A 144,179-nucleotide genomic window follows, 5' to 3' on the forward strand; every position below is an offset into this window, starting at 1 on the left:
AGAAGTGAACTTGGGCAGGTAGCAAGGGCAGCAGCAAATTAAAAAAAAAAAAAAAAAGACAAAAAACAGTTACCCACTTAAGAAAATAACATTCTGTTGATGGACCAACACCCTTTAAATTTTTAGCTATTAACGACTCTTACAGAAACAGGAACTGCCAATAACAAACTTGATTTCCAACATCCCCAAGGTAATAATAATCCACTAATTTGCCTATATCCCCAGCTGGTCCTCTGTAGCAGTTTCTATTTGGTTTTTGAAGCAGAGAAGCCTTATCTTTCTTTAGGAAAAAAAAAAAAAGGGAGGGGGGAGGGGGAGTGGGCAGTGAAGTTAAGCAGTGTGGAGAGAAAACACATGGAAATTTAATGTGAAAGTTTCTTGTTGCAATAAAGCTGTTAGGTTTGGCATGTAGACCGTTATCAGATGGTTTCTTTGACATTACTTGAGCCTTTCAGTAAGTAAGACAAGCCTGAAAGATTAGGTTGTCAACTTCAGCCTGTCATGTTTGTTGGGGGGGGGGGGGGAGAAAAGAAGTTTCCTTGCTTTTCTTTTCCTCCTTTCTTTTCTTTTCCGGTTTTGTTATTGTCCTTCGTTTGTTTGTCTCCTTCTTGGGTTGCATCCTCCTTCACCACCTTTGGAGACTGCGGTCCAGGTAGTTAAGAGAGGAGAGAGGACAGTCCTCAAGTCAACCCCACATTGATCACGAATGTCCTGCTTTTAAAGACAAGTGAGCCAACCAAGCTGGAAGGCTAATCACCCTGAGCAAGTATGAATTTATCTAAAGAGGATTTCATGTGGAACCCCCCGGAGCCAGCCGCCAAACGGATGACTGCACATTTTAAGAAAGTTAGTGGGCCTTCTCCCAATCAACTGTCAGGCCACATAAAAGGTCTGGAACACGCTGACTTAAGCAAACGATATTTAGCCATCTCAGGATACCAGAAGGCCCGAGATTTTGCTTTGTTGGAGCTGACAGGAAATATTGATACGTATCAAGTAACAGTCCTCATGTAAAAAGGAAGATGTGACTCCTTTCGGCTCTATCTCTATTTACAAAACTGTCTTGTGCTTTGGAAAACAGGGTGGGGGCAGGGGAATTGCCAAACTCAGCACTTGGCTTGGGACTTTTCCAGCTTTCCTGGGACTGCGCGATTTAGTGAAAATGGGAACCGAGCTAAATTTGCCTCTGTTTAGAACAACGGAATTTATCGGAATTGGAACGTGCACCCTCTCTGAATGCCCAGCTGACAGGTGGACCCGCAAATGACCCCAGATCTCTTCCTTAAGTTTATTAGCTTAGAAAACCTGCCGTGGATTCTGTCTTGGTGTATTCCTGTTCTGAAGTATCTTGGAAATATCTGGCTATCGAGTCTAAAAAGCAAATGCTCTGAACAGGTCCTGTGAATTGAAGCTCTGTTTTTGTGAAAAATAATGTTCATAATCCTACCGATTCATCACTTGTAGTGTTTTAACCGCATGGGGAAGAAAGTCGTGATGTCTCGTCTTGGCAAAATTTGATTGTGAACCCTGAGCTGTTACCATAGAATAGACGTTGGGTTGGAGGCTTTAATTTAAAAGGAAAACACACGCACACACACACACACACACACACACACACACACACAATTTTATTAGAATACTCTGAACGTTCTCCATCGGTAATGTTGTGCCTGAGGTGATACCCTTGAAGATGCTGGAGGGGGCAGTGTTAATGAAATACCCATTGGCATTAAACAGCATTTCTAGAATCCTGATTGTACTACAAGAAAGGAAGGTGAAATTTGTAACAGCACAATAAACAAGGAGAGCTGCAGAAAAGAACCTGCTTGTTCTGTGAGGAATATCGCTTCCAGTTAAACAAAGAAATTTAGGGTCGTCTGCTTTTCATGAAAATCGCATACATATGGCCTTTGAAATTTGTCACTGAAGATGGTTTTGCTCTAAGGTAAAATTCGCCACTTTATAGCTTTTCAGCTGCAAATCTCTGGCTTTTTTTTTTTTTCTTCTCTCTTTTGGCCTGCAGCCCAATATGAATGTATGATCACTAGCACAATAGTTAAACATCTGAGTCTTTTTGAAGTGCCTTCAATGTTGCAATGATGTGATGGTTGATTGCCTAGCAGTCAGTTTAGAAAAGAACTTTATTCTGCCCCCTAGTGGTAGAGATTAAAGTTTAATGGCTGCTTCATAATACATAAAGCTTTTTATTTTCTTTCCCTCTTTCTCATAGTTTAAGGATATAGTGTAGTGCAGGAAGGACTAATGAGTTTCTTCATAATCAGTAAAGTGTATATTTTAAACAAGGAAACTTCTATAGGGAATGAACCCTTTCACTCACCACAGGATCATTTCATAGACGTTTTATGAGCATTGCCGTGCTTTGCTGAACAATACACACTACTGCTGTAAACAGATATATTCCCACTACCGCATTCCTTCTGGAAAAAATTCTGGGACTCTTAATGGACGTCTTAACCAAGGAGTGTATTGTGTGGCCAAAATTATGTCTCTCTCTCTCTCTCTGTGTGTGTGTGTGTGTGCATATGTGTGTATATATATATATATATATATATATATATATGACCTATATATATATGTGTATATATAGGTCATATATATATATATATGTCCATATATATATGTCATATATATGTGTCATATATATGTCTATATATGTATATATATATATATACACACACACACACTCAAAAAAAGCGTTGCATATTATCAGATATTGTGGGATTTTACCTTTCTTTCAGATGACTATTTTTGTACAACAGGCAATCACAACAGTTCTCACGAATTATAACACTGGTTACTCCACAGGTCACATTCCCTTTGTGTTCAAGTTCACACAGAGAGTCAGGCAGACCCAAGGTAAAGAAAGGAAGGGTTTATGATGTCAAGATTTTTGATATGGGAAACGTTGGTCGCATAGAGTTCTTTGTTTGTTTGTTTGTTTTGTTTTTTTGTTTTCTGAGCTGACAACAAAGTAGAAAGGATTTGTTTGCGTTTTTATCCTGTCCTGGCTTTGTTTTGTCTGTTTGGATTTCATCTTTAATGTAGAGTTCCTATCTTGCGTGCTGGCAGGCATGTGAAATCAAGCCCCCCTGATGTAGGTACCATTCAAGGAGTGTGCATGGAGGTCTTGTGCCAGGGAAAGCTCACGCTGGAGGAAGATGAAGACTAAGGAGGAGGAGGAGGAGGAGGAGGGGTCCGTGGAGAGTGGACGGGCCAGCTGGACCGTGTGTAATGTGTCAGTCAGTTTGCTTCTGTGCCACTATTGTGCCGCTGATGTTGGAATGCAGGGAAGGCGCTAGTTTATTGAAAAAGGAGCCATGTAAATTCCAGCTGTCAACATGTGATCACTCCTTTGGACAAAGAGAGAGGTTTTCTCCTTACCCATATTTGATTTCTAGTCACAGCCACACATTCGCCTGAGCCCTTTTGCCACCAGGCTCTATCTGGCTGGCCCTTGGAAACCCTCTCTCTTTTCAGACAAGTTCTGTAGGTTTAGTACCTGGTTTGTGAAGGTGTCCCGACTGGAAATCAAACGGCGTAAAGTCGTGATTTATTCAGGAAATAATGGTTAGGGCCATGGTGATACCAAATAATCAGCAGTGTTTTGAAAGGAGCATCCTTCCATTGTTTTACTTATTGCCGTGTAATAGGCAAATGCTTTACTCAAAAAAAAAAAAGCCCCCAAACAAAAATTAACAACTAGATTATTATTATTATTATTATTATGACGCCTGTCAAGTGGGTTGTAACCACACCCATTTAATTTCTTTCTTTAAAAACTGCTCTAGGGAACCGCCTGGTCCACACAGGGCCAGAAGCACTCACTTCTTATCTGGCCTTCTTGCTATCTAGCTCCCCACCCTGTCCATGTGGCTTGAAAGAGGCTGCTGACATTTCTGAGATTTGGAGTGCGGTTCTGGGAAGCTCTCTACAAACTGGAAGGGGAGGAGGAAGAGGAGGAGGACAGGGGAAAAAAGAAAAAAAAAAAAAAAGTATTCTCTGAGTAAGACAAACTCCAAAGCAGCTTGAGAGTCATGGGAGTTTAATTAGAGGGAAAAAAATGTTCAGCCCTGTTCACACAGGCAAACATTATTCATATCTAGGAGATCTCAGATGTCAAAAAAAAAATTTTTTTTTAATAATAAGAAGCCTAGAACACTTTGTGTGGTGCCACAGGGTTGTGGCCTTTCTTTCTCCTCATTGCCAAGTTTCATCTCTGGACACAACCCAAAATACCAGTGCCCCTCTGGTGTCACTGATGGGATAGTCCCTACTGACTCTGACCCAAGGCAGCAAATGGAGCTCTGATCACTTCTTCTTGTGATACAGATTACACATGAATGTATGATGTATGTATTTCACTTAAAGTTATTCAACATAGCTCAGTGATTTCCCCGGGGGTACATTATAGAAATATGTGGTGAAATGCACAAATGGAATGGAGAGATTTCTGGGGTGAAGTTTGCCTAGACAAACTATTTGGACCTCAAGAAATCATCATCTTTTTGAACCCTCATTCATTTGCTACCGAGGAAAATCAGCTGCATTTTAGACATGCCTTGGTGGCACGTGTCTATATGGATTTAAAAAAAATTTTTTTAACGTTTATTCATTTTTGAGACAGAGAGAGACAGAGCATGAATGGGGGAAGGTCAGAGAGAGAGAGGGAGACACAGAATCTGAAACAGGCTCCAGGCTCCGAGCTGTCAGCACAGAGCCCGACGCGGGGCTCGAACTCACAGACCGCGAGATCATGACCTGAGCCGAAGTTGGACACCCAACCGACTGAGCCACCCAGGCGCCCCGGATTTTAAAAGATCAGTCATAAAGGGTCGCCTGGTTTCGAAATCATTCATTGGTTTCCAGAACCTCACCCTTACCATAATCCTCATCCACCATTGAATGGTTTCTACTAATAAGAGATGGCTTCCTTAACGTAGAAAGGCCACCAAAAAAGTTACAGAGAACGTTTCCTTCACCTTGACCAGAATAGAGCAGGTAAGTGAGGCCTATCAACATTTTATCTAAAGACAAGACGCTTCACAGGGTTTTTCACCAGCTACATGGGAGCCTGAGGCAAAAGAAAACTCAGCAGTAACAGTCTTGCCTTTTATCTTCATTTTTATTTTTTGTTCATCAGGACTTTTTGCATTAATTTGTTGCTAGTATATCTCATTCAAATATTCTTTCTCCCGATCACTCGGTGTTTGGGGTGCCTCTCTGGCCTCCCCCTATTCCCAGCCCTGCTCACAGAGCAGGGTAGAGATGGCAGCACTCGGGGCGCCTGGGTGGCTCATTCGTGAAGCGTCTGTCCCTGACACTGCCCTGTGGGCTGTGGGTCTCTGCTTCCCATGCACAGAGTAACACACGTCCCTCGACTCTGGAGGCTCATGTTGGACATGGTGGCTGCCAAGAATGCTTCCTGTGGCCTGCTCCAAACTTCTTCCTTGCTAAATCGGCCTAAAGAGACAGGGTGCCAGCGTGGACGGTAACATGTGTTCACAGGGCGTTACGCACAACTGGCTACTGCTCTAAACCCTTGGCTTACTTGACCCGGAAGGAAGGGGACCAAAAAATCACCGTAGAATTTGGGTTTTTTCAGCAGATTATATCCTGCTGGAGATGACCGGAAAAGACAAAGCTATGTGAGAGAGGGAGCAGGAGAAGGAGAGAGAGAGAGAGAGAGAGAGAGAGAGAGAGAAGGACGGAAGGGGAAAGAAGCAAAGGGAGAGAGAGAGAATATACGTCTCTATTTGTACCGTTTAAGCTACAGAGGAGGAAATGCAGAAACCACCTCTCAAGTCAGGAGAATACCCCAACCAGCCGGGGTGTTATAAATTAGAGCCTGTCAGTATTACAATGTATATTAATAGTCACACCTCTTTTTAATGAGTTTGGCATTGGCAGCTGAGAGGAAATACAGGCATCATGGCTCTGCTCATGCAAACCCCGACAAAGGAATCCGTAATAAATCTTCCTAGAACAGCACTCACCATAAATATGTATCACATAAGGCATCTGTTTTACATTCTGCATATAAATCAGCATAGCGCTGAATAGCAATGAATCAGCTTCTCAATGCCTGATTTGATAACAAATCGACTTGGATCTTAGGAGAGAGAATTTACAGCCCTCACCCTCAAGACAGATAGTCAATACTTAAGACGAGTGCCAAGTTAACTTTTCTTCAGCAAGCAAGTTTCCAGAATGAGAGTCTCGGGCTCGGGGGTGGGGGTGGGGGGTGGGAGAGGAGGGGGGACACAGCTGGGCAGTTCCAGGGGGAGGAAAAGCAGCCTCCCTTCTGGGGGGGGGGGCGGGCGGGGGGAGGGTTTGGGGAATTTTCAGTTCCCGGTTTGAAGGACACTCACCGTGTGGCATTTCTCTGCAGGTAAGAATTTTGGTTTCTCTGCTCTGTCCCCTTCCCCGGGTCTCCTGTAGGTATTCATTCTACAGATGTCTGTGGAGACATCTTGGTCATGTCATGGGGGCAAACCCCAACCCATCCCCCCCACCCCCCGGCCGGAGTGGGCTTCCTCCTCGCACACTCCTTTACCTGTTCCAGCCTGGCTGGGGTGACTCCCATGGCTGGGGGAGGAAGCATAGCTCTGACCCCTTTCTTTACAGATCGTTGATAATAACTTCCTGTAAAGACCTTTTATTCCATGCTACAAAATGAGCGAACAGTATTTATGGCGTCTTTCCAGTATCAGAGTGTTGATGGGATCAGGTCACGGGGGGGAAACTTGAATGGCTCTTTATTGTCAGAGCCTTGCCCGATATGGACGTGTCCAGCCACACAGAGTTATGAAATGCCTCAAGACTGTGCAGGCAGAGGGGGCACTCCACCGGAAGTCTTTGCCAAGATAAAGGCAGCTGTTTGGACCCACTTGGGTTGGCAGGGGAGGGAGCAGGTACCATTCGGGCAATTGGCCGTGACGTGGGGAGGACAGATACTCTCTTCCAAAGTTGTGAGGGGCCTGGTTTATTTGTCCCTGTTTCCTTCCACCTTGGTTATTCATCATTTCTCTGTCTTTAGAAGCATCAACCTCGTTTGTGGTAGATTGCAGCCACTTACCATCTTGTGGGATAGGAGTCTTCTCGAATACTGGCCACCTCCTTAGGCTCGAGATATTTTTGTAGGCTCAGCTGTTGCTGCTTTTCTAAATAAACGCACGTTCCGTGGTCCACTTAACAACCCAGAAGTGGGAAATAGATTTCGAGATCTTTTCCAAGACTGCCTTTACTCAGTGCTTTGAGACCTAGTTGGACAAAAAAGAAAAAACTCTTCCCTCATCGTGGTTGGATGGAAAACCAGAAGGCAATTCTGGATTGTCACAGAATCCTATCCTATGTAACCTAACTAATCAGAAAAACTTCTAGCTATGATTTTCCTCCTTCATTCTAGGAGACCGCCTGTTCACCGAGGAGTCAGTCAGCGGTGGTTTCTGAAAATTCAGGATTTCATTGTTCAGAATCTACGACTCCAAGAACAATGACAACAGAAATTACCCTGAAGTATAATCTATTTCGAGGACTGACGCATTTAACTAGTTTTCTCTTCATGGATCAGTTTGGTTGCACGTAAATCCTAGAACAGCGGTTCTCACATAGGGTGGGTTTTGCTCTCCAAGGGACGTTTGGTCTGGAGACATGTTTGGCTATTTTCAATTGTCACAATTTGGCGAGCGGGTGCTAATGGCATCTCGTGTGTAGAAGCCAAGGGTGCTGTTAAATACCTTACAGCCCACAGACAGCCCTCCACCATTTCCCCACCCACCCGTGCACCCAAGAATTATCCAGTTCAAAATATCAAGAGTGCTAAGTTGAGAAGCTCTATGCTACAGAGAGAAGAAGCACAGATTATAGAATCGAAAGCACTTGGATCAGAATTGCAGTCTGTGGTTTCTTCAGTTGTGACCTTGAGTAAGTTACTTAACCTGTCTGATGCTTATCTCCGAAGTGGGGACCGGCCTCCCAGCTTGGCGTCAGAAGTAGATGAAAAAGTGTATGTAAAATATCTGGCCAAAAAGAAGTTCAACAATTAAGTTTCCCTTCCCTTTCCTTAACCGTAGATTACAGTATAGGGTTCCACCTCCAAGTGAGTCCTAGACAAGAAGAAGTTTTTAAGTGCTTATATTTTCCACTGATCTGATCATATCTCAAGGTTCTGTTTGTTGGTTTTTAAGTAGAAGGTTCCAGATAGAGTTTATTGAACTGAAGAGAATGGGTCCTATTGGTTTGAGAGACTGCAGAAAAGCTCTGGGTTGCCATTGAGATCTTTCTGGTCGCAGTTCCAATGGCGTCATAGATTTCGTGTGATAAAAGCAGGACACAGGTAGGCTTGGGAATCGGACAGACATAGATTCAAATTCTACGTCTGCATTTCTTGGCTACGTGACCTTGGGCACAAGATACTCTGATTAAGCCCTCGTTTTACTCGTTGGCAAAATGAGGATGATGATTTTTATTTTTCAGATTTAATTTTGTTTTGTTTTTTGGAAGTTTATTTATTTGAGGGGTAGGAGGGGCAGTGAGAGAGGAGGGAGAATCCCAAGCCGACTCTTGTGCAGCCAGCTAGAAGCCTGAGGCGAGGCTCGATCCCAGGAGCGGTGAGATCATGACCTGAGCCAAAATTAAGAGTCGGACGCCCAACCGACGGAGCCACTCAGGCATCGCTTTGAGATTAAATTTTGGATTCCAAATAATGCAAATAAACAGAGCCAACACAGAGCTTCTCGGTTGCTTCGTTAGAGGGATGAGATGTTGCCCAAAAGGAAGAGAGTGAGGGTAGCTCTAAGGTGGAAAGAGTCTGGGGGGACAGAACAGACCAGGGGAGAGAGCTCACTTTAAACGAACATCCTGTTCACAGAAATCAGCCCTACCCTTTTGAATAAGGTCTTTGAGTACATTGAACTGAAAGGCCTCCTAATATTCAGCGTGTGGTTTTTAAACAGAGGAAGTGGTCAGGTACCACATATTACCAGAAGGGCTCTGTGACAGATTATATTTTCCAAAGATGGCTGTAACCATTTCCCATCCCGGACCACACATAGAGAAACTCTGGAAATTAATTCAAGGTATTTTATTTTAATGTAATTTTTGATAAGCTCATTTGTTTCAAATTACAAATGTAATACAAGCTCATTATAAGAAATCTGAAAAATCCAATAAGAGAATGTAAGATTAAAAAAATCAAGTTAGCACCCGCATTAAAGTATCTCTTGGATGAATTTCCGTTTTCAAGTGCATTTAGCTACATAGTTCGGATGCAAAATTGTAAGTGACCATGATGCTAAGTCTGTGTCTTCACATGCAAAACAAAGTGCAAATTAAGATAATTATTGCAAAAATTTAGGCTCAGAACCTGCTTACCTAGACAATCCCTATAATTAAGGAAAGGTGTTTGGGATAATTGCCTCAATTTACCACTTCAGTTGTTTGAGGCAATGAGGGACCAAGAATTGGCTGGCATAAGTTTTCTTTTCTGATTGTATAAAATGCTTAATCAGACTATTTTCCTCAAAGTATTTTTTTTTTTTTGTTGCTGTTCAATGAAAAGCCTTTAAAAAAAAGATTAAACACACTTTGATTCAATTGTCAGAAGAATCTTCCGGTTTTCAATGCCCAAATTACCAATCAATTCCATCAATTTAGTTAAAAAAAAAAAAATAGGAAAGAAAAGAAAAGAAAACCAAAAAGCAACCAAGCCATTTAACAAACTCAGAACACTTACTTCTAAGTGTAAAATATCTCCGGGAGTGTTTGCAACAAGTGAAATTAAATGTACCCTCCATTAGTGTAGTGAGTTACGCCCTATCAGATTTATAAAAACAAACGGGGGTGAGCCAGTCTTGGACAGAGTTTCCATTTGCCTCAATAGTACGTGCATATCATTGGCTAGTAGGCAAAGAGATGGTCAGGGGAGGGAGTAAAGGGAGGCTACAGTCCAAAAATTTAGATCAGATTGCAGAGATGTTTGTTTTGTTTTTTTTTTTTTTTTTCCAGACGTGTCTTTAATATAAGCTTTCTAGAAGATGTAGGGAAAGTAAATTTTAGGAGTGCTTCTAATCTTAGCCTCTGTGTCGTATATTAAAGGATGTTGAATAAGTTCTCAGGGAGAGCTCATTATCAAGAATCATGAGGAAAATTGACATCACATGAAATAATTATTTTATAGACGATAATTCTGGACTGACTTGTGTCAGCAAAGGATGTATTTATTGGCCTTCCGAGGAATGCGATAAGCTGCCCGTTTATGACTTCCCGCCAGCACCCTGTCCACGCCCTGCCACCTACACTGCCATTGTGGTCTTGCTCAGTTTCTTGTTTGTTTCCTACATTCAAGATGGCCAGCTCGGGAACGGTCTGCCACTGTGAGTATGTTACCCAAAAGGGAAGAAAATGCAATGCAGGGAAGTCTTGCCAAAGGAAGTCTCTGGTTCTAACCGGTTTAGAATTGGTTCATTTCTCTGTCCTCACCCGCGATATCCAACAATGTCACTTTCTACCTGCCCTCCTTTCAAAGATGCTTGTGTGTAAAATCATGATTTCTCCATGCACAGTTGTTGGCCAAGATCTAGCTTATGTTGGGTAGGACACAGAAGCGTTTTGAATGGGAACATTTGCAAGGTTTTTTCAAAGACATATACCGGCTCGAAATGCGGCATCTTGTACCCGACAAAAATGCAACGAAGCCGAATCATCCAGACAACTTCTTTTCTAAAACTTGGGGCGTTTGACGCCAGTTTCGGAAATACATGTGGCCCAGTTTCAAGCATTACTGGGGCGACAGTAGATTTATCTGGTTCTTTTCACAGGAGGTCTAAGTGTCCTGGGAGGTGTGTGTGGTATGTGAATCCGTCCCTGTCCAACAGGGACTCCGGTTTTCCTCAGATCACCTCTCTCGTTCATTCATGTTTCCTGTTACAACAGTAACTGGAGGTGATCACAAAACAGGGTGGGTATTTATTTCCTGGTTTTAGCTGACTAATGACAATCTAAGAGATACTTGCAACTTTCGTGCACTGGTTCAGACAGTGAAATTTTTCTCTCCACTTGGGGCATTCCTTTGTTTCTAAAACCTCTCAAAACTGTATCCTCCACTGGTCCCATACTTAACTAAAAGAAAGAAAACAAACCAGGGCTTTTGTTCAGTAACTTAGGGTCCAGAAGAACTGTTTCACTATTTACTTTTATGAAAAGTGGCAAATATTAAATGATACGGCTTCTTTATGAAGCAAAGCTAAACTCTCTTCCAATTCCTGCCAAGAGTCCTTTGTGAACTAGGGTAGAAACGGGAAGGGAGAGAAGGAAAAAAAAAGTCACCAAAAATAGGCGTTACGTATGAAAATCAGTAGATGACTATAATATCATCTTGAGGGGAGAAAAAGCAATAATAATAATAATGGCAAATCAGAAACGGATAGTACTAAATTTCCCTCCCTTTTCACCCCCTCACAGGATATCCTGTCTAGCTGCAGAAACAAAACATGGAAATGAATCAGGCGATAAAGGATTTGCTCCCATTAAAGATGTTAGTGATTTGGTCCCAAGCAGGGGAAGTTAAACATTAAGATGGATGATGGTTCACAATCTGTGGATGGCCACATACACCCCCGCATACCCCTCCCAACTCCCCGCAGTGGGATGCAAACTTTCTTTTTTTTTTTTTTTTAAATTTTTTTTTTAAACGTTTTTATTTATTTTTGAGACAGAGAGAGACAGAGCATGAACGGGGGAGGGTCACAGAGAGACAGAGACACAGAATCTGAAACAGGCTCCAGGCTCTGAGCTGTCAGCACAGAGCCCGACGCGGGGCTCGAACTCACGGACTGTGAGATCATGACCTGAGCTGAAGTCGGACACTCAACCGACCAAGCCACCCAGGCGCCCCGGGATGCAAACTTTCTTATGTGTGATAAAGAATGTCAAGTTAAAAGCAAAAGCATTTTGTCTAAGTATGATAATAAATCACACCGTAGACTGACCTAAGTATTTATTTTTTTCCAAAATCGATAGTCAATCTCTTCTGACGGCTGCCATAACTGAACTACTTTTATTTTCTCACTACATCTCAGAAAAGTGACATCTAGTCTTTTGTAACTTCTTTGAGGGGACAGGGACGGAGAACGAAAACAATAATTGTGAAATAGTTGCCGAGCCGCAAGAGAAAAGAAGAGAGGCTACTTCACTCGGGAGAGATCCAGAGGCCCTTCAACAATTGTTGTTGTGATATTTTTCATTTTGGAAAGAAGCAAATTGCATTTAGTTATGTTTTCTTTTTTATGTTTATTTATTTTTGAGAGCGAGAGAGAGACAGAACGTGAGCAGGGGAGGGGCAGAGAGCGAGGGAGACACAGAATCCGAAGCGGGCTCCAGGCTGTGAGCCGTCGGCACAGAACCCGAAGTGGGGCTCAAACTCACGAACCCACGAACCGCGAGATGGTGACATGAGCTGAAGTTGGACGCTTACTGAGCCACCCAGGTGCCCCAGATGAAAATTGCATTTACACGGCCTCCTTTTTTCAAACGTTAAAACTGAGTATGTTAATTAGCTTGATGGGGCGATCTCTTCACAATATGGATGTGTATCGAAACATCGAACTGTATGCCTTAAATATATGCAGTTTTTGTCAGTTTTGCGTCAAAAAAGGAAAGTTAAATACAGCATCAGGCAAACGAAGAAAGAGACAGAGAGAAAGAGAAAGAAAGAAAGAAAGAAAGAAAGAAAGAAAGAAAGAAAGAGAGGGAGGGAAGGAGGCAGGGAGGGAGAGAAGAAGGAAGGAAGAAAGGAAAGAAGGAAGGAGGAAGGAAGGAAGGAAGGAAGGAAGGAAGGAAGGAAGGAAGAAAGAAAGGAGAAGGGAAAGAGAAAAGGAAAAGAGAAAAGAAAAGAGAGGAGAGGAGAGGAGAAAAGGGACAAGTAAAAGGTCCCTCACATTTCCAAGGTTCCTATGACCTAGAAATGAACTTGTCCTAAGAATCCGGTTGAAGACATTGATTCGACGTGTTGGAAGGACTTGGGCTTTCAACTTTCCCAGGAAGATAAACTGAGTACTACACATGTTGCTATCATGTTGGGATCAAGATTGAGGATTCTCTGGGATGAGATGTGTAAAGAAGGAGGTGAAGAGAGGTGGATGTCCCGCTAATTGCAGGCAGCCTTCCAAGTTAGAGCTGGTCCAAACTGGCCCGGCCAGCTCCCCTCACGCCCGGGCCCCCGTGGTCAGGCTATGCCCTGCCTGCCACGGACGTCAACCGCCCCTGTGACCCGTTGGCTGCAGCTCAACAGTGAAGCATGCCTGTTCTTTCCTGAGCATTTGGGGAGCCCGCAGGCACTGAGGTACGATATAAACGGAAAACACGAAATCAAAATAAAAGGAAAAGCCTGCCCTTGAAATTCACCGTAAGCCCCCTAGTTCTCCTGCTCAGGCTTCCAGAGCGGGCACTGAGGCAGGCCACCCAAACTGCTGACACCCTCCGTTGACCTCTGCAAAGCAGTCGTGAGCCTGATGACTTTGTTTTTAGGTTTTGGAACCGAACTTTACAGGGATGGGTTCCAATCCTGGGTGGTGCTGAGAAAACTCCGGTCTCACCAGAACTTGGCAAAGACCACCAGACGCGTTTCATGTGAGGGCCTTTTCCCATAATCTGGCCAGAACGCGTTATGAATGTTCTGGGGAGCAAAAAGCAGGTCCCCAGGGCCGAGCAAGGGCCGCGCCCTGCTCCCAGCTAGGAGAGACCACACAGCCGTCCTCTCTCCCCTCTGGGTCTTTATAGTGAGAAAACCACACCGCCCCTCTCGTTCGGAAGCTAGGGGCGAAAGTGGAAAAAGCCAGCGACACAAATTGCATCCTACAGCTGAGAAAGCCTCTCTCTTGGAAAAGCTAGAAAATAAATAAATAAAGGGGGAAATCCAAATGGGATTGCTCTTCAAACACACAAATGATCTTATGTTAACAGTTGGGATTAAACAGCTGTCTCGTGGTTATGTGATCATAACAGATGCTGTGTGCAAACGTTTCCTGCTAGCTTTGTTTTGGTTATTGCTGTTTGTGCAGTTCAATGGGCTGAATTCAGCTTAAGGGATACAGGTTTTTATTATCCTTCTGTGCTGCACGGGCAGCTTCATCATCTCTTTAAGAGGAAAGGAGGCGAGCGTGAGAGATAGATGGAGGGGAAATTGAGGGTGGGCTCTCCGATGTCACATCGGGAATGATGTCACATTGATGAAATTCCAGCACGCTGCTTTATGACCACTTTACCATTAAAGTGGTCCCCAGTTCTATTATGTGGTTGGTTTTGTTTTGTTTCTTCTTCTTCTTTTTTTTTTTTTTTTCCTCGTGGAGGCCGTCCTTGGGTCTAGTGCAGTTTATGCAGCTGGAAAAGAATTTATAGAACATAGAGAAAGGTGTTTGGATGACTAACAGATTACAACGTTGTAACGATCCCTATTTTGTCTCTCTTCTTCCCATGCCCTCCGGTGATAAAATATACAGGCTGACTTTGATTTTTCCTCGAAATTTCCTTTCGTCCCAGGAGGGGGGATCGCCCTGTGTGTGTCAGCCAAGTGACATGGTGAACCGTGACGATTTTTTTGGAAGTTCCAATCTGGAAGCCATTTTGGCCGGAATTACATTACTTGTTTAAACCAAAATATCCTCTTGGCTCAAATGCTTCGGAGAACCGCTGTGATTCATGACGTACTTTGCCAACCAGCAGATTTCACTTTTATTACTTATATTTTCCAATTTTTTTGGGGGGGGGGGATACGATGTAAATGGCAGAAATAATGTTTCTGGGCTCAAAAGGTACCTGGCTATCAGAAGGAGGAGTCAGAGGGATGGATGTGGCCATAGTTAACAGGTGGGGCGAGGCGTCTGCCTGCTCATCCCAGAGACTCCTCAGGACCTTGGTCCTCAACTGTAAAGGACCTCTCTCATCAAGCACCCAGCCACGCATTCACTGACCAGCAGCTCACCTGTGCTTTTTGAAACCCTGGGTGGGGACAGGAGGGAGGGGCTTCCACTGCTTAACACCTTATCTTATGAATCCTACCTTTGACTAGGACATCCTACCACGGCTAAGCCTCTCCCCTCTGACACCTTTACGGAAGGGGAGTCTTTAATACCATACAGATACATTTAAGGAGCCAAACTCAAGTCGCCTCTTATGCTCGCTCAAAAAAAGGGCGGGGTTAACAATTCCTCTCTGGGGTTCAGCAGCTTGCAGAATGAAATCAGGCCTCCGCTGATAAGCTGCCAAAGCGGTCCTATGTCCATAATGTTTCAAATACATTTCAAAGTGACTTCATATGCATTCAGTGCTCGATCCTCTGGACAGCTCCTGGAGATATTTTCCTGATCTTACAGAAAAACAAGTCAAGATCCGTTTTGTAAGAAGAGTACTGGGTCGCGGTTGCCCAAGATGATGCAAGCTGGAAGTTCTGGAGCCTACAGTGGTTCCCGCATCAGGGATCTGGGGCCAGGTAATAGGGAAATTGATGAGGGCATGTGCCCCAGGGACCTCTGCTGCTGTTGTCATTGTCTGTTTCATTGGGGGAATTATGGGGTGGGGGCTGCACTATGTCAGGCTATTTCCATGGCCTCTAAATAGTCGAGGCAAACATCAGCACTCTTATTCCGGCTCTGGGAATTTGAGCCCAGGACTGAATATCAGCTTCCTCTGTGGGATCAAGCCTGTGCCAGCCTCAAGACAAAGGTCCTCCCCAAGGTACACAGACAGACAAGAAGTACACGAAAAGATGCTCCACGTCTCTCAACGTTAGGACAATGCAGATCAAAACTACAGTAGGATGTCACTTCCACCTGTTACGATGGCTACTGAAGAAAAAAAGAAAAAAAAAAGCGTTGACAAGGATTGGGAGCAATCAAGACCCTTGTACATTGTTGGAAGGAATGGAAAATGGCATGGCCGCTGCAATGGCGATCAAGTGGGAGTGACCCAAGGGCCCGTCAGTGGATGGACGGATCAGCAACATGTGGTCTATATACACCGCGAAAATCATTCCGCCTCACTGGGAAGGACGTGTTGTCGTATGCCACAACATCGATGAACTTCGGGGTCCTTTATGCTGAGTGAAGCAAGCCAGTCACAGGAAGGCAAATACCGTGTGATTCCACTTATGTAAAGTATGCAAAGTAGGAAAACCGATGGAGACTGAAAGTGGAACGTTGGTTGCCAGGGCCTGGGGAGGAGGAGATGGGGAATTAGTGTTTAATGGGTACGGAGTTTCATTTGGGGTGATGGGCAAGTTCTGGAAATGGATGGTGGTAGTGGGTGCACAACAATATGAATATACCTAATATCACTGAACTGAACTAGACACTCACAATTTTTATTCTATCTCTATTTTTACCACAATAAAAAGAAATCAGGGATGCCTGGGTGGCTCGTCGGTTGAGGGTCCGACTCTTGATTTCGGCTCAGGTCATAATCCCAGGGTCATAGGATCGAACCCCACGCCAGGCTCCGTGCTAAGGGAGGGACCCTGTTTAAGATTCTCTCTCTCACTCCCTCTGCCCCTTTTCTGCTCATTCTCTCTCTCTCTCTCTCTCTCTCTCTCTCTCTCTCTCTCAAATAAAATAATTAGAAAAGAACAAAGGAATTAGAGCCAACAAACAAGCAAACAGACAAAAGGTCCACTACGGTCACCTGGTACCTGAAAGTTTCAGTCCCTGCAAACTGCTCCCCTTGGAATCTTGTTTTTGCCCTTTTTTCCACGTCTGTTCTGGACATAACACATCATCAGCCTTTCAGCATCACCGTGTATCCAGATACTATAGTGCATGCAGATTAAATATCTATGAGGGAAGTGCAAATCAAGCATCAGAGAGGTTTGATTTATACCCTTTCCCTGATGATTAGAAGTATCTCTAGGATCTTCCTTCTTTTCAGGCTTCATACCAATTAAAATGCAAATCTTTCCAAGAGAGAATGTTTTAAGCATTTTCATCTTTGAATGAATTTCAGGTCCTTTTATCTTCTGCCTCTTTTTTCTAAAATAAAGCTCCCTTTTATTATAAAGGTAATAGAGTAAATGAGTTAATAGCTAATACATATCAACAGCTCTTACAGACTGTCGAGATGGAGACAAACAGCCCAACAGAAGAATGGGCAGGAGCTGCGAGAAGGCGTTGGAGGAACCAGTCCAGACGGCCCCTGCAAAATAAAAAGACGGTCCAAGTCGCTTGGTGGCAGGACAATGAAGATGGCGAAATAGCGAAGTACCATTTTATATTCATCATGCTGACAAAATGGAAAGACAAGCCTGTGTCACCTAGCGATGGCATGAATGTGTGCAAAAGAGTACGCTCACACATGGCCTATAAAAATGTCACGACTGTTTGTGTTTTAGAAGAGCAGTCTGATAGCATCTCTTTAGTTAAAAGTGCATGTGTCTTTCACCCAGCAAGCCCACTGTCAGAAATCCACCCCCTAAAATAAAAGGTGTCCTCCTCTAGGTACTATGTGGATCATCTACAGGGTTGTTAGCTATGGCACTCTTCATAGCCAGAAAGACAGGCAAGAAGGCAGGCAGGAAGGAAAGAAGGAAGGAAGAGAGAGGAAGGAAGGAAGAAAAAGAAAGAGAGAAGAAAGAAAGAAAGAAGAGAGAGAAAGAAAGGAAGAAAGAAGAAGGAAGGAAAGAAGAAAAGAGAAAGAAAGAAAGAAAGAAAGAAAGAAAGAAAGAAAGAAAGAAAAAAGAAGGAAGGAAAGAAGAAAGAAAGAGAAAGAAAGAAGAAAAGAGAAAGAATGAAAGAAAGAAAGAAAGAAAGAAAGAAGGAAGGAAAGAAAGAAGAAAGAAAGAAAGAAAGAAGAAAAGAGAGAGAGAGAAAGAAAAAAAAGAAGGAAGGAAAGAAGAAAGAGAAAGAAAGAAGAAAAGAGAAAGAAAGAAAGAAAGAAAGAAAGAAAGAAGGAAAGAAGAAAGAAAGAAAGAAGAAAAGAGAGAAAGAAAGAAAGAAAAAAGAAGGACGGAAAGAAGAAAGAGAAAGAAAGAAAGAAGAAAAGAGAAAGAAAGAATGAAAGAAAGAACAAAAGAAAGAAAGAAAGAAGAAGGAAGGAGGGAGGGAAGGAAGGAAGGAAGGAAGGAAGGAAGGAAGGAAGGAAGGGAAGGAGGGAGGGAAGGAGGGAAGGAAGGAAGGCAAGAGAAGGAAACAAGACAAAAAAAACCAAGAAAGACTCAAGCTCAGTACCTCCATTGCACGGGCTATAATGGAACCACTAAAAAGAAAAAGAAACAGAGCCATATCAGATGACTCGGAAGGGATTCCATGAAAAATTGCTGAGTAGGAAATCCTTGTGTAGGAAGTAAAGTTCATTTTGGAAAAACAAGTAGTCACATGCAGGCACGTGCATGCACACACACACACACACACACACACCCTCTATACCCACGGATAGGGGATCATAGGATTATATCTGTATAAGAATGTATGTGCTTGAAGACATATGGAAAGATTATTACTGGGTAATTCATATCATTTCCCTGTGGAGAAGTCGGCTGATGTGAGTAGAGAGAGAAGAGAGGGGAGTGAATTCACAAACTGAAGAGAGAAAGAAAAATGACCAAAAATGGACTCTATTTTCTGCATGGCGTGTTTCCTATAGGTGGGTATACATACAAAAAGCAACCTATATGAAACACCACAGCCAAAATTTGGTTTTTAATAACTAAAACCCTGGGGGAAAAAACGAGGCTTCATGAGAGAATAGTACCTGCTACTCTTAGGATTAGTGCGATCCTTTGCCCAATTAAAGAGAAAAATCAGCTCAGGTTATTCAATATGAGTTTTGATGATGCAAAAGAACCCTCATTTGGTGATAGCCTTGGAAATTAAATGATTACCATTTTTTGCTGTTGTGCATATCTCCGGTTCTAGGAAGCAAAGATAGGAGAGGATAGTTCATGGCGCTTCGTCATGTCCTCAAAAGGGGTCATCTGCAACAGGGCTGAAACATCAGGTTATTGTTCGAAGTCACAGTCAAACGCAAGTAACCGAGTTATACCACGCAGCACTCGTTCCCTGGGTCCAGGAAAGAGTCTTCCAGAGGAACAGCTGAAGACAGCAACACAGGACCATACTTGCCTCCGGTGGCAGGATACGCTTCTCAACACATAATCATCCTCTGAACTGGTTTCCTAATTTGTGTTTCCAAAATCAGAATACCATTTGCAAAAGCAGAGATGGGGCTGTGTAATGCCATGAAATTCGCACTCCTGATTTTCTCATTTTGATTCATCTCTCAGTTTGGCCAGGACCTAAGTGTGAATTTGTTTTCCAAAAGCCTGATATATGGATGATCAATTTTCATATTATTTGCAAGTGTACCTATGCAGCCTTTCCCTAGTAGAGGAATATTGGTTAGTAACGATATAGTGAGTCACAGTCTAATCCCCATCGGACCGAGTAGATGTTTTTCTAGTGCATTTGGCATTTTCGGCAGGTAAGTCTGAGGTCAGCCTGTTTGCTATTATTTTACCATTAATTTTTTAAAATTGTATTTTCTTTTTATTCTCCTGTGCTTATATGATATGGATGCGCACAATTTCATTATCCTGCCAGCCTCTTTTTTTTTTTCACTAAAGTTGCTTATATTGCTATGAAACTATTTGATATGCATATCTTAGTCTTTATAATAACTCCGTAAAGCTTTGTTTTGGAATGTTGTTTCTGTTCCAGCTCTGTTTTCTTCCTCCAAGACTCTTATAAATTTCCATTTTACTATCATTACCTACTACATTCTTACTTTATTTTCCGTTGAGTGCTTCAGTGTCTGAAGTTTGTTCCTGCTAGGACTAACGAAGTTTTTGTGTTTTCTTTTCTCAATATGATTTTCTGCCCATTGCTACTATCCATTTTTGCTCTAGTGTAGCAATTCCATAATTTTTTTAATGTTTATTTATTTTGAGAAAGAGAGAGAGAGAGAGAGAGCACGAGTGGGGAAGGGTGAGAGAGAGAGAGAGAGAAAGAGTGAGAGAGAGAGAGAATCCAAAGCAGGCTCCAAGCTGTCAGCACAGAGCCCAATGTAGGGCTCGATCTCAGGAACAGTGAGATCATGATGTGAGCCAAAACCAAAAGTCAGAAACTTAACCGATTGAGCCACCCAGGTGCCCGGGGAAGTTCCCTTCTTGGGCTACTTTGTGTAACTGGTATGTAACATCACAGTTATGATATTATGCAAGGCTCAAGGGCACAAAGTTGGAAATTTCTTCATGAGTTGGCTTAATTTCTCTCACACAGTTTCCATCTCCACGGATGTCAGAATACATGGTATGATTTCCGGGAACACTCCTTAAGACATGTAGTCGTTTCCCGCTGCTGCTGTAATGAATCTAGTGGCTTAAAACAACACGTTGATTATCTTACAGTTTTGGAGGTCAGAAGCCTAATACTGATTGGCTGGGCTGGGTTGCTTCTGGAGGCTCTGGGGAGAAAATCTGTTTCCTTGCTTTCTCCAGCTTCTGGAAACCACCTCCATTCCTTGACTCAGGACCCCACAACACTCTGATCTCATCCCTTTCTGAAGTCTGACCCTTGGGTCTCCCTCTTATAGGGACCCTTTGGATTACATTGGATATCCAGGATAATCTGATCTCAAGAACCTCAGTCACATTTGCAAGGTGCCATTTTGCCATATAAAAAATGCCATTATTTACAAGTTTGTAGATTCAGGATATGGAAATCTTTGGAAACCCGCTGCTCAGTCTGCTGTCGGCAAATTATCCCCATCACTGGAAGTTTACAGATACCCACTAGGCCTTTTTCTTGGAATTGCCCCTTCGAGGTTGCTGGAAACCCATGAGGATGGTTGCCGGGAAGGGAGGATGTATTCTTTTTCATATCTTTTCATAATAAACCGGTAAACAGTAAGCACACTGCTTTCCTGAGTTTTGTGAAGCTCTCTAGTCAATAAATCGAACCCAAGGAGGGGTTCACGGAACCTTTGATTTCTAGCCGGTCAGTGGGAATCATAGGTGATAACCTGGACTTTCAAATGGTACCCAAAGCGGGGGGTGAGGGAGGTAGTCTCCTGGGATGGAGCCCTTCACCTGTGGGATCTCACATCCTCTCCAGGTAGACAGTACCTCAATCAATTCTGATTTAGTTACGTCGTAGGACATACAGCAGGTGTCGCAGAGAATTGCTTGGGGTGGGGAAAACCCTACATAGCTGAGCATGAAAAATGTTTTAATGCAGGGGCCCCTGGGTGGCTCAGTCGCTTAAGCGTCCGACTTCGGCTCAGGTCACGATCTCACGGTTCGTGGGTTCGAGCCCCGCCTCGGGCTCTGTGCTGACAGCTCAGAGCCTGGAGCCTGCTTCGGATTCTGTGTCTCCCTCTCTCTCTCTGCTCCTCCCCCACTCACGCTCTGTCTCTCTCTCTCTCTCAAAAATAAATAAACATTAAAAAATAATGTTTTAATGCAATACCGGGGTGAGACTAAAGGAGGGGCACACTGGAGGAGTGTGAGTTTCCCTACACCCGTCTTCTTGCATGTTACCAGTCAAATCAAAAACTGTTCCTCAGATTTTTTTTTTTTTTCTTTTGGTTCTGGAAATAGACTACATGCTATTTAGTTATCACTTTGGTAGAAAAATATTCTTGGTCCTTCGAGTTACAGTTGGTGCCGTTTCCTCTCCGTACCCGTGCTTAACCCAAGTGTCGGCCGTCCAGACCTAGTGCTAAGTGCAGCCCTCTGAGCACCACTCGGAGTCCACTTGGGAGCTGACCGAAAATCTCTTCTAAGAGCTTCAGCTGGTGTCTGTTTCATGCCCAACTGCCTTACCCCAATTGCCCAATAACCCTGTTTTGGGAGCGTAATTCACTCCAGAAACAGGCTTGTAATCCAAAGCATTTGTGTATCTTGTATTTGAAGAACCATTGGCTCAGTTGTGCCCGCCTGACGTTCGGCGTCAGATACGACTCCTATCGCACGACGTCACTCGTTTACCGGGGTGACACCGATGAGAAGTGTTTGCTTGTCTTGCGGAACGCCCGCAGAACAAGTCACTTGCAATCCGAGGTTTGACCGTATTTAATACCAGTGACACCGTTAGGCAAAAATTAAGAGCTGGTCCTAATCTTACTGCCTGTATGTGGTTTCTCCAACACATAGAGAGACTACAGAACTCCTTTAAAGGACTCCTCTCGTAGGTATCACACCTCCCACAATGCAACTCCCTATGGCCATCCTCCACCTTGGGCTCAGTAGCCCTTCATTACTCGTATTCAACACTTGCGTATCCTTATCGGTTTCTGGAAGATAGAGAATGCCTGTCTATGCTAAAACGTTAAGTATGAATCAGCAAGAAACAGAAGGGAGGAACTGAATTCTGAGAGCCTTAAAAAAATCTGTAGCTGCATATCTTATTGCTAGCGAGCCTAAATGGTGGATCTCATGGGAGGCGGTGGGTGTGGGGGATTCGGAGGGGGAAGGAAAGGAAAAAGAAAGAATGTTTCAACTTACGTTCTGATGGCATTGCATGGGTGACGGATTGCTTTGCCTTTTCTGGCCACCCTTCCAATTAGGGAGACTTGTTCTCAAGTTTGGTACAAGTTGTCTGTCAGTGAGTGTGTGCATTTTTATCTTTTTTTCCATGACTTCACAGGGGTGAGGGCTGCAACACATACGACATTTTAAACCAAAGTTCCTAGACGTTCTCTCCCTTGGAGGAGAAGACCGGAAAGGACTGAAGAGGTAGGGGAGTTGGAAAATGTGGAGGAAGAAACTGTGTATATTAGGAGCTGGCAGGCAGTGAGCATACTTTGTGGGTGCTGAGTCTTAGTCTGTAAAAAAGCGTGATGACAGAACCTCCAAAAGAAAAGGTGCTTTGGGTCCTGCGGGCTCCAAATGTATTCGTAAAGTCTGGTAACATCATTCATTCAATTACAGAACTAACTAAATGAATAACTAACTGAATGAATAAAAGTTATAGAACTTTTTGGGTTTGCTCGCAGCTTTCTGGCCATCAGCCCAGCCCCTCTTTGCTTCGTGGTCGGAATTCTTTTTTCCACAATCGAACTCACCGGCCCCAACAATTCTATTCTCTCCTTCAACTGGATTCTTCCCTAGACCTCTTTTTTCAAGGTCCTCTCTCACTCGCTTTTGGTTCCTGCTGTGACAAATGCTAAGTAAGCACCCGATATTTCCCAAGAATTTCTAGCTGGCTCATCCCTGGACACTTAATGTCCTTCTGGTGGCCCCCGAAAACCTGAGCCCATGGGAAATCATCTTACTGTTACCTTTAATTCTAGAAGCTTCTCTGTTGTTCTTCATTCTTGTGCTTGCCCTGTTTATACAGACAGCTTCCCAGCTAACACCTTGCTACAAGACCCACCCATCAAAAGCTTTTCCAATTACCCTTTCTTTCTTTCTTTTTTTATGTTTATTTTTTTATTTTTGAGAGAGAGAGAGAGAGAGGGAGAATCCCAAGCAGGCTATGAGCTGTCGGCACAGAGCCTGATGCAGGGTTTGATCTCCCAAACCATGAGACCGTGACCTGTGCCAAAATCAAAAGTCGGATGCCCAACCACCACCCAGGGGCCCCTCCAATGACCCTTTCAAAACCCAGTTCATTTGCATTGTTTGAGACCGCTTTGTCTTATTATCTTCCAATATAGAAGGTTTGAGTCAGGGTTATCTATTTATTTGCCACATTCTTCTTAGCGTTTGGCTTCAATTATTGAGTAAAACTGAAAATCTGTTCATTCTGTCCACATGGGAGGAAAATTGCTCAACCCTCCCTCTCCGAGCCTCTTGGCTATCGAGACCCTAGACCCTTCACAGCCTCTGCTCCATTGGCCTCATGTGCCTAATTTGGGCTTCTCGAAGGCCCCAGGTATTTCGCCTGCTTTCCTCAGCCTCTTTTTCTTGGAACTTTTCTTCCCTGAGGAACGGGATACAATCACCACAGCTCTCTCTGCGGACTTGTAGCTTCCAATAGTCAGTTCACAGATTCTCTAATTTTATTTAATGGTTTCATAAAGAGGCAATGCAGTTCTTTACAGAAGTTAACAGCCAGGGCATGCTTGCGGGATGTTTAGAATATCCTTGTTTCAATTAAACAGATACATCGCTCCTTGCAGCAGTGGCTAGTTTCTGCCTATGTCAGGTGGTACAGAACCATTTTGTTTGCTGGGAACTCTTTGTTTCTGGGAGTCAAGTCTCCCTAGCCCGGGCCGGAGGAACAGAGTTTGCTTAATCCTGCCCGCTAGATGATGAATTAAGCTGCTTGGGCTCGAGCCTAAAACAGGATCCCAGGTCTGGCAAGATTCATGCACACTCCTATCTAAGAACTGTTCCTTATTTTGCTTTTCAGGTGCAGTTTCCCCATCATGTGTTCTATACGGAAGACATTCCCTATAGCCTCCAAAGATTCTCCTCCTGAGCTCCAGATAAATGTACAATAACATTCCATAAGTTTTGCAAGGCTCCAAGCCTTTCTGGAGTCAGAGATGGACTGGAAACTACCCTGAGGGAATGTGGGCTCCATCCAACCCAGACTCGTATTTCTAGAATTGGTACAACCAGGAGAAGGGGAGGCCGATTTGGAAGATGATGTCGCCCAGAGCTGATGGGATCCAAAAATGAGAATGTCACTCTTCTCCCATCTTCCACAATCCTCTGAATTGCTCTGGGATCCTTAAGAGAGTTTTGGAAATCAACACGGAGTAAATTATCATTCATTCATTTAACCAATACATTCGCAGCATCCACTCTATGGTAGACATTTGCTGGGTGGGAGGCCCACGCTGACAACAAAGCAGGTAGTTACTGGTGGCAGCCTTAAGAGGAGATGAAGGTAACAAGTTTCTAAATGCTTCGTTAGAAGTAAGAAGGACGGGGGCACCCGGGTGGCCTAGTCAGTGAAGCGTCTGACTCTTCGTTTCAGCTCGGGTCACGATCTTCCGATTCACGACTTGGAACACCGCTTTGGGCTCTGCGCTACCTGTGTGGAGCCCTCTTGGGATTCGCTCCCTCCTCCTCGCTCCCTCTGCCTCTCCCCTGCAGCCTCTCTCTCTAAAAATAAATAAATAAGCTTTAAAAATAATGATAATTATAAGTACTGTACAACATTATATGCAATAGCCCCAAATGAGAACAACCTAAATGACTATCAACTGGCGAATAAGGAGGACAAACTGAGGCATCTCCATACAATGAAATATTATTTGGCAGTCAAAAGGAGTGAGAAGTGCTGACATGTGTTGTAACACTTACGGATGGACCTTGAAAACATGCTAACTGGAAGAAGTTCTGTACAAAAGACCATATTTAATTTAAAAAAAAAATTTTTTTAATATTTATTTATTTTTGAGAGAGAGACAGCATGTGAGCCGGGGAGGGGCAGAGAGAGAGGGAGACACAGAATCCGAAGCAGGCTCCAGGCTCCGAGCTGTCAGCACAGAGCCCGACGCGGGGCTCGAACCCACAAACCACGAGATCATGACCGGAGCCGAAGTCAAACGCTTAACCGACTGAGCCACCCAGGCGCCCCAAAAGACCACATGTTAAACGAACCCATTTATGTGATGTGTCCACATAAGGCAAGTCTATAGACACAGAAAGTACATTAGTAGTTGCTTGGGCCTGTGAATGAGGAGCGACTCTCAAAGGGCATGAAGGAACCGTTCTCGAATTATGGCAATGGTTGTACGCCTCTGTAAGTTTTCTTAAAGTATAAAATATTGAATGCACACTTACAACAGGTGAATTTCATGGTATATAAGGAATACCTCCAGAAAGCTGTTTAAAAAGTCTTGAAGAATTCACTGGACCACTACATCCCAGAAATTATTACTTGAAAAAGAATAATTATTTCTCTAAAGGAATTAAAGAGGGGAGAGCAAGAAAGGATCAGCGTGCATAAGTAAGTGCCTCCTTAAATAAGGTGGCCAGTGAAGGTTTTGCTCAGGAAATAACACTTCACGAGAAATCAGAAGGGTAAGAAAGAGCCAACCACAAGAAGCCCTGATGGAGGAGACTGTGAGTGAGAGGGAGTAGCTCGCACAAAGGTCCTGAGGTGGGGAAAACTTTGGCCTCTCCGAGGAACTGAGGAGAAGCCCCGTGTGAGAAGGAACAACGTTGTGTAGGGCCACAGGATCCATGTTAACTAGTTGAGATTCTATTCTCCGTGTAATATCAATCCATTGCAGAGTTTGGAACAGGGCAATGGCGAAAGTTGGGAAAAGCCGATCAGATGCTGTTCCATAGCCCAGGAGAAAGAGGACGATGTCTTGGATGAGTGTGGCAGAAGGAAGGATGGACAGAAACAGATCCGTGCAGTGTTGATGCTTGAGATGGAACCAACCACAGTTGCTCAGAGATTTGGGTTTTGAAGAGTGAGGTAAAGAGACGAATCAAAGAGGACTCCCATATTTCCAGTTAGAGAATTTACTAAGATGATTTACTAAGATGAGAAAGATTGAGGTAGGAACAGGTTTGGGCAGCAAGAGAATCAGGATTCCTCTTTTGGACACGTTGAGTTAAAAACGCCTCTGAAACCAAAGGAAGAGTGATGGAGAAGGCAAAGGAAATGTAGGTTTGCAAAGGAGACCAAAGGGCAGTGACCCGTGAGGCCAAAGAAAGTATACGAGAGTGTGACATCACAAAATCTTACAAAAAAGACACTTGAGAGGGGCGCCTGGGTGGCTCAGTTGGTTCAGCGTCCAACTGGATTTTTGGCTCAGGTCACGATCTCATGGTTTGTGGGATCGAGCCTGGCATGGGGCTTCGCACAAGCAATTTCTTGTAGGCATGATGATGAGAGAAACACCGGAATCGGTTGAGACCCAAAAGGAGGGAGGCTATGGAGGCTGTATATGTGGATGAATCAAAACACTTGGACCTGGAAGGAAGACGAAGGAGTGGCGGTAGTTTTAGGGAAATGAGGGATCAAGGGAATGCTAGCATATCGGGTAGGGCCCCGTATGATAGAAAACCCTACAACAACTTGCTAGACGTCTATTTTCTCCCCCTTTACGTGAGGCAGTAAGAAGTTCTGGGCTGCCATGGTGGCTCCCCAAACACCAGGGCCCCAGGTCCTGCTACCTTACAGCCATGTCAACAGAAACACGAGAGGGAGTGATAAACAAGCTCAAGTCCTCCCATTTTGAGGATGCTTCCAGGAGGCTGAGCCGCTGCCTCTGCTAACTCGATCCCGTGGCCAAACCCAGGTGCAAGAGAGGCTGGAAACTGTTGTCTCTTCCAAGTGTTTATGGACTTGGCTAAATACGTAGGTTCTTTAATTAAGGGAAAAAAAGGAATGATGGCCATCGGAGATCAACTGTCATCCTTTGCCAGAGCCAGAATTTGAGTTGTGTTTGCGTGTTTGCTTTTTTGTTTGGGTGTTTGTATTGTTTAGCTGGTGAACGGAGCCAGTAAAGGGGCGTTGGCTACAGGAGAGTAATGGACCAAAGTCCACAAAACCCTTGAGAAAGATGAGGAGGTTGGATTCAGAACCTAAGTAAAAGGACTGGCCTTTGAAAACAGAAGGCACCTTTCCTCAGCTGTAATTTTAGTGGAAAAAGGTAACTCAAGGGCAGTCGTAGGTACGTTTCAATACTTGAAACTAGGTCAAAGATGACAGACTCCCAACTGATGACATCTATCTTCCGGGTGACATTTGCAGGGAGGTCAGCTTAGAGTAAACTAGAAGTTTCAGGAGATGGGTGAGGCACAGGATTTTTATTGTCATGGAGATCCAGCATAGTGGGGAAACTGGGAGGAGCTACAGAACAGTGGTAAGAGCCCTTATGAAATTCCTGTTCTGTAGAACAAATCACATGCTACACATATCAACCTTCTATCGCTTCTACCATTTTGGATTCCTCTTCTCCAAACTCTCTCCAAGTTCCCTGGTCCTCTTTCGAAATGTGGAACCAAAGCTGTGTCTCTCCAAGGTTTGACTACAGAGGTCTGACCCTCCCAAGGGCAACTGTGGAAGCTTCATGTTATAAGGCGTCATGAAAAGGAAGATGGGGAAAAATAAAGAGGCAGCTCCACACTCTCGAATGTTCCCAACCTGCAGCAGGTTGGGTGGTCCTTAACAAGGGTTCATTTCCGTTTCCAGTGGCCCTTCTCTCGAAGACATTTTTCCTGGAGACTAGAGTCCTGGGCCAACGTATCTAGATGAAAACAATGCCAGTACATTGTTGAATTTGACATTTATATTTACATTAAGAACCTATTTTTACGGTTGTGGAAGAACCTAATCAATCATTCATTCCGGCAGTGTTCAACGGGAAAAAGTATCCAGATTTCAAAATGTGATGTATGCCCAAGTTGTGATATGGAGACAGTAAGTAAGTTGGAAGGGACAAGGGATAATTCTTGATCCTTAATTTTCTTTTTTTCCTGGCCCTTCCTTGTCTTATTCCAAGACTGGTCTACCATGGTATCTTGGACTTCTTTAGTTTTTCACTCCGAGCATACTCACTATTCCTTATCAATTTCCTGGGAACTGTAAAGAACACCAAAACCTGTTCCTGTTCCGTTTGGTTCTTAAATTCGTTACTGAGATACAATTATATTTCATAATTATTCCTGTAGGAATGCTATCTCACATTTCCGACCTTGTTTTGTATTTGGTTTCCAATTTCCCGACGATGTGCTTAATGTATGGGCATCTGCAAAAGCTGGAAAATAAGTTCTTGGTGTCAGGCTTAGCTTGTCACCACATTGCACCCAACAGATGGTAGAGTGAGGTCCCTGTGCCATAGCTCCATAAGCCCCTCTAGACAGAGTTTCAGCCACAGGGACTAGGGGGTGATCCAGGCCAAGAATGTCCTTTCCTTAAGCTCATAAAAAAGTAAATTGACTACACACACACACACACACACACACACACACACACGTATGTATATGTTCACCTGCATATATATGTGTGTATGTAAAGCACATGTGTAATTTGTATAAATGCTTTTCTATATGTATAAATACATAAGCATGTATTATATATATGCATTTATATATGCTCCCTGATTCACCACGTCATTACAATCTAGAGGCACTACTCTCTTGACTTATGTGTCAATCACCCCCAGAGTGAATAAGAAGTAACAGCAATAAAAACCATTTCTCTAGGGGCTCCTGGGTGGCTCAGTCCATTGAGCGTCCGGCTCCAGCTCAGGTCATGATCTCGCAGTTCGTGAGTTCGAGCCCCGGGTCGGGCTCTGTGCCGACAGCTCAGAGCCTGGAGCCTGTTTCAGATTCTGGGTCTCCCTCTCTCTCTGTCCCTTCCCCGCTCATGCTCTGTCTCTCTCTGTCTCTCAAAAATGAATAAAGGATAAAAAAAAATTTAGAAGGAAAAAAAAACATTTCTCTAAAGGAAAGAAAATGCCTTTCGCCATTTATTCTAAAACTCTTCGTCAATTTATCACCGGACTTGGTCGTCTTAAACTCACCAATATCTTTCCTACTGTACTTTGCAACATATTATGTCCCATACTGATTGCCAGGCTATGTCCCAAATGATCAGGGTAGTTGTGGTGCCTAGTATTTGTCTCCCCAAACCACGCTCCACAGTCTACATGGAACGTGTGAAGAAAAAGATGTCTCTACTCGCCTTTGTCTTTAAGAAAGTGAGTAATTGTCTCTCTCCTTGCCTCTTCCCTCCATGGAGAATTTACTGGCCCCAATTTTTAAAAAAGCTCCTACCACACTCCCATTTTCTGTAAGTGCAATTAGTTGCAGGTACAAAATTTGGAGCAAAGAGGCCCCTTGTGGCCTGTTGTGCCTGCAGTTATCCAACTGTGGCTGCAGTTTTTCAGTGCACAACTGATTGCACCCACAAAAAGAAAGGCTAAACTCTGAAAATGGGTCCCTTTAAGACAGTTGGGGGATTGCAGGCCTCCGGTCGGCAAATTGCAATCTTTTATAGAGACACAGCCATCGCTCCGGCTCGCAGTACAGGTCTGAAATCCAGGTTAGGCATCCCCGGTGATGGAGAGCGCCCTCCCGCCCCCCGCCCCTCTGGAAGGCAGGTGCCCCGAGCCCCTCCCCAGGCTCCACCTCACCCCCAGTTTCACCTTGAGCTACCGGCGGACAGCGCGTGAGTATTCAGCATCCCAGCCTCTATCTCCTGCTTAGTTCACCAGTCACTCTCCAAAAGGGTTTGAAGAGAGAAGCTCGGTCACACTGTCAATATAACACATTTAACCAACTCTAAATTTGCTTTAAAGAGACAGCTACAAAGATTGACTTTTGCAAAGTGACTCACTCCACCATGCAGCAAAAGACGTCCATTTGCTCCCGACTGTTATTAACTGTGTCACTGAGTACATAAGAAAGGGTTTTGAAGGAATTCCAGTGTGAATCCACTAATTCAATAATCCAATAACATAAATTCCAGTAATGGATATTAATACCGTGTTCAAAACACCGCGCTCACAACTTTTATATCTCTTTTTCTCAAACAGACAGAGCATGCATCGCTGAGAGGCTCCTGATAAAATAATAAAACCCGATTCTCATCTCGAAAAAAGAATCATTATAGGAGGATGGTAATTTACTTTATATGACCTTCAATTGATTATTCTGTGGCTGCTACACAAATATCACAGGAGCTATTGATCGTAAAACCTACCAAATAGATCTCTAATAGCTTTTACTGGGCAAAAATAATTACGCTTGCACTGTGGTCAAACACACATAAACCAATGTGGAGGTATTAATGTATGCTATTATTACCCATCTGTCTGCGAGGTATGGAGAAGCCCCTTCATGGGAACACACTATGTCTAAGCCCATGAAAGCTTAATATCCAAGCCAACAATTACAGCCAGTTACACTGAAAAATTGATTACTGTAACTAAAAGCTAGGGCTGGAAAACAGAGGCTGCAGCTTGCTTAATAAAAGTAAAATCATAACAAGAGAAATCCTAATTGAGGAGCTCCTACTGCCGTGGCTACACGGATGCAGAAATTGAATTTCCCTGTGGTGCTGGCAGCAGAGTAACTTTTCAGAGTCAAGAGCTTTCTATCCAGCCCAGATCAAGATCAATGATCAACGCCCGTAAAAGGTCAGGGTGTCTAATCAAAGAACAGATCATCTATCTCTCAAGGAAAAGTGTACAACATAATCCAGAAATGCAGCACGGCTGGCCACGGAGAGCGAGAAAAACGCAGGGAAAGAGAAATTCCAGTTCCACTTTGGTGAACAAGAAGAATGCTCTGCTCATACTAAGTGTGGAGCCGGACTTAGGAAGGCAATCTGAGGTCGCTCAGGTGGGCCTGAAGCCGACCAACCAAACTGGAGCGCAAGGAGGAACTTTCCCCAAGTTCAGGGAAAAAATGTTTTCAGCTTCGAAGTTCCCCCCCGGCAAGCAAAAAGCGCATCCCCTCGCTCTCCACCCTGCCCCAGGCCAGGATTTTAAATAATAATGAAAACATAAATGCAATAATAATAATAATAACAAACCCCGCTATCAAGGTGTTAAAATGAGGGGTGGCAAATTTCTAACACCTGGAATACACAGACCAGAAGGCTAATAAGAGTAAGTGATGCAAGGCCAAAAAAAGGAGACTCGGTCAACTCAGTGTGGACTGTGTGTGTTTGAGTGGGGAGGGGCGGAGGGGGGGGCAGTTGTATCCCACGAAACAGGCCAGGGTAATAGCCCATGAATCCTATCCACGGATCCCATGAAACAGAACAGTATTGGAATGTGCAGCTGGAGGGCTGCGCATTCCAATGACAAGGAAGGTTTTTCTAAAGTACTTCTGTTCAGACCACGCCCCAGGCCAGTAGAACCAGAATGCTGCTCTAGGCGGTGGGAATTAATTAAACACAGAACAAAAACCAAAATAAAAACAAAACAAAACATAAAAAGCCCCAAAGCCCCACAAATCCAGGTGAGTCTCATGCCAAGCCAGGTTTGAGAACCACCAACCCTGAGGATCAGAGACCCTTCTTCGCCAGACAGATGAGAAACCTGGAACTTCACAGGCGCACCCCTCCTCCGGCAGCAGTATGGCTCACGTGTTTGTTTCTCTTCCTTTTTGGCATTATCAGTCCCAGTTGTTAAGGGCAGGAAAGCTGGAGTCACTGATCTCTCTTTCATGATTTATGATTCAGAAGGAAGCCACGGGTGGAGGGGTTGGGGGTGATGCTTACTGCTGTGGTGGCTGTTATTTATTTTTATTTTCATTTTGTAGATACACGCTTTTCCGGAAAACCTTGAAGCCCCTGGTAGGGCTGACCGCCGCTCCCCGCCCCCCAAGGCCTTGCCTGGATGTAACTGACATGTACATAGATACACTCTTGGACCGTGAGGGGGTTGGGGTGGGGATGCTGCTTGTCCTCAGTTGTTCTCAAATTACTGGATAAAGTGCATGTGTTGGATCCTTCGCACCAGAAGGAATAATGGAGTCCGGTTATAAAATCCATACCACGTTAGCAGAACTCGTGGTGGCTGCCTTCTCAGAAGATCCAAGGAACTTAGCCCCGTCCTTTAAGGCAAGGTGATTGCACTAAGATTAGCTCTGCTCCTTTCTTTTTTTTTTTTTTTTTTTTGAATTGTTACAAGCTTTTTTTTTTTTTTTTTTTTTTTTTTGAAACGGCCCTTGAGATCCAGGTTAGGTTCTTGCTTGGAGTAGTTTGTGTAGCCGGTGCACATCAGTTACTAACTAGCACTGTGTTCATGCGGTGCACTTCGGTCTGGGGGCGGCTTGCCGCCTGAAGTCCGCCCGGGGCCATGCTGAATTCAGCCTTGGGCTTGCAAACTCCACCACGGGTCCGTGCTCTCAAAGGCACAGACCGGAGGCAACGAAGTGTTATCACTCCAATGTGTTTCTCCCTTAGTGGTCCCTTCCAAAGGTAAGCGTTCTCACTCTTCCACTCGTTTAGAGACGAAACCCAGTGAGGGCCCGTGTGTCCGCACGCACGGAGGGCAGGCCAATCCAAGGCAGGCGTGTGCAGTCGGGGAGAACGCGTCCCCTCCGCGTTCCTGCAGGCCCCCCGCCCCCTCCCGCCCTGGGCGCCAGCGGCGGGGCCAGGCGCGCGCGCCGTCGCCGTGGGCCGAACGTACCTGCCGGGTTCCGGCCTCGGAGAACGCGGAGGGGTGGGGGTGGGGGGGGGCCGCAAGGGCAAGGCCAGCCGGCGAAGCGCGGCGAGGGGAGCGGCGGGCCGTCCCGCAGGTGCGCCCCACCTGCCGCCCGATTGGCCGCGGCGGCGGCGCCCGGCGGGAGGAGGGCGGATGATGGATGGCCTGTCCGCCGGCCCGGGTCCGAGCAGCCGGGGGCTGGCGAGTGTAAACACGAGCGCGCTCCGCGGCTCCGGGCCCTGGGCGGAGAGAGCGAGAGGCCGGCACAAAAGGACCCGGCTCGGAATGTTTAGATTTTGAAGATTAGTTTCTATTATATCGCTGTGGGGGAAAGGAAGACGCACTCCGGGCAAGCGGAGGGCGCAGAGCCTCGCCTCGTTTAGGGCCGATGTTTGACAAATCGTGTCGCCATCGGAGCAATCCCTGAGCCTCCCCAACAGTTTTCAAGTCCTGTTGGTCATTTGTGTGAATGATGCCCTATCGGTTATCTGAGGGGGGAAAAAAAAATGAAATCAGAGCCGAACAGTTGCATTCTCTTATCTCAGGCAACAGTAAAATCATGGAACATAGATTTCAAGAAACAAAACAAAACAGAAAAAAAATGGGGAGGCGGGGAGACAATGCACTTTAGAGGGTCTGTTCCGGATAAAAATATAAGACAATTGGATATCAGATGCTAAAAAAAAAAAAAACCCGCTTGAGCTCAAAGAGAATATAAAATACGAGAATGTATTCTAGAGATAATTTTGCACTCTAGAATGTGTAAAATTTTCATAATTTGTCTAGCTTTTCCGTCCTTAAAAGTCATGAGCACTTTGAATATGTTTTGTTTATCCTTGCAAAAAGATGACAGCACATTGTGTCAGGCTATGGGATTTAAGAAGTGTCCTTTTAAAAACTCATTAGGTTGAGAGGAGGGATTGAAGCAGACGGAGGGATAACAGGAAAAAATATGTCACGAACCACCATGGAAATGGAGCTGGTCGAGAGAGCTATTGTATCCTCCAGACTCCTCTTTGGCAACAGAAGGACAGGTCCATTCACTTAGCATTTCCTCCCGTACAACCGCAGCACTCTAGCTAATGCCATCTCCTGTCAAGAAGTCAGTCGGTCCTGCCCATGAGCTGATTCTTTACCTCTAGCAAAGCAGTTGAGAGAAAGCAATGGGATTTTATTTTATTTTTTTTTAATATGGGAATGTTATTCAATTTCATTGTGCTTTAGAATAGCCACCATCCCTACTGGCCTAGCAACTACAACCATTAAGAAAATAGAAGCCATGTAGGGGCGCCTGGGTGGCTCAGTCGGTTGAGCGTCCGACTTCGCTCGGGTCACGATCTCACAGTCCGTGAGTTCGAGCCCCGCATCAGGCTCTGTGCTGGCAGCTCAGAGCCTGGAGCCTGCTTCCGATTCTGTGTCTCCCTCTCTCTCTGGCCCTCCCCCCGTTCATGCTCTGTCTCTCTCTGTCTCAAAAATAAATAAAAATGTTTAAAAAAAAAAAAAGAAAATAGAAGCCATGTTGAAAATAGCAATAAGTGAAATTGAATCCTGTCACAGAGGTGTGTTTTATCTCATTGTGGTTGAAGATGAGTCAGGGGGAGAAAGAACCTTGGTCCATGCATTTCCCTGTTAAATGCTGTATTTTCACAGGGTAAGGGTTGAAAAATTTAAGAAACTTAATAATCCCATCACACTAGCACGGACTGCATATCTGCCCCCCCCCCCCCAAGAAAACAGCACACATAAATTAAATTCATTTGTGTTTCTTTCTAGAATTGCTTTTATGTAGGCTTAAATACTTAAAGAAGAACTCATTTGAATCCTGTGGGTTTTTTTTTTCCATATGTTATGTGAAAAGTACTTGTTAATATTAGTAGAAAATAACCATATTAAAAAGTTTTAAGAAGAGCATAATATTTCCTTGAATGTACATATCACTTGATTAACCATTTCCTCGTTGTTGGATACTTAGGTCGCTTCTGGCTTTTGGTAAAGTAAATAATACAGTAAGGAACATCTTAAGGCAACATTTCCATGTTTTAAGTTAATGGATTACTTGCAAATAAACTTTTTAAGTGGAGTAAATATAAATAGGCCATGAATGAACACTTTGATACAATTTTACAATAATTTCCCAATTGCTTTACAAAAAAAAAAAAAAAAGAAAAGAGAAAGTAAAAAGTGGTAGCGTTTAACCCTACGCAGAGGAAAATATTGGATCACATGCTTTACAGTATGCACAGTGTTACCAAGAAGACTAATAAAAAACATGTGGCAATGTGGTGGGTATGATTATTTCTTTGGTTTTTACTTTGATTATTAATGAAGTTACACTTCTGTTCTCTTCCAAACATTGATTTTACTCCCCCCTCTTAAATTTTTAGCTCCCCGTTTATTTAATTACTAAGATACCTCTAGTCAGCATATTAAAATAAAATCTAGCATTTTTACAAATCACCCTTTCGTGGTGCTCATTTTGCCCTAGGGTGGTACCCCCTGGTCAAAATAATCCTAGCAAGAAATGCCTGACAAAACCGGGCTAAGGGGCAGTTTGGGATGATCTACTGAATTTAGGTTACCAGCAGGCTTCCGCTTTCCCTCCGTTGTGACACCTAAAATGATATTATCATCTGTGAAATTACCCCAGGAACTTAAGGTACTTTATGGCGAATCGTATTCTCTCATTAGGAAACTCAGAATCGTGGATCCCTGCACTAGCTTTCGTTCCCGTCTGAAAATGTGTGTTCTTTCCTTAAGCTGTGATGCGGTCGTTTAAAAATGCCTTCGTGCGTCTCGGCACCTTGGCAAGTGCACCAGTGCCCAGTAAATAAAGTGGCAGCCCGTGTCCCTTTTAGCAAAAGCTATATATCTGTTCAGACTTGTAATTTGCTCCGTTTATATCCTTTGCCCTTGAACTCTGGTTATTAACGCAATGTTTCTCCAAATGATGCCATATAACTCTGCTCTGAGCACATTCACGGTGACACCACGCAAACATTCCAAGGGCCAGGGCCAGCTGAGGAAGGAAAGAAATGATGGCTGAATTGTGGGAGTTTCAGTGCGTTCCTCACAATGGAGCGGCTGTAAAACTATCGCTGTTAATATTCAAATCGGTGACAAGGCCAGCGCCAGACTTTTGCTAATATTCTGAGGTCTGATCGCAAAGCAATTTGGCGAAGTAGCTTTGATTAAAAAAGGAACAGCCAGCGCCCTTCTCCCAAGAAATGAACTGAAAGCCCATCAAAGCATTTGAGACAGGTGTCCTAATTATACACCTTCGAGAAATTATTTGTGGGGAGTCTGGGGGTGTGGGTGGCCATCGTTGCTCAGTTAGAAATAGCAGATTGGGTAGGCAGTGGAGCTACTGACCGGATCCCTTTGTGTGAACTGTAATGAAAGACCCCGATTTTTGTTGCTGTTGTCGTTTGTGGTATGTAAGTAGCTTGCCTCCTGTATCTTGTAGAAGAGAATTGGGCACGGACTGCGCCTAATAATTGTTTTCATTTTAAAATAAAAAATGTACTAATTAATATTGCGTGAAATTTTGGGGCGGGAGTAGGGCCAGGCTCCCTCTACGATTGCTGGGAAGGGAATGCACTGATTAACCAAATTAATAATTTAGGTGTGATCACAGAGACTGTGCGAAACCTACTTTGGAAAGGAAATTGTTCTCCCACGTTTCAGAAAAGGACATTTGCGGAGAAGTCCCTTTTCTTTTAAAATGAGGAAGTCTTCCATTTAGAATAATGTGCGGAAGAAACAGCCTGTCCAGGTTAGCCTCTTTTGAAGTGTGGTATTTGTGTCAAAATAATGGTTTTAGGAAGTTTATTTTCCCAAAGCTCTTTATTTTCACAGGCCTTGGTAGATTCACGCTGAAATGACCTCACAAGAAAAAGTCTCTTTATTGGGGGTGGGGGCGGCATTTTACCCTTCAGCAAATTGTTCATAGAAATGAGATTTAATTAGTACACCTCCAAAAATTCTTGGCTGTGCATAATGCAGTTCATGCAAAAAATGTTGATGGGAATGAGAACATAATATACCATCAAATATCAAATTTTATGCTGGAAAATAAGCTTCCACGAAGCCTCTGGGCACAGGTCTTAGTACTCAGTGTGCGCCTTTCGAAAAGACACTTCTTACCCCTCCCATTGACCACGTATTAGCGCACAAAACAGGACTTGAGTACATTTACATGTGTAAATATACACGTGTGAATATCGTCGATAAAAATAAATAAGCCATAGCTTCCCAGGAACACCAAACATACTTGTAAAAGATCATTTTCCCCCATTGCAGTATTATTTCTGGAGGCAAAAGAATTCTCGATTCCAAGTAAGCTATGTTAAGAATACCCTGGAAAGAAGGCTTTGCATGACTATGGAGGGGTCCATTTTCTTATTACTCTCTCTAATCAAAGGTACCTCAATGAAAGGAGGTTTTTCACTTTTATTTATTTATTGAATTAATTTGTTTTCCCTTAACGTTTATTTATTATTGACAGACAGAGAGAGACAGAGCAGGAGCATGGGAGGGGCAGAGAGAGGAGAGACAGAATCTGAAACAGGCTCCAGGCTCTGAGCTGTCAGCACAGAGCCGGAGGCGGGGCTCGAACTCACAAACCTCCAGATCATGACCTGAGCGGAAGTGGGTCGCTCAACCAACTGAGCCACCCAGGCGCCTCAGGAGGTTTTTCTCTTTGAAATAAAGAGACCCTTCTAGTGATCCGTATTTTGAGAATATGGTTTGACTGAGGAAGACAAAAATGCAGGTAAGGGAATTTTCATTTTTTTTTTTTTTTTTTTCGGAGAAGTGTAGAATCTCATGAGTGGACGAGCAGAATCTTGAGACAGACGCCAGACACCTTAGCTACATCACTTATTCCTGAATCCCCGTGGGAGGAATACCTGATGAACGTTGTCTAGTTATTGAATTAAGTGCACAAATACATGCGGCTGAATGTGTATTGTTGCACATCATAGGATTGAAACCTAATGAAGTCACGGGCTTCATGACACGAAGTGATTTTAATGCAAGTAGATCCTGTGGATGGCTTCTTGATCCTCAAACTTCACGATGTTTTGTTTTGTGTATTGAATTCGGGAAGTTACGATTCCATTGCGCTAGTAAAACCAAGTTTAGGGACGCCTGGCTGGCTCCGTCGTGGAGCATGCAACTGTTGATCGTGGCACTGTGAGTTCGAGCCCCACGTTGGGGGTGGAGTTTACTTCCGAAACAATTAAAAAATAAATAAATAAAACCACGATTGAAGAACCTGGCTCCTACGCTTTTCTTCCATTGTCTGGGCTCACTGATTGCTAAAATGCCCATGCGAACTAAAACCATGTACGATGTTAGAAATTTTAGTCGCAAAGGGAAGTTGTATTATGTGGTGCAAAGCATGCGTTTCATTTTTGATGGAATGAGAGCATAGCTTATTAAAAATTCTGAATGGCTTGAACTTTGACTGGTTGTCCACAGACTAAACTTTGGATTTTCTACTTTGTCCTCTTAAATAAAATACATTCATCTATAATGCAGATTCTGTGTGGGAAGGTTACACCAATCACAGTTTCAAACATTAAATTCTGGAAGGTGACGAATATTCACCCTTGACTCTGCCCTTCTTCCCATTTCCCTTTTCCTAAAAGCAAATGTTTCCAACAGGTCTATTGAAGTCTATGAGAATTCACTTCCCTATCCGTAAGTAACATGTCTGTACGGTTACTTTTTAAAAATTTCTTCCTTCTTTTCTTTTTCCTTCTTAGTATTAGTATTATTTTAGTTTGGAAAATTCTCTATTGACTTTCCCTAAAGAAGGTCAAGACTTGTGTCTATCCCTAATACCCATGCCCTCGTTTGCTTACTAGTTACGTTAGAATTTTTAAATTAATATTCAGTGTGCATTATCACCCTAAATGCTATCGAGGGCCACGCTAGGGAGTAAACGTTTCTTGTTTTGCACAATTTCTCTTTCCCCTAGTGTTAATAATTACTTTTTTGTTTTTGGATTTTTTTGTATGTTCTTTCACTTCACTTCCTAGTGATTGCCACTTGTGACATCACCAAATCCTCTCTCAATCTCTGACACTTCTCTTGAGAGATCATATACTTCAGTTACTGTACTACGGCTTTCTTTAAAAATAAATCTTTCCAGGGGACACCTGGCTACCTCAGTGGTGATGTATGTGACTCTTGATCTCGGGATGGTGAGTTTGATCCCCACGTTGGGCGTGGAGCCTACTTAAAAAACTACATAAAGCTGGGGCGCCTGGGTGGCTCAGTCGGTTAAGCGTCCGACTTCAGCTCAGGTCACGATCTCGCGGTCCGTGAGTTCGAGCCCCGCGTCGGGCTCTGGGCTGATGGCTCAGAGCCTGGAGCCTGCTTCCGATTCTGTGTCTCCCTCTCTCTCTGCCCCTCCCCCGTTCATGCTCTGTCTCTCTCTGTCTCAAAAATAAATGTTAAAAAAAAAAATTATAAAAAAACCCCCCAAAAAACTACATAAAGCTAAAAACAATCTTTCCAGGGGTGCCCGGGGGGCTCAGTCTGTTAAGTGTCCAACTTCCGCTCCGGTCATGATCTTGCAGTTGGTAAGTTCGAGCCCCGTGTCGGGCTCTGTGCTCCCAGCCCAGAGCCTGGAGCCTGCTTCGGATTCTGAGTCTCCCACTCCTACTCACTGCCCCTCTCCTACTCACACACTCTCTCTCTTTCTTAAAAATAAACATTAAAGGGGCACCTGGGTGGCTCGGTCGGTTAAGCGTCCGACTTCGGCTCAGGTCATGATCTGACTCAGAGTCAGGTCTGACTCTTGATTTTGGCTCAGGTCATGGTCTCATGGTTCTGAGAGCAAGCCCCAAGGTCAAGATTCTCTCTCTCTCCCTCCCTCTCCCTCTGCCTCTCTCTCACTTGCTGTCTCTCTCCCTCCCTCTCGGGAAACAAAAAATAAGTTAAGAAAAAAGAAAACATTTTCCTTTTGATGTTTATACATATCTGTATGCAAAAGCCTTTTTAAAAATACACAAACAGATGATAATGGGGTTAGCGTCATCTATTAACATGGAAAAGAGCGTCTTCACTCTGACAAGAAGAGCTCAATTATTTTATTTGCAGTTATAAAGTACTTTACAGTTTTTGAACTTTCCGGGTAAGAAATACTAAAGTACCATCATGTATAAGTTTCCACCTTTCCGGAAGGTGGTAACGATGCATACCGCATGTCCCCATGTTTCCGTGAGAGTATTCTTAAGATTAGCAAAATGTTATTTTGCAGGGACGTATCGTTAATTATTTAAGCAATTGATTATTCTGGAAGTTAGTGAAGAATGCGGACTATGGAGTGAAATGGGCAGAATGTACCCTGCAGACCTGAGTTCCGCGTTGGCCAGCAAAGTGAAAGGTACCCCCCATTAAAGAAGATTAATTTCTATTATGATATTATTGAAGGTTGCAAATTGAAATAGGACAGATAGATTATCGAAGGCTTACACTCAACGATGTAAGATTTAATTAAAGTAAGCTATTCCAAATTCTACGTGCCGATGCAAATGCTAATAAACTGCTAGATCTTAAAACACGGTTCCATAAAACCTTAAAGTCAAATCTGCTAGGCATCATCAAAATATTGAGACCACTCTTCTGAATACGTGATCGTCCGCATCGTGTTTGAACAGACATTCTACCTTTACGGTGATTTATTGAATCAACCTCAATGAATTCTAATTAGCAAGAAAACTGGTATATATCTAGGAATGCTTGGTAATATCCACGCTTTCAAGAATTATACACAGTGAAGTAAAAAGCAGAGTGGATATACAATAAGATTTAAAAAATATCACCAAGTTTAATATCATTCTCATAAGCTTGGCAAGTCTAGTGCAATATATTTCCGTCCTGTGAAGGTCAATATAGAATGACAGATTGAAATACTCTACGTGACTTGCAAAAGTCATTTTTGGGCAAGCTGTTTTCCAAGACCCAAATTAAATTAAGGCGTACCTTGCTTGAGACGTTTTTTATTTTAACTGGATTGTGGCCTCGCTTTCAGAGGATATCGCTTTTTATCCCTGGTTGTCAAATAGATACTACCGTTGTGAAAATGAGCTTGATAGCATGTGGCAAATACCGATTACGCGCCGGCCCCGTTTCTGGAAGAAATGATTTTTTTTTTTTTTTTTTTTTTTTTTTATCATTGGAAATAAAATGCCAAGAGTTTTTCCTCATTATTTGCCACTTCTTCCTGAGGCTGTGATTGGAATTGATAGAGGGAGTACATCCTAGCGTTTAGGAACGCAAGATTTGAGGCAGGCACAGTTGGGTTCAAATCCCGTGTCTGCCACTCACTAGAAAGCCACTTAACCTATCTGGGGTAACTGGCTGCTTCACATGTGAGGTGGGGGTAAAAACTGGTGTTCGTCAGAATTCAATAGGGCACGTAGCACAGCGCCTGGTTCAGAGGGAGCACGTCCATCAGTGAGGAGGAGTCCGCGTTGCCGACGTCGATGTTGTCGATGATCCTGCCGTTGGTCCCACATCTGCAAATTTATTCTCTTTTGTTTTTATTGCTTACTTGCCTGTTAACTGGTATTGTGATTTTAGTGCTCCTGGCTTTGTATACTAGTAATGTTAGGGATGAAGATCCTAGATGACATGACGTAGTTTTTAATCACGTCGAACGTTTCCTGCGCCGGAGGGTCTATGGTTTTGCTCATTCTAGGGCCACGTCTCCAAATCTCACCTCCAAGAGCGCTCTCTGGATGAATCTGATTTAGAGAGAAGTCCTTACCTTTTGCCCTTGTTTTCTTCTCTTGCTTCCCTTGTCCTTTATAGGGTTTGTCATCCTTGCTGCCCATGAGAAGCCAATTAGACCCAGGGTACAGATCTGTGTGGCCACCGTGGCCCCTTAGGGCAGTGTCCCTGGTACTGTTACTCTAAGAGTCCTTGTCGTGTGCCCTGTCGTGGCAGGAGTCATAATGAGATCGATGCACTGAATCAGATCGATCAGCCTGCCTATTTCAGCCACACTTCTGGAGGCTGGATCAATGCTGATTAAGCACAAAGCAAAGGGAAATTTTGGCCACATTTTATTAAACACTGTTTTTTTTTTTTTTTTTTTTTTTTTACTTTATCATTTTTCAGAATAAAGGAATGGTTCCTCAGCAATCTCCCAAAGCGACCGGTGGGGTTTCTTGTTTTTAAGATTGCCTTAAGTGCCACCTTGAACTGGTGGACTTGTATTTATCTATTTGGTGTTTTAATCCAGTTACCGTTGGCTGAAACAGGGAACAAAAATACATTCATCACTCAGCATAACCCGTAAAAGGCCTAGAAGAAATGTACATCTTTTTTTCCCCTCTTTTTAAATTTACTTTTTGTTATTTATTTTTGAATGCAGTGAAATGCTTTTTTTTTTTTTTTTAATTTTTTTCAATGTTTATTTCTGAGACAGAGAAAGACAGAGCGCGAACGGGGGACGGGCAGAGAGCAAGGGAGACACAGAATCCAAAGCAGGCGCCAGGCTCCGAGCTGTCAGCACAGAGCCCCACACGGGGCTCGAACCCACACACCGCGAGATCATGACCTGAGCCGAAGTCAGTCGCTCAGCTCAACCGACTGAGCCACCCAGGCGCCCCTGTTTGTTTGCTTGTTTAAAATTTATTTTAAATTCCAGTGTCCCATGGCTTTCAGGCGTAGGATACGGTGGGTCAGCAATTCTATACGTCACTCGGTGCTCGTCATGACGCGTGCCCTCCTTAGTCCCCACCCCCGCCAAATGTACCTCTCGATGCATTTGGGGGCACACGCTTTTGTACATAACCTTGGCAGACATCTCAGTAGTTTCCGCAGGCCCCTCCTCCAAGAAGCAAGAAAAAGTTCCTGTAGACCTTCAAACCTTAAAATTCAGATTGCTGAGGGTGTCTTCAGTAATCTGAACACCTCAAGGGGTGGGGGTGGACGGGACTTGGTAGAGCAGGTCACGTGTCCACACAGTGCAGGCCAATCCCTGCACACCGCTGCAGGAACAGCAGGTTGGAAGGGAAGCTGAAGCAGCCCCAGGGCGATGGTGGGGGCGGGCGTCCCCTCTCAAGTTCTAGACAAGATTTCAAAACAATAGTAATAGTGGATAGTAGTTCAATTACTAGAGTATTATTATTATCATTATTTTAACGACTTGGCTTTTTAGAGCAATTTTAGGTCCACGACAAAATTGGGAGGAAGCGACAGAGATTTCCCATTTACCCCCTCCCTGCTTCCACACATACATAGCCTCTCCCATCATCAGCGTCGCTCACCGAGGGGCACATTTTTTATCGTGGGTGAACCTACACTGACGCATCATCATCTCCCAAAGTCCGGAGTTTACCCTCGGGTTTACTCTTGCTGACGTGCATCGTACCGGTTTAGACAAAGTCATGGGAACATATATCCATCATTATGATGCACAGAGTATCTTCCCTGCCCCCAAAATATTTTAAGCTCTGCCTTTTCATCTCATGTGCCCGCTCTCACCCCTGGCAACCACTGCTCTTTTTATCATCTCCGTAGTTTGCCTTCTGCAGAATGTCGTATGCTTGGAATCGTACAGTAAGTAGCCTTTTGACATTGGCTTCTCTCACTGGGTAATGCGCGTTTGAAATTTCCTTCTAGCATTTCATGGCTTGCCACTGGCTGCATGTGCCAGTTGATGTGTCTACTCATGCCCCGATTGCTTCCGGTTTTGGCAATTATGAGTAAATCTTTCCTAAATATCCATGTACGGCATTTTGTGTCGACATATGTTTTTTCTTTTTTTTTTTAATTTTTTTTTTAAGTTTATTTATTTATTTTGAGAAAGACAGAGACAGCACGAGTGGGGGAAGGGCAGAGAGAGAGAGAGGGAGAGAGAGAGAGAGAGAATCTCAGGCAGGCCCCGAGCTGCCAGCGCAGAGCCCGATGTGGGGCTTGAACTCATGAAACCGTGAGATCGTGACTGGAGCTGAAACCAAGAGTTGGATACTTAACCTACGGAGCCACCCAGGAGCCCCTGGACATAGTTTTCAACTCCTTTGGGCACACGCCCAGGAAAATACCTGTTGGATGATACTTACCAGAGCATGCTGAGTTTTGTGAGAAGCCTGCGATTGTCTTCCAAAGGGGCTGTGCCATTTTGCGTTCCCACGAGCAGTGCGAGAGAGTCCTTGATCGCATTCGCTGTCGTTCCTGTGCCAGATGTTGGTCATTCTAACTGGTGTGCATTGGTATCTTATGGGTGTTTTCATTTGCATTTCCCTGATAACATACAACATAGAAAAAAATTTCCTATGCATTTGCCACCTGCATATCTTCTTTGGTGAGATGTCTGGTGATGACCTTGGCCCAGTTTTTAATTGGGTGGTTTGTCTTAGTATTGAGTTTCAAGAGTTCCTGATATATTTTGGGTAATAGTTCTCCATCAGATGTGTCTTTGCAAACATGTTCTCCGAATCCATGGCTGGTCTTCTAATTCTCTTAATATTGCCTTTTGCAGACCAGAATTGTTTTGTAAGTTTGATTAAGTCCGGCTTATCAGTGATTTCTTTCATGGATCTTATGTTTTGTGGTACCTAAAAGGAAGCACAATGTCCAAGGTCATCTAGATTTTCTCCTGTGTTATCTTCTAGGAGTTTTATGGGTTTTTTTAATATTAAATTTATTATTTTTTAAAATAATAAATCCAAATAATAATCCAAATAAATAATAATCCTATAAATAATCCAAATTAGTTAGCATATAGTGCAACAATGATTTCAGGAGTAGATTCCTTAGTGCCCCGTCCCCATTTAGCCCATCCCCCCTCCCGCAACCTCTCCAGTAACCCTCAGTTTGTTCTCCATATTTATGAGTCTCTTCTGCTTTGTCCCCCTCCCTGTTTTTATATTCTTTTTTGTTTCCCTTCCCTTATGTTCATCTGTTTTGTCTCTTAAAGTCCTCATATGAGTGAAGTCATATGATTTTTGTCTTTCTCTGACTAATTTCACTGAGCATAATACCCTCCAGTTCCATCCATGTAGTTGCAAATGGCAAGATTTCATTCTTTTTGATTGCCGAGTAATACTCCATTGTATATATATACCACATTCATCCATCGATGGACATTTGGGCTCTTTCCATACTTTGGCTATTGTTGATAGCGCTGCTATAGACGTGGGGGTGCACGTGTCCCTTCGAAGCGGCACACCTGTATCCCTTGGATAAATGCCGAGTAGTGCGACTGCAGATCGTTGCGTATATGTGTGTGGGTCTATTTCTGGGCTCTCTGTTTTGTTCTAGTGTCTGTCTATTCTTTTGTCAATACCACACTGTCTGGATTACTGTCACTTTATATTAAGTCTTGACATTGGGTAGTGTCAGTCCTCCCACTGTGTTCTTCTCCTTCAATATTGTCTTAGGTATTTTGGATCTTTTGCCGCTCCGTATAAACTTTACAATCATTTGTCAAAATGCACAAAGTAACTTGCTAGGATTTTGATTGGGATTGCGTTGGATCTATAGATCAAGTTCAAAAGAACTCGATATTTTAATGTTTATTTATTTTGAGACAGAGAGAGACAGAGCATGAACGGGGGAGGGTCAGAGAGAGGGAGACGCAGAATCTGAAGCAGGCACCAGGCTCCGCGCTGTCAGCACAGAGACCGAGGCGGGGCTCGAACTCACAGACTGTGAGGTGATGGATGACCTGAGCCGGAGTTGGATGCTTAACTGACTGAGCCACCCAGGCGCCCCAGTAACTCGATATTTGGACAATATTGAGTCTTCCCATCTATGAACGTGGAAAATCTCTTCATTAATATAATTCGTCTTTGATTGTATTCATCAGTTTTGTAGTTTCCTACAAAAACAAATTTTGTGCAGACATATTTTTCTTAACTTATACCTAAGTGTTTAATTTTGGGGGTGCTAATGTAAATGGTGTTGTATTTTTAACTTCAAATTCCAGTTCATTTTGAGTCCATAGGAAAGCACTTGACTTTTGTATGTTAACCTTGTATCCTGCAACCTTGCTGTGGTTACTTATTCGTTCCGGAAGGTTTTGTGTATGTGTGTGTGCGCGTCAGCTCTTTTCAGATTTTCTACATAGATGATGTGGATCTTCAAAAAGATGACACTTTTATGTTTTCCTTCCTAACCTGTATATGTTTATTTCCTTTTTTCATGCCTTATTTAATTAGCAGGGACTTCTGGATTAAGTTGCAAAGAAATGGTGAGTGGGGACAGCCTTGCCTTGTACCTGACAAAGTAGGAAATATTTTGTTCTTCTCACCATTAAGTATGATGTTAGCTGTAGGTTTTACGCAGATAGTCTTTATCCAGTTGAAAAAGTTACCTCTATTTTTAGTTTACTGAGAGGTTTTTATCTTATCATGAATGAGTGTTGGATTTACCAATGGTTTCTTCTACATGTATAAATATGGTTACGTGATGTTTCTTTTTTACTTTGTGATGTGATTCATAGTCTTTATTTAAAAAATTTTTAAGCTATTCCAGTACTTTTTCTTCCCAATGTTACTGAGATAAATTGACATGTAGCATTGTGTAAATTTAAGATGTACAGAGTGATGAGTATTTATATATATAATAGATATGTCTTGTAGATACGTATATCATCGATATGTATCATATATATCATAGGTATATTATCATAGGTGTATATATGATAGATACATATCATAGATGTATATATCACAGGTATGTATAATAATATATATGATATCTAGATCAGATCTAGATCGTATCTAGAGTAGATCTATAGAATATATATCAAAATGATTACCACCATAAGATTAGCTAACACGCCTACTACCTCACACAATTACAAATTTTGTAGTTTTTGCGTGTGATAAGAACAGTTAAGATTACTCTCCTAGGAACTTTCAAGCTTATAAAACGATATCGTTAACTAGAGTCATCATGCTGTACATTTGATGCCCAGAATTTCTTCATCGTATAATTTAGAAGTTTGACGCTTTGCCTACCATCTCCCCATCTTCCTCTCCCTTTTGATTTTCTATTTCTAGGAGTTCGACCTTTTTTTTTTGTCCCCCCAGATTTCATGTATAAGAGAGATTATACAGAATTTGTCTTTCTCTGTTTGAATTATTTCACTTAGCATAATGCCTTCAGGGTCCACCCATGTCATCACAAATGATAAGATTTCCTTCTTCTTAAAATTTTTTTTAATCTTTATTTTTGAGAGAGAGAGAGAGAGAGAGAGAGAGACAGAGCACCAGCGGGGAGAGCAGAGAGAGAGGGAGACACCGAATCCAAAGCAGGCTCCAGGCTCCGAGCTGTCAGCACAGAGCCTGACCCGGGGCTCGAACTCACGAACTGTGAGATCATCCCCGAGCCGAAGTCGGACGCTTAGCCCATTGAGCCACGCAGGCGCCCCCATTTTCTTCTTCTTTATGACTAATAATCTCTCTCTCTCTCTCTCCCTCCCTCTCTCTCTCACTCTATGTGTATGTGTGTACACGTGTACCACATTTTCTTTATCTGTTCATCTTTTAATGGAGACTTAGGTCGTTTCCATGCCTTGATGATTGTGAAATATGCTGCAACGAACCTGAGGACGCAGATATCTCTTTGAGATAGTGATTCCATTTCCTTCAGATACGTGCGCAAAAGTGGAATTGCTGGGTCATAGGGTGTGTCTATTTTTAATTTTTTGTGGACCCTCCCTGCTGCTTTCCATAGTGGTTGCACCAATGTCCATTCCCCCCAACAGTGCATTAGAATCTCCTTTTGTCCACATCCTCAACCTTGGTTACCTCTTATCTCATCACCATTCTAAAGGCATACGAGGTGATAGCTCGCTGTGGTTTTGATTTGCATTTCCATGACCATTAGTGATATTGAGTATATTCTCACGTATCCATTCACCGTGTCTTCTTTAGAAATATGTCTCTTTGGGGCGCCTGGGTGGCTCAGACGGTTGAGCGTCCGACTTCGGCTCAGGTCACGATCTCGTGGTCTGTGAGTTCGAGCCCCGCCTCGGGCTCTGTGCTGACAGCTCAGAGCCTGGAGCCTGTTTCCAATTATCCGTCTCCCTCTCTGCCCCTGCCCCGCTCACGCTCTGTCTCTCTCTCTCTCTCTGTCAAAAATAAATAAACATTAAAAAAAAAAAAAGAAAAAGAAATATGTCTATTCAAGTCCTCTGCTCATTTTTAAATCATATTTTATTTATTTACTTTTTGCTCTTGAGTTTCATGAGTTCCTTCTATGCTTACGACGTTAGCCCCTCATCTGACATTTGGTTTGCAGATATTTCCCTCCACTCTGTAGGTTGCCTCTTCATTCTGTTGACTGTTTCTTTATTTGTGCAGAAAATGTTAATGTGATGTAGTCCTGTTTATTTTGGTCTTTTTGCTTGCCCTTTTGGTGTCATACCCGCCCCCCCCCCAAAAAAAAATATTGCCAACACCATGCCAAGGAGCTTTTTCCTTATCTTCTAGGAATTTTGTAGTTTCAAGTTTTACATTTAAGCCTTTAATCCTTTTAAAGTCAGTTTTTGTGAGTGGTGTAAAATCGGGGCCCGATATCATTCGTTGCACGTGAATACTGCTTTCCCAAGCTCATTTATTGCAGAAACTATCTTTCGCTCATTGATAGTCTTGGCTCCCTTGTCAAATATTCACCGATCGTGTACTTGGGGGTTTCTTTTGGGACTGTCTGTCCCTTTCCTCTGGCGGCGGTGGTGGTGTATGTGTGTTTCCTGCCAGCAAAGCACTCTGATTTCTATCGCTCAGTAGTAGAGGGGCGCCTTGATGGCTCCGTCAGTTAAGCATCCAACTCTTGATTCCGGCTCAGGCCTCGATGTCGTTGTTCGAGAGGTCGAGCCCAGCAAGGGACTCCGTGCTGACATCGTGGACCCTGCTTGGAATTCTCTCTTTCCCTCTCTCCCTGCCTCGCTCTCTTTCTTTTCCCCCTCTCTTTCTCTCTCTCTCTCAAAATAAATAAATCAACTTAAAAAAAATACTCTTGGTCGGTAGTATAGTTTGAAGTCAGGAAGTGTGATGCCTCTGGCTTTCTCCTTCTTTCTCAAGATTGCTTTGAATATTCGAAAATTTTTTCGGGTCCTCCTTGGTTAGGTTTATTCCAAAACGTCTTATTGCTTTTGATGCTATTGTGAGTGGGATCGTGTTCTTTTTTTCTTTTCTTTTTGGCTATTTCATTTTTAGTGCATAGAAAGGCCACGGATCTTCCCGTGCTGATTTTGTATTTTTCAGCTTGGCTGAATTTGCTTATTGGTTCTAACCATTTTGGTGGCAGGTTCCTTCGGGTTTTCTACATATACGCTCACGTCCTCTGCAAAAAGAGATCATTTGGCTTCTTCCTGTTTGATTTAGATGCTTTTTTTCTTTTGCTCACCTAAGTGCTCTGGCTTGGAATTGTGGTAGTATGTCAAACACATGTAGTGTGAGGGGGCATTCGTGTCTTAGTCCTGATTTTAGCAGAAAAGCTTTCAGCTCTTCATCATTTGAGTATGTTAGTTATGAGCGTGTCCACACAGGCCCTTTATATTTTGAGTTATATTCCTTATATGCTCAATTTGTTGGGAATTTTTATCACGAAAGGACGTTGAATTTTGTCAAATGCCGCTTTCTGCATTTGTTGAGAGAATTGGATAATTTTATGCTTCATTTTATTAATGTGATGCCTCAGATTTATTGATTTGCATATGTTGAACCATCCTTGTATGCCAGGGATCGATCCCACTTGATTATGATGTATGATCCTTGTAACACACTGTTGAATTCAGTTTGCTGGGATTTTGTCTGGAATTTTCACATCTATATTCGTCAGGGATGGTGGCCGCTTGTTTTTTTTCTTGTAATGTCCTTATCTTTGTATCTGGATGATGCTGGCCTTATAAAATGAGTTTGGGAATGTTCCCTCCTCTTCAGTGCTTTGGATTGATGTGAATTCTTCCTTAAATATTTAAATGGTACGGTTCACCAGGAAAACCACCTGATCTTGGGCTTTTCTTTCTGGAAAGTTTTTGATTACTGCTTGACTGTCCTTAAGTCTTTATTGGTCTGCTCAGATTTTCTATTTCTTCATGGTTCAGTTTTGGTAGGCGTGTACTGCTAGGAATTTATCCATTTCTTGAGGTTAGCTCATTTGTTGGCTTCATGTAATTGTTCAGAGTAGCCTCAGAGATCCTTTGTATTTCTGTGGTGTCAGTTGTAATGTCTCCTCCTTCATTTATAATTTTGCTTATTTGAGTCGTCTCTCTCTATCCCTCGCTTTTTGGTTAGTCTAGGCAAAGATTGGTCAATTTTATCTTTTCAAAACGAAATCTTAGTTTCATTGATTTTTTTTTTAGCATCTTTCTAGCCTTGATTTCGTTCGTTTATGTTCTAATCTGTATTATTTTGTTTCTTCTGCTAACCTTGTTTTCCTTTTGCTAACTTCGAGCGTAGTTTGTTCATATTTTCCTAAATCCTTGAGGGGAGAGAGACTCCTAAGCAGGCTCTGCAACATTAGTGCAGAGCCCAGTGTGGGGCTTGAACTCATGAACTGTGAGATCATGACCTGAGCCATGATCAAGAGTTGGACGGTTAACTGACTGCACCACCCAGGTGCCCCCGGTTAATAGTTTATAAATACATTTATTTGGAAAACTAAGGTGTTGACAATCAACTGTCAGCAATCACTATTTTTGTGTTTCTTATGTTGTTAAAAGTCCAAGTCTGAGACCCACTGACTACACATTAATTACCCTTCTGCTAAGTGGTGGGTACCATGTGTGTTTTTTTGTTTGTTTTTTTAATTTTTTTGTAATGTTTATTTATTTTTGAGAGAGAAGAGTGGGGACAGAGAGAGAGGGAGGCACAGAATCTGAAGCAGGCTCCAGGCTCTGAGCTGTCAGCACAGAGCCTGACATGGGGCTCAAACTCACAGACCGTGAGATCATGACCTGAGCTAAAGTCGGACGCTCAATGGACTGAGCCACCCAGGCGCCCCGCCCTCCACCCATGTTGTTGGTTTTTTTTTTTAATTTTTCTTGATTTTTTTTTTTTTTTTTTTGTTTTGACAGAGACAGTGCAAGTAGGGGAGGGGCAGAAAGAGAGAGAGAATCCCACGCAAGCTCCACACTTCCAGCACAGAGCCTGATGTGGGGCACGGACCCATGAACCATTGAGATTGTGATCTGAGCCAAAATCAGGAGTTGACTGAGCCACCTGGGTGTCCCAATGGTGGACGCCATGTTCTGAGCTGAATATATGAGACACCCCCTGAATATAGGGCACAACCCTTGCCCCTGTGGGTCAGCTACGTGAGGGCAAGGTAGTCCGTATTTTTACTTCTCTTTCTTCTCTACACTATGCCTCACACATAGTAGGTGATAAAGATGCATCTTTTGAACGGGTGAACAAATGAGATCGTGTCACATTCGTCTGCTTATCTGGTCACCGTTGGTAATCACTAATCTCATCAACTAAAATTTCTTAAAAATGAAAAGGTGTACTACCAGTGAAACAGTTCCCTGTGTAGGTATATGAGATGGAAAAAAAGGATGGGGAAGGGAACCAACTCATTGATTTGGACAACTCATTTCATATCCTGCACTAAGACGTACTGACTTTGTACCTCTCAAAACGTCACCTTTGAAAGTTGAGACATAGTGGAAACATTTGGGCACTTGCCAGACCTCTTCTCGTCTTCTCTTTCCACTTTCAGTTCAGTAAAACCTCCTTCCCTCAAATCATACACATGCACGCGATGTGTTTTTAAAGAAATTATAGAGACCATGGCAGACACATCGTATTTATTATTTTTGAGCAGGTCAAATAGTTCCGTCTTCTTATTATATAGTGTGGGCAGCCATATACCCTGCTTTTCTACCTTATAAGACCTGGAGCCTTAGTTCAAGTTGCCTGAAGAAACTCCCTCCTTTCAAATTTGGGTAAGGCTGTCTGCACCTAGAAAGCCCTTTACCTGAATTGATGAGAGTAAGAATGGTTACCTAAATATCTGATTAAATAAAGTTGACGGAATATCTTTAGGCCTAAAATGTGCTTTCCTCATTCTCAAATAAACTCCTATTATCTTTAAAGTTTTGCCATATGAAAATGTTTGCTAATGGTTTGAGGCAAAACATTAATATTCAAATGTAAAGTGTTCTTTCCGCATCAATGAGAAGTTCCGTAGAAGAATGGGCAAAACACGAACAGTGAATTCACAGAAGGAAAAAAAAAAGACAATAAATGTATGAAAGACCAAAATAACAATTTATGAGACACTGTGCTTATGAAATACCCGTCACCAAAAGCAAATAGAGAAACTGTTAACCAATTTTCATCCTTCGTGTTGACATCAATGAACAAAATATTAATAAACAGGCCCTGGCAAGGATCCATGCTTATGTATGGTTGATAGGAGTTGGTAGGACGTTTTGTACTCAAATGTAAGTTGGCCCAGCAATCTCGCTTCTAGAAATTTTTTCTGAAAGCTACCATCATGGGTGCCGAAATGTTTATGAATGGGGTATTTTCAAACGAGATTTCTTAGTAACGGTGGAACACTGGAAGTAACCTCAATGTCCACCAAGTAGGTAAGTGATTTTCTAAACCTGGAGTTAGCTGTGCCATAGGATTCCAGGCAGCTTTTATAAATGCCTGGGATGGAAAACTCTCCAAGATATGTCAAGTGGAAAACATTTTAAAAAGCCAACTAGCAGCATCTTGCAGATGGTTATAGGCAAAAAAAGAGCATATACACAGAAACGTGTATGGAAATTTACCAGAGGAGGATACGGAAGGATGTAGGCAAAATTGTAGAAAGTTGGTATTTCCAGGGATGAGAGGACAAAGAGAGAGAATAGGGAGCCTGGGGACAGTGAAAGGAGCCTCCCTCGTATGTGTTATTATGATTGTTTTCATTTTTTTTTTTTTAATGTTTATTTTTGGAGCGAGAGAGAGCGACAGAGACAGAGCATGAGCACGGGAGGGGCAAAGAGAGAGGGAGACACAGAATCCGAAGCAGGCTCCAGGCTCCGAGCCGGCAGCACAGAGCCCAACGCGGGGCTCGAACTCGCAAACCGTGAGATCATGACCTGAGCCAAAGTCGGACGCTCAACCGGCTGAACCACCCAGGCGCCCCTGATTGTTTTAATCTTTTAAAAATACAGTACATTCGAGTGTTTTGTAACTTAAAAATGAAAAAAAAAAAAAACCTGCTTTCAGTTCAATGTAATGAATGCCAGCAAAGAGTTACATTATTTTTTTCCTGAATTATTTGTAGTACTTCTTTGTGTATTCTGGATAGTAATAATGGATTAAATACATTCAATTCTTCTAAACTGGCGCTTTTTCTTAATTTATGGTGTCTTTTTTGTCCAGAAAATATGTTAACTTTGTGTGATCAATAGTCTACTAAGGTTTCTTCCCCTGTACACGTCAAGATTATAAAAATACCATCCAGAAATTTTACTCTAATTTTTTTTTTTTTTATGGTCAAATGCACGGACCTCTTTGGGACACCTAAAATGTTTTTCTTTTCTGTAAAGTAGAGGTTTATCGTGAACTCTTTTCCTAAAGGCTAATTGATCATCTGATTCAAAATTTCTTACATGCTTTTCCTTTCATGCTAATTTAAAATGTCAATTTTAGGGGCGCCTGGGTGGCTCAGTTGGTTAAGCGTCTGACTTCAGCTCAGGTCATCATCTCACAGTTTGGGAGTTGGAGACCTCAGAGCCTGAAGCCTGCTTCAAATTCCGTGCCTCCCTCTCTCTCTGCCCCTCCCCCACTCATGCATGCTCTGTCTCTATTTCAAAAATAAATATTAAAAAAATAAACATAAAATAAAATGTCAATTTTATCATATATAGATTATTAGATACATAGAGGTCTGTTTCTATATTTTCTTTTCCACTGATAATTTTTTCTGTCACTTTGTGAATACCACAGAGTTTTAATTACTGTAAGTTTGCAGTTTGTTTTACGGTCTGATAAAGTTTTCACTAGTGCCCTTGTTTTCCAAACTTTCTTGACTATCTTTACCTATGATTCAGCTTGTGACATGTCACTAAATATCAGACTGTAATTTTTATTTGAATCATCTTTATATTGAATCATCATTTTATATCGAATCATCTTTAACTTACAGATACATTTAGGAAAATTTATATTTTTATAATATTGAGTTTTTAGAACATTTCCACTCACCATTTAATTAGGTATTCTTGTATGTTTTGTGGTTAATTTTGGTTGAATTATTTTGTTCACACAGGCATTGCTTATTTCTGATTACTGTTATTTCTAGGTAAATTATGGTTTTTATTACTGTTATGAAAAACATGTTTTATTGCTATTATAGTCTCTGGTTGATGATTCTTGTCTTATGAAAGCATATTGCTTTTACAATATTGATCTGGTAGTTGGTCAGCATCCTTGAACTGTGTGGTTCTCACTATGAGTTTGTCCATTCTTTTCTTAAAACTTAAAGATAATCACAGTCTGTAAGTTACGACCTTCTCCCCTTTTTCATTTTAACATTTATTTTGTCTTCATAATTTTAATACATTAACCAGAATCTCTAATACAGTGCTAAACTGCCTCAGTGAGAGTCAGCTGCCCTGTCTCTTTTGTGTGTGAGTTTTGATAGGAATGATTCTAACATTCTAGAATTAAGTATGATCTGGACTATACATTTCTGGTAGATCCCATATTTCAGATGGAAACATTTTTTTTTTTCTATTTTAGCTTATGTCTTGTTGTTGTTGTTATTTGCTTGGTTTTTCATTTAAATCAGTAATGCTCTTAGGGAGCCTGGGGGGCTCGGTCTGTTGAGCATCTGACTCTTGAGTTCGGCTCAGGTCATGACCTCATGGTTCGTGGGTTCGAGCCCAGCGTCAGGTTCTACAGTGACAGTGCAGAGCCTGTTGGGGATTCTCTGTCTCTCCCTCTCTCTCTGCCCCTCCTTGATCATGTTCTGTCTCTCAAAATAAAGACATAAACATTAAAAATGTAAATCATTAATGCTGTTTATACAAAGGCATCGTAATGCATTGGTTCAGGGAACAAGTTGGAGAATCCAAATTCTGCATATTCTGTGTAACTGCACCACCTACCTTCCCTGGGCCGCACCTTTTTCTTTATCTGAGAAGAGGGAGAACTCATAGGATCTACTCCACTGGGTTATTTTAAAAATTAAATGAGTTTAAAAATTAAATGAATGTGAAAAAGCTTACCATGGTGCCTGGTACATAGCACTCAACAAGGATTATTATTTATTGTTATTATTACTATTACAGAAATAGTCATTTGATTCTCATTTTTAAAAATATAGCGACTTATATTAAATCATTTTTTTGGTATTGCACTATCTTAACGTTCCTGAGGTATACCTTTTTTGGTCGTGATTCATTCAACCCATTGTTGGATTTCTAGTATTTGCATCCGTTTGTAATACCTATTTGTGTCTCCGGTTTTCCTTATGGATGTGGGAGTGTCTGTGTGCTTATATAGTTTCTATAAAATTTATCTTCAAAAATTTTTTTAACATTTATTTATTATTGAGAGACAGAGAGACCCAGAGCATGAGCAGGGGAGGGGCAGAGAGAGGGGGAGACACCGAATCTGAAGCAGGCTCCAGGCTCTGAGCTGTCAGCACAGAGCCCGTCGCGGGGCTCGAACTCACAAACTGCAAGATCGTGACCTGAGCCAATGTCGATCGCTTAACCAACTGAGCCACCCAGGTGCCCCCGTAAAATTTATCTTCAAAGTCTGGAGTCCATTTTAGGAACAGAGCTCTAACATAGTTCTGTGATTATTGGTGTATTCAGGTTTTTATTTTCTTGATAAAAACTTGATTCTCCATATTTTTCTAGAAAATAATTTTTCTATGATTTCTATATTTCGCATAAAAGAGTACCAAATATTCTCATATGAGTCTTTTCAAATATCCTCCATTCGTATAGAATTTTTTATTTCTTATTTTTAATGCGGTTTCTTTTTTCTCTCAATTTAATTATTTATATTATTGTTTTTATTATTTTTAATGTTTATTCTGTTTTTGAGAGAGAGAGACAGAGCGCGAGCAGGGGAGGGACAGAGAGAGGGAGACACAGAATCCGAAGCAGGCTCCAGGCTCTGAGCTGTCAACACAGGGCCCGACGTGGGACTCTAACCCACGAACTGTGAGATCAAGACCTGAGCTGAAGTCGGAGGCTCAACCGACTGAGCCACCCAGGTGCCCCAATTACTTATTTTTAAATTCTAAGTTAGATCTCCAGAAGTTTGTCTGTGTGTGTGTGTGTGTGTGTGTGTGTGTTGAGACTAGTGTTTGGATATATTCTCATTGATTTCATTTCTTAATGTAATCTAATTTTACTTTTATCATCATTGATTTATTCTTTCTCCTTTCTTTGGATTTAGTTTAAAGCTATCATTTCTAGTTATTGAGCCACATGCTTAGATCATATATGTTGAAAGGTTCCTTTGTTCCATATTTACTCATTTCCTCAATCACTCATGAATGATTGCCGAACATGCATGCAATGAGCATGAATTGAGTTCCCACCAAAGGTATTGAAACTGTTTTTCAAGACATGTGGGAGACACTGGAGGTACTAATTACTCATAAATTGGAAAGGAAGTAGATTTTGAAAAGAAAGAATGAAAGGAAACAATCAAGAAAGCCAGCAAGAAGGGAGTAAAGGAAGGGAAAGAGGAAGGAAGAAAAGAAGGAAGGAAGGAAGGAAGGAAGGAAGGGGAGGAAGGAAGGAAGGAAGGAAGGAAGGAAGGAAGGAAGGGAGTGGAGGAAGGAAGGAAGAGAGGGAGGAAGGAAAGAAGGAAGGGAGGGAGGAAGGAAGGATGGAAGGAAGGGAGGGAGTGGAGGAAGGAAGGAAGGAAGGGAGGGAGTGGAGGAAGGAAGGAAGGAAGGAAGGAAGAGAGGGAGGAAGGGGAGGAAGGAAGGAAGGAAGGGAGTGGAGGAAGGAAGGAAGAAAGGGAGGGAGGAAGGAAGGAAGAAAGGGAGGGAGGGAGTGGAGGAAGGGAGGGAGTGGAGGAAGGAAGGAAGGAAGGAAGGAAGGAAGGGGAGGAAGGAAGGAAGGCAGGGAGTGGAGGAAGGAAGGAAGAAAAGGAAGGAAGGGAGGGAGGAAGGAAGGAAGAAAGGGAGGAAGGAAGGAAGGATGGAAGGAAGGGAGGGAGGGGAGGAAGGAAGGAAGGAAGGAAGGAAGGAAGGAAGGGAGGGAGGGGAGGAAGGAAGGAAGTGGAGGAAGGAAGGAAAGAAGGAAGGGAGGGAGTGGAGGAAGGAAGGAAGAAAGGAAGGAAGGAAGGAGTAAGAAGGAAGACTGGTTAGCGTGAAGTAGAGAAAGACGCGCTAACAATATGCACAAGGTGCTATGAAATGACTCATCTCTAACTGAGGGACAATAATAATTGCTCTCCTTACCTCAGAGGCTCATTACAAGAAACAAGTGAATTAATGTATGAGAAAGCATTTGGGAAACCTGTACAGAGCGATTAAGTACAGTAGGTCGGGGGGGTGGGATAAATCCTAGGTTTCCGCATGCAATCAGGAATGCTGCCATTCTCAGCGTCAGCTTCGTCTCTCATTGTGTCGCATCCTTTTTAACATGTCATCCAGGAAATTCACACTTCATGTGCGCCTAGTGCTTCGCCTGGATTGCTCTTCCTCTGTTGAACGCTGTGCTCTGAAATAATTTCCCCTGTGAAATACCGAATTCTTCCGTGTGTTGCACAACCGCGTAACTCCCTGTTCCCTCAAGGGATTCTCTCCAAGCCACCTCCCGTGTAGGTTGTGCTCAGTCTTCTGTTCCGGGTCGTACCACTAGGGAACACGCTGTGGTCACGCGGTACCATCAGCCCGCGGGGCCACAAGCCTCGCGCGGAGGAGCATCATCTCCTTGCAGGGCCTTTTCCGAATTTGGGTGACGTGTGGTTGGCAACAGGCCCCCATCATTCCACTTCTGACTGCTACGTGCTGAAGGGCGGTCACTTCTCTGCCTGCCTCCGTCCACAAATCTCTCCCCCCTATTAAGACACGTGATTTGATAGATGCTATTTTGGGGACACAGCTTTAGCGAGGTACCGTAGGATAGATTTTAGATAACATATTCAGAGGCCTTACCAATCGCAGTCTCCAAGGTAGCGAAAGACCTTCTTTTTAGCTTGTAATCTGATTTCTTGTGACCTTCTAGGGATATTCGGTTCCTGTGGACCTTCACTGCCTTTGGAGATATCAGTTCCTTGATGTGCTTTGCAATTGTTCTAGGATGCCAATATCAGAAATATAAGGCAGGTATTGTCTGTATAGCCACCGTTCCCTCCCATCTTCTTCAAAAAAGAAACACCTTCTTCTTTGTTTCCCAAGTGTGCGTGGTTCCAGAAGGTGCTGCCAGTCAGATAAATTGCGCCGCTGGCCAAAAGGGTATAACTTCTGATCCAAGCCGAGCCAGTCAGAACACTTCACTTCTCTTGCCAAAACCATTAGTTCAGGAGGGTTAATGGCAGCTGAACGATGGCCTCCCAAATAGGATCACATCTTGGTAGTCAGAACCTGTGTAAATGGCATATTACATAACAAAGGGCAATTTAAGTGCCAGATAGAATGGAGATTGCTGTTCCGCTGACCTTAAAATAGAGAGGAGACTCTGCAAAATCTGGAAAGTCCCAGCGTGATCCCCAAGGTACTTCAATGTGGAAGAGAGAAGCAGAGAGGCCAGAGGGATGAGATATGGGAGCCCAACCCACTACTGCTGGCTTGGGGAGGAAGGAGTTTGGATAGAAGAAGGTCTGTGATCTCCAGAAGCTAAAACAGGCAAAAAATGGATTTTTCCATTAGAGTCTGCAGAAAGGGATTCAACTCTGCCAACGCCTTGAACTTGGCTACCCAACAAGACCCATTTCAGACTCCTGACCTCCTAGACTATAAGGTAGTAATTGTATATTGTTTAAGCCACTGAGTTGGTGGTGATTTGTTATAGCAGCAATGAGAAACTAATACAAGGGTGATCATGCAGATAACCTAGACCAAGAAAGCCCCCTTTTCCCCGCGGATTTTTGAGACCTAGCGAGTGGGTCAAGGACAAGGCCAGGGAGGTGTGCCAGGAGATTGTAGAAGACAGCCAGTTTGCAAGAATGAGCTGAGAAGGGCAGAGATGGAAAGATGGAAAATGCTTCCTCAAATCTCCCTCCCCACGTACGGGCTCTGCAGGACAACGTGGTCCCCTTCCCTATACGCTAGTTTGAACTGGGATGCTCTGTCCCTTGCCGTTTGCCACTTGAATAGACGTGAGGAACACAGGGGCTAAATGTTGATGTAAGAGAGGTTCCTGATGAGGACAGCCTCAGCGATAAAGGGACCAGCTCAGAGAATCTTCAAGCCAAACATCCCCAACCCATGACCACAGTGTTGTTCACAGAGGGAAATACGCGCGAGGCTCCTGATTGCTTTCAAACCTGCCTCCAGTGTTTCAAACCCCATCTCCAGTATTCCCGGAGTAGGTCAACTCTTGGCTCATAAAGAATTGAGCATCTTTGAGACTCACATTTACATATTACAAAAGCATGTGTGATAGGATCACACAGTTACTCCCAAAACACTCCCACGTGCAAAGTGCGTATAGCTATAGATAACAGGTACTAGATCCAGACGTATAAATGTGTTTGATTTTTCTCATGGCTCCTTGCTTTTTTTGCTGCGTGGAAGAGACCAATCTGGTCATCTCAGCATCATGGTTGAATTTGGTCAGTGTCTTCCGACAATATAATATCCTTCAGATAAAATTTCCAGTGGGCCAGAGATACCCCGTCCTTTCTTTTCTCTGAATTAGTGTTATGCACACTTTGTCCTCAAGCCTCAAGGAGAGACTAGGTCTCTGGGTCCTCAAGGAATCCTGGCCTCTCCCACCAAGAGAGAGGATGGTGCTCTGGGCGGCTTCCTGCATCGGTGACACTTGGTGTGAGGGCCACATCCTTGGGTGGCACCCTGAGTCTGTTTGAACTGACGGTCTGCCTCATTCAGCCTGGCCGGGTCCCACTGATGCTCCCCAGTCACCATGGCGTCTCCCACCATGAGAATGGCTCTTCTGAGTCACTGTCGCACCGGCCACCTGGCCCTGGGTCTGAGCTGTGCACCTGATGGCCTCGACTTTGGACTCCTGACACTTTCTGGTCCCAGCGCTCCCCTTGACAAGCTGAGTGTCCCTCATTCAGGGACACCCTACGAAGGGTCTCTGACCTGGGTCCTCTCCAGCTGTAACTGAGGGGAGCTCGGGAAAAGTCAACTATGCCCCCTTTCTCTGCAAGCTCTGAATTGACCCCTTATCGGGTCCCAAACACAGAGTTGGACAAGGGAGCTGTGTCCATGATATGCCCTCATTTTATCAAAGACACTCCCTCTTTTGGCTAAAATTTACAAGAAGGAAGACTGTGAAATCCATGCGCCATGTCCTCTGTTCCCGACCTCTCACCCATCGTTTCCCCTCTTGTCTCTGACGCCATTTCCTCCAGCATCCAGATTCCAGCTTCAGGGCTACCTTATGACCTTCAGAGGGGTGGGGTTGGGACTAACATGAGACCAGTGGAATTTTTAAAGGTTTCGCCAACTCTGCATATGTATGGTGGATTTTCATTCAAAACATTAAAAAAAAAAATTTTTTTTAATGTTTATTTTATTTATTTTTGAGACAGAGAGAGGCCGAGTATGAACGGGGGAGGGGCAGAGAGAGAGGGAGCCAGAGAGTCCCCAGCAGGTGCCACCCGGCCAGCGCGGAGCCCGAACCCATGCAACCGCGAGGTGGTGACCTGAGCCGAAACCAAGAGTTGGATGCTTAATCGGCTGAGCCACCCAGGTGCCCCAAGGCAGTGACGTTTTTAAAAGGGAGCCACACGGGAAGTAGAGAAAGACACTGCCGTTGATGGTTTGCTAAGGGTCCAGAAGTTTGCCGGAGCTTATAAAAGTGAGGCCTCAAACACTCAGTGACTTACCGACAGATAAATAAGCACACAGATAGGGAAGTAACAGTATGGTCCGTGTATCCGCATGGTCTGGGCATCCAGAGATCCCATACCGTGTATTGTTGGCAATTCACAAGGAGCAGAATCTGAAACTCAGGCGGGAAACGTAACAACTCTCAGGTCCACCTTTGTGTGCAGATGTTGGACAGGTGGAAAAGTTCCAACACATTTTCTTTCCTTCTCAAGTTTTTTTTATCTCACACCTTTTTTCCGCTGGGGGGCTGGGGTAGGGAATACGTATATCTAACAGCAATTTGATTATTGACGCAGCAATGAAAGCTGGCGGTTTGGTGATTCTTCGGTGGACGCCTGTGGGTGACCGTCTCCCGGCGTCTTTACGCAGGTCTGAAAGCCACCAAGCAGTTGCCTGATACACGCAGCTGAAGGGGACTCAGCGAGGGGGCAGCCAGTATCCCAGCTTCCAGACATGGTAGAGGGGTGAAGGCATCAGGGGGCTCAGAAAGCCGTGGATCTGGAACCATGCCCCTACCCTGCCAGCTTTGTGACTTTGGGCACGTTATTCACTCCCTGGGCACCTCAGTTTTCGCATCTGGAAAAAGGGGAGGATAATCTCATACTGTCGGGATTAACTGAGATAATATATGTAAATCTTACAGTTGGCAATTTTTATAACGTCCAGCAACTCTGCCGTTTACTACTGGCCTGAGCTGGAAAATTCGTTTTCAACCCTCCATTGGGGTTTATTTACTTATCAGCACATAAAAATTCAGGATGTCCAGTTAAATTTGAATTTCAGATAAAAAACTAATAACTTTGTTAAGATGAAATACGTCCCATGAAATATTTGGGACTAAAATATCTCCTACTAAAAAGGTAGTTGTTGGGGCGCCTGGGTGGCTCTGTCGGTTGGGCATCTGACTTCGGCTCAGGTCGTGATCTCACGGTTCGTGGGTTTGAGCCCCGCGTCAGGCTCTGTGCTGACAGCTCAGAGCCTGGACCCTGCTTTGGATTCTGTGTCTCCTTCTCTCTCTGCCCCTTCCACACTTGTGCTCTGGCTCTGTCTTTCAAAAATAAATAAATGTAAAAAAAAATTTTTTTTAGAAAGGTAGTCATTATTTGAACTTGAAATTTAAATGTTTTATTTTTATTTTTGAGAGGGGAGACACAGCCTGAGCAGGGGAGGGGCAGAGAGAGAGGGAGACAGAGGATGGGAAGCAGGCTCCAGGCTCAAAGCTGTCAGCCCAGAGTCCGATGCGGGGCTCAAACTCACAAACCGTGAGATCACAACCCGAGCGGAAGTCGGATGCTCAACCGACTGAGCCACCCAGGCGCCCCCACTTGAAATTTAACTGGGCATCCTGCGCTGTATCTGACCCCTTGTCTGATGGATGAGCACATTTATGTTTCCCCCATCTTCTACGAGAGCACGATTGTGAGCCTGAGCTAAAAGAAATACACGTGCAAAAGTTGCGTAAAATGCAACGCGCGATTCGCACACAAGGGAACGATCTCATTATGAGCGTGGGGAGTAGACTCCTCTTCCTCTCTTCCAAGCAGACTGAGAAATGCACAGTGAAAGTCAGTGAGAGGTGATACTGTGAGTCACAGACCAGTTAACCCGATCACCTCTTCCGAGGGCCTGGCCAAGAGTCTCTGGGTTACTGGCGACAGACTGCTCTGTCTCATTACTCTGCATGTGTAGATTTCACTGTACTTTTTGTACTTGGGGAGAAGAGGAAGGGGAAGATTGTGAAGGGGACTGCCCGCCTTTATATGGGGAGGGTTATTTCTTTATTAATGAACTTTCTAGACATGCAGTCTGCTTTTTTCCAGCGCATTAAGATTTTCATCAGGTCTTTTCTCCCGGAGTGGCAAATCACGAACATCTTATTTCAGGAACAATCACAGGAGGGGCCATTTTGGTGCCCCCCCCCATATGCCAAAGTTGCATTTCAAGCATAAATACACCTTCAACGGAGAATTACAAGTGAAAAGTCGAGGTAAAACAAACAAACAAACAAAACTCAAGGAGATTTTTCACTCTTACATGGCACGTGCATCCAGGAAACAGAAGTGCTCAAATACTTTCCTTTTCAAAGAAAAGAACATCTTCAAGTATTTTCCATCTCTTCCCACGGCCCAGCACTAGGTATCAGAACAAAATAGGTTCCTGCATAACTCAGGCAATTTCTCATGATACAGTAAATAAGGAGAGAGTGTGAATTTTGCCTCGACAATGCTTGCTTTACCAGCTAATTCTAATTCTGTCTCTTTAGGAAAATGAATAATTCATTGCATTAAAAACTTAGTCAAATCAATTATTTGCTAGAATGTCGTTGACAGAGGGTGCCAGTCATAGCACCGAATTGTTGTTTTTAAATCCGTTTTGCTAGCTTCACGTAGACACTGCCTCCTGGAACCATCAACTTGGCAATTTCCTCCGAGATACAGAGAAATAAATCTCCGGGGACCCTTGGCCTTTGACTCTGGAATGCAGAAGCCTTGGGCGAAGAGAAACATATGCTGGGCACCCGCTCCAACGCGGACAGACACCACGCAAGCCCCACCCCTGCATGAAATTGGTAATTTCCCAACCCAAGGGCCTGATTTTCAGCTGGCAGGGGCCAACCGTCAGGATAAAGCTCTCTGTGCATAGACACTCAAGGCCATCGCGTGTTTATGGACACAAATTGAAGATCAGATCCGGTGATGGAGTCTCCGGCCGCAGCTTGAAACCAGCCCATCAATGTCAGGTTCTGTTAAGTACCTGATTTCAGCACTTTGGAGCAGTTCCGGTGGGTAGAGAGGTTCTGTCAGGGTCAGCGCTTCAGGCCAAGTTCAGACTCTCCCATTTGCCACAAACGAGGACGATGGGAAGTGAGCTGCGAGAGTTTTAGACTAATATTTAGATAATTGCAATTTATCTCATCTTCAGGATCACGCTGATTGAACCTGAGCCGAGTTTGAGCCCGACTGGGTTTACGAGGCCTCTTTCCTCGGAGCTGAGACGTTTGAAGGAAGAAGAAGAGCGAGACCTGGGATTTCCGGCCGACCTTGGAACCAAGAATGACCAATCCCGGTAAACAATAAGAGCGAGTATAAACAATCACGAATATTGCACAGGCCGTATCTCCAGTGCCGAGAAGAAATTAATTTCCTATTTGGGCCCCATTCACATAAATACTTCTAATGATGTATTTAAATCCAGACTCTGTTAGATCCTAAGCTCACACAGTACCTGAGCCGACAGCGGGAGCCTTGCATTTAATTGGTTACTGTAATAAACATATAAAATGTTGTGTTTTTTTTTTTTTTTTTCGTGAGAGGACAGAGCAGTGGCTACATAAAAGGACATCAAATGACACATCCTCCATTTCCCAGCAAATAAAAAAGCCATCAGCTCATAACAAGGCGGTGATAAAAGGTGCTGAGGCCAGTAAGATTAAGACTTTGTAATAAGGTTCAGGAGCCAAAACTGACAGCCATTTTCTTTTATATTTATCATGTCCTCACATTGGGGTGAGAAGCCATGGCTCTGTCCCATTGCTGGCGAGAATTTATAGCAGCTCCATTATTAGGAGATTGCAGTGAAATGGAGTAGAGGTACGGTTTTCTGAGAACGTTACGATAGCCTCCTACATTATACACTTGACAGGTTCGTCAGCTCTTAGTAACAAGCCTTGTAAAGTACTTTAATATCATTAGCACTATTTTCTTAATGTGTCTGCTCTCCTCACAGCCTGAAAATCTCATATATCACAGGCTGGAGGGAGGCATGAACTCCTATCTCCCCTTTTCTGGCTTCTTAAATGCGATTTTATAGTCACACGTAGGGTTGATATTTTAATCAAAATAATGCAGCCATTTTCCTTTATTGATTATCAAGTAAATATGTATAAATATGTAGTTAGGGGTGGGCAACCCTTTTAGAGGATATTGAAAACGCATAATGAATGGCTTTCCGGGGTAATCTTGTCGCCGCCTGCTTCCTTCAGTAATGCTATGGGCCAGGAGTATCTCTTCAGCTCTCCTGGCCCAAAGGTCTGTGGAGTCCACGGCGGGAAAGAGGAACACGGGCCAGAACTGAAATTCTGGAAGCACGTTCCAGGTAGGCAAGGCCTACACCAGATGCCTTTGAAATTTCCGCAGTCCGTGTCTCTGTTTCTGTAAGCTAGCATGAATCGCAATATATTCGGTGGTTCGTGTTGCATTCCCAAAGGGCAAAGTTTTATTTCAAAATACAGAAATCCTGTAAGGTGTTTCTTCCTTTCTTCCTTCCTTTCCTTTCTTGGCTTACGTCCGTTTACCTGCGATGGCTGGTATTAAACCCAGAGACCCCACAGTGCGAATGTTTCGTTAAGTGTTTTAAATTTGAAAAATAAACATGTATTGCTTTGTGAATGTAATAAAATTATAAACTTGGTTTAGAGCTCATGTATAAACAGGACATACATCTTCATAGGGGCTGAGTTTATTCTTAACACGATAAGTAGTCTCATATATGACCTTGATCAAAACATTTGAATGATTGTCAGCAATAGCCTGAAATCCATACTAAAAATAAGGATGGGGACACACACACACACACACACACACACACACACAATATCAAGAGAATCTTACGACATCCAGTAAAATTCAGCCAAATTGTTCTGTGACTTAAAAGCAAGTTAGAGTCAAATGTATTGTTCACTTCAGTACTAGAACTCAGAGCAAAACATCAGCCATGTGTAGGCAGTGGAGACAGTATCAGTGTCAAGTTATCTACTATATGCTGCCCTGGATGTGTATTCAACTCGTTACTGGATGTATGTGCTGATTCCCACCGCCACTCTCTCAAGAGAGAAATCAAAGAGTCTCTCTGTGGAGTGCCTCCTTTTGAATGAAAATCACTGCACCGCGCTCAGGACCCACAACATAGTAGGTAATCAACAAACATTGGTTGGAAGAATGAGTAACTGCGTCTATCCTTTCCTCCATCCTATGTTGGGATTTCTGCTCCTGTTTGCCCGGGGCCATCAAAACCGGGTACCTGCAAGAAACAGACACACATCAGAAGAGAAGAGCCGTAGCGTCTCAATCTGAGATTGAATCCCATCCATGCTTGTCTTCATTAACTTGCACATATGCTTCCGCGTTTACAGCGGACAGTTTGCAGATGATCTCGAGGCGGTTGCACTGTATAAGGACAAGGAAGCACCACTAGGCAGTCCCCAAACTGACTCCAGGCAAATTATTGGAACGTGTCTAAAATACTTAACCGTTCAAAAGGTGTTATTTTGAAAATAAACAACCCAAGAAGAATTGAGACCTTTATCTCTGTCCCCACATATGGTCTTTCTGTTCCTCGGTTGTACAAATATTCCAAGACGTAGTTCACAAAGTGAAACTGTCAGGTTACATTTTGTCAGTTTAATAGCTTTGTTTCAGTCTGTTTAAAAACGCCCTCCTAAATTCTGTCTCCCCTTTTCACTTGGCTAATTTAGGCGCAAAGATGATGGTTCATATTTCAGACCACCTCTCTTCCCACCTGAACAAGAAGACAAGGCAGGGTCAGGCCCATATTTTTGTCTGTTTTATAGTCAATACAATAACTGCTGCTGATAGATTAATTATATAGCAACTACGGCTGATTTTTCTTAGAAAGGAAATGATTAAATCGTGTATTTTTCAGCGGGGTCTGGTCACCACATGAGGACCTAACCTAACCTTTTTCAAGTACTTTATGTCTCTTCACCTGAAGGAAAACCATTAATTTGATGAACGGAGAAACTGTCCTCGGAAAATGCTACCGTTCACACGATCTAGTTAACATAAATACATTTTTAATATCTGTCGATACGTAACTGTTCCTCATCAGTCACATGCCTGGTCATAAAATCATTTAGTCTATTTATTGCGAGAAATCATTAAGAATTAGACTTATCTAAAGTCTGTAAATTTGCCAAGCTTACCACATTTGATCCCATTGAGAAAATATTTTTTGATGAAGTCTTTACGTGTAAAACAGTGGGGTAATTAGTCAAAATCATCGACTGAGGATTTATGGACATTCATGTGTCTAAACAGCTGTTTAACTTCTGAACACTGATGCACTGACATTCAAAGACAACAGTACAATATGTAAAACGAAGAAGAAATTTAGAATCACCTGGCTGGTCTTCCTCAATCAAAATTCAATTCTTTGGGTTTTCCCTTCCTTGGCAAACCCCCTGAGCAGGAGTAGTTGTAATCCTTCTTCCCATCTATGCCCAAACAAGGCATACAGGGAGCAAAGGTGGATTCCTTATCAGTCCTTTGTACATCTCATGGTATAATTTAGCTCCTCACCTCCAACTTTGAGTTTCCAGAATCTGTATGACATTCCAATTGGTCAGAGAGTTTGGGCCGAAAGCCTGGACGAGCATGTTGACTCTGTTTTAGTGTCCCACAGAAAACACCAATGTTGGGTTAATTAGTTAAGAAGATTTCAGTTCAACTCACTACGTTTATTAGACTCTGGGACAAGGATTGTAAAATCAAAATGTCACCTTGATGATCTGTTGTCCCCAGATTGAATCATGTTTCAATGAATATGCTGATTACTTTGATTTGGTGAGGATCTAGGGCAATGGGAGTTCTCATCACGGCTGAATGGGAAATAAATTGAGACGACCATCTTGGACAACAGTTGGACATTATCAGGTAACTTGGTAATGTGTGAATCTTCCAACATCGTAATTTGGCTTCTAGAAGTACACCTGAAGAAATGGTTCTAAAAGTGCCCAACACTGTTCAAAATAGTCTAAAACTGAAATAACCCAGATGTCCATCAACAGTAGAATGAATATATGTGTGTGTGTGTGTGCGTGTATATATATATATATATATATATATATATATATATATATATATATGGCATATTCATACAATGGAAACTATAGGCTGGAAAAAGGGAATAGCTACATGTATGACCATCAATGATCACAAAAACCTAAGGTTGAACAAAAGAAGACAGTGAAAGAGACACACATATGACTCCCATTCCCGTAAAAGTTTTAAAAAAGTAAATCCAAATCTCATACTGATTAGAGATCCATATGAATGTGAAAAAAAGTCTAAAAAAAAAAAAAAAAGGATGGAATTGTTAACACAAAATCCCGGAGAGTAGTATGATGAGTGGGTGGTAGGTATAAGGGTTTGTGTTTTTTTTTTAAAACACCAAGAATTTAAGGTGTACGTACATCATTTATTCATCTTTAGAATATACATTTCGAAATTCAAAAAAAAAATAACAATAGATTTAAAAACTAACAATAGATGAATAGAGAAGCAGTAGAAATGAGTCCAAAGACCCACCTCTGCTCCTTTATCTCATTTCACTTTTAAAAATCTGTCTGATGTTGGGGCGCCTGGATGGCTCAGTTGGTTAAGTGTCCGACTCTTGATCTTGGCTCAGGTCATGATCTCATGGTTCATGGGATTGAGCTCTTGCATTTGGGCTCTGTGCTAATGGAGTGAAATCTGCCTGCTTGAGATTCTCTCTCTCTCTCTCTCTCTCTCTCTCTCCTGTCTGCCCATCCCTAGGTCCCACTCTCTCTTTCTCTCTCAAAACTAAGTAAATAAACATTAAAAAACATACTTCTGACACAATCATGGAGTAGCCTTTGGTGTAGACAAAAATAGCGCCCCCCCCCCCCCCCGCAAATGGTGCATTTTGCTTCTGCAATGTAAGTGTGTTTCTGTAGTCTATCAGATTTAAATCAAATGTAGACAAAGATCATTTAACATACATGGGAATTAGGTGAGATCTCATGTGTTCCATCTAATACTTTTTATATACCTCTGATAGTTAACAATATGTATGAGGATTATGATTTCAAATCAATTATTCAGACGCTGAAGTTAGCCAAATGCAGTCCATTAAAATGACTATTGTTTTATGTTCCTGTCTCCTTTTAAGACCATTTTCAAAGACTAAATCAGGCACTTAAGGCACTATCATTCCATTTTGCCCAGATGTGTTCATGATGTAACTTTACCACTGTGGTGTAGTTTTAGAAGATTTTGATAAATTCTCTTCTTACATTTCAAAGTAGTGGATACCATGTGAATAGTTTTCACCTTTGTCTTATTTTCCAAAAGCAAGCGGAAGAAGGGGGCAGATATCCCGTAATGCTTGCCAAACAACTCAACAAGAACAACAAAAGAAGGCACACAGAGCGAAATGTCATTTTATCCTCTCTCAACAACCCAGTAGGCTTCATATGATTATTAATCGTCCCCTTCTAATAGAGGAGAACAATGATGCCTAGTGAATAGAAGGACTTGCCCAGGGGCGCCTGGGTGACTCAGTTGGTTGAGCCTCAGACTCTTGATTTCTGCTCAGGTCATGATCTCAGGGTCCTGGGTTGCAGCGCCTGCATTGGCCTCCATGCTGAGAGTGGAACCTGCTTAAGATTCTCTCTCTCCCCGTCCCTCTGCCCCTGTCCCCTGCTTGCGCTCTGTGTCTCTCTCTATAATAAAAGAAAAAGGCTTGCCCCAAATAAGTGACGACACTCAGGTATGAACTACGGTGCTTTGTTCTCTCTCCTACTCTGAAAAACCTCCCTCCCTCCCATGTGAATCAGCAAAGAGTTTATTACCGTAATTAGGCACATGTCATGTATGCATACGGGCAAAAGACTATCTTCGCAATGTTCAGTGTAGTTCACGTACATCATTAAATTATTTTGCAAGTTCTCATCATGAGTAGCATTTACTATTGGTAAATTATGTCCACATCAGGCATATAATATTGCCATCTTTTTAAGTTAAAGACATCAAAGAGTTTTTAATAGAAACTGTAAAATATTTCCTTCCAAAACATTTTTTTTCCCCCAGCTCTCTTTTCCTGAGTGAGCCTGACATTTCTAGGAGATGATTGTCATGTGTTTATTTCCATTTCTCAGCGCCCTTCCTGATCACACCAGGCTGGTAATTAGTAAGATAAAAATTGCTATTGGATCATGCAACATTTCAACTGTCATCCTGCTGGATTGGGGGAAAAAGTTACACTGCGCGATGAGAACCCAGCGGTGCGATTGTATTGACTTTTATGTCATGTTTGTTTCAGTTTACCAGTCAAAACGAGTTTCACAGCTCCTCCTGGTCCAGAAGGTTCCGTTTGCTTTATGAAAATGAAGCTGTCTTGTTTTCTGGTTCATAAATCATTGTCAAGCAGAGCTAGATAACAGAAACAAGTTCAGATTCCAGAATGATTATCCTTAGAGATGATGTATTAAATATACAGAATACAACTTGATTTTCATAAGCCATGTTGACTTGGCAGGACGAAGGCTTCAGGGGAAAATTATCTCATAAGAGGAGGTGTGAGAGCCTGCACGATCTAACCAGGTGGGGATGGTGGGGGGGGGGGCGGCAGAAAGTTGAGCATATTCGCATAGAAACACGTGTGTTCTCCCATTTCCACTCCGTTATTTACCTGCTGCTGCTCCTTGAAGCATTTAGGTGCCTCTTTATTTTATGACCAATATAGGAATCCTCTTTAGAAAGGAAGAGGTTTCCTTTTTTCTTGTCCCTTCATTATCTGCCATTTCCCTTTCATCCTCTTTTTGAATATTCTGATATCTTGTGAAGTCCTCTGTCTCTTTATATCATAAGCTCTTCGCCCCTGAAATTAGGTGTGGTTTGAGTTTTACCTCTGGGGTAGCACAGCCTTTCCGCAGGAGGCTTCCTGATGCCTCGCCAGAGCCAAATCAGGGGCCATGGGAGCAAAGTCTGAAGGAAAATCACAGTGGCGTCACAGAGAGTCACAGGGATGTCCTGAGATTACAACAGCCCCTCTGGCAACCGGCAGAATAGGTTTCACGCACATGCCTTGTCCCGAATGTGCTGAGACTGACTTTCCCTCTAAAGGAAGAGGTCAGACGGCCAAGCAAAGCCAAGTGCATTCATCCCACTGCGAAAGAGAGATGTTTCTTCGGTGTGAAAAGTGTTTCGCCTCCCACCTGACTGCTTAGTTCCTACTGGAGTTGCCAATCTCGTTTCAGACATCCCTCCTCAGAAAACCCTCCCATCCTTCCCAGCCACCTCTGCAGTCCTGTTTCTCTGGGTATTCACACTCTTCGCTGTCCCCCCCGCTCTGTCCTTATTGCTGGGATAATCAAGAATTAATTGCGTGATTCGTTTCTGTAACACTGCTCTTACTTGGTAAGATGGAAATTCTGGGGGGCTAGCTGGTCATGTCTGATCACACAGTTGTGGTCAGGCACATGCCACAGAGTATTTTGGCATTAAGGATTTGGAAGCAGAGGGTCGCCTGGGTGCTCAGTTCGTTGATCTCCTGACTCTTGGTTTCGGCTCAGGTCGTGATCTCACGGTTTGTGAGTTCGAGCCTCGTGTCAGGCTCTGTGCTGACAGTGCAGAGCCTGCTTGGGATTCTCTCTCTCCCTCTCTCTCTGCCCCTCCTCCCCCCCCCCAATAAATAAGTAGTTTTTTTTTAACATTTATTTATTTTTGAGAGAGAGAGAGAGACAGAGCACGAGTGGGGAAGGAGCAGAGAGAGAGGGAGACACAGAATCGGAAGCAGGCTCCAGGCTCTGAGCTGTCAGCACGGAACCCGATGTGGGCCTCAAACTCAGGAGCCATGAGATCATGACCTGAGCCGAAGCCAGATGCCCAACCGACTGAGCCATCCAGGCGCCCCTAAATAAGTAAATTTTTAAAAAGTATTTGGAAGCAGAGCATAAAGGAAAAAAGACAGGTAGCTGAAGCCACTCACATTTCTGAGTAAAATTTGGTGTAGCAGGGCATTTGGATGGTGATTCAAGACGTAGTCAGGATTTAATTCTATTTCGGGGGCGCCTGGGTGGCTCAGTTGGTTAAACGTCTGACTTCAGCTCAGGTCATGGTCTTGTGGTTCGTGGGTTCCAGCCCTGCATCAGGCTCTGTGCTGACATCTCAGAGCCTGGAGTCTGCTTCGGATTCTGTGTCTCCCTCTCTCTCTGCCCCTCCCCTGCCTGTGCTCTCTCTCTTTCTCTCTCTCTCTCAAAAATAAACATTAAAAAAAATTAATTCTATTTCAGTTAGGTTTTTGTGCTCAGGCTGGAAGGCAGCCTTCTCCAAAGAGCAAACTAACAGAAAATGTACAGATATTGGCATGTATTTCTGTATTATGAAGACGAGCTTTCTCTGCTTTCCAGGAAAAGTCTTTGATTTTCCTAAGATAAGAGAATCAGCTGGGGAAGGAGAGTAGGTCTGCAAGCAAACCCATAAATACCACAAGTCTCTAGTTTGGGATTCAGGAAGTTGTAATCTGATTTTACCTGGCTTATCTGACTGATTTATTATTTATTTACAAGACTAGCATCTTCACTCATTTATTCAGCAGGAAGGCAAAGTGAGGAATTGGAAAGTTATTTGAAAACTTTGATAAGTACAGTCGGTTAAGCGTCCGACTTTGGCTGGGGTCATGATTTTGTGGGTTCGAGCCCCACATCCGGCTCTGGGCTGACAGCTCAGGGCCTGGAGCTTGCTTCAGATTCTGTGTCTCCCTCCGTTCTCAGCCCCTTCCTCACTCGTGCTCGCTCTCTCTCTCTCAAAAATAAACATTAAAACATTAAAAAAAAAAAAACTTTGATAAATACATGTAACTTCATGGGATCTTCACCTCAGTGTGTATTTTCAGTAACACACTCAGAGACCTCTGTCATGTGGATAATTGTCCCAACTTGTCACTTCACTGTAATTGTAAAAACAAAACAAACAACCCCCCCCCCCCGCCCCCAATAGGACACAACATTTTCTAAGCGAAGGGCAAAGTCTCTATGGAACTTTGGATTTTCTCAGAATACATGAGATTTCTAGGCAGTTGGTTAACTCATACGGACTTTGCAGCTTTTAGAAGCATAGAGACGTTTGTAAATAGAGTCTTGTTTTTATATACAACTATTATAAGAACACTGGGGCTTTGCTCTTTAGGAAGAGAGAGTTTCTGTGGAACAATCAATAGAGAAACCCTGCATGGCTTATTTTCTATTATGTATACCTTACAGGTCATGGAGTCAAGTACTATGGCAGGGTTTCTAAAAGGCTGGTGATTTTTAGGAAAGAACATCAATAACATATGTAGCCGAGCAAGCTAAAATAATTACAATCAAATTTCATGCTTCAGGGCATAAACTGATTTCCTGCAAGGGTCAGGAAGGAATTACGCTGCCTTCACCAATGTGTACTGCATTGGGTAAACGACTCCCCTATTTTTGTTTGGTGTGCCTTCCCCCCCGCCCCGAAACTAATATACTGATCAGTGCTCTTAAGAATGCAGCTCAGCTTACCATACGCCCATCCTTGGTTGCATCATACCTTTTTTGCTTTCTTCCTGGTACCTAAGGACCTTTTCTCTAGCACAGCGCACTGGACGGGGCACAGGTTGGGAAGCGTTGCCTATAAAATGCAAACGCTCCTTCTTGGACACGTTTCTAAAAGTTGAAGGTCTAGAAGGGAGAATCTGGACGGAGAAGAAAGCAAAAATAATGTGATTTGGGATTTTCAGCACACCGTCTTAAAATGCAGCGAGGACCACTTTGTCCCCTTTGAGACCCTCTCAACCCGTCCACTTCTGCTCCCAGCTTTTTATTAATCTTTTTTTTCCCCCCCAGCTAACTTTTGCCACGGAGGGGCGGGGGGGGGGGGCGGGAATCTCCATCGAAACATGAATCTGCTCTTTCTCAGACCTTCGGCATCACGAACAATAGATTCTCACCTTTTGCCACCATTTTGGAGGGGAGGGGGGGTAAGGGGAGGGGAGAGGAGCAAATGGTTATTCTCAGGCGCTCCTTCTACTACAAACTTGGAGCAGAGGCCTTTGAGCTAATTAATTACATTCTGTATATCTGAACCAGCTAGCAGAGCTCCTCGCTGACACTTGGATACATCTGGGCCTGATAACAATTGCAAATACTCAGGGCACACTTTAGGGGAAAAAAAAAAAAAAGGCTTATGTTACAATGTGCAATAGCACGTTTTACAGTCCTCGGATCGGTCAGATAAATAAAACAGCTCGAGTCCAGGGCTTCGTGGGGGGAAACGTACTTGGTAACATTTCACCTGGAGCAGAAAAATTTCCCCACTGACAAGGGAGCAGTTTGACCCGAAGAAAAGGTTCAGTTCCTCCGAGGGACAGTTTTGGAGATTTGGGTCCGACGTGGGGGCGTAGAAGAGAAGTTACAAGAAGCTCCTTCTGCGCATCCATCCGAGGAGCAGGTGTAGACATGAAGAGACTGTGCGTTCCTCGGCCGCGTTCGGGGTAAATACTGAAAAGATCATGTGAGTCCGTTTGGGAGCCGCCTTGGAGGGGGGGCAGGTTTAATGGGTTGAGCACAGGTAGGTGCCTTTCCAAAGTCATCAGTCGTGCTTCGGGGGTGATGCTGGGAGCACGGAAGGAAACACCTCCCAAAGCCAGAGCTTTGCGCACGACAGAAACAATTGTCGGTGTGCACTTGGCAAAGAGCTGGCAGGCAGTCCCTTCTGCTAACACATGCTGTATGTCAGCAGTCAGCCTTCTTCCTCCTGTGGAGAGCTGCGAGGTCATAAAATAGAGGGGTGTCACTGACTTTAATCTGGCAAATTTCCCTGTTCCTCGAGTTTACGTCCTTTTTAAGTGCAGCTTTGACGCGTTAGTATTTAATATTCTTGCCCTTTCCCTTCAGTGTGTGGTTTTGTGGCACGAATCCAGGATGCCCAAGGTCTTCATTTTCTCCATCTCATGCCCCTGCTTTTCCAGAACATTGCTATTTCAAAGTTGCATATAGTACGGGGCCCCCCCCGGGTGGCTCAGTCAGTTACTCGTCTGACTTAGTTCAGGTCATGATCTCGAGGTTCATCAGTTCGAGCCCCGAGTCGGGCTCTGTGCTGACAGCTTGGAGCCTGGAGCCTGCTTCGGATTCTGTGTCTCCCTCTCTGTCTCTGCCCCTCCCCTGCTTGTGTTCTGTCTGTCTGTCTGTCTCTCAAAAATAAATGAATGAATTAAAAGAATAAAAGTTGTATATATTAGCCACAACTTTATTAGAGAGGACAAAAAAAAAAATGTGATCTTCCATTTGTAGAGCACTTTGGACTTTACTCATTAATGCAGTTTTTCTTTTTAATGTGCAAAACAGGACAGAGACGTAGTGAGCCCCCATTTGACAGAGGTAGCAACTGAGGCTCAGATATATGTAGGAAGTTGTTCCAAATTCTCCAGTTCTTAAGCAGAAATGGAGCTCAGTTCCACAACCCATGAGCATCCATAACTAAATACAGTGCTTTTAGCCATTATACTACCACCTTTTGATTGTGTAGTGATTTCCATTCTGAAAGCAACTTTTTTTCCTACATCATCTCCTTTAAGAAATAAATTCAAAGGACACCCGGGTGGCTCAGTCAGTTAAGAGTTGGACTTCAGCTCAGGCCATGAACTCATGGTTGGTGAGTTCAAGCTCCACTTTGGGCTCTGTGCTGACAGCTCGGAACCTGGACCCTGCTTCAGATTCTGTGTCTCCCTCCCTCTCTGTGCCCCTCCCCTGCTTGTATTCTCTCTCTTTCTCTCTCTCTCTCTCTCATGAAAGAAAGAAAGAAAGAAAGGAAAGAGAGAAAAACTCTAATTAAAATAAATAAGCTTTAAAAACAAACAAATGAATAAATACATAAATCCGATATAATCCACCCATTTAAAAATCCCTCTCAATTCAGAGGCACAGGGATGTAACTGAACTTCTTAGCAGAGGTGAAGGAACTAATGGAATGTGAATTTTGGTATTCCTTTTAGACGGTCTCTTGCATATATGGGTATCCCATATACCGAGGAGCACGCGTCACTTTAGTGATGATATGCCCTGTCACCCCGTTTGTTCTCTTAAGGAAGCAAATAAACACGGATTTTCTTGAGGGAAATGAATGGGCCCAGAGACCACGTTTCATGCCTTACTGAATCCCCGACCCACTCGCTTCGAAGGCCATCTGTCCTTGAGACAAAAAGACCACTTTTTGGTAAGTTGTGGGGAGGTTTGGTTTGTTTGTTTTTGGGGCGTGGGGGGGGTGGGCGGGGGTATCCGTGTCTCCGGAAAGCCGGCCCGTGTTCTCAGGGGTTATAAAAATGGGACTCGTTTTTATTGGCAATCCACAGCCGTAGTGCTGAGACAAATACAAATCGGACGGAGTGGATCCTCAAAGGTGAGAACATACAGCTGTTGGGAATTGCGGGAGAATCTGACCAATAAAGGAAGTCACTATTTTTCCAGGCCTAAAGTGAGTTATAGGGCGAGACGGGTGTTGTATATTTATGTAAGGCAGCAACGGGGAGTTTAAACGGCCGTATATTGCCGAAAGAACATCATTCACATTCAGGCTGAGACAAAAGGTGGAAATGAAGTAACATCCTGGCCAGAGAAGGGCTCACGACAGAATAATAACGTTTCAGAGAGGGGGGCCACGGAGGAGGCCGTGGGTAGGCCTCAAAATGAGGAAATGATCAAAATGCCTTGTCAGGCCTTCAAAAAACAGTTACACACGCGCGCGCGCGCACACACGCTCAGGATTAAGGCCTGGCCAAGCGTCCTTGGGAAGGAAGGTCATTTATCTTTCACAGAAACGCGTACACAATTACTTGCAACCTTCATCAGTATAGTCAGCAAGATAGGTTTGCCAAAAGAACTAGAAAAAATATATATCAATACACATATTACAGTTGGGAGTGTGCATTATTATACACTCTAGCCTCACTGCATCAGCGTGGATACTAATTCAGGACAATATTTGAAGGACTAAAGTGGTTCCGGCTGCTCAAGACATTCAAGGGAAGGGGGTTGGGAGGTGGGGGTGGGGGGGGAACTGTCTTATCTCCTGTGTTTATTTATTGTGTCCTTTTGTTTAGAGGAAGTTGCATGGAGAAGAAAGGGATCATGGAATTATACTCCTGTAACGGCAAATGGTGAAAGGGAAACAGACATTCATTCCAGAAAAATAATCAAAAGAGGACGGGGGGTGGGGAGGGAAAAAAAAAAGACTTTTAACGTTCAAAAAATATACATAGCCAGTCTGTGGGACTCTTTGAAAAGGCTGTGCTTCTCTTTGGTAAAAATGGTCTCTAACACCCCCCCCCCCCCCAACGCTAATTAAGATGTCAAAATTTTTAAAGGTGATCACAGTGAATATTGCAGAAGCTTTAGTCATTTTAGCAAAAAAAAACCCCACAAAAAACAAAAAACAAACAAAAGAAAACAACCCACCAGGATATAAAATAAGGATCTCCAGTCACACAGCTTTTGGTTATCACTAACTTAGAATGCTTATTAAAATATGGGATCCTGTGGAAAGGGGATGAAAACAGTCTGTCTTATCCCTGAGGTTTATTTATTTTTGAAACGGATGTAACAGTTATGAAAAACTTACAATTAAAAAGGCTCCATTCAAAATGTGTCTGTGACCGGCCACGGACAAGATTTGAAAGTCTACCTTACTAGGACAAAGCACGATGAGACGTCACAATGATTTTATGCCAGGGACACGTAATTTAAAACCTAAAGCACACATATACAACCTCAAGCATCCTTAAAGTTTTAAGGGCATAGTGGAATCATGACATGGATAGATTTGCTTCCATTTTTTCTTTTCTTTTTCTTTTTTCTCTACCATTTAATAACTGCATGCTAAACTGCCATTAAAACAAAACAAAACAAAAACCAGTGGATCGGAATGATTTAATTTTCTTCTTGGACCCTTTCGAAACAGTATTATTTCTCGCTGTTTCAGTCATGCCTGACGAGTTTGCACATCCAACCCCAATATTATCGGGACATGGTATTTAGCAACCTTTTCAATAGCCAAAGGCAAGGGAGACTAAGAATGGACTCTCAGCCTTCCTCCTCTCCCTATAAAACCAGCAATTTGCAGATGGGAACCGCTCAAAATGCATTTGCAGGTGAACTTCCCAGGCACAGAGCTGAAGCCACAGATTTCTAAGAATGACAACTTCAGCACATCCATGAAATGATCCTACTCGCCAATTTCCTATTTTTCCACAGGGGACATCTCAAGGGCTGGGGTCATGCAAATTCATTCCTGGCTTCTGAAGCATCAGGTAATGGCCAATGCCAGAGGCGGGATTCCAAAACCATTAGCCCAACTGGTCTGATCCTATATGGGAAAACCTGATACTTGGGCCCCGCACCCCATCTCCTGGCCTGCCTGCCTAGTACTAAAAATGCATCAGTGGAGAAAATGCTGAAATAGGTCACTCGCTGAAGCATATCCTAGAAGTGTTTGATGAAAAACAAATGCCATTTCCACAGAGTTTGAGCTCCATTGAGGAAAATAATACCTTAAATACAGATTGTTCAGTCTCCCCTCCTGTGTTTGCTATATATATAATCCACACACACACACACACACACACACGCACACACAGACACGTGTATATGTATAGAAAATCTATCTGTGAGGAATTTCTTGAACCAAGAATCGTTGGTCACACCTGTAGCATTTCATTCTAAGAAGCAATACTGGCAGAGAAAGAAAATTCTTCCTTTCTTTCGTTTTTCCCTTACATGTTTGAGTAAGGAATCATTAGAACAGTTGCTGGCATCCGGCGTCCGTGTGTTGTGGTGTGTTGAAAAAAAACCCTCCCTTTAAACGCAGATTTTAACCTTTCCACCTTGGCCTCTTACATTTTCTTTCCTTTTACTCAAAGCATTTAGGTAAATTAGGATGAGGTCCTTCCATAAAAATGCAAGGGGATCAGTTAAACTTTCATCTCTAATTTATTCATGAAGAAGTGAGGTCTTGCCTGGTCTTGCTGTGCATCATCCTGTCAGAACGACTTTCTCTCTCGTTGAGAAGGGAGATGGAAGGACAGGAAATCAGAGCTTGGGTTTTGCCAGTAATTGCTGCCAGGATAAAAATGCGGGCGCCTTCTTGCTTGGGGATGCGAATGGGGGCAAAAGTTTCAAAACACCAGAACTGGGACCGGAGGAGCGTCTGTATGTGTGGGAGTGTACAAATAAAAGCATGAATTATAAACATAAATATGTAGATATTACGAATGCATCAAATGTAAACACGTGGCTTCTAGAATCCACCTGTAAGACGCCTATCGATTCCATGCCTCTGAACCTATTCAGCATCGTGGCGTAGGCACACCATCGTGTCAACGTACGAGTGGACGCAAAGCATCTACAACAATGGAAAACACGCCCGAATTAAATTTCCCACACCGTACCATTTCCAGCTCTGTTTTGTAGTTACAACTTCCCGCGAGCTTGCTAGTGTAGACTGTCCGCTTTAATGATTCTTGCTCTCATGCATAAAGATGAAGCTCTCTGTTGCCCTGCGTGTGCAGGCAAACACGTGTGTGTGTGGCCCCCACCTTCTTGAACAGGGGCAAGTTCAAAAGATTTACTCCTCTTTTAAGAAGACCCTCGTTTTCTCTTTCAAATTTAACTGCGGTGTAATATGTGTAACGTTCTCTCTTAAAAGTTCCTCATCTTTCTTTTTTCCTTTTTAAATCATTTCCTGTGTTTTTTTTTTTTCTTTTCTTTCTCCACTTCTGAATATATTTCACGTTTGTAGGCTTGTGGGGAAGGAGCTCAGAGTCTTATAATGTGAAAGACCTTATTCTGGTTGATGAATAGGTTCCTCGGTTTTGCCATTCCCACCCCGGTATTCAAAAATTATCATCTTTTATACATGTGCGAAAGGGAGGGGGGTGGGATCTGGCATTAGTTCTTTTAGTCGTCAGGAAATTACAAAATGTACACTTGCAAAGTAAGCAATTTTTGCAGTCGGCCTGCACATCCATCTTTTTAATGAGCCTTGTTTATAACCTGACGCCGTGTTTCTAGTCACCTACCCTGTTTACGTCTTTGGCCCCTTTAATTAAGAGAAGAACCAGTTAAAAGAAAGTAAGAAGAAATATTAATATGATCTGATTAATTCAGCTAGCAGGAGGTTATGGGGTACCAAGGTTATTATAACCTATAAAGGCAATGTGAATAAAGCTGTATTCATTTGTAATTTTATTAGGCGGAGCAAATTAGTGAGTCTGCATAGCAGTGACAAAAGACCCGTTCCTATTTTTCCGTACCCCCTACTGCAAGGGCCAGGTGCCCAAAGTTAGGCTCCATATTAGGCAAATGAGATCTGATACATCTCAGCTGCACATCTAATGAGAACCTCCAGAGCTGGTGCTGTGCTAATTTGGAAAGATTAGCTGGGATGTTTGTGTATGGCTGGTTAAAGTCCAATGAAATAAAAGGAAAGCACAGAGAAAAGGAAGCAAAACCAGCAAAGGGTTAAAGACCTGAAGACAACCGGGGGGGAAGGCCAGAGAGAATTGATCATGGGCAAACTATTAGAAACAAACTATCAGGGGCAGTTTGCGGGGTGACGAGAAAATTCGGTTTTAAGAGAAACAACCACGGAACCAGTCTCTTTCTAATAATAAAACGCAATAAGGTCCACCCGCCGTGGGGTCCCCCTCGCCTTGAACCTTCCCACCCCAGCCCCTCTGACATCAGGAGCCCAGCTTTTGTGCACTCTCGTGGAGTCAAAGAAAACTGCAGGGTTTATTTCCGGGAAGGATGTGGCGAGCCCTGATCAGTTATGGAGTGTTCGAAGGAGAGTAAGACCTTGGATTGCGAGTAACTTGTTCTGCGAGGGTTCCGCAAGAGGATCAGACATTTGTGATGAATTTTAACTTGATAAACGAGCGTTGGCTTGCGATGGCAGTGGGGTACCTGACACCGAACATCACATGATCACGACTGAACCAACAGTTTTTGGAATTCGCTTTGATATACAAGTGCTTTGGATTGCAAGCATGTTTCTGGAAAGAATTACACTCTTAAACCAAGGTTTGATTGTAAAAGTAAGTAGGCATGGTGGGAGTCTTTAATACAAAGATCTCAGTATCCTTCCAGAGAGACATTCTCTTTGGGCTGGTCTGAGAAAAGAGGTTCATTCTTCCAAAATCCTGATTTGTTTGGGCCTCTGATGTATGAATTATAGTTTCCCTCATCTTGCTTTTACCTCATCAGTTTTTCTGAACTCGAATTTCAGAGTCAGTGCCAATCTGGTATTTGTTCTGGCCTGACTTGGCATCTCCCGGTGATGGCTCTAACCCTTACCTGGCCTATGCCTGACTCGCTGTTACGACCTCAACCCTGAGAACTTGGAGGGTTCCCTTCCACCACAGTCCAGAAAAAGGTTTTGATTCAGTTAGGGGTAAACTCTGTTATATCCTGAAAATTAAAATTGATTGTGATAGTTCTTAGTCTGATGCATACCCTAGACATAGACTCCTAAAGGGCTCATCTGAGCTCTTAACCAACTCTGAGTCAGAAAATTCACCTTTTACATGTATATAGTTGTACTTTACTGGAGTATCTCTGGAATACTATCTAAGCTAGCTACATGTTTGCCTCTGAGAAGGTAACTAGGTGCAGAGCGGACAAGGTGGGTTAAGAGAATTTGTTCGTCATTTCGTACCTCCTAAATTGTGAACATGAATATGTTCCCTATTTAAATCGAGATCTTTTCATGATTTTTTCAAAGTACAATCTTTCACCAAAAAAAGAAAAAAAAATTGCCTTTTATAAGAAACAAAACAAGCAAGCAAAGGGAAAAAAAAATAAGAGACAAATCAAGAATCAGACTCCTGATTATGGAGAACAAACCGATGGTTACCTGAGGGGAGGTGGTAGGGAGATGAGTGAAACGAGTTCGGGTTCAGGAGGACGATGAGCGCTGGGCGATGCCTGCAATTACTGAATCACTCTGTTATACAGCTGAAATGAACATAACACTGTATATTAACTAATTAAGATAAAAACTTCAAAAGAGAAAATTAGCCTTTTCCCACTAGTACGGCATCCCATCGAGTGTACTCTTAGGAGAAGGAAAAAATCGTAAGTTGGATAATAGCAACAACAGAGTCCAAATAGATCATTTCAGAAACCCAATGGAGAAACGAAGGACATTCATCTTGAACAGGCATTTCCATGGCCGAAATTATTTGAACGCTTTACACTATGTTCAAAACAAATATAAAATAAGTGAAAAAAATTAAATAATAAGAAGGAAACCCTCCCTGGTTGAGGAGAGAAACGACTTCTCAAGAAAATAAATCTTTTATTGGAAATAAGTGAAAAGACAGAGCATTATATTGGACGTTAAGTGTTCTCTCAACTCCAAGTACAACATAAAGTAGGAGTCCTGAAAATGTGAAAAAAAAAATAATGCAGTGATCTCTCTTCATGCAAAATGCATCTCTAAAGTTTTAAAACTACATATAACGGTTAATGTATACGAATGTGGGAGCAAATCCCACAGTGAACACATTTAAATACCTTCCAAACTCTTTGGGATTTCTCCTCCCGGGCGATACTCTCCTTTTTTTAAAATGGCTTTGGCCTGAAAACAAAAAAATTGCTTTGGCCTGTAAAGCCACTTTTTTGATAGAAAGTGTACGCGAAATTGTTACTATTTACATAACATTTAAATGGCCCCCTGGTTCTCCCCATCATCACTTTGCTTCCACTGGTCAGGTGAGAAATGGTTAAAAACATCTCCGGAACAGCAGAGCTGGTGCATCGCTTAGAAGAAGCCAATACTATCATAGTAGGGACTCAGGGAATATCTATTGAGTCAAATAAGCCAAATAAGTGTTCAAATGCATATCACACACAGCTTGGTAAGGTGACCTGTGGTTTTCAATCAGAATTCATCTTTCTTTCATCACTGATGCCGCTGCACTCACAACGTTTGGTTTATTCTGAGCGACGGGGGTTTAGCGCAGGTCCTCTGGTCAAAATCCCAGTTCTGTCACTACATGCTGTGTGTCTTTGGGCAACTGGCTTAATCTCTCTTTGGCTCCGTCTCCTCGTTTGTACGATGAAGGAAATAATGGTAGCGCTCAGCTCTTGGAGTTACTTCGAGGATTAAATGACTTGATGCCTGTAAATCACTTCGAAAAGTATTTGACATATGGCAGTCCTTGATAAACGTCAGCTAGGGTTACCATCTTACTTTTTATTTTGGGTACAACTTTTATAGCAGTCTCTTCCCAACTTGTGAAGCCCGTTGGAGACGGGCTGGCTTCTTCAGCTCCCTGGTACCTCTGTGCCTAGCACAAAAGCCCTACCTCAAGAGAGGGACGCGAGACATGCTGACATTTTCTACACTGCATGGGGGTAACAGTCATCGAAACGATCCTGCTTAGAACCCGTCTTTCCCTCTCCACTTAGTTCTTCGGTTTTCCCTCTTAGTCTTCTGTTTTCAACAGCCGCAACGGAGCAGCCAATAACTACCAGACAAGACCACGTGGAAGCTTGAGTGTTAAGTGCCATGTATTACAATACCGATAAAATGTTGACTTTATGTTAGTATCTGTGGGTTACAACAGGTTCCATGAACGTTGGTACCCTTACTCTCTCTCTCTCTTTCTAATTTTTTTTTTTCAACGTTTTTTATTTATTTTTGGGACAGAGAGAGACAGAGCATGAACGGGGGAGGGGCAGAGAGAGAGGGAGACACAGAATCGGAAACAGGCTTCGAGCCATCAGCCCAGAGCCTGACGCGGGGCTTGAACTCACAGACCGCGAGATCGTGACCTGGCTGAAGTCGGACGCTTAACCGACTGCGCCACCCAGGCGCCCCCTCTCTCTCTTTCTCAAGAAAAAGATGCCGTTGTTGGTGTGCGAATCCTGGAAGGAGCCAAGATTTGGGAAGATTGTCTCTGCCACCTCCTAAGCTACTCTTCATATCAAGTAACACCCAACTCATGGGATTGGGACACGTTTTGGTGAGACAAAATATGTAAGATACCCAGTACTCCGTAAATGATAACTATTGTTACAATCCTCGTTTGCAGAAAAATCCACCTCAGAGGGTTCCCATAGGCATAAAAGACTTCAAGCAAACATCATTTGGTAATAGTTGCACTCGTCGCTGGTAATAGTGCTTTGATTGGAAGGGTTCTGAGTCGGAGCCCACACTCGGGGGAATGGGTCTGTCATCTGGAAGCAAGTGTGCCTCGTGCCCTGTCCAGGAAGGGTCAGCACTGTCCTATGCTTTTTCCACATAGACGGCAAGGATCTTTCCAAAGATTCCAAGCCCCCTGGATTCTCTCGGAGATCTGATGAAGCCTCTGAACCTGTCTTAGAAAAAATGATTTTAAGTCAGTAATGTAAAATGCACCTTAAAAGGCAGCCGTTAAAGGGGTGCCTGGGTGGCTCAGTTGGTGAAGCATCTGACTTCGGCTCGGGTCACGATCTCACAGTTCGTGAGTTCGAGCCCCACGTCGGGCTCCGTGCTGACAGCTCAGAGCCTGGAGCCTGCTTCGGATTCTGTGTGTGTGTGTCTCTCTCTGCCCCTCCCTCACGCTCTCGCTCTCTCTCTCAAAAAGAAATAAAACATAATAAAAAATTAAAAAATAAAATACAATCATTAAAATGCTGATAAGACCAACTCATAGTATCATAATATCATATGTGCTTCTTTATTAACGTAGTAAATAACAAGAGACAGATCTCATACCTACTGTCCTTTTAAAGATGTATGGAACAAACATGACACTGTGATAGATCTGTGGCATATTTAGTGTAATAGAATTGTATCCATCCCTTGGTGCAAAATCATACGTATTCTTAATACTAATTCATACGTATTCTTAATCCACATTCATAGTGAAAGGGAATGCTGCATTTCAGTTAGAAATTGGTGAAAATCCATCCAATTTTGTCCATCCATTCTCATGGGCCCCTTGCCCTGGAGCCCTAGATGATGAATCACTGTGCTAGAATCCCAACTTAAAACCCTGGCCTGAGACCTAGAAACTTCTTTTCACGTAATCAGCCTGGTATAGACCGTGTTTCTCCAAGACCACCTCCCTGGTCGCCCTCCAGCACATACTCGTCCGTCTAATGACGTTTGTAAGGGCCTTCAGAGATCAAGTCTTAGAAATTTTTGTGGACACGTTGAATTGTTCCTCCCACCTACACAGGCTGATATCATAATTATTATGGTTCTGTTTCTAGTGAGTTGGGAGTATCTTGGTATAAATGTTATGATTTCTGAAAGTCAAGATTGAAGATTGATGCAAGAGAATTCAAACTGAGCTATGACAATATTTTAAGAAATGAAATGCTTTGAGAACAGTCATAAAACAGGAAGTGCCTTAAGACTTGGGAAACTTCAGACTCAGTTGTACAGAGGGAAAAGAGCAAAATAGACTTTGGACAAGCATGTAGACTGGGGGATAGGAATTCAACCTCAGCTTTACAGCTTTTTGACATGGACCCATATTCCTAGATAAAGGTTATAATTCATTCTCCTGGATATGAAACAATTCTTCACATGTTGGATTAAAAGCCCAGAGGGTATATATAGAGCTGGGTGTATTGGGACAGAGTGATGTGTATCTCTAAAAAGGGAAACACAATTTAGATTAGGAACCTATTTTAAAGACAGGATACAGGTTTAATTTTTTTTTTTATGTTTATTCATTTTTGAAAGACAGAGAGACAGAGCACAAACAGGGGTGGGCGGAGAGAGAGGGGGAGGACACAGAATCCGCAGCAGGCTCCAGGCTCTGAGCCATCAGCACAGAGCCCGATGCAGGGCTTGAACTCATGAACTGTGAGATCATGACCTGAGCCGAAGTCGGACACTCGACCGACTGAGCCACCCAGGCACCCTGACAGGATACAGGTTTAAATTGGTGATTTATGTACTTACAAATATTTTGCATGTTATTGACTCCCCATGAAGGTAACAAGTCCAAAGGGATAGTTAAAGTAAAACCTTACTCATCGCTCATATCTTAATGGTGACTGAGAGGGAGAACGCAAGATGAAGTCTCCCAAATCTGACCTTTCAAAGGCAGACACGGTGTGGCTCTTCATTACTTGTTTACATTTGCGATACTAAAAAGATTAATTGATTGTTCAATAAATTATCACTTTGCAGATGGGGTTAGTCTCTTAAACAAACCACCAATCACCTTGTTAACACATAGATATAAATAAATCGCTTTCAATAGAATGAAAATTATCCCCTATGTAGGTGTGGCAATTAGATTATTGATTTCAGGTAAATGTCTAATTAATTATGCAATAGGCTTCATTTCTTCTGTTAATTAAACTCCTGCTCTTTTAAGTCAATAAACTGTAGCCTCAGGAGAAATGAGAAGTTTCCCATTTGAAGAGTCTAGGCACTACCCTCCCCCCCCCCCCCAAGTGGGGCAGAATATGGAACCCTTCCTTTTCCTTCAACACAAAGACCCATATGGGGACGAACTTTTAAGAGTAAATTGTATTTCCAGTTCATTCATTGGCTATTTCTAGAATCCAGATGGAATAGAAATCCGAAAAGAAATACTGAACTTGAAGGGAAGCCACTACCCTGTCTTTTGTGAGATTCTACCTAACAGAAATTAAACTCTCTCTGTCTGATTTGGTTTTACAGAGACCAGCTCTAACCTACCTTTACACAGTCTCCACCCAAGGTTCAACTCCTTCCGAAATCGTGTTATCCTCATTTCAGTGTTGATCATTCACATGATCTAGCCGGGAGAAAAGACTATTTTTAGGATTGTCCTGGGATCAGAGCCTAAATGCAACTCATGTCCTCACCAACATGCCTTGTCCTATTCTTTACCTTGGACCAAAGAGTGATCCATAAACGACTTGTTTTTTCTGTTCTACTTGGGAGTGGACTGGTTGTTTTCTCTTCTCTTTTTGGGTGTGTGAGGGGTGGGCTGAGGGGTGGAAGGTGGGGGCTGTAGCTGCTTTGCCTCATGCCTGGAATCTGAACTTGGCTATCCCTCTCACTCTGATTTCATAACTTGATAAGGCTTCTGACCCTTTGATTGACTCCAAGTTTTGCTTTTCCTACCCTGGCCTCAGTGCCAAAGTCTCACACATGTCCTCTCTTGTAAATCTAATGTTTTGCACATAGTAGAGGCACAATATTAGTCCAGTAAATGAATGGAAGGGTGGGGGCCACATTGTGTATTTGTGAAAAGCCCTGGGTAAATTCAGTTCTGGAGAGTCTCTAGCTTCCAGACAGCAATGAACTGATTCTTTTCTTCTTTTATGCATTGACCTAAGGATAGTCCACAAAATTAAAAATTACAGTGATAGTCATGAATATTTATTGAGTGCTTACTATGTTTCAGACATCATTCTAAGATAAATGGCATCCATTATGTCATTTAATCCTCAAAGAACACTTTCAATACCCACTTTATTATCTTCATTTTACAGAAAGAGAACATGAGGCATAGAACCCAATGTCACAGAGTAAGTGTTGGAATGAGGTTTTAAACTCAGGAAATATGACTACAGATTCTGTGCTTTTAACACCTACCCCGCCACCAGTGATCACTCATAGGCAAAATGAGTGACCAGAACCAAAGGATCAATAGTGTATCAAACCGGTCCTCTTGGCTGCCTGGGTGGCTCAGTCAGTTAAGTGGCCAACTCTTGATCTTGGCTTCGGTCATGACCTCACAGTTCCTGAGTTTGAGCCCCACGTTGTGCTCTGCACTGACAGCCTCCAGCCTGCTTGGAATTCTTTCTCCCTCTCTCTCTCCCCCTACCCTACTCATGCCCTCTCTCATGCTCTCTCCCTCTCTCACGCTCTCTCCCTCTCTCAAAATAAATAAATAAATAAACTTAAATTAAAAAACAAACAAACAAAAAAACAACTGGTCCACTTGACCTGAAAACTTTTTGGCAAGAATGATAGCTCATGTTTAGTAAGACCTTAATTCATTTTATTCATCCCGCAGTGAACATGCAGACCGCCATATTCTCAATGAAATCTCCGTCAAGAAGGGGTTGACATTCTATGATACCGGCCAGGTGCTGAACAGAGGAACACCTCCCACTAATGGTTTTAGCGCTAGAAACGTGGATAACACATAAATAGAAATCATTTTCTCCCGACCAAAATACTTGCCCAGAGCGTAGAAGTAGCTACAGAGGAACTGCACACTATATTTTCATGTGAATGTTGCCCAGTGAGTTTACAGTAAGCCTGGACGTGGTCCTACTGACCACAGAATGACTTTCGCTACTTCTTGAGAACCTGGCTATTTCCTTGTATGGCAAGAGCTATAATTAGCTGAGGACCCCTAAACTGTACTTGTTAAAAATAATCCCCATTCAAGAAACCTGGTAAAAGTTGTGCTGGTGTTTGCATGAAGCCTGTTATACATAATTTTCTGAAGCTGTTTTCAATCATGCAAATGATTTTTTCCTTTGCAATATGCTAATGCAATCTGATTTATTTCAGTTGTAAAAGTTAATTACAATGTGTTTGTGAGTCCCTAAAGATGATGTATTAAATGTTTATAACCGGGATTATTAAAATGTCCTGTCTCGATTACAGAGCTTCTCTTTCAAACACTAGAACTAATTGTAGCCTTAAATCACAACAACCTCACTGTTAAAATTAACACAAGGGCAACATTGCATAATTTTAATTAATTTTAATTTGGCCAAAGCAAATTAATTTTTGTTTTCTAGAAGGACAGCTACACTCTTTTGTAGCCTGCTTCCACTGAGTATGGAGTTCATAAACTTCTTTTCTTCTGAGCATCTTCATTATCTTTGTTTATATTTTGGTTCCGATTTGCATAGCTGCTTCTCCCTGGAGATAGAGGGTGGGAGGGAAAGGAAACCAGAGTGGAATGTATACACTTCTGTGGTCAGGGAGACACATTTTTGTCTGTGAGTTTCATAATCTTCGTGGTCCAAGTCTTTACCAATAATAACATTCAGAACTCAGACTTCTATACTTAGCACCCATTAAAAAGCTGCCAACACCTCTTTCAAAGTTGGCAAAACAGTTTCCTAGCAAGTACCTGCTTAGAAGACATCAGGTCCAGATTCTTTCCTCCTTTTCCTGGTGTCTAACATGTGAATACCCAAACTGATTAGTTCATATGCATAACTAATACTTCCGTTGTTTTATCCACTGTTTTATCAGGGTGTGCTAGACTTAAACAACAGTAACAAACAGGATAAAATTTTATTTATTCCTAAAACTGACTGATCCTTCCCTGGAAAGCTTCACCTCCAGTCTCCATTTCTCTGAATATCATGGTCAGTCTCTGCATTCAGAGGAAAGCTGTTTTAAAATTAGCCACAGCCGCGATAAAAAAAAGAAAAGAAAAAAAAAGAAAAAATCTTGAAAATATATCTTAGAAAGTCAACACAGCCCCCTGAAATCTAATGTTTTTATTTTTATTTTCTTTATTTTTGAAGGAGAGAGAGAGAGTATGAGCGGGGGAGGAACAGAGAGAGAGAGAGAGGGAGACACAGAATTCAAAGCAGGCTCCAGGCTCTAAGCTGTCAGCACAGAGCCCGATGTGGGGCTCGAACTCACGAACTGTGAGATCATGACCTGAGCTGAAGTTGATCGCTTAACTGACTAAGCCACCCAGGGGCCCCCCTGAGATCTAAAAAAAAAAAAAACAAACACACAAAACCAAAAAAATTTGTGACAAGTACTGTGTTAGATTACAGTGCTTTATCTAGCTGACCATAAGTTCTAAATGTTGTAAAGAACTGAATAAATCGTATATTTCAACTCACATGTAGATATTTTGGGATGATGTGCGTTCCTGCTTTTGCCAATCATCTAAAGTTTAACCTGCTTGTCCATATTTATAAGCGTTCCTTATGCACTTGATAAACTAAAATCTTAGAAGCAATCTCAGTTTATGGCCAGAAACCATAATCATAGCCAAAATGATGCGTGAGTTTAAAAAGTAAAGTCTAAGCATATCAAATAATTCTTTGTGCAAGCCAACACGTTGTCTTTAAGAGTAAAAGAGGACACTGCTGATTAATGCATGAGAAAAAATTTGCTTAAGACGGGAATCTCCTGGGAAAAATGGAAGATTTGCTCACCTTCCACACTGGGAAATGACTTTGATGACTTTCTAGTTGTATATTTCGCACATTCCTTCTGTCTGTTCCTTTGTTACAAAGATGGGTCTCTGGCAAGCACATCTTAATAGCATGATTCCATCCTGATTAGAGTTGACTAGATGGATATGGATATTTGATTGCATGAGATCTACGGAACTTTGCCTTAAGTGTAGTCAGGCATGAGATGTTTGGGTTAAACTCTGGATGCGGCTAAATCAGTATTAAGCAAAACTGAGGGATGTGGGCAATTCCTTTTCGGTCCATGTTGTGAATGTATTTATTAGATAATAAAAATGTACATTTGAGCCACAGGTCAGGTCAAAGCATATATATGACAAGTTTCATTTTTTTGACTAAGGGAAATTACCGCTGGGTAAACAGTTAAATGCTGTGTATAGAATTATGAAAGGAAATTTAGAGTTCTTGCCTGGTTAAAAAAAAAAAAAAAAAAAAAAAAAAGAGTGACACGACTCAAGTTACCATAATGGCAACCTACACATAATCAGTACGAAAGGTTTTTGGGTCAAATTCAATGACTTTTAAAACAAATCTAACAGAACACATGTCCTGGATTGAAGAATGCATTTTTTAAAAAATTGTGAATTTGTCAATTAGCAAATTCCATTTTGATCTTGAGTTGAATGTGCACTGATAACAGAGTAAAAGCATATTATTTCTTATAAGTGAATGTTTGCAGAGAACATTAGGGCCTTTTTGAAATTCTTTCTACTCCTAAAATTATATTGGTGAGAGGGAGAAGGGACGAATTGTATTGGTGATCTGAGTAGCTGTATTTATATATGAATGTTTCTTAGGCTTATGTACTCTGTGAGGTCAGGGAAATTATTTTATTCACCTTTGTATCTCCAAGTTCTTAACATAATTCTAGTATTATACTAGAATTATACTAGAAGAATACTTAACATATTCAGTATTGAATGTACTGGTATAAACAGAAACGACCGAGGAGATTTGGTATAGGCTAAAAATAAAATTAGACCAGAACCTCAATATTCACATTCCTACCCTTAAGGCAATCAAATAAATACAAATAAAATAAATCTTAGAGCCTTAACCCACTCCCTAGAAACTCTTGGCTGATAATTGGGGAGGTTTCTCTGATACTCTGAAATGCAAAGAAATTCCATCAATGAGAATTAGTATGAATGAGAGTAACAGAAGACACTCAGGCTCATGATAAAGCCTCGGGAAACAACCTCATCGCCTCCTTTTTTTAATATCTAGATTTTATCATTCGTTCTGGGAATTATGCTGTGGACAGGAAGCATATGTAAAAAGTTATGCTTATAACCTATCAATTTTTTTTTTTTACTGTATTTTATGGTGCAGGTTTTTTTTTTTTTTTAATTTCCTCCTAAAACTACACTTCACAACGTGCATACGATACACGAAGAGGGCATCCATTGTCAAGTGCTGAAAGGATTTGTTCACTAACTTTACAGATCGCACTCCCTGGCATCTGTGTGCCAAATGGTTAATGGTTGCCACTTAGTAAGAAGCCTCAGCCTGTTATTGACGGAGTCTCTTTCGCTCTCTCTAGTGGAAGGACACTGGTAAGAAGAATGAACGTACTTCTTAATGCAGACACCCATGGGCTAGAGAAATAAATCTCACTTTGGCTACATATGCCAATGATGAGACTGCATTCTTCAAGCGCTGTCAGGTTATCGACTTTCATCCCAGGGTTTGTGGAAGACTACAGATTTAGACATGGGGGCTTGTACAGTGACAGAGGAAGGGATCCCGAGACCACAGGCTTCGTCTTATCCCGGAAAAAACTGCTCTATGAGAAGATGTCTCCTTAGAAAGAAATGCATTTTGTTAGATGAGGCAGATAGTTTTCCCGATGGGGTCTGATAATGGCTGCCAAAAATTTATGATCGGGTCTTGAATCTGAAGTGTTAATGCACTGATTAACTGTATACTGCCCAGACGACAGCCACTGGCCAAGACGGCCAGAAATCACGTCTGGTCACATCCTCCACTGGCGTTCTTTTGAGATACGAATAGAAATGGCCACTTCTCATTTAGCCCTTTGAGTGTCCTATAGGCAAATTAAAAATAAATTTTATTGGGGCACCTGGCTGGCTCAGTTGGGAGAGCATACAGCTCTTGATCCTGGGGTCGTGAGTTTGAACCTTAAGTTGGGTGCAGAGATGACTTAAACAGATAAAAACCTTAAAAAGTTAAATAAGTTTTATTAAAAAGCTAATTGTTTTCTCTACATCAACAATGAATAATTGGAATATGAAATATGAAATTCAGTACTATTTACATTAACACCAAAAAGTCAAATGTTTAGGTCCAAATGTAATAAAATATTTACAAGACCTATATGAGGAAAAGTGTGAACCTCAGATGAAATAATGGAGAGGTATTTCATGTTCATGAATGCTAGAAGACTCAATATAGTTAAGATGTCAGTTCTTCCTAGCATAATCTGTAGATTCAGTGCAGTCCAGAGAAAACTCCCAGAAACTTTTTTGGTAAATACCAACAAAGCGATTCTAAAGTTGCTGTAGAGAGGCAAAGACCCCAGAATATCCGACACAGTATTAAAGGAGAAGGGGCGCCTGGGTGGTTCAGTCAGTTGAGTGTTCCACTCTTGATTTCAGCTCAGGTCATGATCCCAGGGTCAGGGGATCGAACCCTGCATTGATTGGGCTCCATGCCCAGCATGGAGCCTGCTTGAGATTCCCTCTCTCTCTCTCTCTCTCTCCCATATATATATATATATATATATATATATATACACACACACATATATACATATACACATATATATACATATATGTATTCTCCATATATGTGTGTGTGTATGTATATATATGGAGAAGAATACATATATGTACATATATTTATATGTATATACATATATATGTGTGTATATACATATATATATGTACACACACATATACACACACACACACACACATATATATATATATATATATATATATATATATGGAGAAGAATATTTGGAAGACTGACACTATCTGACTTTAGGGCTTAGTATAAATTAAGACAGTATGGCACATATATATATATATACATATATATACATATATATGTACATATATGTATTCTTCTCCATATATATGTGTATATATATATATATATGGAGAAGAATACATATATGTACATATATTTATATGTATATACATACATATATATGTGTGTGTATGTACATATATTTATATGTATATACATATATATGTGTGTGTATGTACATATATTTATGTGTGTGTATATACACACACACATATACACATGTATGTATATACATATGTGTGTATACACACACATATACACACATATACACACACATATATATGGAGAAGAATATTTGGACGACTGACACTATCTGACTTTAGGACCTACTATAAATTAAGACAGTATGGCATTAAAAAAAAGAATAGAAACCTAGTTCAGTGGAACAGAATGGAGAGCCCAGAAACAGACCCAGATAAATATACTCAACTGATCTTTGACAAAGAGGCAATAGTAATTCAATGGAGAAAAGGGTCATTGTTTCAGCAAGTGAAACTGGAACAACATTCACATTCAAAAAAAGGAAAGAAAAGAAAATGAAAATGAAACACGACGCACACCTTACATCTTTCCGCCCAATCAACTCATAATGGATCCCATACCTAAATGTAAAATGCAAAGCTATAGAACTCCTAAAGGACAACACAGGAGAGAACCTATGTCTGACTCTGACTTGACGATGAGTTTTTGGATACAACACCAAAAGAATAAGGCATGAAAGAAAAATTGTTAAGTTCTACTTCATTGAAATTAAAAACTTGGGCTCTGCGAAAGACACTCTTAAGTAAACGGAAAGACAAACCACAGACTGAGAGAAAATCTTTGCAAAACTCTTCTCTGATAAAAGACTGGTAACAAAATAGACAAAAAGCCTTCAAAATTCAGCAATAAGAAACTAAGGAACTCAATCTTAGAATTGGGCAAAAGAGCTGAACAGATACCCATCAAAGAAGATAATACAAATGGTAAATAAACATAAGAACAGATGATCCGTGTCATATGTCATAAGGGGGTTTCCCAATTAAAAATAATAAGATACTGTTGTTTCCTATTAAAATGAATAAAATCCAAAATACTGACCACACTGAATGATGTAAGGATGTAGAACAACAAAAATCTTCATTCATTGCCGGTTATGATACAAAACGATACAACCACTTTGGAAGGCTGCATGGTAGTTTCTTACAAAATGAAGCCTCCTTTTACCACATAATCCTGCACATGCTCCTTGGTGTGCGTACGCGTGATGTGAAGACGTAGGTCCACACGAACCTCTGCACATGCATGCTTAAATGAGATTTATTCGTAACTGACAAAACTTGGGAGCAACCAAGATGTCCTTCAGTACGGGAATGGACGAATGAACTGTAGTATATCCATAAAATGCGGTATTATTTGATTGTTAAAAGAAACGAGCTATCGAGTCACGCGAAAAGGCACGAACTAAGATTGCAAGTATGTTGCTAAGTGAAGGGAGCCAAGCTGGAAAGGCTGCACGCTGTACGATTCCAGTGCGTATGAAATAGACAAAACTGGAGACAGTGGCCTGAAGTTCAGGGGGAGCTGGGGGTGGGTGGTTAGGTGGAGAAGAGAGAATGTTCAGGTCACTGAAAATAACTTTGTATGATAATAAGAATACGGATCTGTGTCATTATGCATTTGTCAAAGCCATGAAACGGAAGACACAAAGGGCAAACCTTCAAGTGTGGACTTTAGTTACTATTGTATGAATATTAATTAATGTAATGCATTACACTAATATAAGAGGTGAATAAAAGAGGAAGCTGGGCCAGGGGTGGGGTGGGGTCGGGGGAAGAGCTTTGTGGCAATTCTCTGCGGTGTCTCCTCAGTTTTTCAGTAATAATATAAATAGTAATATATTAATTTCCAACAAATAAAAATCATAATAAATAAATGTCATCTGCTGTTTATAAGAGCTCTTCCTGGGGCGCCTGGGTGGCTCAGTCGGTTGAGCGTCTGACTTCAGCTCAGGTCACGATCTCACGGTTCGTGAGTTCGAGCCCCGCGTCAGGCTCTGGGCTGATGGCTCGGAGCCTGGAGCCTGCTTCAGATTCTGTGTCTCCCTCTCTCTCTGCCCCTCCCATGCTCGTGCTCTGTCTTCTCTGTCTCAAAAATAAGTAAACATTAAAAAAAAATTATGAGCTTTTCCTAACATGGTGTAGAGACAGTTCCTTCGTCTGCCCAAACGAAGCCCTGTCTATTTGGTGTTATTGCAGAATAAGCTTAAAATCAAGGACTATCAAATTGGAAGCACCTTTTGAATTTGGGGCTCGGAGAAGGTTCTAGTGTTTGTAGCTTCGATGGAGTCCGCTTTTGGTGGACTTGAACTTAGATTACATTATCACCAAACATTGAGTGTGCTTTAAAAAAAAATTTTTTAACGTTTATTTACTTTTGAGACACAGAGCAGGATCCGTGGAGGGGCAGAGAGAGAGGGGGACGCAGAATCCGAAGCAGGCTGCCGGCTCTGAGCTGTCAGCACAGAGCCCCACGCGGGGCTCAAACCCGCGAACCATGAGATCTTGACTCATGAGGTCGCGACCCAAGCGGAGGTCAGAGGCTTCACCCACTGAACCACCCAGGTGCCCCACCCCCCCCGAGCATGCTTTAAATAGGACACCTAACACTTGGGGTTTGGCAGTGACGGTGATGTGCATTTATCAACCTCTTCTGATGCCTTTACTAAATCTCCTAGGTGGGCTTACTTTTCCTGTGTGTTTTCATAAAACGTAACACATACAGTTTAGCAGAGCATATATGGTTATTTATGCACACATCCTCCTCTTGAGGCCTTGGACCAGGGCATTTCTTTCTTCTTTTTTTTTTTTTTTTTTTTAATTTGAATCCTCAACCTGACATTTAGGGAATGTTTGTATTTGTGCAACCCGAACAAATTACCACAATTTAGAAGCTGAAAACAACAAAATGTGATACTTCAAGGGGCACCTGGGTGGCTCAGTTCGTTAACTATCCAACTGCGGCTCAGGTCACCATCTCACGGTTTGTGAGTTCGAGCCCCACATGGAGCTCTGTGCTTGGAATTCTGTGTCTCCTTCTCTCTCTACCCCGCCCCTGCTTGCCCTCTCTGTCTCTCAAAAAATTAAAAAAAATTAAAGTAATATGCATTTTTATGGAGAAAAAAATGAAAAAAAACCCGCATACCAAAAACCTACCCATATCTTACGACCTAGTGAAATGTTGACGTATTTTCTTCTGGACTTTTATTTATAATTGTTTTTATATAAATATACTTACATAGTTTCCATTTCAGATCTAGACTTACACACTTTTAAATCATGCTTTTCTTTTCCACCCAACATTATACTATTAATATCCTATTAGCTGTATGCTATTAACCCTGATGTAGATCTCTATCTCATGACCACAAGGTCAGGACCTGAGCTGATATCCAGAGTTGGACGCTCAACCGACTGAGCCACCAGGTACCCCGTTTTTTTTAAAAAGATACTTAACATTTGATTTGAGACTTTTGAGAATACTTCATTTAAACATTACCCTAGATGGGGGCATTTAGGTGGCATTCATTTAAAAGAGCATCATTGCGATCATCATCTTTGCACGTAACGGATTTATTTTCTAATTGTTTTATTTAGAAAACCTTCATAAAAGTGAAATTTCTGTGCCAAAGAAATCCTCGATGAGAACATAAAATATATTTAAATATATAAATCTTTTTTTATATATAGTTCTATATTTTACCAAGGTAAAGGAACTGAAATCAAGTGAATAACTTGGAAACTCGTTACAATAATGTTGACAGACGAATGGCAATACGTTGAATTTAAAGAGCTTTAAAGTCAATCAGAAAATAAACTGTTTATCCAAAGGAAAAACAGGTAAGGCACATAAACAGATGTCCTATGGAAGGCATACAGTCAATAAACATGAAACAGTGCTTAATATGATAGCCAAATCAAAAATGAATTTCCTACTTTACTTCCATCACGTTATGAATATGAAATAATCTAACATGACAGAATGTGGTGCAATCAGCAGGCTTACTGTAAGTACATTGCTGGTGGTAATTTAAGTGGGCACAGCTTTTTGGGAAAAGAACTTAATAATATTCTTTAAAATGCCCTGTATTTGATGGGATATACCTATAAAAATAATGTAATAAGAACATAAAAGAAAACAGAGTATCTCAGTAGTTATGTAATGGTGCTATGCAGCTGAAAGTTTTCTAAGTACATAAATCACTTGTATTTACTGCCAAATGTGGTGTATTCCTCATAGAAGCCAGGAAACAATCCTGACCTTTCTTTAGGTAGATAATGAGAATTATATAAGACCCTGCCCCTGGAATCGGTTGAGCTGCGAGGTTGAGCACAGAGACTACAAACTACTACGTTGGGACAGAATTTCCGATCCAGCTGTGGGAAGTTTGGGTCTGGCTACCAAGTTAGAGGAAATAGCCCACAAATGACTGACTTCATTTCTGATACCAGCTACACGCTTAGGGATGTCCCCACTGTATTGGCAATTCGTAAAAGACCCACCAAGCTCACTAAAAGCCGTTGTCCTACAGATGCAATGGATGACAGGAAAAGATACCTTGAAAGCATCCAAGGAAGGAGATGCACAGGACAGAATCTGGTAATGTCGCAAACATAAAACTCACATTATCCTCAGGATACATTACCCTTTCTACAACACTATGTGCTATGTATATGTGTATGTATATACACACGTATATGTGTATATATATGTGTGTGTGTATATAATGTGTATATATGTGTATATGTGTATATATAATATATATTAAATATATAATTGTGTAATATATAATATATTATATATATTATATATAATAGTCAACCTGAAAAGCCACAACATGTGGTATATATCATTGGTTTTTTTTCCTTTTATCCTCTCTAGGATCCTAATAGAGCTTCAAAACACATGAAGCAAAAACTAATAGTCCTGAATGGAGAAATAGGGAAATCCAAAATTACTCTTAAAGACTTCCATATTCCTCACCAGTAATCTGTAGAAGTAGGAGATAATCTTTGTGACTTTATGTCGGGCAAAGCATTCTTGGGAAGCAAAAAATCAGGAAACAAACAAGAAAATATTGATGCGTTGTACTTCAAAATTAGAAGCATTCGCTTTTACAAAGACACTGTTACTGACATGAAAGATAGGTAACATTCCAGGATAAGATACTTACAACACAAATCTGCTACATAACCAGTATTCAAAATTTATAATGAATGCTCACAATAAAAAAAAAAAAAAGGTTCACAGTAAGAAAACAATCCAGTACAAAAATGAGTAAGTGATTTAAGCAAATGCTTTTATGAAATCAGAAATAACGATAAGCACAAGAAAAGCTGTTCAAAGTCATTAGTCATTAAGAAAATACAAATTAAATCCACAATGAGATACTGCTTCACGTGGCTTACAGTGGTTAAGAAAATGATGATGCTAAGTACTGGCACGAATGTGGGACAATTGGAATGCCAGCCTTGTTGGTGAGAAGGAAAAAAGAAATCAGCCGCTTTGGAAGACCCTTGGGCATCTTCCAAGACCGTATGACCCAGGAATCCCCCCGCCTAGATTTTCACTGAGGGGAAACTAAAACATATCCACACAAATGGCCGTGCGTGAATGTTTATAACATTTTAATTATAATCGCTCAAAATTGACACAGTTCATTTATGGGTGAATGAATAAACAAATTCTGGTACATGCGCAGAACGTAATGCGAGTCAGTAATCGTTAATGAGGAATAAACTAGCTGATACATTTAACAAGGCGGCTGCATCTCCAAAACATTATATTAAGCGAGGGTCAATGTCTACCAACAGACACCCTAGTCATATTTATTCATCATGGCAAAAAAACAACACAAAACAAAGGAAGGAGCCTAACTGTCTGTCAAGAAGAGAAAGGATAACAAATTATGCTATACACACATGAGAGAAGATAACCTGGCAATAAAACTATTGATAATGTTAAGTAAATTATGTTAAATGGAAGAAGCTAGAAACAAAAGTGTACAAACTAGATGATTCCATTTATTTATTTATTTTAATATTTATTTTTGAGAGAGAGAGCAGGGGAGGTACAGAGAGAGAGAGAGAGAGGGACAGAGGATCTGAAGCAGGCTCCACGCTGAGAGCAGAGAGCCCGATATGGGGCTCGAACTCACAAACTGTGAGATCATGACCTGAGCCGAAGTCGGACGCTCGACCGTCTGAGCCACCCAGGTGCCCCTGTGGTTCCATTTAGATGAAACTCAAGCACCAGCAAAATGAAACAGGGTGACAGATGTTAGGATAGCGGGAGTTTGTGCTTGAGAAAGGGTCTGAGAGTCATTTCCAGAGTGATGAAGTCTGTCTGTATCTTGAACTAGGAGGAAGTTACAAATGTAGGTCTAGGTGAAACATTCAGTGAGCTGTACAATAAAGCTTTGTTCATTTTACTCAATAAAAATTATGTCTCACATAAAGTTAGGTGCAGAGCACCTTGGTGAAATTGATGTTTCTAGAACGGGGACAGGAAAAACACAGCTGAGCCTTGGAGCCTCCTGTAGTGCCAGAAAATAAGGAAATGCTTAATAAGCGAAAGGATGGGACTGGGAAATGTCACAGGGACACAAAAGCCGACCTGGAAGAGTCCCCAACGGCTGAAACTGAAGCAATTTGTTGTACTAAAACATGCAATACAACATCTGTTATATGTAGAATTTTAATTATTACTCAGTATATTTTTTCTAATTGCCATTTCGTTTTTACCCGTGGATTAGTTAGAATTCTATTTCTTGGTTTCAAACACATGGAGGTCTCAATTTTTGTTGTTCTTCTTCACTCCCAGTTTAATAACATTATATTCAGAGATTATATTCCATGATTTCAATTTTTTTAAAATCCCGTTGACGCTTGCTTTGCGATGCACTATATGGACAATCTTTGTCAAAATTTTGACAAAGCTTTCAATAATGTTAAGTCAGACTTTTATATTCTTATGGTACTTTTGGTTGCCTACTTCCGTTATCAGTGACTGAGAGATTTAATAAATTCACTCGCTATGATTCTGGATTTTTCTACTTCTCATTGTGATTCTGACAACTTGAGACTATTATATGATCCCACTTAACTGGCACTTTTATTATTATGGATTGTCCTTCTCAATCTGTTAATACTCCTATAAAGTGTACTTTTTTCTGATATTAACATAGCATGATAGTTTTCTTGTAGTTAGTGTTTGCACGGTACATCTTTCTTCTATTCTTTGGTTTTAAATATTCTGTTCTGACAATTTAGATGTCTCTTGTACACAGCACAGAAATTGATTTTGAGGATTTTTTTTGAGTGGTCCAATAGTCTTTTTATTTTAATCAAATAACTTAATCAATTTACATTTAATATAACTTGTGATATATTGAGATTAAACGTATCATTTTACTAATTCCATTTCTCTACTCTGTGTCTTTATCTTGGTTAGTTATTTTTTATTAATCCAACTTTTCTTTCTCTAAGCTTGGACATTGTGTCTTTTACTTTTTTTGATAGTTGCCATAGAAATCACACTATTAGTTGGTTTTACCTTCCTACAGCGTAAGTACACAAATTTTGTTATATTTTAATAATTTATACTTTAAAATCAAAAAAATATTATTATTGTTAAATATGCACTATAATGATCTTTATTTGCTCACCATCTCATCATCTTGCTACTGCTTTTTGTTTCTTTCTGCATTACTGAGAACCCATCTGCAATCTTTTTTTTTTTTTTTTTTTGCCACATAACGACTACCTATCCTACTTACTTACTACTTACTTAGTTAGTACTATACTACTTATCCTGTACATATTATCCCACTACACTAATATTAGAGTAAATAAGATAGTAATTCTATGCTATATTATCTCTCCTGAATATTGAAAATTCACATCCGTTATTTCCTCAATTAGTTTTGTGACCTATTCTCTTTTTTTTTTTTATCTTTTTGAGATGTTAGCCCACACATTTTACAACTTTGTTACTGTATCCTATAAATACCTCGCTCTCTCATTTGACAATGTTTTCTTTCTCCATGCTAAATTCTGTATATGTCCTTCTAAAGTAGTATCCGGTGCCCTAATTCTCTTTTTAGCTGTGTCCAGTCTCCTGTGAAACCAATCAAGTTATTAATCTAATTTATATTTTTTGTTTGGTTCTTTTTATAACGTTCAGCTCTTTGCCTAACTTTTTCGTTATGTCTTTTATCTCCGTGAACATAATAAATAGTTATTTTAAGCTGTATGCTTCATAACGCCAATACCTGGAACACTTGTAACATGTTTTTATTGCCAATTTTGTTTGTTTGGTTGGTTGGTTTCTTTGCTACCTCATATTGTATTGTTTCTTTACGTGTCTGCTAATTTTCCATCATACACTGGATATTTGATAGAGTTTGGGTTCTCAACCCAGATTAATCCATTTGAAGAGTCCCCTTCCCCTGGACATTACACTTAATTATTCACGGATGAAACATAACCTAAGCAGAACTAACCATAATCTTTCCCAAAAACTTGTTTGTTGGTTTTTCCCCAAATATATTAAGGAAAACCTCCCATTTTTCTAATGATGTGCTTAGTAGAGTGGACTTCTATGCCATGGTTCTTGAGACCACCTTTTTGCCACACCAAGAGACTCTATCTGAGCAATAAGGCAAACATAGTTAATTAAGGTCATGAAATTAAGAAAGTGATGCATTCCTGATTAGTAAACAGTAGCTTGAGAGCCACATCTGTATTAACTATTTACAGTTCCTATTTGCATGGCTCAATAAATCTCCTTTTTAGTTTAGATACTTTTAAATTGGACTTTTTGTCATTTTCAACTAAGAATTTCTTGTTAATCTGGTGAATTAGTTCAGGCATAAGAGTAGTTTTGGTGGTTGTACAAAGAGCTGAGGAAGTTTGATTCAGGGCCGGTAGGTAAGGTAGAGAGCTGGTAATACTAGAAAAGATGATGAAATTCTAAACGAACGAGAATGGAAATGAAAATACGAAAGGGGTATGGATTGGAGAGATATAACCTAGTAAGAATAGTGGGATGAAATGTTGGACATGAAAAATTCCTAGTAATGTTTTCTCTATTACAACAGCTCTGTAAGCGAAGGACCGCACGTTCTTAATACTTTTATGTACTCACTTGAAATTAGACCGTGTACAAATACTAGTACATATCACCTTGGTTTGCAAGCATAATTCGTTCCAGAAAGATGTTTGTCATCCAAAGCCCTTGTATAGCAAAACGAATGTCAGGAACCATTGGCTCAGTGGTGATCATGTGTCCTTTGGCCTCACGAATGACTTGTATTACAAGACATCACTCGTTTATCGAGTTAAAATTTGTTAGAAATGTTTGCTTGTCTCACGGAACACTAGCAGAACAAGTTACTTGCAACCCAAGGCTTTACTGGTGTCTTAATTCAAAATATTTAATGTCGAGATGGATTCCTTGCTTTAGCAGTTTGAGTTTTCCCTTTTACACGTCGCTTTACCTGGGTAGTGAAATCGGCACATTGGCCGCTAAACGGAGACGTTTTCGACCTCAATCCCGGTGGATGTGACAATTCCATTTAACTTAATCTTTGCAAGCGATGGTATAAATATAATTTGTATTGTTCTACAGAAACTACTTCAGTTAAAAAAAAATATGCAATCAGTCGCCTTCCTCTCCAGCTTAAGGTACGTGTGACCAGGGAGACCTTTCCAAAATAAGGTTGTAATAGTACTTAGATAGTAGATAAGGGCTATTCTGACCGAACTGGAATATATGGAAGGAGGAGGTGATAGACATCTTGCAGGAGCCTAACGTGTCTAGATAAACATTTCTGGGCAAGATGATTTTAAAACACGTATCTGCTTTCCTGTGTTTCTTCTCTTCGCTACTATTGTTGAACCCCACTCTAAAATTGGAATTTGTGGCAGAGTTGTGACTTGCTCTCCATAAAGGGTTATCAAGGCCATAATACACAGTTTTCCTCTTTCCAGAGCCTTAATTGTACTAGTAATCTCACAATTTACTTTGAATTGTGAGAAATAAGGGTGGGAAGCGTAACAATCGGAGAGCAGTTGGGTTGTGAAACATGGAATTGTTATGTCATAACTGCAACATTTCTCATCGGAAAATCTCTTTCATGGCTATGGGAACAAATAAAGATTGCCTAGAAAAGTCAGAAGGAATGAGAAACTTCTCCCCTCATTCTCACATTTTTGCCGAATAGAAGCAGCAAAGAACTCCCATGTCAGGATGAATCACCCGACTGGAATTCACACACAGCACAAGATGAGGGGGCTACCAAATGCCCGATGCAAATGTTAGTTACAGCACATTTCCTAAAAGGCAACTTCGAGTCACCCCCATCCCGCTTACTCTTCCCAATCCCTGGTTTGTGTCTTGTCACCTATACCATAAACAAAGCGGTAGCATTTGTAGAGATAAATAGAGAGGTGCGTGGGGACAGAGCCAGGGAACTTGTCGGGGAAAGAAAAGGCGGAGAAAGCCTGCGCGCTTGAAGCCAAAAATGAAAAACTTAAAACAATCATGCACACGGAGATGTGGGAAGATTCCTCAAATCTTGTTACAGAGAGTGAAGTTCCAACGTAATTCTATCAACACTGATACTGAGAGAGCTCCAGAGTCATATGGCTGATTCTTCTATGTGTTTCATCAATGGTGGTGCTATCTAGGCTGGAGGGAAAATCTGAAAGTTACATCTGGCAAGAATATAGCAAATCCCCAGGAGGTCTGTATTAAGGTACCCATTTAACTAGCAGGTGTCTCCGTATTTACATTCAGTTAGCACTTAACTCCGAGTGTTTTACGCTCAGAGAACTGTGCATGTAGATTCCATTACATATTATAAGTTGTCGACTGCTTGGTAATTGTTTCATTTTTAGACATTGTTTTTTTCTTATTACAAATGTGATAAATGTATATAGCTTTAAAAGTTAGTAAAGGCAAACTCACACACACACACACACACACACACACAGGAAAATTAGAGGATTGCACTGATAATATCGTTCATTGTTTTTCTTTTTTTTAAATCAATCTGTTTGTGACTTAAAAAAAAATGAAGATAACTATTGCAATGTCCATACTCCATGTATGTTAAGCAGAGCTTTGGGGAAGGAATTGCCAAATACAGTAATGAATGTGAATCCAGCTCTAAAAGGAGGTGGGGAGGCAAATGAGGATTCATCTTCAAAAAAAAAAGTTCTCTGCTAAATGGGGGACATTGGGTAAAAAGATTACAAGAATGCAGAAAGAATTTTGGCCTTAGGTAATTAGATGATTTAACTCTCACGACTGTTTTAATACATCCAGGCTTTCCTTTTATCTGAATCTATTTTTTTGTCTTGCATGTTTAGAGCTCTGTAGTTGAGGCTGGGTCTTAGAAGCCTCTGATTATACCACTTACAGCCTACATTGTATGTGGGGAAAAAAGGGATTTGAAAAATAACCCAAATAATGCTATGCAAGTGGTAGGGTTTTGCTGAATTTTGGAGCACACTGGGGACTTGGTAGGAGTTTAAGCTGGAAAGGTGGACACCAGTGTTTATATCAAGGTGGGGGCTTCGAATGTATGGCATCACATTGATGTTGATGAAGAGCTCTTGAAGGAATTCAAGCAGAGGAGTAACATGAATGTGCTTGTTGTTTTAAAAGAGTATCTTGATGGGTGCCTGGGTGGCTCAGTCGGTTGAACATCCGACTTCAGCTCAGGTCGTGATCACACAGTTCGTGAGTTCGAGCCCACCATTGGGGCTGTCGGCCCAAAGCCCGCTTTGGATCATCTGTCTCCCTCTCTCTGCCCCTCCCCTGCTCACGTGTTCTCTCTCTCTCTCTCAAAAATAAATAAAACATTTAAAAAATTAAAAAATTAAAGATAAATAAATAAAAGCATACCTTGAGTGCCAAGGGAATAATGCATAGAAGAATGGACCCGGTCAAGGGACATTAGTTGTAACGGTCCAGACCTCTACTCCTCCAACATACACAACACACACATCGAAGGTGTGAACCTGCATGACACAATGGTAGTAGGAGGCAAGGTAAGAGGCAGACTGGAGAGAAATGTAATAGTAGAAATAATAGGACTTGGTAACCATTGGAAGACGGAGAAGAAGATTGAGAGAAAAATCTCAGCAAACAACAAGACCCGGTTTCTTATCCGAAAACAGTGATGCAAAGCTTTCAGACCAAGTAGCCACGGGGAGAGATTTTGTGGTAAAAAGATATGATGAGTTGAGCTTTGGATAAGATTTTGGGGTACTTACGGGACATCTGGGGGGCAGTAAGTGGTTTTTGAATATAGAATTGGATTTCTGGACAGTTATTTAATAATAGCTACTACTTACTTGATGTGTAGTATGTTCCAGAAATTTCTAAGTGCTTTACAGATTTTAACTCACTTAATTTTTGAAACAAACAAATTACATGTTTAAAATGATTAAAAAGTAAAATAGAGAAGTGACTTCCCTATGGTTGCATGGCTCTGAAGGAGTTGAGCCGTAACGTAAATACAATAATTTGACGCCTGAGTCTGCATTCTTAGTTACTACACTATAGATGCTAAAAGAAAGGGAAAAAATGTCATCAGCATGATGACTCCAAGGAGTTGAAACTCTGGTAGAATATAAAGTAGACATTAGTAGAGAAGGGGAGGAGAAAGGGAGGGGGAAGGGGAAGAAGAAGAAAGGAGAAGAAGGAGGAGGGGGTGAGCAGAATCAACAGATTTTTTTTAATGAGAATAAAAATGATGAGGAATCTAAGAAGCAGAAGGAGAAAGAAGAATCAGGAAAGAGTCAGGAGGCTAAACAAAGAGGTGCCCTGTCATGGTAGCCTAGGAGAAGAAGTGGGTGGTGGTTTGAGAACCTGTGAGCGGTCAAAAAAGAATTGAAAAGTACTCTGTACTTTGCCTTCAGAAGTCTTGGGTGACTTGGTCAGAGCAGTTTCAGGGTAGTGATGTGATAACTTGGCTTGATTTAGTGGGTCATGGACTGAAGAACAGAGCAAAGGTTGACTTCTTTTCTAAGAGGTCAGAGTACGAAGGGGAAGAGAATGCGTAATTATTTCTTTAAGGTATCATAGGGTAAAATAAGGTTTTATTTACATTATGTTTTAAAGTATAGCCATAACATTAGTACATGTCTATGTTGGAAAGAAAAGACCCAACAAAGAGAAAAAAAAAATGTTTAGGGTAAAGGAGAGGGCCAAGATCATTGATGGCATGAGTTTTCGAAAAAGATCCGAAAACATAGACTCCAACGTGAAAATGGAAGATGAGCTTTGGACAGAGGTAGAAGTTCCTCTTTCTTCGGGGTGAAAATGAAAGGAATGGGTTTTGTAGGTATAAGAACAGGCGGTTAAAGAGTTCAAGGCTGAAGTCTCCTATTTTCCCCCAAGAGTACCAGATGAGATCATTTGCTACAAGAAAGTCAAGAACAAGGCCACACGTGTGGCACACCTAAAACTTTGGAATAACTGCTATCAAGAAGAGAGAGAGAACTCAGTACACCTATATCTCCCCTTGAATGGTCCAAAATCTAGTTGGGTTTAAAAGTCACAAGTCTGGAGTCAGACACAACGGTCCATAAGTGATTCACTGACTTAGATACGTTGGGCGGGTATTGTGGGGAGACAAGGTGATGAATTTGTTACTGAAGAAATACACCTCATTAGTCAGGCTACGTAGGAGAGCAAGAAACGAAATTTGGGACAGACGAGAAGAAATTAAGAAATTGAGGTGCGGAGGGCCATGGTATTGTGTGAAGATTTAATGGAAGCCGGAGAGATCTAGAAAGCTATAAGAACCAGAGTTCGTGGTCAGAGAATGAGATAGTTAAGGTTTAACGGGTAGCACGGTTTCTGATAGCGAAAAAGTCAAAGTTAAGGTCATCCTAGAGTATTGATGGACTAGAGGTAAGAGCTGTTGGAGTTGACACCCAGAGCTCCGAGTAAGGTTGCTGGCTGCCCATTCACGTGGCCATTGCAGGTTCCTAGGGTAAAGAGAAGGTGAGGGATGGAAAATGTGTGAGTCAGAGTTATCTGTGAATAAGGAGAGACGGGCTGCTGGTCCATTTAGCTCGATCCCCAAGAAGAGAGAGCTTTGGGTTCCTATAAATACCGACATCCATACGAATCGAGCCAGGGTTACGCAGCCCTGTGAATGTGGAGTCTGGCCAGCTAGCTCTGTCTACACGATGGTACCCCAATAGCCTGGCTAATGACTGTGGCCCTCTCCATGTGTCATTTAAGAATCGGCTCAGGTATAACCTAATCTCCAGCTGTGGTGTACTGGTCAGGAGGCTGGGGGGTCTGGAGTCGCCCTGCGCCAGCTCAAATAATGCACACTCTCATTACGTGATACCTGACCCAGGACGGCTAATTCAACCTGTGTGGAGCTCCGTTTTCTCGTCTGTGAAATGGAAACAGTATTAGCGATTTCTATTTCATTTCAGAGAGTTTTGAAGATGAAATGGGCCAGTTGATACAAAGCGCACAGATCAGCTCTGGATTTGCCGTCAGTACACAATCCTTTTCAGCTATTGTTACTTAAAAGCCTTCTTCACAATCTACACCGTTCACATGTCCCTTCTAGCCTCTTGTCGCGTTGTGCACCTATTGTTTGTGTGAACCTGTCTCTCTTTTAAGCTGAGAGCTCACTTTGGCACCTGGGCTGCTCATCCTGAAAAACCTCACTACCTGCTGCCTCGGACGCTTAATAGCAGTCTGTTGAATAGATTAATGAACAAATGAGAGCTCTTTTTTTGTTTGTTTGTTTTTTCAGTGCTCGAATGAACGACATCATAATAACGGACGACGGCGACTCTTAGCCCTCCGTCCACCTCTTCACGTAGCGTCCGTATTTTCTAAGCCTTATTTTGAAGGAGGTTTAATTTCTACAGAACAGTACCAAGCAGGTATTCTGGAAACCTTTGTTTTTTTTTAATTTATCTTTAAATCCTTAGATTTACAAACATTAGACTCGGCTATGGCTCCCCATTTTATGGCTTTACTACTTTGCCATCAAAAAATAGATTCAGGGGCTCTGCCGGTCTTCCTCCGCTGCAGAACAATGGCCACAAAATCGTGGAGGATGCAATAAAGCATTTATTTCTTTTGTGTCTGCAGTTCCGCTGAGGGTCGGTTTGGGGTCAGCTGGGCTGTTCTGCTTCAGGCAGCGGATCCAGTTGGGCTACGCTTCCTGCCTTGTTATGGCTCGGGCTCTGTTCTGCTCCATATATAATTCTTCTGGGGCCCGGGTGGAAGGGGCAGAAACTCTTCTTATGGTCCATGGCAGAAAGGCAGGCAGGCAGGCAAGCCCAACGACACACATTTCAACCCCCCCCCCCCCCGCTTGTGTTAAGCCTGCTTACCTGCAAAGGAGTCTTGTGGCCATTAGAAATCACCCAAGGTTAAATGCCCTGGACCTGTCAATCCTCAAAGCCCCATCCAGCTCTGAAGCACCAGGTTCTATTCTGGTCTCCTTAACAGACGCTCAACCCAACATTCCATTCCTCAAATGTCCTGGTGAGTCCAGCGATCAAAATAAATCCTGCTTGCGAGGCCTGGTATTAATGTGCAAGTAACGCTTACAACAGATCAAATAGAATTTCCTTAGCTCTGCCAGCGTGCTTTCTGGATTAAAGAAACAGAAATCTGAGCAGCTTAGACGTTCACTGATAAGGAAGTGGTACACAGTGGGGAGGAGAATGGATCTTGCACCCCAAAATTCCCGGCTGTAACACTTAGCCTTCTGTGTCCCTGGGCAGGTACCATCCGATAAGGCAAGGCGTTTAACATTTTCGAGTTTCCCCATCTTGGAAGTCAGGGATGAGCCATATCAAATGCCTTGTGAGTGCAAGTCTGAATTAAAAATACACACAAACACATTTATTTGCAAATAAAATGATTATGAATGCCAACTAAAATTGTTGTTGTTACCATATAGAAATAATAACAGCTTTTATAGAGGATCCTGTGAAATGTTTCTATGTATCACAGCGAAAAAGGATTCTGGCATAGAGCAGGTGCACAAAAAGAATGGCTTCCTTCCTACAACTTTCCCTTTAAATACACAACTGGAAAACTGAAGCAGATGTGCCCTGACTGAAAGCTACATGTTTTTCTCCTAATTATTCAGGGAAAAGGAAACTCCCTATTTATGTATGTATGCCTTCCCAAGTGCAAACTGGCAAAAACATATTCGCCAATAGTAAAAATATGTTTTGTTTTGTTTTTTTCACTTTAAAAGGCAAAAGACCTACAACTGGACTTCTTCCCTCTGGGGAGATGAATTTTGATGATGTCCATCCCCATTTTCCAGAAATGGGAAGATTCCTGGGGCAGCAGCCCGGTCGGGCCTCGGGTTTTGTAAATGGGCTCTGGGGAATGAGTGGGTTACTGAGAAGCAGAATTACCCTCTAACCCAGGGGACATGTTAGAGCAGGGCCTTCTGGCTTCTTTTGAATGGAGACATCCTAATGGCACCAGACTGATAATTTTTCCCTCAGCTCCTTCAGAGTTGCCGTTCGGAGGCCTGTCTATTGTTTTGAAGCAAGTGAATAAAAAGTAGTTGTGTTTGTAAAAGTTCATGTCCATGACCGTCTCTCTTTCTTCTCAGAGAGAACTGTGGATCTTCACTCACAAGAAAGTCAAATAACAACCAAACTGCTTTATTGAGACCTATCCCGTTTGAGGCACTGTTATGTTTAGTATTAAGAAGGTCTAAGTTTTCTCATCTTTAAATGGGAAATATGAAACCCAAAGAAGTTAACAGCCACATGCCCAAAGTCAATCAGTCAGTAGGTAAGTATCAGCTTTGGGGATTTTTTTTCTTTTTTTTTTTAATGTTTCTTTTTGAGAGGGAGAGAGACAGACAGACAGAGTGTGAGCAGGGAAGGGCAGAGAGAAGAAGACACAGAATCTGAAGCATGCTCCAAGCTCCGAGTTGTCAGCACAGAGCCCAACACGGGGGGCTTGAACCCACAAACCGTGAGACCATGACCTGAGCTGAAGTCGCATGCTGAACCAACTGAGCCACGCAGGCGCCCCTCAGAGCTGGGATTTTAACCCAGATCAGTGGATTATACAAGAAGACCTCGGACTACCTGGCCACGCTGTGACTGGTATGTGTGTGGAAGGCACTTGCCGCGCCTGTTTAAAAAACGAGTGGAAACCTCCAACAAAGTGAATTTGCGTGAAAAGAGCAACGATGTCTCCGTCTTATTCAAGACCGTCCAATACAAAAGGCTTCCTCTAGATGTCAAGTTTCTTCTTCGCTGTTCTGGGGATGTTTAATTCACAGTGTGGCTTGGAGACCTAATTGGTGTAAGACGTGGCGAGACCTGGAAGATCCTGGCGCGCAGTAGACGGTAAGGATGATGACGTTGACCATGAAGTTGACGACGGAGATGATGATAACGATAACGATGGCTTAAATGTGTTTGTACAGGAGGGGGTTTGAGAATTGGGTCTGCCAGCTCTGAAATCATACTGGAACCAGCTGGATTGCCCAAGGTTTCCAGCCTCTCGGCTGGTGGAGCAGAATACTAAGGTCACCTGGATCTCTTGGGAGTGTTACAAAAGCCTGGTTTCAGGCGTCACCTGGCTCTTTAAAAATATTTTTGAATAAACTGTATACAGGCCTCTATGAATCTATGCCCCAATTTATTTTATGGACGTAATTTTTTAAAGGAAAGAAAGAAAACATATGGCTTGAATCATATTTTATAGTTTTTCTACTTGAGTTTGGAAATGTATACATGGTTCATCCAGCAATAGTACCTCAACAACCAAAAAATGTATATTAAGCATGATTATATGGAAAATTGCTCAGCTCAAATAAATCATGGTGCTTGAAGTCTGGCTGAAACCAGCCTATGCTGTTTTCTGCTACCTGCTGGAAAATATTCTCTCTAAAACTTACATTTTAGGTGTTTTTTTTTTTAAGTCAAAAAATAAATGAGTGACTTTTTCTTCGGAGATTAAGGAAATGAAATACTTGACTTTTGTCACAGAGAAATTAGACACCATCTCCTTCGCACTGTGTCAAACTAATTCTGTCACCCATGTTCTAAAACCTGTGACTGTCCCTGCGCCAAAAAGGAACTTTCATGTCCATTGCAGAACGTCTCACAAGCAAGTGGCGAGGGACCTCCCAGGAGTGCTTTTTCCAAACATCTTCATGGAGAATTCTTGGGAGCTGCGCAATGACCTCATTTACAGTATTAAGGGGATGCGGATGGGGATACATAGTAATGGCAACTCTCAAATCTTTTGGAAGCACTTTGGTTCTCTCTTGTATTTGGGACTTAAGTCTGTTATCTCAGTTCTGCCAAACTCCAGGCTGTAATATATCCCGAGTTTATATGAAAATAGAAAAAAAAAAAAAAAGGCCTCCTAATCTTCAAGGATAATGGGTATCATTGACTGAATATCTAGCGTGTGGGGGCCCCACTGGCTCCATTTTACAAACGAGTTAACTTATGCTCATCGAGGAAAAACTATTTACTCAGGATCATCACATTGCTAGGATTCAAACCTTGGCTGTTTCGCTTACCTGACTTTTCCTTTTCCATTATTGGTCTAAGCCTAGAGAGCTAGACGTCTGATGTATGGTGACATGTACCTCTACGTGCAAAAGGAAAGAGTATCTTCTTTCTCTCCTTTCTATGTACAACAAAAGTTTCCCCGAAGATCACACAGTCTGGTCAAGCAAGACATGATCGTCAAAGTCGTATTCCTCCTCATCAGTAGTCCGTTGTTCTGTCTGCCCACGTAATTAGGGTCAATTCGAGGTAGGCTTGGATGAGCTCTGTAGAAAGAAGCATATGATCGCTGAAACATACTCGTGGCCAGTTTAGTTCATTCATAGCAACATGAGCTGATTTTAAACTGAACTAAAGAGTCATTCCTTGTTCTTAAGCCTTTTCTTCATTTTTTTTTCTCCAGCAGCACGACGACTGATAGAGTCCTGAGAAGTACTTTTCCATTCTATTTCAAGTTCTGAAATGGATGCAAAAGTCATCTTGAGTGGAGGAAGTGTCACAGTTTCCATAGCATGAGTGACAGGAAGTGGGTATTTAAGAAAATAGGCCCCTTAAACACATCTAGCAGGAAAGAAAAAGGAACCTAGCTCAGTTACGGATGACCTCTCTGCTCCCTGCCCTGACTTTCCTGAAGTCCCAACCCTGGAGGCCCCTAACAGAGTTCCAAGTTTTAATTTATCCCTCTGTGTACTGATTCAGTAGGCTGGGATTCAGCCTTTTCTGTATTTTTCTAAAGGCCTGGAAAAGAATTGCCCAATGGCCAACTACCATTTCATTAAATTGCCTCTGATGATTTTGAGAGCAATGGTATGAGTTAACAGCTGGCAGGGGATGGTCTGTGGATCTGTGTGTCTACATATTTATTGATATATTGGCTTCAAGAAGGTGAACTTCCAGACGAGTTGTGGCATCTCCTTGTAGTGTCATCAAATTGGAAACCAGGATATGTAAAAGACGCCACCAAACTGGGATATTTTTACGTCTCCATTTTATGTGCTTTTTTTTTTTCTTTTCCAAATTAGTGGTCCTAGGGGATAACCAAAATAGGCGTTCAATTTACTTAAAGAATTCGCTGGTTGTAGACATTACACACTCAAAAATTAGACAAGGTGATTATTGTATATTTCGGAACTGGAAGGGTCAAATTTTCAAGTACAGAAGGCAAAGCTATCAATGACAAGTCTGTTCATATTTGCCAATGCAAATTGGGTAACATGCTGAGAAGCTAACATCCACACCTGTACAGGGAATTGTCTACGTATGCAAATACACCTGTTTAGCTCTTAAGTGTGGAGTTCGTATGGTTCATCACAATGTATTTCTGTAAAAATGCATTATTGGATCAAGTTAAAGAACTTGATCACCTGTGGTTAACTGATCTATTCCCAAATGTATATTCCAAACACAAATTTATCATCTTGACGAAGAGAGGACGCCATCTATAAGCTCCAGAGGCTAGAGGTATAATCACTCCCTTGCTTTCGGTTTATCATACAGTATACGATTAAAGTAAGTAATTTTCCCCCTTTGAATTTCAATTTTCTGATACGTAAAATTGGTCTAAAATGGCACCAGCTGGGGGCATCAAAAATATAGATTGTAATTCTAACATTGCTAGCGACGCCTTTTACGAGTAAGGATAAATCTTTTAACCGCTCCATACTTTCCTTTCCTCACCTGTACAACTGAAGTGGTGTTGGGAATGAAACTCAAGGCCTCGAGCCTGGACTCTTGGGACTCTGAGGAGAAAATTTAGAAGGGCCTTGAACTCATCACTGGAATTCAGCAATTCTATTTTAAGGTTGTGGCTCACCGTGTGTATCAACATTTCTCCCCAAGAGAAAGTTCCATTGTGTTCATCAAGGTCTCAGAAATCTGTGTCCGCAGAATGTGTAGACCCACTCAACCAAATGTTGCTACCATTTTTTCCAAGTAGTAGCATTTGCTGATTTTGTGAATGGAAAGATACTCAGATGCAACGTTTAAATGCGGTCACCATCAGTTTCCTACTGAAGGGTTTTGAGGAGGGGCTGATAATATTTTTATGGTTTCTTAATCAAAAGCCACTACTACCTAAAGGCACTGCACAAAGCATATCTTGGGGGATATGTGGGTACCTGATAATAGATGCAAAGCTTTGTGTGTATGTGCATTTTCTAGGGGAATCAATAGCCTTAAATTCTCATATTCTTCATCATTAAAAGGTCAAAAATACTGATTGAGAGCTGAGAATTTGCCCCAAATGTTTTCACTAAAAGTGCGTGATCGAGTAACACGAAGACAAATAATTTGACTATGCTACATGATTGGCTATTTTAATTGCTAAGCAGATACATTGTGCCTTATGAACACAGCCATTCATTGCAAGGTGAGTTGATTAATGTAAATGCTTCAGAAACCCAAACATTTCCAGTTTCCTTCCTTCTTTCATCCTAAACCTCCTTTTGCTCCTTTATTTATTAGCCAAAGCTCTAGAGAGTAAGGTCATTTATTCAAATAGTTTGAATATTTTGTATTCAGCCTCTTATATTAAATAATTATTCTTACTTCTGAAATTACTTTGTTTTTGTCGAAAGCAATTTAGCATTATTAATCAAGAGACTTAAAACTCCCCATTCCCCTTGGCCAAGTAATTACACTTCTAGGTGTCTCTCTTAAGGAATGATCTAAAATACAGATAGAATGGGGGCACCTGGATGGCTCAGTCATTTCAGCATCCAACTTTGGCCAAGGTCATGATCTCTCAGCTCCCGCGTTGAGCTCTAGGCTGACAGGTCAGAGCCTGGAGCCTGCTTTGGATTCTGTGTTTTCCTCTCTCACTGCCCCACTCCTGCTCATGCTCTCTCTCTCTCTCTTAAAAATAAATAAAACATTAAAAAAATTTTTAAAAATATATTATAAGACACAGATAAAATGGATGATACTATTTTAAAAACATATTCTTTTAGGGGCACCTGGATGGCTCAGTCGGTTGAGCATCTGATTTGGCTCAGGTCATGATCTCGCCATTCATGAGTTCGAGCCCCATGTCAGGCTCTGTGCTGACAGCTCGGAGCCTGGAGCCTGCTTTGGATTCCGTGTCTCCCTCTCTCTCTGCCCCTCTCCTGCTCATGCTCTGTCTCTCTCTGTCTCTCAAAAATGAATAAAGTTTAAAAAATTTTTAAAAAACATTTTCTTTTAAATAACTTATGAAATCAAATAACAAACAGTGGACTATGAATACATAGATGAAAATATTTATTTCAGCAACTCTGATGTTCAGTGTTTCTACATGATTAGGTGATTTTGAAAGGAAGGATATATTTTCAGGTAAGTTTATAATTGGTTGCTGTGGCTAGGTTCCGAGCTTACTTGATGATGCGATCTTTTTGTTTGTTTGTTTGTTTGTTTGTTTCTTAGACAAAATCGAGTTCAAATGTTGCCTACCTTGCTCATGTAGACTTTTGCTCTTCCGAATGATTTGAAGTGTACATCTTTGAGGAAGGAAGGCTAACACATTTACTTAACCTCATCCTTGAATGCCTAGAAGGATAAAAATGTTACGATTGACCAATGGCCACAAATATTACTCGTTCAGTCTCGCAACCATGTAGGACGGTGGTGGTGCGGTAGAGAAAGGAAAGCCACGGTCAAAATTGTAGCCTCCTCGGAGCCATGTTCAAACTCAAAATCCTTTAAAGTTGTACTTGCTACATCCCATCTCTCTTGAATTATCAATAGTAATTTACTGGTCTTTCAACATCATAGACTCATGTTGTGAGCTTTTGAAAGCCATTATTATATTCTCAGTGTTTAGGGGGAAATGAAGTCTTGCCTTAGTGATTGTACCACAGAGGGCAATTGCAAAGACATGCAGCCTGACAAAGCACACGTCCTGTGGATCTAGTATCTTATTCCTTTGCAGTTGGGACCCCAGATTCTAGAATATTCCCTTGTGTTGTCGCGGGGGAATTTTCATTTCTCACTGGCTATTTCATGCCATCCTGAGCATTTAGCAAACACCAGACTGTCAGACTGGGGATGTCGTCCTATCACTGAACAAAACTATTTGGGATTTGTTTGGGCTTAGGACAGAAATGGGCAGCTGGGAGGCATTTTGGTCAAGGAGAAAAATGGCACGTTTCTGAACTGGAATGATAGATTGGGAAGCCTACAGATCTTTGTTTCATTTTTCCTTTCTGGGAAGGAAAAAAAAAAAAGGAAGAAAGAAATACCAATCGATTGCCCCAACGAACTAAAAATGAAGCCCATGGGCTGTTTCCCCACCCTGAATTTACGGAGGCAGAATAATTCTAGTTAACTATAAACATACTCTTAAAAATCCAGGTTCTCTGTTCAAAAAGCTTGTAGGGGTTGAACATAAAAAACTTTCTGATATACAAGTACCAAATACACGGCAGTGATAAAATTCTTGCACTAGGTTAACTACACATTTTGCTAATAATGTTGGATGACACAATCCATGAACATCACCGGCAGGCTGGATTTTGGCACGAGCACAAAGGTTTTATTAAACACGTGCTGCCAGTGAAACATGGCTTGCTTACTCATGACCAGGCAGCCATGTTTTATATATATTTATGTGTATATACATACGGATATACACATACACACACAGTCCAGATCGCTCCCTTGATTTCCCGCAGTCCTTCTGATAACTATCTTACAGATCAGGAAAACTCTCTCTCTTCTCAGCCAGATTTTGTGTGGGTTCCTCTGAGTGTCAAATGGAAACAACCACAAAATTTAACCTTCTTTTACCCTGCTAAAAATACGTGTTCACAGAAGTTGTCAGGTTCTCTGAATGCCTGATAACCCTGCCCATTGATGGGTTGCAGAGGTGACGGCGTCTGAAACTGCAGTGTGACACAAATGTGAATAGTGACTTCAAGGAGCAGGAGAAGAAATGTATCTTGAACTTTCCTGAGTGATCGTCCCTCAGAAAAAAGGGGGGATGGCTGGTGCATCTCTGAGCCTTCACGAGGAGCATGTAAGATGATCTTCTGTTGGACTAAAATTATTTTTTCAATTTTCAGCTCTTCCTTTAAAAATGTATACATTTAGGGGCGCTTGGGTGGCTCAGTCGGTTGGGCGTCCGACTTCGGCTCAGGTCATGATCTCGCGGTCCGTGAGTTCGAGTCCCGCATCAGGCTCTGGGCTGACAGCTCAGAGCCTGGAGCCTGTTTCGCATTCTGTGTCTCCCTCTCTCTCTGACCCTCCCCTGCTCATGCTCTTTCTCTCTCTGTCTCAGAAATAAATAAATGTTAAAAAAAATGTATACATTTAGGTAAGGTTTCATATCCATGTAGATACACATTAATATCTACGTACATAATATACAGACAAATACATATTGTGGGTAATGTTTTTAAAAAGTTTACAGATGGGGGGATCTCATTAAGAAATGTTTAGATAATATCACCTATGAATTTTAGACTGTTTTATTTGCCTACTTCAATTCGTACGTGCTGCATATTTCTAAATGTCAGGAAAGTATGTCTCTTAATTTGTAGCTGAGTCTTTTCAATGAGAAGTTCTTCTCCCCACGTCAAGCGAAGAAACAGCATTATGACTGGGAAAAGCTAGGGGCCTCAGATCGCCTTTTCTTAGAAGAATCACTGCTCACACCTGCTGCAGTGAGGATCCATTTTTTCCAAGACGGAACTGATGGAACAGAGCATGGCAGTGAGCGGTAGGCTCGTCCTGATAGGCATGCCAACTGTCTGCTGTAGGGAAACCCAACAACAGTCCACATGTGGATGCCCAAGAAGATGAGTGAAGCTGGTCATCTCCAGGGTCTGGAGCTCAGCTCCTGAAGACAAGGAGAAAAACATGGGGCTTGGGTGGCAGATCCTGGGGAACCACCAAGGCAACGGGACTTCTTTGAAGGTAAGGCTAGAAATCTAGTGCCTGTTTTGGAAGGAATGAGGCTCCAGAAGAGTGAGGCCGGGGCTCTGGTCAAAAATGGAAACCCCAGGGCCCCTAGGTGGCTCAGTCGGCTAAGCTTCCAGCTCTTGATTTCCGCTCAGGTCACGATCTCACGGCTCCTGAGATGGAGCCCTGCGTTGGGCTCTGTGCTGACAGCGTGGAACTTGCTTGGGATTCTCTCTGTCTCCTTTCCCTCTGCCCCTCCCCCATTTGTGCTCTCCCTTTCTCAAAGTAAATAAGTAAAGTGGAAAAAAAAAAGGAAACCCAGGGGTGCCTGGGTGGCTCAGCTGGTTAAGCGTGGGACTTCAGCTCAGATCATGACCTCACGGTTGGTGGGTTCGAGCACCGCTTAGGGCTCTGTGCCAACGGCTCAGAGCCTGGAGCCTGCTTCAAATTCTGTGTCTGCCCCTCCCCCATTCTCCCTCTCTCTCAGAAGTAAACATTAAAGAAAAAAAAAATTAAAGAAAAAAAAGGAAACCCAGCTGAAAATGGGACACAGGCAAAACGTTAGCGTTCTTACCTTATCCTTCATTTTTACATGTTGACGTATGTTGAGAGATTCCTTGCTCCAGGAACCAAGCTAGGTATGGATACAGTGGGGAACAAAAGTGAACACAATCGCTCTTATGTCAGAGTTTACCTCTTAGAGGGAAGTCAAGAATAATAAAATCTCTATGTTGATAAACAGAAATAAAAAAGTGATCTAATTCCATACAATAAAGGGAACTGGCCCATAACTTTTGTTGGAAAATGGATGCCGAGGGGTTACCTTACGTTATCATTTACTATCGCGGGCTTTTAAAATAACACAACACCAGCCGTCATGAAAATTGTGACCCTAATCATGGAACCCTGTATCCTGTAATTATATAATAATCATCTTTTGCGTATGTGTGAAAGAAAGTAGAAATAAAAACGAGAAAGATCACAGAACTATTTCGAAGAACCTGGCATTGATTATTTATTTAACAATTTGACTATATTTCAGCACTGAAAAAAAAAAAAAAGATACAGTTCCTTTCCTCAGGAAACTCGCCTTGTAGTGCGATAGACAAGAAGCAAACAAAACCGTGAGAGTTTCAACCGTGGTATGTGCCCCGAAGAACATAAAACAGGGCGATGCTGGTGAGTGGATCCAGAGAGTCAAAGGCTACTTCGAATTGGCTGATTCAGGACGGTCCTTTAAGGAAAGTCACATTTTCACCTGTGACCCAAATAGATAAGAAGGACGGAGGTGCTCAAGTATTAAGGATAAAAGTTTCCAAGTACAGTTGAGCAAGCGACTACGACACCTCTAAGGTAGGAATAAATCTTGAAGACTAGGTATCTAAGAATCTTCGTTGCTTCTCAGTACTGTTGGTTCCGCTTACGCCTCATCTTTCTTTCCTGTATTTGGAGGAAGGACAAGAGGTCAGGGAGCTACTCACATCAATGCCAACAGAACACCAGCCACCGGCCTGGGGCTCCATCAACTCCCGGGAACCAGGGGTGTGACTGGTCTGTGAGTGGGGGACAGAACCTGTAAGTGGAAGACCAACTGGTTTTCCCTTCAGGGAGTCGGACAGCCAAGCAAAACGTCCCACACTGAAAGTTCTGATCGGCGGGAACAGCATCCTGTCTAGCCCGGATGTCACATCTAGTCGGATTGGGCGGAAGTCACAACAAGAGTATTTAGAAATCATCCTTTCCCATAGAGAACAAGTCTGTTGGCAGCAGGCTGCCAATCTAAGGGCAGAATAAGCTACGTGGCTGGAGGCGAATGTCGGTGAAGGTAGCCCGACCGATAAGGGGGAAGAGAAAGGGAAATTCTGTGTTGGCAGCTTTTGATCCACGTGAAATCAGGCTTTCATTTCTTAAAAGCCCCCAATTTATTCCAGCATGCGCTGCCTCCACTTGAGTAATTCCAAAGGATGCTACAGCCATCACGACAAGAAATGCTGGGTTTTGATAACTGGAGAAAGATTGCTGATTTCTTCAAAGTGCAGAGCTGTGAAACCCCAAGGGTTATATTTATCCCTTTCATATCTCTGCTGACAAGCAACATGGGGCATGTAGAACTGGTTTAAAATGTTCATGTTGAGACAACAGTGTCCCTGAGTGATACACTTCACACATGTAATTCACTGGAATATTGTTTCCCCCCAGATACCTCTTCTTCCCCTAACCTCTTACGAATTTGCCAGTAACTGCTGATCTGTTCCCTTTTCCTTTCCCCATTCCCTTTGATTCTCCCCTACTAATAATTTGTCGAGAGAGAGTATATTTTTTTTAAGTTTATTTATTTATTTTGAGAGAAACAAAGGCAGCTCAAGTGGAGGAGGGACCGAGAGAGAGGGAGAGAGAGAATCCCAAGCAGACTCCTCCCTGTCAGCACAGAGTCCGACGTGGGGCTCAGAGTCACGAAACTGTGAGATCATGACCTGAGCCGAAACCAACAGTCGGATGCTTAACCTGCTGAGCCACCCTGGTGCCCCAAGAGAGAGTATGTCTTTTAAATTTGAAATGCGCCTGGGTGGCGCAGTCGGTTGAGCGTCCGACTTCAGCCAGGTCACGATCTTGCGGTCCGTGAGTTCGAGCCCCGCGTCAGGCTCTGGGCTGATGGCTCGGAGCCTGGAGCCTGTTTCCGATTCTGTGTCTCCCTCTCTCTCTGCCCTTCCCCCGTTCATGCGCTGTCTCTTTCTGTCCCAAAAATAAATAAAAAACGTTGAAAAAAAAAATAAATTTGAAATGGCCCTATTCTAGCTTCAGGTTTGTATACGTGCATGTGTCCACAGGACACGGGAACGTGGACCTTGGCATTAGAGAAAAAGGTTCAAATCCAGGCCCAGACACATAATAAGTTTTAGAAGTGGGGTGACTACTGAGTGTTTCTGATTTCCAGTTTCCCCTCGAGCGAATAGTGAAAATAATACTCTTTCCAGAGCTTTTGTGGTGAACATAGAAATGATCTGTTTAAAGGAACTAACACGTATCAAAACTCAACAACAAGGCAAGATATTTTAAGGTTTTGGTGATAGTATTTAATATGTCAGTTGAGGGGCACCTGGGTGGCTCGGTTGGTTAAGCGTCCGACTTCAGCTCGGGTCATGATCTCACGGTCCGTGAGTTCGAGCCCCGAGTCAGGCTCTGGGCTGATGGCTCGGAGCCTGGAGCCTGCTTCCGATTCTGTGTCTCCCTCTCTCTCTGCCCCTCCCCTGTTCATGCTCTGTCTCTCTCTGTCTCAAAAATAAATAAACGTTAAAAAAAATAAAAAAAAATAAAATAAAATTTAAACAAATATGTCAGTTGAAGGAGATGTTTAATCTAAAACTTTATATAATTTGGGGATTTTAGCCCTCCCTTTTCCTTTTTCCTCAGAATCTGACATCCATCTAACTGTGGAGATCTCGAAAGCCTCACAGTGCCAGGAAGCTGGGAAGTTGTTCTTGGATATGTGTTCCCAGAGCTTTGGATTTTGTAGAAAGATAAGGCTTCCTCAAGTAAAATAAAATCTGGGATTCCAGAGATATACAAAAATAAGGCATTCTATTCCTCACTGACATTCAAAAACTTTTGCTTATTAATCACAATTTTTACACTCCATCATAATCGCTCTGGAATTAGAAGGTACAGGCATAACAGAGATGCATTCCAGATGCAGATCTGTGGACCCAACAGGGGCTTGGTACCCTTTGCAAGAGAGGGAAGAGATTAGCATTCATGTTTTAGGCAAAGAAACCCGTTGCAACGCTTGAAACCTGTCTCCAGAACCTTACCGACCTCGTACGAGAAGGTTGTGATACAGGGGTTCAGAAATGGATGTTAAGTACAAAAGGGCCTCTTTTGTTTTAAACCCGTCACTTCTGTTCTTGTGCATACCAACTTCCTGTTGTTACCTATACGAATGAGATAGCTTCCATGTCCCTTTATTTATATCGATACATCCCTACCCCAAACCCTGTCCCTTCAAAATTGCACCTGCCGCGGGCAAACTGTAAAAGTCTACATCAGCTTGGTGTGAGAGGGTGACTCTTGGAGGGAGGGGAATGGTTCTAATCTTATTTTGCTTACGTTGAATGAGTATACTTAGTCCGCCCAGTCGTAAGCACTAAGGCAGGTGGAACATGACATTTGGAAATACAGCCCAACTTTCGGGGCACAGTGCTTTGAAAAAAAATAAGGTATTGGAGGTCTTAGTCATGCCTTTGAATCTTTGATAGCTCTGTCATTTGATAGCTAAGTCACTACACCTCTGTATGTCTTAGTCTCCTTATCTTTCAAATAGAAGGGCGAGAATACCAACACTGTTGAGGGGTGTGACTCGTGGAAGACGGCTGTTGGTCGCTGTCATCTGGCACGGGCCATATGACTTCTCCCGAAAGAAACTTTTGTCTGGAATTGCCAGAAATCTTAAGACACGGGCAAGCCGAATCCCTTAGGGATATTCAAGGGAAGCGCATTCACAGTCCATGGGAACAGCTGGTGGGTTTTGCTAAAGATGGGCCCTAGAAGTGCTACCCTCTGGGGCATCTGGGTGGCTCAGTCGGTTAAGCGTCCGACCTCAGCCCAGGTCGTGATTTCGTGACTTGTGGGTTCGAGCCCCGCGTCGGGCTCTCTGCTGACAGCTCAGAGCCTGGAGCCTGCTCTGGATTCTGTGTCTCCCTCTCTCCCTGCCCCTCCCCCACTCACACTCTGTCTCTGTCTCTCAAAAATAAATACACTTTGAAAACATTTTTTAATTAAAAAAATTTAGAAGTCGTATCCTCAGGGAGCTCTCCCATGACGATAACTGAACTATGACTTGGCTCCTTTTATTCCTTTCTGAGCTCGAGTACATCGGCATTCCCCTGAAATCTGTGAGCAACCAATATTCTTTCAGTAAATTCCTTTCTGCTTGAGTTAACAAAGGTAGATTTCTGTTATTTGAAATCAAGAACCTTGACTCGCAGTTACACAGCTCGGTTAACTTTTATAAGAAGAGCATCATGATGGCTTCCTTCATCCGATGAAGACGTTAGACCTTAGTGATGTTGAGTAACTTGAATGATCACAGAGATAGAAAGCAGTAGAATAAGACTTTGAGCCCAGTTATATGACTCCAAAACTTGTGCACTTAAGCAGTACTGTGTCCCTCCCACAGCAGTGCCAGTTGGATGATCTCTCAGAGTCATGGAATACAAAATGGTGGACTGTGGATTTGGTGGCAGAATTGTCCACCAGCATATCTCATGAGGTTTTCTAAAGCCAAAGACAACAAAGGAGTTCTTGGTCTTCCGGTGAGTGTGTATGGGGGGGGGGGTGTGTTCATATAATAGCACTCACACACTGGATCATAAATCTGACTTTTTTTCTTTCCAAGTTTTTATTTAAATTCTAGTTAGTTAGCATTTGGTGTAATATTAGTTTCAGATATAGAATTTAGTGATTCCTCACTTACATACAACACCCAGTGCTCATCACAACAAGTGCCCTACTTAATCCCCATCACCTACTTCACCATCCCCCTGCGGGCCTCCCCTCTGGTAACCATCAATTTGTTCTTTAGAGTTAAGGGTCTGTTTCTTGGTTTTTCTCTCTTCCCCACCCCATCTTCGTTTGTTTTGCTTTGTTTCTTAAATTCCACATATGAGTGTAATCGCATGGCATGTGTCTTTCTCGGACTGGCATTTCGCTTAGTATAATACTTTCTAGCTCCATCCATGTCATTGCAAATGGAAAGGTTTCATTCTTTTTTTATGGCTGTGTAACAATCCACTGTATAAAAAATAGGAAAGTTCTTTTGACTACAACCAATGAAAACCACATGTTTGGGAATCCTTCCATAGATATTCATATATATTACAATTCTACTTATTAACCCTGAGAGATTATAATAATTTGAGTTTGTGGGAAAAATAAATATAACATTTTATATTCTTTAAGATTCCTTAAGACATTATAAGAAGTGCCAAAGTGCTGAATACTAGTAGTCACCAATAAATAGAAACTCCTAACTGTACATGTGGATGAAACACCATTAGGGTACAAAGGCCTCAATTCTACTATCAGGAGTTGGAATAAAATGACCTTTGGGTTACCTTTAAAAACGCATCTCATTAGTTGACATGACTGTCATTGTCGTAGTTTCATCCTGGCCTGGCCAATAGTGCTACTTTTCTCAGTTGTAAGGGATGCATCTTTAACCTATCAATGGGATTAGGTGGACCAGGAGGAAATCAAGGTGTGCGAGGAAATAGATTAATTCAGAATTTGCATTCTGTAGCACCTACTAATAACCTTCATGGGTACGAAGACAGATTCCACTTTACTTTCCTTGGTATCCTCAGTATCTACAACAACCCTTTGAACATACTGGGTGATCAATGACTAAAATAAGAATCTGTTGAATGAAATAATAAAGTATTATTCCCCCCCTTTCTCCTTTCTGGTTTAACCCATCTAGTAAAACTTCTCTTCTTTAGTTCTAAAGAAGAGAAGTCTTCCTTGACTCCTAGGGCATGATGAAAACAATCCATTGAAAGTGCTCTCAGGTATGAGAGAAAGAGAGGAAGGATTAAAGTCAGGGAGAGCACTGTGTACTTTGCTTAGAGTGAGGAATATAATACCTGAAATCACTAGGCTTTATGAATAGCAACAATGACCTTTATACTTTATATTGCCACAGCACATTATACGTTTTAAAGACTCATTGGATTTTCATAGTCACCCCTGATTTTAAAGATGGGAAAATTAAGAACGGAGCAGGCAAGGCGCTTGATCTAGTTAGGCAGCAGCAGATTTGAAGCACAGCTTCAAATACAATACCATCTTCCATTGCATTCCTCTGCCTCTCTAAAGGGAGGAAACTTGACAGAGCCTTCCCATGAAAATACTAAAGAGATGTGTTAGAAAGCTGGCACTGAACAACTGTACAATGCTAAAAAACATTCTGTAGGAGTCAACCAAAGTGAATTCAGTATAATTCTGGAAATAAGCATCAACATGATGTTTTCTTTCTTTTAGAGAAAGCACTAAAGCCATGAACCTCTAAAATTCTTCAGGTTGTTTGGAGTAGAGTTTGGTAATTCAGGGATGTGCTCAAATCACTCATTCCATCATTCAATAGATATGTATGCAACGCTTCTCAGATGATAAGCATTCCTGGCCATGGAAGTTTGTCACCATAGGGTCATCTCCAAGTTTAGGAGACAGTGGGACTGTGAGATTGGAGCTTACTTTGTATTCCTATGATGTACCGGGATCTGTTTCCACAGTGATATCTATACCTTAGACATAAATATAAATGCAATCAGTGACATACTGGGATGTGTCCTAATGGCAGTCATGTGTACTGTGAGCTCTCCAAGGGTATATAGAATACCCTTCATCTCTGGTATTCCATGGTCATGCTAAATGCTTAGCACCTAGTGCATGGTTCATTGATGCTTGTCAAATGAACAACTAAAACCACTACAATTTAGCTCTGCAGAATAAAAGTGATGCTGGGCTTTAGAAAATATTGAATACCTCCATAGAAACACACTCAGGGCGGAACCTTGGGTAAGTCTGATGTGGTTCTCCAACTTTGAGGACACTATGTTTTCATTAACAGGTCATTTAACAACCTTACTATAAAGCAGGAAAAAATGTGCTAGAGGCATATGTGATAATCAACCTACTGACAATAGCATATTCAGATGGCAAGGATTATTTCAGGCAGTAATATTAGAATGTATTTTGTAGACATATTATTTACACAGAAGAGCAAAACAAGAATATGGTAGTATATACTTTCAGACTCCAAATGACTAAGCATTGTACAGATCCAGCCCAAGATTTAAAAAGTTGTCCTTCTTTCATCAGCCATGAGTTCAGTAGTATCTTCTGAGTCTCTGATGAGCCAGGACTGATATATTCTGGAGGTTTGGACAAACTGAACAAGAATCACAGAGTCTGCCTTCATCTTGCTTAAAGTTTACTGAGAGCAACAAGTACAGAGCCAACAGTCTCACAAATGGATGCATAATTACTAACTAATACAAGTCATGAAGCAAAAGGAAAGGATGGGGTAGGAGATGAAAATGAACACTTACATAGACTGGGGAGACAGTGTCTTTGAGTGAATACCACCAGACCTAGGCCTGAAGAGGAGTTCGAGCTCTCCAGGGGAAGAAATATGGACAGAAACCATTACTAATGGCGGAAACAGTACAGTGCACCAAAGCCCTGGGTGTAAAGGAACTAAAAAACTTTGAGGATCCGAGAGACCGGGAGACTGGAGTATACAGAGAGATGAGGCCAGTGGTCCCTGTTGCTGTAAATGTGGACAGAAATAAGTCACCTTAGTGCTTAAGTGGACTCCTTTTACTCAGTGATGAAAGTACTTAATAGCAGTAAGTTTTCTAATGTCAAATATCTGAAAACCATATAAACTAGGACATCTATTATTCATATTAGTAATCTTTAAAATAATAATTAAAAGAACAGAATGATGTGGTGTCTTTCCATTTCTTGGATTTGCACCAAAATTGAACAGTTTGTATCGACCAACTGGAGAAAAACCTGTTTCCTTTTGCAGAGCATGGGCATGACCCAGGCCCTGAAGCATCAGAGGGACTGAACCACTGAACTTCTATCACAATGGTCTTCATGTTCTCCAGAGTGGCTGAGCTTCCAAGACCGAGGAGGAACCACATTTCTCCCTTCTGTGTGTGACTGAATTCTCCATATACCTCTGTCTCGCTTATAAATATCACAGGCAGGCACCGAGTTACTGCCTGGTTGAATGATCCCCTTTACAAGCTTCTTTCTAGGTTTTTGAGTAAAGGTTTCCCTTATTAATTTTACCAGCCAGCATTCACTTAGCATTTGCTTTGAGACATAATTGACAGGCAGGGTGACACCCGCCTGTGAGAGAGCCATAAATCAGAAATAATTTCCAAAATTGGCTGAGGGACTGAAGTGTTGAATAGGCAAATACAGGTAAAAATCTCTTTATTAGGGCTGACAGGGACAGCAAATGTCAGTGAAGTGTTTCCTAATGTACCAGGCGAGATTAATTTGGGGGGACCCTTCCTGAGCTGATGTGATGCTGTGTGTTCTCTAACAAGTACATTTCGTGGGACTCCATAGGGGTGGAGTGGCAGGGCCATAATTGAAGAAGGAGCTAACTCCCAAAAGGCAGGAACTCCATTCTGTAGCATGCCCCTGCTCCTGGAAAATCATTCTTCTGCCTTAGACTCTATTTGCATTGTGTGTGTGTGTGTGTGTGTGTGTGTGTGTGTGTGTGGTGGAAAAGAGCTATAAGTCATGATCCAAAGAACTCAGCAGGATAATGAAGCCACACAAGGTATCAGAAAGGAAAGAAAGAATCCATTCCATGGTAGCTGAAGAAAACTTTCATGAAAAATGGGAATGTGAGAAATTAGGACTGAACGTGTGTGTCATCTTCTCCATTAAAAAAGATAATATGAATTAAATTCACATCTTGGGGTAAAAGAATAATGCCATAGTTTTCTTTTATTTCATGGAGATTCTGACATTGGCCCTCTCCAAGCCAACTTCAGAGACCTCCATTATAAGGATAAAATTTGGTCATTTTGTAAACTGTACACAGATGCCTGAGATGTAAATTAAAAAAAAATGCAGTGCTCTTTTTTTCCTCCAGATATCTATTTAAAGATGTTTTCTAAGTTATAGCTGACAACAGCAAGATGAAAAAATAGAAAATAGGATGAAAATTATATGCTGGGCAAAATTATACACCAGCACATTCTGAAAAGTCTACACAGTAGCAAAATAGTAATCCCATCCTGGAATGTTCTCCTCCTAACAGTTCATAAAATAGATCAGACTAGAGACTTTAATGCATAGATATCATTAAGAAGTCTTATTTTTAGATAATTAAGGAATGAGGATATTTACTAGCTAGAATCAGGAATCTAAATAATACTTTTGAGGGCCATCTCATTGGGCCGGCAAAAATATCCAGATAAGAAAACACTGAGCAGCTGTTAATATTAAAATCAACTGTCTGCAGGGCACTGTACTAGGCACTTTGCATATTTAGTCTTCAGAGATCCTGCAAAGCGCTTGTTTGTATTAAATTCAGTGCAAGCAACAAAGCTCAAAATAATAGCAATTTCAATAAGCTAGGGTGGTATTTCTTTGAAACAAAACTATGTGGAGGTGAGCAACTCAGGATTGACAGTATGCCTCTACCCCTGAATGTTTAGCTCCTCAGTGACTTAGCCTTTCAGACTATTTTGTTCTTCCCCTGAGGATGTGGTCCTCTCCCTCATGTTCCAAGATGGCAGGTAGAGCTCTAGCATCGCATGTGCATTTGGAGTGTCAAGATGAAGAAGAAAAACAAGACCGGCCTCAGCACTCTTTTCAGAAAGTTTTGGGGAAGTAGTTCCATGACATTTACATCTTATTCATCTGAAGTTAACTGCAAGGCAGTCTGGGAATTGTAGCTTTTATTCTGGGCAGCCATGTGCCCAGCTAAAACCAGGACTTGTCTTACTGTAGAAGAAGGCAAGAAGAAATATTGGGAGACAATTAGCAATTTCTGGCAGAGTATTATTCCCCCCGTTTTGCAGGTTAGAAAACAGAATCTAAGAGAGGAAAAATAATTTTCCCTAAAAAAAAAAAAAAAGAAGAAGAAGCTAGTAAACATTTCCAAACCCTACATTCTTCTCATTTTGCCATAAGGCATAAAAAGAATAAGAACTGATCCAATTAAATTTTTTACACTCTGTCAATTAAATTCAGTCCAATTCAACTAATTCTAAAAGCTCATATCTTGTGCTTACCATAAGTAAGAAACTATTTTAGGCGTAGGGCATTGTGCTGGCTAGGAGAGGATTTATGGAACATAAATATGGATGAAAATATAGATATGTTATATCTTTTTAGTGCATCTATAGATGGCAATGTCGATGGAAACAGATACAGGCAAAATCAGAGGCTGATTCATGGGCAAGCTAAGGAGGCATCAGCCTCAGGACCTTGCACTTGCGTAAGCCTTCAAAAGGCCAAGGAAGGTACCCGGCATTGGCTCATTTGATTTTGTAAAATTTGCAAAAGATATCATAGACCCAATGGGTTGCGATTTCTCTTCCCTCTTTGACGTTGACTTGTTCACATTTTCCCTTGTGTTGGGTATAGCACTGGGGTGGCTCCAGTCATTTGAGCGACCTACCTTAGGGGATGAGTTGGGAATCCACTCGGTCTGGATCTATGAGAACTTATTGATGTGATTCACTGTGACTTCTATGTGTAGTTAACTTATTGTTAGCAATCCTGCTGTAGGAATATGCTCTTAAGATAATCAAAAGTAGTGAATCGCATCAATACATTGGGGAAAGAAATAATCAATGTGAGGTTATTTGACATAAAACATTCACATTGAGAAAGCTACAAACAGTAATTCACCAGGTGTCAAACAAGTTCATGAGTGAGGGAAGAATATTTTACTTCTCAAGAGCAACTGAAATGCCCTGAAATCTTACTTTTGCCCTGAAAATGCCCTGAAAAATCTAATTTTGACAGCTCATATGTGAAAAATCTTGAGGAAAGCTTTCCTTCAAAATGTATTCCCATTTGACAATAATTATAACTTTTCCCTGAAATTTCCAATAATAAGATCTCTGAGTTTTAACATGTTTTCTCAAACATTCAAAAACTGCAAAACACAAATTTTTAACTATTATCCTTTTCCACCTTGAGTTATATTAGCACGTTGGTTGAAAATTGGTGGATTGTATACGTGTGGCTCTCTTTCCAGAGTCTCTATTTTGTTCCACAAGCCTATGTGGCCTTGATTTTTACGATAGCTTCATAACTCTTCAAATAAAATAAGAAAATTTGCCAATATTTTGCTTTCTTTTCAAAATTGTTTCAGCTTTGAATTTTAATATTAATTTTAGAATCAAATTGATAAGTTATATTAAAAACAGCTTGCTGGGACTTGGATGCATATTGCATTGAATTTATACTTTCAGTTGAGAGATATTTGTCACATTAAAAACTCTGAGTCCTCTTTATTTGGTCATCTTGATTGATTTATCTTTAAATGTATGGATTAGTTTTCAGTGTGCAAATCTTATACATCTTTTTGTCTAATCTATTTCTAAATATTTTGGGTTTATTCTCATTTTTTTGTAGATAGCAGCATCTTAAATTTTATTTTACTATTTGTAAAGTACTAACATTTATTAGAAATGTCATTCATTTTTATATATTGACCCAGAATCCTGCAATAATGCTATATTCTCCCTATCATTAATTCTAAGTTTTAGGGTTTTCTTGGTATTCCTTTACGATTTTCTTTGAAATAATTTTGTTTTCTGTGAATAATGACAGCTTTCCATTTTCCTTTCAATTCTTTGTGCTATTTCTACTTTTTATTACACTGGCTCATCTTTTAAGAAAAATGGCATAAAAGCTGTAGAATGGACTTCCTTACTGACATTCCAATCTTAGATGAACACATCGAATGTATCACGATTAAGTGAATTTTTTGTAGATATTCCTTAATTAGACTGAGAATACTCCTAATTTTCTGTAAGTTTTTATAATGAATGACTGATGAATTTTATCAGATATTTTTTTCTGCATTTACTGAGATAATCACTTGATTTTTCTCCTTTATGCCAATAATGTGGTGAATTTAAGTTAATTTTGGAATGCTGAACTAACCTTGCCTTCTTGGAACAAAGTATGTTTGGGCAGGATATAGATTTTTATATAATGCTATATATTCTAGTTCTTAATGTTGTGGAGTCAACGTTATGCTGAACTCATAAAGCAAATTAGCATATCTTTCCTCCTTCCAATTTTATGAAAGATATTATGTGACATTGGTGTTAATTACTAATTAAATGTTTGAAAGTCATCACCCTTAAAGGCATCTGGGCCTGGAGAGATTCTTTTAGTTTGTTTCTTTGTGTTATTTTTTTTGGGGGGGGCATAAGAAACTTTAAAAATTTTATATTTAACATTTTAATAGATATAGTTTTATAGAGTAAACGTTTGTGTTCCCTAAAATTTGTACGTTGAAGTCCTAACCCCCATTGTGGCTGTTTGGGGATGCAGACTCTTAAAAGTATTTAAGATTAAATAAGGTCAAAAGGATGGGTCCCTGATCTGATAGTATTAGTGCCCTATGAGGAGACACCAATGGGGGCGCCTGGGTGGCTAGGTTGGTGAAGCGGCCGACTTCGGCTCAGGTCACGATCTCGCGGTCTGTGAGTTCGAGCCCCGCGTCGGGCTCTGTGCCGACAGCTCGGAGCCTGGAGCCTGCTTCGGATTCTGTGTCTCCCTCTCTCTCTGACCCTCCCTTGTTCATGCTCTGTCTCTCTCTGTCTCAAAAATAAATAAACATTAAAAAAAATTTATAAAAAACAAAAGAGACACCAAAGTGTCAAGAAAAGACCATGTGATGCCATAGCAGGAAGACAACCATCTGCAAGACACAGAGAAATATCTTACCAGAAACCAAGTTAGCTGACACCTTGACCATGGACTTCTAGCACCCGCAACTATGAGAAAATAAATGTCTATTGTTCACGCCACCCACTTTGTGGCGTTCTGTTATAGCAACCCGAGTTGGCTAATACATAGGACTATAAAATTTTCTATTTCTTCTTGTTGACCTTCTGGAAGGTTGTCTTTTTCAAATAAATTGTCAGCTTTTCCAGGCTGTTGAATGTGTTGGCAAACAGTTGTTCAGAATATCTGATTATGATCCTTTTAACTTCAATAGAATCTGCAATAATGCCCCTCTTTTCTTTCTTGTTTTTGGTGATTTTCATTCTTTCTTTTTTTTTCTACTCATCAATTGCATTCATTTTTAAAAGCTACTTATGATTTTGATGATTTTCTTAATTGTCTATTTTTTATGTCATTGATTTCTGCTTTGATATTTTTATTTCTTTACTTCTTTCTTGGGATTTACTTCATTCTTTTCTTCTAGCTTATTAAAATGGAAATTTAGATTAAATACTTCTTTTTAACCTTTATTCTTTTCCCCTTTGAGCATCTAAATACATCAATATCTCCTAAGGGCAGTTTTAGCTATATTCCACACCTTTTGATATATGGTACTTTCATTATCATTCAGTTAGAATAATTTCTAATTTTCCTTATGCTATTTTGTTTGACCCATGTTATTTAGATGTCTGTTGTTTAACTTTGATGTTTTAGGTTCTCTTATCTGTTTTTCTTCTTTGTTTGTTTCTGATTTCTAATGTACTTTCACTGATGTCAGAGGAAATAGTTTATAAGATTTCAACTTTTTAAATTTATTGAAATGTGGTGTATCTTGAACTGCCTCTTATATAACTGAAAAGAATATGTGTTTACAGTTGGTATATAATGATCTATGTCAATTACATCAAATTTTTGAAAGTGTTGTTCAAATCTGCTGTACTTATAATGATTTTTTTCTGTGGTTGTTCTGTTAACTCCTGATAGAGAGGAAAGAAGAGAGAAGAAAGGAAGGAAGGAAAGAAGGGAGGAAGGGAGAAACGGAAGGAGGGAGAAGGAAAGAAGGAAAAAATCTTCAAATGTGACTGCATTTATCTACCTCTCCCTTTGGATCTATCAGTTTTGGCTTAATTTCTTTTCAAACTCTGTGAGGAGATGAGTATACATGAAAGATTGTCTTATTGTGGGGATGAATTGATCCTTTCTTCAGTACAAAGTGACCCTATTTATTTCTGGTAATAATGTTACTCATTTTCAAGTCTAGTCTGTTTGATAATAATAAGGCTACACAAGCTTTCTCTTACTTACTGATCCCGTGGCAGATTTCGACCCATTCTTTTACTTTCAACTTACCTGTGAGTTTATGTTTAAAGTGCACTCCTAGAAAAAGCATATGCTTAGGTCTTATTTTTTATCTATTCTGAAACGTCTAATGTTTTACCTGGGGTTTGTTTCACCCATGGAAATTTAATGTGCTCATCAATATGTCTGAGTTCAAGTGTCACATTCTGCTTCCAGTTTCTTGTTTGTTCTCTCCGTTTTTTGGTTGCTTCCTTGTTTCACTTTTCTTGTCCTCTTTTTGGATTAACGTGAAAATATTCAATATTCCCTTCTATCTCTTCTATTGGAATTTTGCTATCACTTTGTATTGCTCTTTTTGTGGTTGCACTAGAGGTTACCAAATGCATTCGTAACTTATCACAATCAATCTTGAATTAGCTTTATATCATTCGGTGCATAATGAAATAACTTTATAACAGCATAATTTCATTTATACTTTACCTTAACTTGTGTACTTTCTCTATACTTTTACATACTGTGAGCCCCATAATACATTGTTGTGAATTTTTCCCTTTACCTAGTCTTGTCTTTTCTTCCTTCCTTCCTTTCTTTTTTCTTTCTTTCTTTCCTTCTTTCTTTCTTTTCTATCATTTCTTTCTTTCTTTCTTTCTTTCTTTCTTTCTTTCTTTCTCTCTTTCTTTCTTTTCTTCTTTCTTTTCTTTCATTTCTTTCTTCCTTTCTTTCTTTCTTTTCTTCTTTCTTTCTTTTCTTCTTTCTTTCTTTTATTTCATTTCTTTCTTCCTTCCTTCCTTCCTTCCTTTCTTTCTCTCTTTCTTTCTTTCCTTCTTTCTTTCTTTTCTTTCATTTCTTTCTTCCTTTCTTTCTTTCTTTCTTTCTTTCTTCTCTTTCATTCCTTTCTTTCTTTCTTCCTGAAAGAACGAGTGCAAGTGGGAGACGGGGAGAGGGAAAGGGAGAGAATCTCAAGCAGGCTACACACCCATCATGGAGCCCGATGTGGGGCTCAATCCCTGGACCATGAGATCATGATCTGAAGTGAAATCCAGAGTCAGATGCTTAACCAACTGAGCCACCCAGGCACCACCTTACCTAGTCTTTTCAAGAATATTTGAGTTTTGAAGAATTCAAGAAAATAAAGAAAATAATCTCTATATTTACCATTTCTCCAAGGCCCAGAGACTGAGAGACTGTGTGGTGCTGAAACCAGGGAGATGGAAGGAAACTGAGATCCTGACAAGTGTGAGTCTGTGAAATCTCTCTGCCTCCATTCCCAGTCTCTGCTCAGTCATCTAAATTTCCTTGTGAACAACTTGGCTGAGAGGATGCTCTTTGCATTTGGGGTTCCTTCAGCTGCAATCTAAAATGGCAGCCTTTAGATTCATTACAAATCTAGTTTATTTCCTCTTTTCTAAGACAAGTTTGAACTTTCTGATAGCTTTGCTCCTCTGCCCACCTGCCCCAAACCTCAGCAATTGATCCCAGGCTTCAATGTGTCCTATATTGTTCACTTACTTAGAAAGGGTTTGTTGGGGCGCCTGGGTGGCTCAGTCGGTTGAGCGTCCAACTTCAGCTCAGGTCATGATCTCGTGGTCTGTGGGTTCGAACCCCACGTCAGGCTCTGTGCTGACAGCTCAGAGCCTGGAGCCTGTTTCAGATTCTGTGTCTCCCTCTCTCTCTGCCCCTCCGCTGCTCACACTCTGTCTCTCTCTCTCTCTCTGTCAAAAATAAATAAACATTAAAAAAAATTTTAATAAAAAAAAGAAAGGGTTTGTATTCCTAGAGTTTAGGGGTTTTTGTTGTTCATTTGGTTTTGGGTTTGGTGTTCTTTTTTTTTTTTTAATTTTTTAAAACTTCTTTGTGTCCACAGCTTTTTGATGATATTAAAGAAAAGTTTTTAAAATTATTTCTATTATTGTTTAGATAATGATTTCTTGTTATCTCCTTGGTATGTAAAATGTTTCAATTCTTTCTATATCCCAATCAAAATAAAAGTGGAAGCCTCTAGAATGACTTCCCTCCTTCCTTCTTCCTTCTTCCTTCCTTCCTTCCTTCCTTTTTCCTCCCTTCTTTTTTCCTTCCTTCTTTCCTTTTTCCTTCCTTCCTTCCTTCCTTCTTTTTTCCTTCCTTCTTTCCTTCCTTTTTCCTTCCTTCCTTCCTTCCTTTTTCCTTCCTTCCTTCCTTCCTTCATTCCTTCCTTCCTTTTTCCTTCCTTCCTTCCTTCCTTCCTTCCTTCCTTCCTTCTTTCCTTCCTTCCTTCTTTCCTTCCTTCCTTCCTTTTTCCTCCCTTCTTTTTTCCTTCCTTCTTTCCTTTTTCCTTCCTTCCTTTTTCCTTCCTTCTTTCCTTCCTTTTTCCTTCCTTCCTTCCTTCCTTCCTTCCTTCTTCCTTTTTTCTCTCCTTCTTAATATATGAAATCGTTTTCTCCCTCACTCCATCCTTCCATATTCTGAGGTCGACCATCCTCTACAGATTAGCTTAAGATGCTCCCTCCACGAAAGTATTTCCCAAATGTACATATACATTTCCTACTCAGACAGCTCCCTTTTCCAACAGGATCTTATTTACCAGCTCTATCACTCCTTTTTACTTAGACATAGGTATTTACAGAGACTACTTTTCATGCTTAGCTTTCCTTTAATGTGCACCCTACATGCACATTAAGAGCTTCTGTCCAAGAAGAGTTCCATTTCCTTGAATGTACAGGTCATGTTTTTTGGTGGTGGTGTTGCTTATTGTTGTTATTTCATGTTATTAAATTTATTGTAACTCACAAGCCAATAGAGTGACCATGAGTTTGTTTGCAGATAACAGTGAACATAATGATGACAATTCTTTTGTTTTTGAAATGGTAGGAAATAAGAGACACGAGGTTGTTTTTCCACATAATAAATCTTTGGTACAATAGAAGATGTAATGAAGCACTCTCCAAATACACATGTACTTACTGTGTGTACATTATTATAACATAAACATGAGTATCTATAAACACAGAATCAGGAGGTCTTACTCTGCCAAACACAAATATCCGCAAATATATTGATAACCTTATGTGCTGTGACCATTTACTTTATTCTGTGTTGGGTGTAAGTGTTTAATATAGGCTTTAAGAATTTACAGATTATGATAAGCAAAGACATATTGTGGGGAAAGAACTGAATTCAATTCAGAAGACATAATCATTCTTATAAAACACACTAAAGAAGTTCTCAGTGAAGGAAATATCTTCTCTTTTTAATTCAAAACACAATTCAATGTGTCTTTCTCTGAAAGCAAATCTTCTCTTCTCAGATGACCCTCCTTCTAGTATCTGTCATACTCGTAATGATTCTTCTTCAGGTTCAGAAGTTTTATACAAATATTATTTATGAGAATGGACGTTCATGAATGATGGCCATAAAATAGAACATAATTTACATTTCTAAAATGTATAGTTATATAAGAACTATATACCTATACCTATATACCTGGAAAATGTATAGTTTGTATAGAGAGTATTTTCTAGAGAAAACTCATCTAGAAATGTTATATAAAAATCATTTTGCACAACAGAGGGAGAAGACTACAGAGAAAATTGTTTGAGTGAACCCATGGGTAAAAATCGTGGACCACAATTTACATCCTAGCAACTTTTTCACATTCAAGATTTGATTTTTTTTATGTTTATTTACTTTTGAGAGAGAGAAGGACAGAGCATGAGCAGGGAAGGGCCTAGAGAGAGGGAGACACAGAATCCAAAGCAGGCTCCAGGCTCTGAGCTGTCAGCACAGAGCCCCACGCGGGGCTCGAACTTATGTGAGATCATGACCTGAGCCGAAGCTCAACCGGCTGAGCCACCCAGGCGCCCCTCAAGATTTAAAATCCAGACTTTTGGGGATCCCTTTCGATGTCATGATTAAAACTTTGAAATAGATCACCTGACATGGAGTAATTTCACAGTTGCCTTCTGCTTCAAAGATTCACCACACCCTAGTTTTTGTTCATTTCCTTATACTCTTGAGTTCCCCAGGATGTGTTTGGCCCCCTGTAGAGAAAGTCTTACTTTACCATTCTCCTGCTCCTACATCTCCTTCTTTGTTTCTTTAAGGTCAAAAAGCACAGAAAGAAGGGAAACTGACAAAGAATGGAAAGGAGCCATTTTTTTTTCATTAAATATTGGGCTTTAAAGAGCATACTTCTAAGGAAAGTTGAAGAACTTTAATTAGGGTTTTAAAAAGCAAACCCAAGAAATTCCTTCACCATACTGAAAAGAAACAAAAGTTATGTCTTTCATTTATGTCTTCCTCATTATACTGGGCAATATTACTTAAGGCCAGGAGGAATATGTTATTCATAATTGTGTCTCCAACACCTCACCAAAGTCAAGGCTAAATACTGGCTAAATTAACTTAAAAAACAAATAAAAATTTAAGTAAGTAAATAAATAAATACATATATAAATAAATAAATAAATAAGAAAGAGTGAGGTAAAGCTTCTTTAATTCACTGATAAGCAACTTGAACTTTAAAATTGCTTTAGTCTGAATCCTAGAGCAAAAAGTCGTATATTTTAATTCAAAGCATTTCTCAACTTTTTTTTTTCAAAGCCTATGACTCATCCTTGTACAAATGCTTTCAGACCTTGGTTGAACCTTTCGCTGACTTGACTTGGCTCAGATGTGAATTTCCCTGCGCAATTTAGATACAAATCTGCGGGAATTACACGGATTGAAGACTGACTGGCAGTTTTGTGAGCCAAATTCTCTAAAAAATTTCTCCTTAGAAGCTCCTAGTAGTTGCCTCCCCCACATATTCCCTCCTTTCAGGGAATCCATCTTTAGCCATAGACTGCCCCAGAGGGGTTTATTCTAGAAAACAGAAACCCCATTCAAACTGGTTAAATGATAAGAGAAATGTCCCGACGTAGAATAAGCTTTAAAGTAAGTTTGAATTCTCGGTAATGTCACAGAGGATCTGTTTTCCCCCTACTTTTCTGCTCTGATTTATGTAGAATCGGCTTCTTCCATGATTTCAAAATGACCTTCAACACCACAAGGAAGAAACCTCCTTTCTCTTACAACGAGAAAGAAAGGGAGAGAAACCTGGATTGAAGTGGATTCCAAAGCAAGAGAGAAGCTAGGAAGTGGAAAAAATGAGTATGGACAAACCTTTTGGTGAGTTTCCTATAAAGGAAGTGGAGACGTGGGGTGCTGATTGGAGGGAGACGTGGGTGAAGGGAAAACGAGGCAGCGAGTGGGATATTGTCATCGTTATACTGGTGTTGATTATTTTTCCAGGGTTGAGCCCAAAATAACTTGTGTGAACATGGGTTCCTATGTTTAGTCACCATGTGCACCATTTTCTGTGAAGTTCTTGTTCTTTGCCTATTTTGGGGGGGGGGGCGTTACTTTGTCTCCATATATTCTTGATCCTATGTCTTTTTAAATACATATTGCAAATACTTTCCCCAAACTGTTTTTACCTTCCCCCCCCCCCCCCGGAACTGAATTTAAATTGGTATCTTACTACAGAAAAGGTTCAAGGATGAAACCAAATGCTTATTCTCTGAAAGGATTCAAACCTGGCCTCGACTCAGTATTCTTTTTAAAAAATATATTATGTTATTAAAACTTAGGAGCGCCACAGGTGGTACAAGACATCACTCTGACAAGGTCTCAGGTCTTAGAACATATTAGTTATTATTGCATATTATTTTCATAACAGCCACTAGTTTTGCTAAGGTTCTAACTAATCCTAGGCACTGTGCTGAACAACTTATACATCATCTTTTGTAATGCTCTCAATCCTGTGAATTAAAGTTGTAATCTATATTTCACAGATGAAGAAAATGAGCTTCAAAGGGTTTAAGTACATCACCCAAGGTTACACATTAATAACAGGAAAGAATCCAGATTTGAACCCTCGTGTGACTCCAAACCACTAATCTAAACTCCTGAAGTGTAACTTCCAAAATCAATGATCATTAGAGTTTCAACTGACCTTGAAGCTCTCTTACTGCAACTACCTTAAGGGGTAGGAGAGAGTGGATGTTAAAAGTGTGGAGCTGAATTCTGGCTGTGCCTTTTAGGAGTAATTTTCTGGACTTCATTTTTCTTACCCGTATGATAGGGAGGGTATCATTAATCTTACAGAAGAGTCCTTGGGATACATATGAGGATCCATAGAAAGCAGTGTTTGGCATAGAGTAAGCACTCGATAAGCATAATCCATTATTATTATTACTATTATTATCACTTTTCCTGCCCACCTGATGCCCAAATCCCTTTGGCAACAGGTCCCACAAGTGACTCCCTAATATTGAGATGAATCCCTCTTGCAAAAGTGAATTTACCGCCTCCTATAGAGAGATCCATTCTGTCTTTGAAACATGCTAGTTATGAGAATGTTTTCCTTTAAGAGTCAGCTGACGATTGCCTTTTGCAAAATCGTTGTTAACAAGACTTTCTAGGATGGCATACAAAGACCAGTGACTTTGTTGAAGATTATTGTTACGTCCCTGTGAGTTGTCTTCTCGCCAAGGAAAACAAAAATATGGTGGTCGTCTTCTGTGTGCGTAAGTTTCTCGGTGTCCCTCGTAAAGTTCTGAACAGAACCCTCTTCAATGGGGGTGATGCCTGCCCTACTGTACGCCTGAGACAGACGCCACTTGTAAGTCAAATCGTACTGTCCTTACGCAGCTGAGGTTTGGGACCCAAATGTAGAGTCTGTATTTGGCTGACAAACTCAAGTACCTGGAGTGAAGTGGCCGGTCCCAAGATTTTATGGCTTCCTTATTCTTACATTATATTTTATTTCTCGAATATAATCCAAATGAACTGTTTGAACTGACACTTAACGATAACAATAATAAAAAGAACCGGGAAATTATTCCTTAAGAACCTTTTAAAAAAGGGTTCTAGTTAATCCCACCTGCTTCTTTAGGAGCATCAGCTGGGCACAAACCACAGGCGAAACTGCAACATTCTGGGACTGTGTCCACATGTGCCATGGTTCCGGGAACCGTTCGATTGCATTTCTCATTTCTTCCCATTAGCCCCATAACTAGTCAGGAACCTGTCCTGCAGACATTTCTTCTAGTCTTATGCTTGCCGTCGAATTTATTCCATTTAAAATGTTACATCGTGTGTAAAATGTTGCTTGATTTATTTTTCTGCTGCTTTTTTTCTGATGACCTCCCTCCCTCTTCCTTCCTTCCTCCCTCCCTTCCTTCCTCCCTTCCTTCCTTCCTTCCTTCCTTCCTATACCTCCTCCCCTCCCTCCCTCCCTTCCTTCCTTCCTTCCTTCCTCCCTCTCTTCCTTCTTTCCTTCCTTCCTATACCTCCTTCCCTCCCTTCCTTCCTTCCTTCCTTCCTTCCTCTCTTCCTTCTTTCCTTCCTTCCTATACCTCCTTCCCTCCCTCCCTTCCTTCCTTCCTCCCTCCCTCTCTTCCTTCTTCCCTCCCTTCCTTCCTTCCTTTCCTTCCTCCCTCCCTCCCTGTCTTCCTTCCTTCCTTCCTTTCTTCTTCTTTCTCTTTTTTCATTAAAAATCTTCGTTTAAATGAAGTCGCAGGTGTTGTTGTTGTTGTTATATGGGGCAATAAATATCTGAGAGAGGAAAATGCAGAGGAGGTGCTCTCACGTGGTGTTAGAGATGATTCAACCCAAGTCATCACCCCACTGCATGAATGGCTAAAAACTCGCCCTCCTGGCAGCAGTTAATGAATTGTAGCATCTAAGTATTAGCAAGCCAATAGTCAGTCACACATACCTACATCTTATTATCATTATTATTTTTTAGTATTCACATCCCACTTCTGTCTTATCCAAAATACTTTAGATGCTCACAACCAAAGAATAATGCAACCGTGCTCATGGAATAAATATGAAATCAAGCGATACAGAGGGAAGCTACTCAAAGATACATGTACAATGGCATTCATATCATGAATAGCTGCTTTCTCTTCTCTTCCAAACACTTCTACTCATCTTGCTAGAATTCCCACTCTGTGAGCAGCAAAGGGCTACCTATCTTCTACTTGTCAGAACATTTTCTCCTTCTTTGGACTTTATTCAGTGGTTCTCAACAGAGGGTTTGCATTAGACTCCTAAGGAGAGCTTGTAAAAACAAACAACAACAAAAAGCAGATGCCTGTAGGACGCATCAGTCCAATTGAATCAACTTGGGTAGAATGGAGTTGGATCTGTAGGACACTGCCCCTTCTGTAGCCCCCAAAAGTACAGGATGATGTTTACTTATTTCCAAATTCTTCAGGGTCCAGATTGTGGTCACTATTCTTGATGTTTCGTATCTCTTTGACCACAATTTCCCCATATTTTTTTTTAAAGTTCATTTATTTATTTTGAAAGAGGGAGATAGACAGCGGGACAGAGAGAAAAGGAGAGAGAGAATCCCAAGCAGGTTCTGAGCTGTCAGTGTCGAGCCAGATATGGGGCTCAAACTCACGAACCACGAGCCCGTGACCTGAGCTGAAATCAAGGGTCGGAGGCTCAACTGACTAAGCCACCTAGGTGCCCCACCCCATGCTGCTACAATCACTCTGGCACCAACTCTCCACCCTTTTCTCCTTTATCTACACGCGTCTTCAACTGGCCCTGATTCACGAACAATTTTAGAACCTGGCTATCGTTTTGCCTGCCATTTCTCCACTTATCATCGTTCTTGAAAATGTGGTGTGGTCAATACAAGACCAGGTTCTGAACCTGGGTTTCAGTCCCAGCTCTGCCATGGTTAATGTTGCTGTCATGGGAAGATTGTTTCCAACCCTCTTTGCCATGAAGTGGGGTTGGTACTCAGGGTGGTAGCACTCCATGTTGGGACCAAATCGGTTGCCATGTTTGTTTCTAGGGGTTATGTGGCCCATATTATGCTCACGCTATTGCCATAACTTTTCTATGAGACCTTGTCTGAATTCTTAGTTCTTCTCTGATCGGTGATCTTCCACGAATATGTCTAATCATATGACTCCTCTGCTAAAAACTTCCCCTATCTTCTCAGTACCTATTAGATACAATCTGGTTTCCTATGAGCAGCATAGAAACTGTTCACTGAGCTGGTTTCCAACAAATCTCCCAACGGTGCCTTCCTTCATTAAGATCTCCCCACTTGTCCCTCACTCCAATGTTGTATATTACGGATCCTGTAGATACAGTTGCATGTTTGTACCAACATACCATGACCACACTTTATGAATATGTGGCCATGTTTCTTCCAGTAAGTTTTGCAAGCTCTCTAGGCTTTAATATCCTCAGATATAAAATTAGATACTTACCTTGAGAGATTCTGTGAGCATTAGACATGTTTACAAATCCACGTGTACAGGGACACACATATTTACAGACACACATATATGTTTACAGACCCATGCATATCCAGACGTGTTGGTAAAAGATACATGCCCATTACAGGGATTAAAAAAAAAAAAACAAAACTGCAGTAGCTGCTATTAATTTTGTCATCAAAACACTTCTTTATCATTATTGTGGTATTACTACCATCATTATTGTATCCCTTCTGTGAAGCTTGTCCTGTGCCCCCTTCTCCTTACTCTCTGGGTCCCCCCCAGCCCTTCGAACCTATGGCTAGGTTACACCTTTCCCCTTGGCTGTGATTGCTGGCTTATATAACTAGCTGTCCCACTAACATATGATCTTTTTTGAGGACGTGCTCGGCCCAGGATCTGCTCCCTGGAAAGACCATGTGCCCGTGATCGGATTCACAGAGGGCTCACTTCCAATACTTTTATGCACCCACAAGTCATCTAGAAGAATCGAAATTACCCAACATTGGAGAACCAACATTGGAGAACATTGGAGACTGACAGCCTCCGTGCTATGGCTCAGATTTAGTGAAAACAGAAAAACTGCCTCCTGAAAAGGTCGATGCCCTTCTGGGTGGAGCCATTCCTCTGGATGGGCCCCTCCTCGATTTTACCACCTCCTGAGCTGCCAGTCTTCTGAGCAACTCCGCACTGTGATTTCTCATTAAAAACCTGTCTCCCTGCCCTTCTTCATCTCTCTCTCTCTCTCTTTCTTCTCTTTTCCTCCTAGACTCTCTCCACCCCTCACTCCTCGCCTTTGGCCTTTCCTGTGCTCTCAGTCACCACGCAAGTGACCCGCATCTGTTCATCCCACACTGGTGTTCCGGCTTACCTCCCTCTTCTACCTCTCAGTCTCTTGCCAGTAACAATCCGGCGATGAAGCTCTGATTTAAAATCCATCCCGGAGAAAATCAATGGCAAAACATCTATGGATTCCCCTGCCCCCGCCGCCCCGACACATATCATAATTACAGCAAGTTATTTCTGTGAACGTGTGTATGGGAGAAAGGCAGGTGATGCTCGTTCAAGAAAGCCAGCGTCTGGTCTGTCGTGAAAGGTGAGGGGTCCCAAGGTGTCCAGAGGAGGCGACATCAGGTGGCTGAGTCAGATGTACCAAAGGGCCGTTTCTCTTTCGTAGCTTCAACACTCAACTGGGAGGGACTACAGGGAAGGCCTCACTCTTCACAAACACTCCAGGATAAAGTGATCGGCAGATTACAAGTAAAGCCTCTCTTTAGCCATTCCACATCTCCTGTCAGACAGAGCTGGTTAAATTACAGCGCAGGCCACAAATGCATTGATCATCCACTCAGCTCGTTCGACCTGGGATTTTAAAGATCCAGGCCAAGGATAAGTGAAGTCATCTTAGCAAAGTTTATATTCGCAAGGAGGGTTAACCAAGTTCAAAGAGGTGAGGTTCGGGGGAGAGGGCCCCAACTCCCCAGCGTCGAGCTCGATTTATGCATAGGCTTCACCAGTGAATGTTCCCTTACAGCCTATGAAGGGTGTTGAGAGAACACACAGATGATGCCGTGGCCCCTGCTCCTAAATGACTTACATGTGTCTCTCCCAGCGCCTCGCCTGCCCCTCCCCTACCTTGTAAAGGGAGGCTCAAAGGACACACAACGTCACTACAAGTGGCCTTTGTGCCGTTCCGAGGGGGCAAGGTGAGTATTCGAGATGAAGCATCCCTCGGGTCCTCATACATTCGAGGTGGCATCACGTATAAAATCGCTTTCGTTATTGCCGTTTGGACAAGACGCTCTCACAATAAGCTGTAGTCACCCTTGTTCAGCCTGTAAAACACAACAAAGGTATAGAATCTTTGCATGATTTTTATAGGCCAGTCTTCATAAGGAAAAGATAGGCCATTTTGAAGCCAAAACAGAAAAAAAAAAAAAAGATGAATCATTAGAAACACTTAAAAATTCTGTGCATGACATTCTTCCTTATTAAAAAGACCCATTGTAAATTGGAAAGTTCCGAAGTCTTTGTGGTAGGGAGAATGAATTATAATGACATCACTGGGTCATGAACTAGGCCCACTGGCTACTTTCCAGAATGAAATTGACTAGGAGAGATCAGATGAGCCCATTCGTAGCACAAGACATCTGGGAGGCAGCCAGGGAATAGAGGTTCAAGCCCCCTATTTAGGACACACTTCTGGTTCCTCTTCATCATCAAATACAATCGTGGTTTCCCAGGCAAGGCATCTAGCCTAACAATGCAGTTCAATTCATATTCTAAAGAACACCCAAAAAGTTCTTTGTACTCATTCCTCACTGAAAGACCTCATGAAAAATATTAACATGTCAACATCTGGCTGACACCTTTGCTACATTTTTATCATGTCGCCTATGGGAAGCATTTTGCCTTCAAATAAGCATAATTTTCCAGTCGTTTCCATCTCCTTTTTTTTTTTTTTTGTCTCTCTCCCAGCGTAATAAATGGTGTCTGAAGCCCAAGAGAAACTCATTTCTGTTAACAGATCATTTGTAAACCTTTAAGGGCAGCTGGTGAGGAAGG

At 41.7% G+C, this 144,179-nt stretch overlaps 2 long non-coding RNA genes across 3 annotated transcripts; one reads left to right on the forward strand and one right to left on the reverse strand.

Moving 5' to 3' along the window:
• Positions 1 to 14,784: 14,784 nt before the first annotated feature.
• Positions 14,785 to 17,592, reverse strand: LOC144616728 (uncharacterized). The gene is made up of 2 exons (XR_013556424.2): positions 17,114 to 17,592; positions 14,785 to 16,225 (listed from the first exon to the last, which is right to left on the reverse strand). It is a non-coding gene; the product is annotated as an uncharacterized LOC144616728 (long non-coding RNA).
• Positions 17,593 to 32,354: 14,762 nt separating this feature from the next.
• LOC132674277 (uncharacterized) lies at positions 32,355 to 114,784 on the forward strand. 2 transcript variants are annotated; one of them, XR_013556423.2, is made up of 8 exons: positions 32,355 to 32,852; positions 74,160 to 74,328; positions 75,921 to 76,049; positions 83,730 to 83,856; positions 107,904 to 108,036; positions 109,740 to 109,924; positions 113,871 to 114,034; positions 114,615 to 114,784. It is a non-coding gene; the product is annotated as an uncharacterized LOC132674277 (long non-coding RNA). The 2 variants fall into 2 exon arrangements; XR_013556422.2 differs by lacking the exon at positions 32,355 to 32,852 and having other exon boundaries at positions 73,848 to 74,328.
• The last annotated feature ends 29,395 nt before the right edge of the window (positions 114,785 to 144,179 follow it).

This window comes from Panthera onca, chromosome B3, assembly GCF_046562875.1.
Source record: "Panthera onca isolate mPanOnc1 chromosome B3, mPanOnc1 haplotype 2, whole genome shotgun sequence".
NCBI lineage: Eukaryota > Metazoa > Chordata > Mammalia > Carnivora > Felidae > Panthera > Panthera onca.